This window comes from Stylophora pistillata, chromosome 8, assembly GCF_964205215.1.
Source record: "Stylophora pistillata chromosome 8, jaStyPist1.2, whole genome shotgun sequence".
Lineage (NCBI taxonomy): Eukaryota > Metazoa > Cnidaria > Anthozoa > Scleractinia > Pocilloporidae > Stylophora > Stylophora pistillata.
This window is the reverse complement of record NC_142526.1, coordinates 21,882,317-22,025,295: the sequence shown is the minus strand read 5'-3', so window position 1 is coordinate 22,025,295 and position 142,979 is coordinate 21,882,317. Positions and strand designations below refer to the sequence as shown.

General features: G+C 39.2%; 11 protein-coding genes and 3 pseudogenes across 14 annotated transcripts in view; 8 read left to right on the top strand and 6 right to left on the bottom strand.

Annotated features, from left to right (window-relative positions):
- The window catches only part of LOC148725490 (uncharacterized), a 9,037-nt gene extending 2,186 nt beyond the window's left edge, over nt 1-6,851 (top strand). The window contains exons 1-7 of one of the 2 annotated variants that reach the window (XM_088729892.1): nt 174-1,411; nt 2,769-3,031; nt 3,736-3,865; nt 4,235-4,342; nt 4,767-4,945; nt 5,667-5,997; nt 6,346-6,851. In XM_088729892.1, the coding sequence (XP_088586018.1) occupies nt 1,345-1,411; nt 2,769-3,031; nt 3,736-3,865; nt 4,235-4,342; nt 4,767-4,945; nt 5,667-5,997; nt 6,346-6,389 (1,122 nt within the window). In that variant the 5' untranslated portion in view covers nt 174-1,344 and the 3' untranslated portion in view covers nt 6,390-6,851. Of the gene's footprint in view, nt 1-173; nt 1,412-2,768; nt 3,032-3,735; nt 3,866-4,234; nt 4,343-4,766; nt 4,946-5,666; nt 5,998-6,345 lie in introns of those variants that run through there. The other variant, XM_088729893.1, reaches the window with a different exon arrangement.
- A 10,610-nt stretch (nt 6,852-17,461) lies between these two features.
- On the top strand, nt 17,462-25,830 carry LOC111325239 (uncharacterized). 2 transcript variants are annotated; one of them, XM_088729891.1, is made up of 7 exons: nt 17,462-20,079; nt 21,332-21,591; nt 22,278-22,407; nt 22,816-22,923; nt 23,744-23,922; nt 24,646-24,976; nt 25,325-25,830. In XM_088729891.1, the coding sequence occupies exons 1-7, from the start codon at nt 20,013-20,015 to the stop codon at nt 25,366-25,368; spliced, it is 1,119 nt and encodes a 372-aa protein (XP_088586017.1). In that variant the 5' UTR covers nt 17,462-20,012; the 3' UTR covers nt 25,369-25,830. The 2 variants fall into 2 exon arrangements, with proteins under 2 accessions (XP_088586017.1, XP_088586016.1); XM_088729890.1 differs by having other exon boundaries at nt 21,329-21,591.
- Nucleotides 25,831-39,218: 13,388 nt separating this feature from the next.
- Nucleotides 39,219-48,436, top strand: LOC148725489 (uncharacterized). The gene is made up of 7 exons (XM_088729894.1): nt 39,219-41,032; nt 42,392-42,654; nt 43,358-43,487; nt 43,894-44,001; nt 44,426-44,604; nt 45,326-45,656; nt 46,005-48,436. The coding sequence occupies exons 1-7, from the start codon at nt 40,966-40,968 to the stop codon at nt 46,046-46,048; spliced, it is 1,122 nt and encodes a 373-aa protein (XP_088586020.1). The 5' UTR covers nt 39,219-40,965; the 3' UTR covers nt 46,049-48,436.
- Nucleotides 48,437-48,686: 250 nt separating this feature from the next.
- LOC148725488 (uncharacterized) lies at nt 48,687-52,944 on the bottom strand (annotated as a pseudogene).
- A 4,809-nt stretch (nt 52,945-57,753) lies between these two features.
- Nucleotides 57,754-58,518, bottom strand: LOC148725487 (uncharacterized). Its single transcript, XM_088731505.1, has one exon. It carries the CDS (start codon nt 58,516-58,518, stop codon nt 57,754-57,756), a length of 765 nt encoding a protein of 254 aa, XP_088587631.1.
- Nucleotides 58,519-60,571: 2,053 nt separating this feature from the next.
- On the top strand, nt 60,572-61,602 carry LOC148725486 (uncharacterized; annotated as a pseudogene).
- Nucleotides 61,603-62,989: 1,387 nt separating this feature from the next.
- On the bottom strand, nt 62,990-71,385 carry LOC111347083 (uncharacterized). Its single transcript, XM_022954345.2, has 7 exons — nt 70,817-71,385; nt 67,880-68,154; nt 67,668-67,788; nt 65,691-65,804; nt 65,078-65,259; nt 64,073-64,403; nt 62,990-63,622 (listed from the first exon to the last, which is right to left on the bottom strand). The coding sequence occupies exons 1-7, from the start codon at nt 70,887-70,889 to the stop codon at nt 63,579-63,581; spliced, it is 1,140 nt and encodes a 379-aa protein (XP_022810080.2). The 5' UTR covers nt 70,890-71,385; the 3' UTR covers nt 62,990-63,578.
- A 2,246-nt stretch (nt 71,386-73,631) lies between these two features.
- On the top strand, nt 73,632-84,730 carry LOC148725484 (TNF receptor-associated factor 6-like). Its single transcript, XM_088731502.1, has 5 exons — nt 73,632-73,736; nt 73,918-74,054; nt 80,884-81,926; nt 83,743-84,216; nt 84,532-84,730. The coding sequence occupies exons 3-5, from the start codon at nt 81,856-81,858 to the stop codon at nt 84,728-84,730; spliced, it is 744 nt and encodes a 247-aa protein (XP_088587628.1). The 5' UTR covers nt 73,632-73,736; nt 73,918-74,054; nt 80,884-81,855.
- Nucleotides 77,268-78,634, bottom strand: LOC148725485 (uncharacterized). Its single transcript, XM_088731503.1, has one exon. The coding sequence runs from the start codon at nt 78,632-78,634 to the stop codon at nt 77,426-77,428; it is 1,209 nt and encodes a 402-aa protein (XP_088587629.1). The 3' UTR covers nt 77,268-77,425.
- An 8,795-nt stretch (nt 84,731-93,525) lies between the features above and the next one.
- Nucleotides 93,526-95,905, top strand: LOC148725483 (chromodomain Y-like protein). Its single transcript, XM_088729900.1, has 3 exons — nt 93,526-93,787; nt 93,890-93,978; nt 94,351-95,905. Exons 1-3 carry the CDS (start codon nt 93,614-93,616, stop codon nt 94,766-94,768), a joined length of 681 nt encoding a protein of 226 aa, XP_088586026.1. The 5' UTR covers nt 93,526-93,613; the 3' UTR covers nt 94,769-95,905.
- Nucleotides 95,906-100,998: 5,093 nt separating this feature from the next.
- Nucleotides 100,999-111,592, bottom strand: LOC148725482 (uncharacterized). Of its 2 annotated transcripts, none has more exons than XM_088729889.1 (7): nt 111,332-111,592; nt 106,009-106,283; nt 105,800-105,917; nt 104,268-104,375; nt 103,652-103,830; nt 102,562-102,892; nt 100,999-102,151 (listed from the first exon to the last, which is right to left on the bottom strand). In XM_088729889.1, exons 1-7 carry the CDS (start codon nt 111,402-111,404, stop codon nt 102,126-102,128), a joined length of 1,110 nt encoding a protein of 369 aa, XP_088586015.1. In that variant the 5' UTR covers nt 111,405-111,592; the 3' UTR covers nt 100,999-102,125. The 2 variants fall into 2 exon arrangements, with proteins under 2 accessions (XP_088586015.1, XP_088586014.1); XM_088729888.1 differs by having other exon boundaries at nt 100,999-102,169; nt 111,332-111,591.
- A 12,477-nt stretch (nt 111,593-124,069) lies between these two features.
- LOC148725481 (uncharacterized) lies at nt 124,070-126,008 on the bottom strand (annotated as a pseudogene).
- A 2,255-nt stretch (nt 126,009-128,263) lies between these two features.
- Nucleotides 128,264-129,521, top strand: LOC148725480 (uncharacterized). The gene is made up of 2 exons (XM_088729902.1): nt 128,264-128,361; nt 128,587-129,521. The coding sequence occupies exon 2, from the start codon at nt 128,643-128,645 to the stop codon at nt 129,225-129,227; it is 585 nt and encodes a 194-aa protein (XP_088586028.1). The 5' UTR covers nt 128,264-128,361; nt 128,587-128,642; the 3' UTR covers nt 129,228-129,521.
- An 8,200-nt stretch (nt 129,522-137,721) lies between these two features.
- LOC148725479 (uncharacterized) lies at nt 137,722-141,334 on the top strand. Its single transcript, XM_088729897.1, has 4 exons — nt 137,722-137,839; nt 138,970-139,241; nt 139,363-139,477; nt 139,701-141,334. Exons 1-4 carry the CDS (start codon nt 137,785-137,787, stop codon nt 140,339-140,341), a joined length of 1,083 nt encoding a protein of 360 aa, XP_088586023.1. The 5' UTR covers nt 137,722-137,784; the 3' UTR covers nt 140,342-141,334.
- Nucleotides 141,335-142,979: the final 1,645 nt, after the last annotated feature.

Here is a 142,979-nt window from a genome sequence, read left to right as displayed (position 1 = left end):
GTGTCATTGAATTCGGTCTGGAAACATACTCGTGACTGACAGACAAATCAGACGATCGCTTTGCGGTCGTCTGATTCTGTTAATCCCTCGTATGATTACAGACCAAATAGACCCTTCCACGGTTTTATCGGCCATCTTGGTTGGCCGTAAAAACCGTGGAAGGGTCTATTGGACTCCATTCGGTCCTATTACCAGTACAAATTCTGCAGGGATGCACGACAATATTTCTTTTCACCCCTGTTTTTCAAACATCAACAGATAATAATGTTTCTTTTTTTAATAGAACTCCTTTCTGCGACATGTTTTATCTTCACTGCGTGAAGCAATTCCCTGGTTTCCAGCAGGCTCGTGTTTTTATGTTTTGTTTTGGGTTTTTTTGTCATCTCAACGAACCAGTGTTTTATTTCAAACCGGAATAAGACAAGCAGTTTTAATTAACTTTGTACTCTGTGTCTTTCTCGTCGAACTACCTAAGGTATAAGGGAAGTTTTGTTCGGCGACTTTTTAAATGAACACCGTTTTTTATTGGAATGTAATAGAAGGTGGAAAATCGGCGCTCTGTGGATATTTTTTTGAAAAGTAATAATTTTAAAATAATGTTTAACTACCCGTCAGTTTTTGGAGTATCGCACGCAATATCTCAGGGATAGAAAAACTGAAACATTTTAAACAACGTCATTAGTTTTGTCCAATTTCAAGAAAACTCGACTTAAACATTGGCCGAGAATAAACTCTAAAGTTCAGTAAACTTGAGGAAACAGCAGGCGACAAAAGTCAACTTATCAATTTTCCTAAAGTATTTTTTGAATTTCCGTCGGAAGAAGTCAAACTGACTCTCCAGGGCCCAGTCGTGTAAAAAGAGGATAACCGTATCCAGCGGATAGGTGATGGAAAAAACCGGCACAACGCTCTCCAGTGGATCGATTTATCCAGTGGGGAGCGTTATCCAATCTTGGAACAGCCGCAAGAACACAGAATTTCAAAAGTTTGAATTTCGGAATACTCTCGATTTTACATATAAAATTGGTAGGTGGTTTTCTTTTTGTCTCAATTTATTTGAAGCAAATGTTCATCACTTTTGTTTTAAATTCATTTTCAGACATAAATTGCCATACTCAAAAAAGAAAAAGAAGGAAACTTAACTCGATATTACGCCCGCAAACGAATGAAATTCAAATGCGGCAGCTGCAATATTATTTTCGTTTTCAGTTCAATTGCACTGTTGGTATTCCTCCATACGAGTTGGGCTTTTAAGTTTATTGAAGACGCTAAGACAGTCAAAGACATTTACTCAAACAGAACTGGTTGGAGTGCGATCGTCGGAAGAACTTATCCAAAACAGCAATGACGACAATGAGTGCAAAGCTGATATGGCTGGCTCTGTATCACTTTTACATGACAATGAGTGGAGGTATCGATATATAGTAAAATTAACTTATTTCATAGGGGACACAATTTAAGTGCGCTCTAGTTTTTTGGACGGCGTACCCTTATACGTAAGGCGCCAAAAGTGACACGGCAATTTTTAGTGAGATTCTTGCTAATTCCATATGTTGTCAGTTATTGCTGTCGTTTGCAATTGCATGACAGAGAGATAGTGTTTCTTAAAAAAAACTGCAGCTGGTATTGGCCTGAAGTTAGTAGAAAATTTCGACCGAAGAAGAATCGAAAACGGAAAACTGCGGTCATTTAAAAAGCCCCAACAGAATGAATGCAACACGAACTTCCCTCGCTGTTTAAGACGAGTCAGTCCACGTAATTCAGTTCTAATGAAAGTTAACGAAAAACTACGGTCATTTAAAAAGCCCCAACAGAGTGAATGCAACACGAACTTCCTTCGCTGTTTAAGATGACTCAGTCCACGTAATTCAGTTCTAATGAAAGTTAAGAAGTCGGTTGTCTCATCTATTTTATTAGAAAAAAACAAAACAAAACAAAGTCTCCCTTTGATTACGACAAGCGTTCCTTAGAGCCGACACAAGTATCATCACGGAGTTGATCAAAATGTCACACAACAAACAAGGGAAACTTCCTTAGCAAAGTACATTTCACTTTAATGATACTGAGAGTGCTTAATTTTTCTGACGGTGCCGGACTTGAAATCTCCTCCGGCACTGAGGGTTCGATTCGATCTGTGGAGACCTCTGCCGGAAAGCGCAGAATTTGATGAGTTCGCATGACAAATAAGTGCAAAAGCCAAAGGAAAAAATGCAAAAAAGTAACGGAACTTGGAAAACTGCGGAAAGATCCAAATTTAGGAAAACACTCGAATTTCCAACGTTTGATTTTTGCAGAGGGCAAAGGAGAAACGCAGAACTTTTAAACGTGCGTAGATCGACAGTTGTTCTCAAGAAATCGTCTATTCGGGTAAACGCCTGGAACGTCAGCTTTAGAAACCCATTACGGTGGCAAATTTACAGTATCAGCTTAGTTGATACGACCAAATTATTTTCTAACATTAAGTATAGCTTGTTTTCGTATTTTCTGCATTGCTATCTTACTCTCCCTCAAAAGGTAAGAGTACTGAACATACACTGACAACTTGTTACGTTCATCCAGCTTGTAAATAAAAAACAAACAAAGCAAAATAAATCTAAAAAAAGGTGCTTTCTGTTCGACCATTGGATACTTTCTCCCCTCTTCGGCGTTGAATGTCGAACAATTTTAAAAAAAGGTACATGGTGGCCCGTTGACATAGTGTGAAAAATCTTAGTCGCTAACAGAGTACCTTTGTTGCCTTATTCACCGAACAAAAGTTCATTTCTTAGCAGCTGAAGAAGAATGCAGACAACTGTTTTATTCCGAACCAGTGAAAGACAAGGTTTTCCTCAATCATGTTATAATAAGAATAAATATACCGAGAGAAGATGTGTGCAGCATCCGATGTTTCCTTGAGCCCAATTGCTTGTCTTATAATGTTGGACTGCTGGAACAAAGCAACCAATACCTGTGTATGATCAGCGATTCCAATGACGTTCTACATCCTGGATATTTGGTTCAGCGGAAAGGATTTACCTACTATAGAACCAAGGTCTGTTCGTCCGTGATCTAGGGACTAGGGAGTCAACTGGAATGTTTCTTTTTATGTTACTTTTAAAAGCAAAGTAGGTTCCGTTATAAGTGGACATCCTCGTGTCATAAAAAAAGTGTCTTACCGTAGCTAGCTGCCTCTCGAAGCGTAAGCAATGGGTGGAGAGCTCACCACCTAAGTGGCGTTCAGAAATGTAGCCTTGGGTGTAATACAGCAACTCAAAAACTAAATTTTGCCATTTAGATAAACTTATTCTTAGATCATTTTAAAGAAATTTATCACTTTACAGCACACCCTACCAATTCTGGTGCACAAATCTGGCATCTATAAACTACCACTCGTTAATGTTACGTCGAACCAGTGTCTTTAACTACAGAAAAGCACGCTTGCAGAGATTTTGTGCTGCACCCAAGGTTATGGCACCGTTGACCAAAAAGACGATGTTTGAGGGAATTTCGGTTGCATCACGTTATAATTTACCTTTTTCCCCCATGAGGCTCTGACACATTCTTTTGATCCCCCTCCCTTATTGACAGTTAATTAGCAGCCACTTTTCTATATAGTACCCCACTCTTATACTCTTTTGTCGACAACCAATCCTTCACCCCGCCCCCCACCCCACCCCGCTTGTGCCTGGCGGTAGATAGTGACTGGTCTGTTAAAGAAGGGTTCTCTAAGAACATTCTTTTTTCTTGTATCGTCAGAGTCCATGCAACACTGATCCTTGCAGGAAGAATATGACTTGCCAACCGGGCTACACTAGCAAAGGATACCGTTGTAGGAAAAACATCACGTCGATGTCATTAAACTCCAACAAACCAGCTGCCAAAGAACGTGCGTATACTTCTCTGCTTGGGTCCTTGCTATAAAAAAAGGAAAAAAAGTCTTTGCTAATCGAGACGGATAGAAACTCATATTGAGATCGTTCCTTCCAAGTCCAAAACGTTTAAGGTATATTCTATGAGCGCATATTCATGAGCTTCAGACTGCTTGACTTCTAATAGTTAACAAGCAAATTTGATTTGAATAAAAGCGTGGATTTTCATTACATACTAACTTGGCTTCATCATCTTCTTATGGTATATCTAAAGGATATAATTCCGTTTATTTCCGCTTGCTATGACGTGCTTAAATCGTAAGGGACGCAGCCTCTATTTAATTTTTCTCCGCTGAACTCATTCGATTGAAATTTTTTTTTCTCAGACATTCAAAGATGTTCTGATGCACCCAGCATAACCGGAGTCTATAATATCTCCCATCATGACGAGGGACCTTTTCCTGTGTACTGTGATCAAACAAGTGATGGAGAAGGTATCTTAAATTTAGATGTTAACCAGTTTAGCTTGTCTGTTTAGTACAGGTTAGAATATGAAACGATAAAGAATAACGTCATCTTAATCTGTTTCGAGTCTGCCTTCGGTCTTGAGTTTTCCCTTAGTGTAAATATAACATTGAAGAGTTTGGTCGATGCCACATGGAGATTCCCTCAACGGCTTTTCGTCCGTGCATCTTGAATTGCTGAATCACCCATTCGTTTCAAATGGATTTTTGCATCCTTTCTACTTTGGTGAGACTTCCCTTTCCTCTTTATACATCACCCGTGGTTGTCCATCTCTGCAGTTGGATTAGATCACTGATTCCTTTTTGTTTTCTACTGTGATCGTTAGGTATTTGGAGCTTTTTCGAGATCACATAATTTTTAAAATCTCTGTCTTGTAAAATTGTCACTTCGCAGGCTGGACGATGGTATTTAAAGTTGTTAGTGGCCTTTCTCCGCCCAACGTTAGTGAAATTTGGTTGTCACCGTCCCTCTATCATGAAAATCTCAACGAAACCTTCGACATAACGTCAGCTTATCCAACTCATTACAAGAATCGTATTGTAATGGACTGGGAATATTTTGACCCTAAAGAGGTGAGGAAAGTGGTACACGAACTTTATTAGCTGCAAAGGACCCTTGCTATTGAAAGAGCCTTTGTAATCCCGGGGACAGAGGCGCATCAAAGTCGCTGCCAACTGAAAAACTTGATTGTTACTTGATTCATGTCAAAGCTGCCACAACTCCATATTTTACCAGGTTGACATGTAGTTACAACTCAGTTTTTCGCCTGATTTTCATATCAACATGTAACATGTGCCAGACAGTTTAACAAACGCTAAATACTAAATCTCTTGTACTTCACTCCTGCGTATGCTTCCAAAAACTTTCTTTACTTCTTTGCTACTTCTTCGTGTGATCTTGTAAAAAGCTACAATACACTAAAGGACGACACAACAAGAGCTGTTTCGTAATAAAATTCCTTGGTAGTAAGGACAAATTTGATACACTTAGCTATAGTTTATTACATCTGGGTAAGGATTGCAATATTGCTGAGCGCAAGAACTGTCAAAGGCATACAGGAATTTAAGCCAGAAGGGAATAACCTTTCCCAGTCAGGAAGATAATGAAAATTGTGGACTTGACAACTTTTTTAGAATTTGAAAATAACAAATGGAAATAAAACGGGTAAAAGGTATAAAGATCTTTTAACTTGGAAAATTTAATCAAGTCTTTATGATATCGTAATGTTCAAGTTAACAAAAACTGTTTATTTTATGGAGGGTTGATGTAAGTCGATTTTAACTTCGACCTTAGGCTCGCATCGTTTTGTACAAGGACGGTCAACAAGTCATCTCCCTCAAGTTCAATGCCACAGGTACAAACAACTTAGATTGGTTTTCACAAGAAAACCTTCTTTACTCACCATGGAGCGATCTCAAACTGTTCTCAGGCGTAAATTTCGGCCTTCTGGGCCCCATAGTTCCTGATCGCTTCTTTGAAATAACTGGGCCTTACTCTGGTTGTGCTGCGGATATCGGTTGGTTGGTTGCTTCAAGTCACCAAGGATGTCGATGGGACAAACGAGCACCCAAGCCTAACATCCAGTACAGCCGAAAGCAACTGGGGTCACTTATGGAAGATTACGGTAAGCTTGATCTTTAAATAATTTCTGTTTTTTATTGTTTTGACAGGGTACGAATAGCTAAAAAATGCTGTTTTATATGTATTGCTTCACCCCATGCTATTCGTGGCACCAGATTTCGTCACCTCGTGAGCAGTTCTTTTTCTCCCTACAATGGTATAAACGTTGGTGGTCGTCTTAAAGTAGCAAGTAAACAACTCAATAGAATTCAACCGCCCTCGTTCCCCCCTGCCCCCCTTCCCCCTCTCCCCCCTCCCCCCCTCCCCACTCTCACCTTTCCCACTCACTCCCTTTTTAAAAATCGAAGGGCCACACACTTGAAAAAGCCTCTGTTATCATTTTATCTCACAGGAAATGTAGGCATCGCAGACGTGCTTGCCGTGTTTGTTCGCTGACAGGAAATCATATAAAAGGCTGAGCGAGGCCTTTTTTCTGCGAGAACGTCTTTACTGTTATAGAAAATATTTCTGTGTTCGCTTTAAACTTGTCGTGGAGAACATGATCCTTTGGATTTCAGAGCTCTTTTCTCTTGAGTATAGTAAAACCAAACCAAAATAATCACAATGGCCAATCAGATGAAGGGGAAAATACCTTGAAGAGCCAATGAGAACTCAAAGTAAAATCAACAAAACTGCCTAAAGCTCGGCAAAACGCGGGAGACCAAGTTGTGATTGCTTTAAGTTGTGCAAGTTTTTTTCGAACAATCACAAAACGAAGTAAAGCAATACGAATGTAATCTTGGATTACTTTCGACACTCAATTGGAAATTGCTGTATCCATAGTTGAAGAATTAAGATTACAATTTGTACAGTAAACGGTTTAAACCCGAAAGTAATAATAAAGTTTCCCAAATGTCAGTCACCACTACGCACAACAGTCCTGTTCAGGACCACACTCACTCGGTTGTCAGACTTCACGGTTAAAGGTCATAGTTTTTGCGTAATGGTCTTGAACCCATGGAAAGCTTTCTCTTTAGAGGAAAGTGTGATATGATTTTGTTTAACTTGTATTCTTAATCAAGGGAAAACTTTAAACAGTAAAGAGGAATTATTGGGGATGAGTTACAACCCCTGTATTATAGATTTGAAACTAAAAGTTAGTGAGCGGAATAAGCTCTTCATACGTGTACCATGAAATCAGTTGTATTCCAGTCAACAACTCAGAGTACGAATTCGTCACCTGCCATATTTCTGGAGGTATGAGCTCTCAAACAAAACTGTTATACACAATCGAGAGGTTCTTTAATTGCGTTCATTTACTTTATTCTCGTTACCTTACTACATAATGAACAACTGGTTCATGCTTTAGCGTGCACTATCGAGTTATGGAGCACGCGGGAAGTTTGGAGAGCACGAAAGAAGCGTAAGAGTTGCCCAAGGCAATAGCCGAGGGCAACTCTAGCTTCTTGAGTGCTCTCCAAACTTCCCACGTGCTCCATAACTCGATAGTGCACAGCTGAAAGCATGAACCAATTGTTTTAGAACATAGCCGGTGGAATTGTGCATCAAATCTGACGCGAAAAACGGACAACAATATCAGTTGAAGCGAATCGTGACGCCGCTGATGCCGAGTCTCCTTTTCCTTTGTTTTTCTCTTTTTCTGCCTCATTTAAGAACTCTAACCCAAGGGAAAAGGTCGAAACATTGTCTTCATTTTCGGACTAGTAGGCCGAGTTTCTGTTTGTATCCATTATTGTCGCGAAATATATTATTTTTCCCCGCGCTAGCAATGGCCGCTCGCGCGAAAAGAAAATTTCTGGCGAAGTCGGATTTGCTGACGCTATCAGCGTGCACTATCGGGATTTTGAGCACGCTCACGTATAATGAATTTGATTGCGCGACTAATAATAATAATTAATAATAATTAGAACATCGCTATGAGAGTCGCGCAATCAAATTCATTATACGTGAGCGTGCTCAAAATCCCGATAGTGCACGCTGATAGCGTCAGCAAATCCGACTTCGCCAGAAAAAATTTTTTTTCGCGCGAGCGGCCATTGCTAGCGCGGGGAAAAATAATACATTTCGCGACAATAATGGATACAAACAGAAACTCGGCCTGCTATTCCGAAAACGAAGACAATGTTTCGACCTTTTCCCATGGGTTAGAGTTCTTAAATGAGGCAGAAAAAGAGAAAAACAAAGGAAAAGGAGACTCGGCATCAGCGCCGTCACGATTCGCTTCAAATGATATTGTTGTCCGTTTTTCGCGTCAGATTTGATGCACAATTCCACCGGCTATGTTCTAAAACAATTGGTTCATGCTTTCAGCTGTGCACTATCGAGTTATGGAGCACGTGGGAAGTTTGGAGAGCACTCAAGAAGCTAGAGTTGCTCTCGGCTATCGCCTCGGGCAACTCTTACGCTTCTTTCGTGCTCTCCAAGCTTCCCGCGTGCTCCATAACTCGATAGTGCACGCTAAAGCATGAACCAATTGTTAATTTGTAGTTTATTAAGAACTCTCATATAGTTATAAAACTAAATAAACAGGATAGTAATGCATGAAATAACCAATAAAAGTATTAACAATGTGTGATAAGTACTTAGATAAATCTCAGGTATGTGCATAATATACCAACCAACTATTTGGTAAGACTGGTGTCTTTGGTCTTCAACGAATGTACATAATCATCACCTCTGCAACTCCAACATCAGATTGAAAAAAGAATGTTAAAAATAATCACTGACAAGGAGTACATTGTAGATAATTTATCTAGAACCTATTAGCTGTTCATTTTTAAAGACAAATAGAGAAGAGAAAAACATAAGTACTAGATTTAAGATTAATAAGTTTGCTTCAGCTTTGTCGGCATTTCTGAGATTATAAACAGTTGACTCCTACCATTATTCCAAGACTTTCTCTGGAGTTTCAAGTTTCTGTCCTTCTAATTAACATTATGATAAAATACCTCAACCCCAGAATGACAGTGAGTAGAAACGTTTTCTGAAAATGTCACTGTTTAACACGCTGTTTATCGAAAAAGATGATATTACTAAGTGACTATAAAATCTTGACATTGTCAAATAATCCCAGGACAACGTCGATTGGATAATCGACACATATCACAAAACCCGAAGAGAAAGTTTGCTTCAGGTATTTATATCTCCGTGGCCATTAATTTTAGAATTGAAAAAACGGCTACGAAACCATTCAATTGGGTTGTTCACGACGCCTCGGAACATTAAACAAAAACAACACTAGCAAACATTAACTGAGGTACTCTAAGATTTAAAAAAATCAATTTCTATCTCGATTATCATTCCATGTGATATTGTGAGTTTTCTTGCTGAAGAGTATTCCTGGAACAACACCAGTTCTTTTCTCCCAGTCACAGTAAGGTCCATTGATTACAAGCCACCCAGAGTCTTGCTTACATCCCCGTACTGGGCATCAATTTCGAAGCTGCGCACCCCAAAGTGGCCATCTATGTGAAAGGGTAATATGTGCGTCGCTTTCTTGATTGCTTGATCTTGATCTTATTCAATCACCAGTCCATGGTGATTGAATAAGATTTTTTTGTGAAAACCAATCCAAGTGTGCTGTCCCTATGGCATTGAATATGATTGACAAGACTTCTGTTCCATTAGTATAAAGTGCTACACGAGCCTACAGTTACACAAAAAAGTATCTTTTATTAAGGTGGGTAATTATTTGAATTGCTTTTTAATATTTTTATTGATTTTACTCGTATGCTTTTAATGTTTTAACTCAGTCCTTTATTGCGCGTTTTTTATTCTGTTATTGTTCCTAAATATGCACTAGCAGCGACAATTCGCTGTTAGATCAAGATAACAATTCTTACGTCCTAAGTTTGAGTATTCTCATTATCTGTTACTGGATAATGTATGGATATTATAGGGAAAAGTTTCATTTTTATGAACTCTAGGAGTTTAAGAATTTCATGGAAAAACCAGCCAAATAGTGACCTGTGTTACTCCGATGCTAATTAGAAACAGAGAAGTGTGTTGCTTTCTTAGCTGAGAAGGTCCTGTGTAAATACGCAGAGTATAACATTTATAACAACTTGAGAACTCAGCATTGCCGGGCAACAACTTTACAAGCGCACAAACATTCTCTTTTCAGCGAGTCACTGTAGCATAGTGCACTAATCATATAGTTTGGGTTCGAGCCTCGGCCTGAGTCATTTCGCTGGGCTCTTCGACAGGATACGAAACTCTTCACATAGCATCTCAAAACCTCTGAGTTTTGATGTAGGGTAGCAAAAACCTGTTACGAACTCTGAACAAAATTCTGGCTTTAGTTGAACACAAAGATAAAATGTGTCCGAATGTGCATCTTACGAGGCGACCCAACTTACATTTAGTTCGTTCAGGCTAAAAAAACAGTTAGCCAGGATATTTTCAAAGCGTAAAAGTGTATAACTTCCTTCCCCATTTTGGAAGATTTAACCTGTTAGGTCAACGATGTTAGGTCAAGCGTCTTAACAATTATTTACCTCTTTAAGACTGAATGCTTGCCAACTTTGCACAATACGGTTTTTGTAGTTCCCTAGGTGGGTCAAAGTGGTATCTAGGGCAGCAGTAGACTGTCGAAATGGAAAGGACAGGAAGAAAGTTAGAAAAAAAAGAGAAAAGAAATGAAACTGCAGGTATGGGTTACTCAGTAATCATTAATCATGATAAAATTTCCCAAAAAGTTTTCAATTCTTTTTTTTGGCGGGGGGGGGGGAGGGGGTGATCAACAACACCCATCTTCATTTTAGCAGAAATAAAACAAGAAATAATCATTGACAAGTAAATAGTATGTGAATACCTTATTCAAGTGTCACTTGTTCTTGTTCTAATTCATACATATGATTGGTTGTAAGTTGTACTTGTACAAAGAACACTTAACTCAAAAAGGAATATTCAAAAATAATCTAAAACACTTATTTTGTGGTACTAGGAGTAAAGAAGTTGAAAAAGACAAGAACTGGTGTTAACATATCAATACATCTCAAGTAGAAAATTCAGAGCAGAGTGGAACTCCTCAAAGTGCTACTTTAGAAATAGCTTCATTCTATAGAGGGTCTGGTCTGTCAAAGTTCTGTTCTATACCTCTTCCATGGTTTTGTTGGAGGATATTTAAACAATAGAGTGTTTCTGTTGAGGAACTATCAGCTGATGGTTGCCCCGCGGAAGTTTGATGTTCTTAAAACAAATATGCCAGATTTAAGAACATCAAATTTCCAAGGGGCAACTATCAGACCGATAGTTCCGAGACATAAACACTCTATTGTCTTTATTGTTTATCACTGAGTTTTCTGCCGCGCGCCAGATCAATCATATCCCCTCCCCTACTCCTCCTACTGGTGACGCCTATGTACAATGTCACCACTGCAATGACTGGTGGCACCTGAAGTGTGTTAACATACCACCCTGGGCTGCAGAATCTAACAAGTCTTGGAAATGCGAGACCTGCAATAAAACAAAGCTTTGAAAATGGAAGCTGAACATTCCACTTCTATTTAAGTCAAGTCTTCCGGTCACTATAGAACTACTCTAATTTGACTTTCAAAAACTTTTAAATAGGCTTCGTGAATAGGGCGGTTTGAGATATAGAAACAAAGCAAATCCTTCGTGCAACTACTCGTTTCCATAGCTGAAACCGCCCTTGAGGTTTCATGTCTTTGATTTCTTTTTTTATCGGCGAAAATAAACCTTAAGCGACAGAATTATGCTGGATGTGATGTTTGCTAAGCCAGATGTTTTCTCTTGACTCAAAACACACACGAATTAGACTTAAAATTTGTGCAAAGCAAGAACAGGGAACGTTCGGAGTCGTAAATCGTCGGTAGTTCGGCTCCAATTATATTCCAGTGATTTAATTTCATTCCCAGGCACCTCACGTCCAAGGGCACTTTGAGATATGGAAGCAAGTCTTTACCGAAACCTTCAGTCGTCATATTCGTTTTCCTCATTCAGCAATGTTTGACGGGAAATAAACTCAATCCAGACCCTCTCATACTAAAGTAGAGCCTTGAATAAATTTATTTTCTCGCGCGAAAATTAGGAAGCAGATCAATGAGATCTGTATAGTACGTTCGTCGAACTGCGTTTTCAACTGAGAGAAATTGCCCTTTTCAAGTAAGATTTGCCTAGATCTTCCCATTATTTAATGCAAGTGGTTTAAGCTACAATTTCCAAAACGTCTGACATCCGTAGACGATTACAAATAAAGCCAGTTTGAATGGACATTGAATCTTAGTACAGATTGTCCCTTGCATTACATCAGACAGCAAATTGCTATAAGTCGCTCAGCCTTAAAAACACCAAGAGATATGTTCAGTTGCTTGTTTTTTTTTTTTGCTTTTTCTCCATAAAGAAGGTCCACAGAGCTTAAATCGCTCAATATTTAATATGGGACTTGTCCTAACCACTATCTTTGTTTTCATCTGACTGCAATCCGCTGACCAATGAATGCGGGAGCAAAATGTCCTCGATTTCTGGCGATGACAAGGGGACTTCAAAGGAAAATGAAAAGTAAATTATTGCCGTTAATGATAATAATAATAATAATAATAATAATAATAACAATAGTGATAATAATCAGTTTATTTAACCCTTTGGTAGTAATAAAATTCATTCAATTCTACACAGAACACGATACACTTGGCATAACAAGCAAAAACAATTACGCCCTATTGTAACTGTGAGTAACGAACTTACTAAGGCGGTCTGTTCTGACGAAGCAGAATTGAGAACAGGAAAAACCGGACCTCAACCCGTACCCATGGGCGACATTCGTGGGGTGTGGTAGCAGGTGTGCAAGGAAGCCGGACTCCTTGATGTTAGATATAAAACGCCTGCAAGCCTCATCATGGCGCGCCAACAGAGTAGGCAAGCCACAGCTCACGAGTGCAGACTCATAAGAGCAATCTGGAAATATGATTCTCAGTGCAGACATCTGAACGCTTTCCACCAACTGAACCAGACCGGCGGGTAACGCGGCGCAAAAAAAATTATTACCGCAAAGTAATAGTGATGCGAAGTTTTGTTTTCTTTGTATTCTTCGGGGTCGTTGAACTTGTTAGATGACAACAACGCACACCACTTGTTGCCTTCGGTGGCCAGGTTCACAGAAGTGCACGAAGGATGTTTGACACATTCAAAGTCGTCATATGGTGTGATCATAGTTAGTACATGCACAATGGCGGTCGGTCACGTTTTTACCGGCTCCGCTGTTTTTGCTCTATTTCTTATTTTTCTTATGGATTTTAGTTCTTATGGCTTGCTGTATACTAGTCGATTGGATTTATCTGACGTTTGGCTTTCTCGAAGATTTGGTCTTCCTATTTTTGGAAGTGCAAATCGTTGTCACTTCAACTCATTGCTGATGTATCGGACTTGCCATCTTGGATTTAGGCGTGCAGGACACCTTGGCTTTTTCCTGTACGTTGTCAATCAGTCGTTAATCGAATTCGATTTCTACCTTTAATCTCATCCGTTTGGTTGTCAGTGGTGACATTAATGCCAATCCTGGTCCTGATGATTTTCAGTTTATTCCTTAAAGGATCAGTGATCGCCGGTGTTGTCGTTTATCGAATGCCTATCGTTGTCGAAACATTTCGAACCTCGCTGAGATCAGATGCGTTTCATCTACGGCCACGCCAATTCAAGTCCAGTTGACCTTATGTACTTTGAATGCTCGTTCGCCCAAGAATAAATCTACTCTCTTCTTTGACTACGTCTGTGAACGTAAAGCGGACGTGTTCGCTGTAACTGAAACTTGGCTTTCGCTTAATGACTCGGCGGTGTGCAAGGAGATTACGCCTGGTGGATATAATTTTGTTCACTGCCCGAGGAAGGGTGGTAGCATTGGTCTCTTATTCAGGGATGGCATTCATGTTTCGAATATTTCTTCTGGTTCCAAGCCATCTTTTGAATTTGCAGAATATTTATTATTTAACGAGTCTTTGCGGTCTATACTTGTTATTGTTTATCGACCATCTTATTCTTCGTCCCACCCTGCTACTATATCCGCGTTTCTGGATGAGTTTGGAGTCTACCTTGAATCGATCATCTTGTCGCCTGAGCCACTTTGTTTAACTGGCGACTTCAACGTTCATGTCGACGATCCTAATGATTCTTCTGCTTGTTGTTTCCTCGAGTTACTGGAGTCCATTTCCTTTACTCAGCATGTAAACGTTTTTACACATGATCAGGGTCATGCATTGGATCTGGTTATTACCCGGAATTCTGACAGTTTCATCTGCGGGGCTCCATTTACTGACTTCCCTGTATCGGATCATTTACCTGTGGTCTGTTAATTGAGAGTGGCCAAGTCACCCTCGTCTATTTCTTCTGTTTCATTTAGGAAAATACGTGCTATTGATGCCGCTTCTTTCAAGCTTGACATTATTGACAGTGATTTGTTTCATCGCCCGTCTGACAACCTTGAAGAGCTTGTTTTGCAATTTCATAACACCTTGCAAGCATTGTTGGATCGTCATGCTCCTGTCAAGACAAAAGAAATTCGCGCTGGACCCTCTGCTCCATGGATGACTGATGAAATTAGGTATGCAAAGCGGCAAAAGCGGCGGGCGGAAAGGTGTTGGCAAGCTTCGAAAACACCCACGAATTTAATACAAATGCTGTATTATTATTATTATTATTATTATTATTATAATACTGTACTCAAGAAGAGTGTTGGATGTTGAGCATGGTTCGTTCACGCCGCTTGTATTTACAAGGAGGTATGGGGATGGAATGTATAAGATACCACAGCCGATTGGCCGAGCTGATAGCCGCCAAGAAAGGGGAACGATACTCGCAAAAAATTTCCTGGATCCGAGCAAAGACATCCTTTGCCCTCCTTCGGTCGGCCTTAGTTTGCCTTCGAGGATCGCGGGTGAAGCGCCGCGCTGTGCATGACAACAACAATTATGACGTTGAAATCGCAGCTGCCGAGGGAGCCATTGACATTGTTTAATGATTTTTAGCAGCCTTGTATTTAGGGTTCTAGATTTGCCATTCACCTTTCTCTTTTCTGTATAGTTTTAGATATGCTTTTACTCATCAGATTATTAGACTTTGAATCTGTTCAGATTTGACTCCGTTATTTAAAAAAGTAGTTTTCCAGACACTTTGACATTAAAAAAGAAGAGTAGATGTGAGCCGAAAGTGAGTTATTTTGGATCCTTTTTTACCCTGTTAAAATTTTGTATTGTAGAGGATTTTATAGAAATTATTGCTAAATTATTATTATTTGTTATTATTATTAACATGTCAACTTGAGGCACATTTAGATAATAAACATGTCTACTGTAAACAGATTAAATTGCAACTGAAGCTATTCCATTTTGCCTCCTTTAAGGCGAATAATAATAATAGTTTAATATTTGTGGTGCGCAAATTCCATTTACATATAATCAAATGCGCATAACAATTATAGAATATAAAATTACATCAAATAAAAAATTACAGTAAGACCCTTATCAAATTTGCAAAGCTAATAAAAACCTTATCTAAATTGTAAAAAACTATTAAACCATGCACAATTCAATCCTAATTAAAGGCTAAATTAAAAGGTCTTTAGTAAAATTTTAAATTTACTAAAATCAGTCTCGTTACGCACTTTATAAGGAAGACTGTTCCAAAGTTTAAGTGCTACACATATATAAGCACGATCGCCTAATGTTTTCTTTGTTATGGAATTTGGTGCTTGCAGCATGAGACCCTTATTACTAGATCTTAAGATGTATGGTCCATTCTGCTGCAACTTAACAAGATCTTGTAAATAGATTGGACCATGTCCATTAATCGCTTTGAAAGTGATAATGATAAATTTGAACTGTATTCTAAACTGAACAGGTAACCAATGCAGTGCTCGTAGAACTGGTGTGATGTGACACATCTTTGGGATATTAAAAATAATCCTTGCTGCCGAATTTTGAAGGCGTTGGAGCTTGGATAATTCTCTAGCTGGTAAACCATATAAAATACTATTACAGTAATCTATCCGTCCGATTACTAAAGCATGTTTCAATGTTTGTGATGCTTTCTCATCTAAGTATTTCCTAATGCGTCGTACATTCGTCAGATGATGATAGGCAGCTTTGCAGGTATTGTTAACATTGATCTTCAGGTTAAGATTACTGTCTATCCATGTGCCAAGGTTCTTTGCTGATTTCACTGGGAAAACCTTCGAGTCACCTACACACAGGTAGATCCCATCAACCTTTACCAACTGTTGTCTTGTTCCAATTAATATAAATTCAGTTTTGTCGTCATTTAATTTGAGTTTATCATGGAGCATCCAGGTTCTTAAGTCGCGAATACAAAGTTCCATTGCATTAACAGCATCAAGAGCGTTCACTGCAGAATCAGGTTTAAACGCTAGCTATAACTGCGTGTCATCAGCATACGTGTGGACATGTGGCAAGTGATCGTTTATAATATTAAATAGTTTACTTACATATAGTGTGAGCAGTGATGGCCCTAAGCACGACCCTTGAGGAACGCCATATATTAATTGAAATTTGCCAGAAACTTTACCATCAAGTGAAACGCGCTGGGATCGGTCAGATAGGTATGACCTAAACCAACGTAGTGCAGTATCTCATATCCCAAAACTGTTACTTAAGCGAGATAAAAGGACCGAGTGCTCAGCCCTATCAAAGGCGGCGCTGAGGTCAAGAAGCACCAGCAATATCGAAGGAAGCTGGTAAATAGAAAAATAACCGAACGCCATTCCAGCGAATTAATCAGGTCTTGAATTAGTTTATACCTTTAGAGGCCAAATTTTGCGAAAAGTTTTTCGTTCGTTCTGAAGGAAATCCTGCTTTTATTTTTAATTCGAATTTCCTTCACACTATCTTTAGTCTTTTAAGGATGGTTGTAAAAGTTGTCGCTACATTGCAGTCGAGGCAGATGTCAGAAATGTTTAAACTAAAGAAGTCCTACGTTGTGGTGAAAAAAATTAAAAACGTCGAGGCTTTTCCGTCAACCTCACTTGCTAAAATAAAGTTGCACTATTTTTTGGTGCTAACATAGTCATAGTTAGTAGAGGGGACTAACTATGGTGCCAAATACCACTATAGGATGTAAACAGAAAAAAAATATCCGCCGTTAATTCACGATTCTGTTTGAGGCTGGAAAACGCGAATGCAAATGTTACTCACCGGCTGGAATGCTCTAAATTTGTACCCAAAGCTAGCTTGAAAACTTGAGAATGTGTTCATGCTAGCGCGAGAATCCGGTCGTTTCGATACAAAGTCGTTTCGATAAAATTCTTTACGATACAATTCAAAGTCGATTCCAGACAAATGTAAATTCCACTCGATTCAAACTCATGCTACTTCAGGTCGTTTCGAATCAGAATACTTTACTATGTATAAATGATCAAACGAACCTTTAAAGGCATACTCACTAGAGCGAACACAAACCTCTGTTGTAATAAAACAAACCCATATCTCCGCGAACCTCCACATAGACCCAAGTCTTCTACGCAATGAAAACACGCGGCGTCATCCAGGGTAGTCGCAAAGGACATGACGTTAATGGACAAAGCGACAATTCTACTACCCAGGCTATATCTTGTACCGTTGGATTTGATGAAGGCGTAGGGTATAGGCCTGGTACAGGCTCACGTGACACGAGAAAGTTGTCGCGCGAAGGGAGCGTAGACGATAATCGAAAGCGAATCGCAGCAGCCGTCCGGCAATCGGGTACAAAGAGCCGTTTGGGGGGAAATTTTAGTTGCTGAAAAATAACAAAGATTTGAAAAAAAGGGAGTACTTGCAGACGCGAGTTGATGGCTAATTGGAAGCGATTAGGAAACCAGAGAAATCCTGTTATAGATTAGGGAAACGCTTGCCAGCTGTCTCACTCTTTTCAACCGCTGAGAAACTTTTTTTTTTCCTGAGCGCAGAGAAGTGCAAGATTCGAACAGGCATTGATATAGTTATTGTAGCGTGCGTAGCACTCACCCAAGACGCGTCATACGTGCAATACCTCATACGTACATTTGTATTTAGCACCATTTTAACAACCTGTGTGGAACTTATTAAGTTTTAAATTATAGGCTAGACCCATTCAGTTAAACACAGGCCGATTTTCGAATCCGCTAAATGAATACGGGCGTTGATACAGAGTCGTTGACCTAAACCTAGAATTCATCGTTCAAGCTTTTCATGCTCTGTGTTTTGATACTTTGTTTTGCGATCGATTGGTTTTTTTCGTGACGAAGAAAGAAAAAAAGACAAAGAGTATTTCTGGTCGAATCCTTGACTGATAATATATAGTTTAACTATTGTAACTATACCATTTTACTTGAGCATGACCTGTTGGCCGTAGGGGTCTGGGGTGTCTAAGTTTTTAGATTGACAGCCTGTGTTCCCGCCCACAAATAACAAAGCGAAATGCATGCACTCGCATTACTAAACTTCATCATAATCATTACAATTTCCTCAAATGTGATTGGTGCATTAGCTGCTTCATTTTTCACTAATTATTCTGCAGAGTTGAAATCGGACAGGTGTTTTGTAATCGGGCACCATGTAATCGGACAGTTAAAGCAGCCATTGATACTAAGTCCATTCAGCTAGATCCATCAATCGCAGAATTGATCATAATAACCATAGCAACAACCAATTATTCTTTGAAAAAAAATAAAACTGGGGAATTTCCTAGATAGAGGTTTTTTTATTCTAGACATTGTCTTTACCGAAGATATTTCGCAATTTGTACTTGTTATGATTAATTGATAACAAGACTTCGTGTCGTTGAATTCAGTCTGGAAACATACTCGTGACTGACAGACCAATCAGACGATCGCTTTGCGGTCGTCTAATTCTGTTAATCCCTGGTATGATTACAGACCTAATTGGGCTCCACTCGGTCCTATTACCAGTTCAAATTCAGCAGGGATGCACGACAATATTTCTTTCACCCCTGTTTTTGAAACATCAACAGATAATAATGTTTCTTTTTTTAATAGAATTCCTTTCTGCGACAAATTTTATCTTCACTGCGTGAAGCAATTCCCTGGTTCCAGCAGGCTCGTGTTTTTATGTTTTGTTTTGGGTTTTTTTGTCGTCTTAACGAACCAGTGTTTTATTTCAAACCGGAATTAAACAAGCAGTTTTAATTAACTTTGTACTCTGTGTCTTTCTCGTCGAACTACCTAAGGTATAAGGGAAGTTTTGTTCGGCGACTTTTTAAATAAACACCGTTTTTCATTGGAATGTAATAGAAGGTGGAAAATCGGCGCTCTGTGGATATTTTTTTGAAAAGTAATAATTTTAAAATAATGTTTAACTACCCGTCAGTTTTTGGAGTATCGCACGCAATATCTCAGGGATAGAGAAACTGAAACATTTTAAACAACATCATTGGGTTCACCTTTAGTTTTGTCCAATTTCAAGAAAACTCGACTTAAACATTGGCCGAGAATAAACTCTAAAGTTCAGTAAACTTGAGGAAACAGCAGGCGACAAAAGTCAACTTATCAATTTTCCTAAAGTATTTTTTGAATTTCCGTCGGAAGAAGTCAAACTGACTCTCCAGGGCCCAGTCGTGCAAAAAGAGGATAACCGTATCCAGCGGATAGGTGATGGAAAAAACCGGCACAACGCTCTCCAGTGGATCGATTTATCCAGTGGGGAGCGTTATCCAATCTTGGAACAGCCGCAAGAACACAGAGTTTCAAAAGTTTGGATTCGGAATACTCTCGATTTTACATAATATAAAATGCTATTGGCAGGTGGTTTTCTTTTAGTCTCAATTTATTTGAAGCAAATGTTCATCACCTTTGTTTTAAATTCATTTTCAGACATAAATTGCCATACTCAAAAAAGAAAAAGAAGGAAACTTAACTCGATATTACGCTCGCAAACGAATGAAAATAAAATGCGGCAGCTGCAATATTATTTTCGTTTTTAGTTCAATTGCACTGTTGGTATTCCTCCATACGAGTTGGGCTTTTAAGTTTATTGAAGACGCTAAGACAGTCAAAGACATTTACTCAAACAGAACTGGTTGGAGTGCGATCGTTGGAAGAACTTATCCAAAACAGCAATGACGACAATGAGTGCAAAGCTGATATGGCTGGCTCTGTATCACTTCTACATGACAATGAGTGGAGGTATCGATATATAGTAAAATTAACTTATTTCATAGGGGACACAATTTAAATGCGCTCTAGTTTTTGCTACGGCGTACCTTTATACGTAAGGCGCCAAAAGTGACACGGCAATTTTTAGTGAGATTCTTGCTAATTCCATATGTTGTCAGTTATTGCTGCCGTTTGCAATTGCATGACAGAGAGATAGTGTTTCTTAAAAAAAGCTGCAGCTGGTATTGGCCTGACGTCAGTAGAAAATTTCGACCGAGGAAGAATCGAAAACGAGAAACTGCGGTCATTTAAAAAGCCCCAACAGAATGAATGCAACACGAACTTCCTTCGCTGTTTAAGATGACTCAGTCCACGTAATTCAGTTCTAATGAAAGTTAAGAAGTCGGTTGTCTCATCTATTTTATTAGGCAAAAAAAAAACAAAACATAGTCTCAATTTGATTACGACAAGCGTTCCTTAGAGCCGCCACAAGTATCACCACGGAATTGATCAAAATTTCACACGACAAACAAGGGAAACTTCCATAGCAAAGTACATTTCACTTTAATGATACTGAGAGTGCTTAATTTTTCTGACGGTTCCGAACTTGAAATCTCCTGCGGCACTGAGGGTTCGATTCGATCTGAGGAGACCTCTGCCAGAAAGTGCAGAATTTGATGAGTTCTCATAACAAATGAGTGCAAAAGCCAAAGGAAAAATGCAAAAAAGTAACGGAACTTGGAAAACTGCGGAAAGATCCAAATTTAGGAAAACACTCGAATTTCCAACGTTTGATTTTTGCGGAGGGCAAAGGAGAAATACAGAACTTTTAAACGTGCGTAGATCGACAGTTGTTCTCAAGAAATCGTCTATTCGAGTAAACGCCTGGAACGTCAGCTTTAGAAACCCATTACGGTGGCAAATTTACAGTATCAGCTTAGTTGATACGACCAAATTATTTTCTAACATTAAGTATAGCTTGTTTTCGTATTTTCTGCATTGCTATCTTACTCTCCCTCGAAAGGTAGGAGTACTGAAAACATACACTGACACCTTGTTACGTTCATCCAGCTTGTAAATAAAAAACAAACAAAGCAAAATAAATCTAAAAAAGGTGCTTTCTGTTCGACCATTGGAATACTTTCTCCCGCTTCGGCGTTGAATGTCGAACAATTTTAAAAAAAGGTACATGGTGGCCCGATGACATAGTGTGAAAAATCTTAGTCGCTAACAGACTACCTTAGTTGCCTTATTTACCGATCGAAAGTTCATTTCTTAGCAGCTGAAGAAGAATGCAGACAACTGTTTTATTCCGAACCAGTGAAAGACAAGGTTCTCCTCAATCATGTTATAATAAGAATAGATATAGCGATAGAAGATGTCTGCAGCATCCGATGTTTCCTTGAGCCCAATTGCTTGTCTTATAATGTTGGACTGCTGGAACAAAGCAACCAATACCTGTGTATGATCAGCGACTCCAATGACGTTCTACATCCAGGAGATTTGGTTCAGCGGATAGGATTTACCTACCATAGAACCAAGGTCTGTTCGTCCGTGATCTAGGGACTAGGGAGTCAACTGGAATGTTTCTTTTTATGTTACTTTGAAAAACAAAGTAGGTTCCGTTATAAGTGGACATCCTCGCGTCATAAAAAAAGTGTCTTACCAAAGCTAGCTGCCACTCGAAGCGTAAGCAATTGATGGAGAGCTCACCACCTAAGTGGTGTTCAGAAATGTAGCCTTGAGTGTAATACAGCAACTCAAAAACTAAATTTTGCCATCTAGATATACTCATTCTCGGATCATTGTAAAGAAATTTATCACTTTAAGGTACACCGTACCAGTTATGGTGCACAAATCTGGCATCTATAAACTACCACTCGTTAATGTTACGTCGAACCAGTGTCTTTAACTACAGAAAAGCACGCTTACAGAGATGTTGTGCTGCACCCAAGGTTATGGCACCGTTGACCAAAAAGACGATCTTTGAGGGAATTTCGGTAGCATCACGTTATCATTTACCTTTTTCCCCCCTGAGGCTCTGATACATTCTTATGATCCCCCTCCCTCATTTACAGTTAATTACCAGCCACTTTTCTATATAGTACCCCCCTCTTATACTCTTTTGTCGACGACCAATCCTTCACCCCCCTTGTGCCTGGCGGTAGATAGTGACTGGTCTGTTAAAGAAGGGTTCTTTGAGAACATTCTTTTTCTTGTATCGTCAGAGTCCATGCAACACTGATCCTTGCAGGAAGAATATGACTTGCCAACCGGGCTACACTAGCAAAGGATACCGTTGTAGGAAAAAGGTCACGCCGATGTCATTAAACTCCAACAAACCAGCTGCCAAAGAACGTGCGTATACTTCTCTGCTTGGGTCATTGCTATTATTAAAAAAAAAAAACACAACGACTTCAAGACTTTTAAAAAAAAAAGGAAAAACAGTCTTTGTAATCAAGACGGATAGAAACTCATACTGAGATCGTTCCTTCCAAGTCCAAAACGTTTAAGGTATATTCCATGAGCGCATATTCATGAGCTTCAGACTGCTTGACTGCTAATAGTTAACAGGCAAATTTGATTTGAATAAAAGCGTGGATCTTCATTACATACTAACTTGGCTTCATCATCTTCTTATGTTATATCTAAAGGATATAATTCCGTTTATTTCCGCTTGCTATGACGTGCTTAAATCGTTAGGGACGCAGCCTCTATTTATTTTTTCTCCGTTGAACTTATTCGATTTAAAATTTTTTTTCTCAGACATTCATAGATGTTCTGATGCACCCAGCATAACCGGAGTCTATAATATATCCCATCATGACGAGGGACCTTTTCCTGTGTACTGTGATCAAACAAGTGATGGAGAAGGTATCTTAAAGTTAACAAATGGTAAACACCACAGCGTACACTATTGAGTTATGGATGCACGCGGGAGGTTGCTAAGCACGAAAGAAGCGTAAGAGTCGCTCGAGGCGATAGCCGAGAGCGACTCTAGCTTCTTGAGTGCTTAGCAAACCTCCCAAGTGCATCCATAACTCAATAGTGTACGCTGTGGTGTTTACCATTTGTTTTATATCATAACATTGATACATTGTAGCTAAAGAGTTCCCTTTTATTTAACAAATCTTACGCGACCAGAAAAAACAAGCGCGCGCGGAAAAATAGTCTTTGCATTTGCTCGCGTCAGCAGCGTACACCCATGGGCAAATGGGGGACGCTAAATTGACCAATCAGAGCCCGCACTTTACTTTGGTTATGTTATAATTAGCTGTTAACCAGTTTAGTTTGTCTGTTTAGTACAGGTTAGAATATGAAACGATGAAGAAAAACGTCTATCTTAGTCTGTTTCGAGGCTGCCTTCGGTCTTGAGTTTTCCCTTAGTGTAAATATAACATTGAAGAGTCTGGTCGATGCCACATGGAGATTCCGTGAATGGCTTTTAGTCCGTGCACACGCATGCGTCTTGAATTGCTGAATCACCCATTCGTTTTAAATGGATTTTTGCATCCTTTCCACTTTGGTGAGACTTCCCTTTCCTCTTTATACATCACCCGTGGTTGTTCATCTCTGCTGTTGGATTAGATCACTGATTCCTTTTTGTTTTCTACTGTGATCGTTAGGTATTTGGAGCTTTTTCGAGATGACATAATTTTTAAAATCTCTGTCTGGTAAAATTGTCACTTCACAGGCTGGACGATGGTATTTAAAGTTGTTAGTGGCCTTTCTCCACCCCACCTTGGTGAAATTTGGTTGTCACCGTCCCTCTATCATGAAAATCTCAACGAAACCTTCGACATAACGTCTGCTTATCCAACTCATTACAAGAATCGTATTGTAATGGACTGGGAATATTTTGACCCTAAAGAGGTGAGGAAAGTGGTACACGAGCTTTATTAGCTGCAAAGGACGCTTGGTATTGAAAGAGCCTTCGTAATCCCCGTGACAGAGGCGCATCAAAGTCGCTGCCAACTGAAAACCTTGATTGTTACTTGATTCATGTCAAAGCTGCCACAACTTCATATTTTACCAGGTTGACATGTAGTTACAACTCAAAGTTTTTCGCCTGGTTTTCATATCAACATGTAACATGTGCCAGACAGTTTGGCAAACGCTAAATACTAAATCTCTTGTACTTCACTCCTACGTATGCTTCCTAAAACTTTCTTTACTTCTTTGTTACTTCTTTCTGTGGTCTTGTAGCTACTAAAAAGCTACAAAACACTAAAGGACGAGCATGATAACAAGAGCTGTTTCCTAATAAAATTTCTTTGATAGTAAGGACAAATCTAATACACTTAGCTATACTTTATTACATCTGGGTAAGGATTGGAATATTGCTGAGCGCAAGAACTGTCAAAGGCATATAGGAACTTAACAAGGGAATAACCTTTCCCAGTCAGGATGACAATGAAAATTGTGGACTTTTTTAGAAGTTGAAAATAACGAATGGAATTAAAACGGGTAAAAGGTATAAAGATCCTTTAACTTGGAAAATTTAATCAAGTTTTTGTGATATCGTAATGTTCAAGTTAACAAAAACTGTTTATTTTATGAAGGGTTAATGTAAGTCGATTTTAACTTCGACCTTAGGCTCGCATCGTTTTGTACAAGGATGGTCAACAAGTCATCTCCCTCAAGTTCAATGCCACAGGTACAAACAACTTAGATTGGTTTTCACAAGAAAACCTTCTTTACTCGCCATGGAGCGATCTCAAACTGTTCTCAGGCCTACATTTCGGCCTTCTGGGTCCCATAGTTCCTGATCGCTTCTTTGAAATAACTGGGCCTTACTCTGGTTGTGCAACGGATATCGGTTGGTTGGTTGCTTCAAGTCACCAAGTATGTCCATGGGACAAACGAGCACCCCAGCCTAACATCCAATACAGCCGAAAGCAACTGGGGTCACTTATGGAAGATTACGGTAAGCTTGATCTTTAAATAATTTCTGTTTTTTATTGTTTTGACAGGGTACGAATAGCTAAAAAATGCTGTTTTATATGTATTGCTTCACCCCATGCTATTCGTGGCACCAGATTTCGTCACCTCGTGAGCAGTTCTTTTTCTCCCTACAATGGTATAAACGTTGGTGGTCGTCTTAAAGTAGCAAGTAAACAACTCAATAGAATTCAACCGCCCTCGTTCCCCCCTGCCCCCCTTCCCCCTCTCCCCCCTCCCCCCCTCCCCACTCTCACCTTTCCCACTCACTCCCTTTTTAAAAATCGAAGGGCCACACACTTGAAAAAGCCTCTGTTATCATTTTATCTCACAGAAAATGTAGGCATCGCAGACGTGCTTGCCGTGTTTGTTCGCTGACAGGAAATCATATAAAAGGCTGAGCGAGGCCTTTTTTCTGCGAGAACGTCTTTACTGTTATAGAAAATATTTTTGTGTTCGCTTTAAACTTGTCATGGAGAACATGATCCTTTGGATTTCAGAGCGCTTTTCTATTGAGTTTAGTAAAACCGAAACCAAAATAATCACAATGGCCAATCAAAAGAAGGGGAAAATAACTTGAAGAGTCAATGAGAACTCAAAGTAAAATAAAAAAACTGCCTAAAGCTTGGCAAAAAGCGGGCGACCAAGTTGTGATTGTTTTAAGTTGTGCAAGTTTTTTTGGAAAAATCACAAAACGAAATAAAGCAATACCAATGTAATCTTGGATTACTTTCTACACTCAATTGGAAATTGCTGTATCCATAGTTGAAGAATTAAGATTACAATTTGTACAGTAAACGGTTTAAACCCGAAAGTAATAATAAAGTTTCCCAAATGTCAGTCACCACTACGCACAACAGTCCTGTTCAGGACCACACTCACTCGGTTGTCAGACTTCACGGTTAAAGGTCATAGTTTTTGCGTAATGGTCTTGAACCCATGGAAAGCTTTCTCTTTTGGAGGAAAGTGTGATATGACTTTGTTTAGCTTCTCTTCTTTTGAAATCAAGTGAAAACTTTAAACAGTAAAGAGGAATTATGGGGGATGAGGTACAACCCCTGTATTACAGATTTTAAACTAAAAGTTAGTGAGCGGAATAACCTCTTCACACGTGTACCATGAAATCAGTCGTAATTCAGTCAACAACTCAAAGTATGAATTCATCTGCCATATTTCTGGACGTATGAGCTCTCAAACAAAACTGTTATACACAATCGAGAGGTTCTTTAATTGCGTTCATTTACTTTATTCTCGTTACCTTACTACATAATTGTTATTATTTGTAGTTTATTAAGAACTCTCTTACAGTTATAAAACTGAATAAACAGGATAGTAATGCATGAAATAACCAATAAAAGTATTAAAAATGTGTGATAAGTACTTAGATAAATCTCAGGTATGTGCATAATATTCCAACTAACTATTTGGTAAGACTGGTATCTTTGGTCTTCAACGAATGTACACAATCATTACCTCTGCAACTCCAACATCAGCTTGAAAAAAGAATGTTAAAAATAATCACTGACAAGGAGTACATTATAGATAATTTATCTAGAACATATTAGCTATTCATTTTTAAAGACAAATAGAGTAGAGAAAAACATAAGAACTAGATTTAAGATTAATAAGTTTGCTTCAGCTTTGTCGGCATTTCTGAGATTATATTTAGTTCACTCCTACCATTATTCCAAGACTTTTTCTGGAGTTACAAGTTTCTGTCCTTCTAATTATCATTATGATAAAATACCTCAACCCCAGAATGACAGTGAGTAGAAACGTCCTCTGAAAATGTCACTGGTTAACACATTTATCGAAAAAGAGGATATTGCCAAGTGCTTATAAAATCTTGATATTGTCAAATAATCCCAGGACAACGTCGATTGGATAATCGACACATATCACAAAACCCGAAGAGACAATTTGCTTCAGGTATTTTTATCTCTATGGCCATTAACTTTAGAATTGAAAAAACGGCTACGAAACCATTCGATTGGGTTGTTCACGACGCCTCGAGATATTAAACAAAAACAACACTAGCAAACATTAACAGAGGTACTCTTAAGATTTGAGTTTTTCTTACTGAAGAGTATTCCTGGAACAACACCAGTTCTTTTCTCCCAGTCACAGTGAGGTCCAGTGATTACGAGCCACCCAGAGTCTTGCTCTCATCCCCCGTCGTGGGCATCAATTTCGAAGTTGCGTACCCCAAAGCGGCCATCTATATGAAAGGGTAATATGTATGTCGCATTCTTGAGATCAGTCCACGATGATTGAATAAGATTTTTTTGTGAAAACCAATCCAAGTGTGTTGTCCCTTTGGCATTGAATATGGTAGACAGGACTTCTGTTCCATTAGTGTAAAGTGCTACACGAGCCTACAGTTACACAAAAAAGTATCTTTAATTAAGGTCGGTAATTATTTGAATTGTTTTTAATTTTTTTTATGGACTTTACTCTTATGGTTTTTTAATGTTTTAATTTGTTTATTACTCGTTGTTTATTCTGTTGTTGTTCCTAAATATGCACTAACAGCGTAAGCTTGCTGTTAGATTAAGGTAACAATTCTTACGTCATAAGTTTGAGTATTCTCATTACCTATTATTGGATAATGTAAGGATATTAAGGGAAAAGTTTCATTTTTATGAACTCTGGGAGTTTAAGGATTTCATGGCAAAACCAGCCAAATAGTAACCTGTGTTACTCCGTTACTACTTAGAAAGAGAGAAGTGTGTTGCTTTTTTAGCTAAGAACGTCCCGTGTAAATACGCAGAGCATAACATTTATAACCACTTGAGAACTCATCATTGCTGTGCAAGAAACTTTACAAGCGAACAAACAAATTCTTCATCCGAGTCACTGTAGCAAATGCACTAAACATATAGTTTGGTTCGAGCCTCGGCCTGAGTCATTTCGCTGCAGCTGGGCTCTTTGACAGGATACTAAACTCTCACATTGCATCTCAAAACCTCTGGATTTTGCTGTAGGGTTGCAAACACCTGTCACGAAGACTGGACGAAATTCTGGCTTTAGTTGAACACAGCGATAATATGTGTCCGCATATGCATCTTAAGAGGCGACCCAACTTACATTTAGTTCGTTCGTTCTGAAGGAAATCCTGTTTTTTTTTTTTTAATTTGAAGTTCCTTTACAGTATTTTTAGTCTTTTAAGGATGGTTAAAAAAATTGTCTCTAAATTGCAGTCGAGGCAGTAATGTGTAAACTAAAGAAGTCCTACGTTATGGTGAAAAAAATTTAAAACGTCGAGGCTTTCCTGTCAACCTCACTTGCTAAAATAAAGTTGCACTATTTTTTTAGTGCCAAATACCATTATAAGAAAACAGAATAATGTAGATTTTTGTTTTTCGTTGCAGGTGTCTCCCTAAGTGCTTTTTCGTTTATGAAGACATCGCTTGCTTAGAGAATTTATAACTCGATTTTAGTTTCAAATACCCGCCGTTAAATAACGATTTTAGGCTGGAAAACGCGAATGCAGACGTTACTCACCGGCTGGAATGATCTAAATTTGTACCCAGAGTTAGCTTGAAAACTTGAGAATTTGTTCGTGCTAGCGTGGGAAACCGGTCGTTTCGATACAAAGTCGTTTCGATACAAGTCGAAGGTGATTAGTTTCAAAGGAAAAGTCCACTGATACAAACTCATGTTACTTCAAGTCGTTTCGATTGAGAATACTATACTATATATAAATGACCAAACGAACCTTCAAATACATACTCACTAAAGCGAACACAAACCTCCGCGGTAAATAAAACAAACCCATATCTCCGCGAACCTCCACATATACCTGAGCCTCCTACGTAACGAGAACACGCAAACGAGACTAAGTTTTGGTTGAACACGAAGGCGCGCTATATAAAGAAGTCTTTCCTGGGAAGATCTAGGCTCATTTGTCACTCACCGTTGACGTGTGCGGGTGAAAGTCAAATGCTGGTAGAGGAACGAAAGGAGCTAATGAGATATCTATTGTTTACTTCCACCAGCATGGTGGCATGAGATAACGTGCGAACCACCTATTTCGATCTCAAATTTACCGCCACAAATAAAGACAGTTTCTATTGGAGAAAGGAAACACAAATCTCAAAAATTCTTTTATTGCGATGAAGACATAAAACAATTTTAAGGAATGCGCCCGCTGTTCACTGTTTTGGAGTAGCTGTAGCTCAACCTGACTTGACTCTGAGAGTTCTACATCACACGACGATTGATTGACAAATGGGACCTTTTATAGCGCGCCTTCGTGTTTAAGTTTATTTACCAAGAAGAGAGACTTAAATAGATAGATAGATAGATAGATAGAGAGATAGATAGATAGATAGATAGATAGAAACTTTATTTAAGTGTCAGGAAAATAAGCTAGCCGAGGGGAAAGCCCTCTACTAATAGGGAACACCTCAATTAGTAGAATAAAATAATTACTGCGTCCAATCCATTAAATTTAATACAATAGTTAGCTAAAATGCTAGATGCTCAATGCAAAAATGCTAAAATTATTATTATAAAATATTATTATTATTATTTCCGATGAGACATCAACTATTACACAGATAACATCCTCTGCATCCATCATCAACAATAGATGTCAAATCCCTATTACGCATTCGTTTTCTAAAATCACTTAATGATTCAAATGTTTTATCACTTTTGTCTAGCTTGCTCCACAGAATAGGACCTAAATATCGAAGGGAATGCTTACCAAATGAAACTGTGTTAAACCTGGGTATGAGAAAATCTGAATTTCTTAAACTGTAGCATGAATCATGAGGTTTAAAAATATTGTCTGGAAGACTTCTATTCAACAACGTAGGCAAGTTAGCCCTATTCAATAACTGATGATAACTGTTCCTTTGCCTTTTTCTCCCTTTAAAAGCACACACAACCCACAATTCCTCTATTCGCTTCGACGAAGGGCTAACGCTCGAAACGTCAGCTTTTATAATTGTAACGGTGGCCAATTTACTATTTCAACTTTGTTGATATATTCAAATTATTTCGTTACCCCCACCGACGTAGCCCCAAACAGTTTCTTTAGAAACTGTCAGCCTTTATTCTGATGATAACTGGACTTGGTGTCCTTGTACACGGCCCTCAGTCCCCGTTCCTGGATTCTTTCTGGTCTACGAGTATCGCTAGCCCTACAAAAATGCCAAACAAGGTGGCAATATGTTCAATATGACAAGATTGGTAGGAATTAGATTTCTCAATCTCATAATTACCCAAACCCTTTGACTAGCTTTGTTACACACGTCATTGATGTGTTCATTGAAATTTAGCTTATTGTCCATTGTGACTCCCAAGATTTTCAACGAGTTCGATGTCCTGATAATCTTACCATTCAGGTTCAGGTTAATATTATGTTCTGCACTGCCGAACTTTTCCTTATTATGACCACATTTGATTTGAATGTACATAGTTTGATATTTCTTCAAATTACCCTCCAAGATATTGTTTTCGTACCAGTCAGTTGCACTACTGGCACTTTCTTCTAACTTGGTATGGACTCTGCTGATTCCTTTGCCTTTTTGATATATTTGATGATCATCAGCGTACATCGAAATATTGGCATCAATGTTATACACAAGATCGTTCTGAAAGATGTTCCAAATCAGTGGGCCTAAAGAGGAACCTTGAGGACAGCCACGAACAACACTTTTCCAAGCACTAGTTACAGAAGATTCCAGCCTGGCTCTGTTATAGCGATCGCTCAGATAACTATTTAGCATTTTAACGAATCTGTCATAAAAACCATAAGACTTGTGTTTACTTAACAATAGAGGCCGGTGAACCGAGTCAAATGCTTTTGGCATGTCAGTAGATAAAATGCCGACAGACATGCCTTCATCTTTTGACTTTTTCCAGTCTTCCAAAAGACCAACAAGGGTAGTTTCACAACTACGATGTTTTCGATATGCTGATTGACAATCAGCGAGCTGGCTCTCAAATTTATCAGATATTTGTTTTCCTAGCAGCTGTTTAAACACTTTGTCAACGCATGGTAGAACTGTTATTGGTCTGTAGTTGTTAATCGCCTGAGCGTCATCTCTTTTAAAAGTCGGAATCTACTCGCCTCGTTTCCATTGACAGGGCTATTTTCTACGTACATACATACATCTTTATTTAACAATGCAGGTTAGAAAGATTGGCAAGACTGAAGTCCTAATGTGGACCTGCCTAACTACAAATTAAATACAATCACAATAAAATATACAATAAAAATTGGAAAAACAGAGTAAAATTACCTCTTAAATACAATTATATAAATATAATTATATAAATACAAAACAATATTAAATTTACAATTAAAAACACAGAAAGTCATCGTGTTTCACTGAAACACAGCAGGAACCTTCGGCAAAATTTATGCTATTGAGAAGATGCTTGTTAGCCTTAAATTTAATCTTAAACAATCTTAAGTTAGCACATTCCTTGACATGATGGGGAAGAAGATTCCATGCGAAGGCGGCCCTGTGTTTAAAAGAAGACCTGCCAATTTCAGATCTTGGTCTTGGCACTTCTAAATTTAGAGAATTTCTTAAGCTGTAATTCGTTTTTGCCTTAGAAATTAAAATATTTAGATCCTCCATATTTAAGCTATGATAGGATTGATAGGTCAGAACCAGCAGTCTTTTAACATAATACAAAGAAATGGGTTTCCATTGCCTCAATTTCTTGATCTCATCAGCTGTAGTGGTCATAGGTAGCTTGCAAACAATCCTAATAGCTTTCATATGAATATGTTCAATATCCTCCATAAGTGATGGGGAAGCAGAGCCCCAAACAACAATATTATATACAACACTAGGAATAATTGAATTGAAATAAATAGATTCCAAGATGGACTGAGGCAGGAATTTGATTCGCTTCAAAACAGCCAATTTCTTGTTAAATAAAATACAAACATTCCTAATGTGATCCTGCCGAGATAACTTATTGTCCATAGTTAAGCCAAGACACTTAGATGAAGACTTGAGCTCGATGGTGTTGGTGCCATATCTTAAAGCTGGCAGAGGGCCTATAAAGGTGGATCTAGGTATTATCATTGCGTCAGTCTTTGATTCATGTGAAATTAGTCTGTTGATTGTGCACCATACCTGTAGCTGGGATAGAATACATCGAAGTGAAGAGATGATCGTGTCTGTATCCCTACCAATGGTATAAACTGTGGTGTCATCAGCAAACATATAGAGGTCACCATAAGATATGGATTCAGGCAAGTCATTACATATATTGAGAGTAATCTAGGCCCCAGGATGGACCCTTGAGGCACTCCATACTTCACAGGTTGTAGGGCAGATCTCTTTCCTGATATCTGGACAAACTGATTTGGGTTAGACAAATAATTGGAAAGCCAAGAAAACAGATACCCCGATATTCCAGTGGCTTTCAGTTTCTCCAACAGGATTGAATGGTTAACTGAGTCAAAAGCCTTGCGGAAGTCAACAAATAGTACACCCACGACCAAACCTTGATCTGTTGTTAATGCATGAATTAAAAAGGGTAGCAAGTGAACTCGAAAGTTGAGCTGCTCCAATTTTCATGATTTTAGGTGGAATACCATCGTACCCTGTTGCCTTTCTTGCGGTCTCCTTGCAGAAAGCCGTAAAAATCTTGAACAAAAGCTCATCTTTCAAACCGGCAGTCTAAATCTCACAGGGATCAACGAACGCTTTTCATTCCACTAATTTATTCATGTTTTTTTCGTTGCCATGTTCCCACCAATAACGTAGCTCCATTTTCTGCCTTTAAAAGCACACACAACCAACAATTCCTCTATTCGCTCCGACGAAGGGCTAACGCTCGAAACGTCAGCTTTTGTAATCATTACGGTGGCCAATTTACCATTTCAAATTTGTTGATATATCCAAACTATTTCTTTCATTCAGCTTTTCCAATGTACGTTCTACATGGGAACTATTGATTGGCTCAATGTCATACTGCTGTTTGTTTCTGATGTTATTAGCTATCGCTACTACACTTGGGTGTTCTTTAAAGTCCTCCATTGAGTCTTATTTGCTTTTATCCCCCCCAATACCGTCAGCGATTGTGGCGAAGTAATCAGCGAACATATCTGCGACCCTACTTTTATCTTTTTCTACGACATCAAATAGAATTGATACATCAAATAGATTTGAAACTTCTTCTATAACTCCAGCGCATATTACGCCTGCGATCAAGAAACACAAATACTATCAAAAATACGTATGATGCACGATCCTTCGCAGTAGATAACGCTATTTATGCAATAGCGAAAATCAGACCTGAAAAAAATCAGGCCTGTACGGGATTCGAACCACTGACCCTCTGCGATACTAGTGCAGCGCTCTACCAATCCCGTACAGGCCTGAATTTTTTCAGGTCTGATTTTCGCTATTGCATAAATAGCGTTATCTATTGCGAAGGATCATGCATCATACGTATTTAATACCGCAGTTCAGAATATATGAACTTCATATATATTCATTGTATCTGATTTATCATCACGGGTTTATTACGAATCAACTTAACGGCCTGTTCCCAGTTGGCTTGTTAGCTCAATTGGTAGAGCGCTGCACTAGTATCGCAGAGGGTCAGTGGTTCGAATCCCGTACAGGCCTGATTTTTTTCAGGTCTGATTTTCGCTATTGCATAAATAACGTTATCTACTGCGAAGGATCGTGCATCATACGTATTTAATACCGCAGTTCAAAATATATGAACTTCATATATATTCATTGTAACTATCAAAAATGTTGTGTAAGTCGGTGATGCAACGGACCTGAGAGGAAACAGCGGTTATTCTGGCGCGTTATTCTGGGAAGGCGTGTTTGTAGATTACCATATCAGTAGACGCGTAAAATAATTGTTTTGAAAATTTTGCTTATTTATCCGATTGTTCTAATGATAGCGAATAAAACCAATCCAAACCCTTAAACTAATTGATATCAGTGTAGAAAACATACTGGGACCTGAAGAATGATCACGACTGTTAACAAGAGTTCTTGAGTTTTTACGATGGCCCGAGTTATCACGACTTATCACGATGGCGTCTGCGCAGATTCTGAACTGCATGCATCATATGCGATGAACCTGTTCGGCCTAGACAGCAAGCCATTCAATGTGATGGATGTTTTCCCTAGAATTATCGAATCTACAACACCGGTAATTATACGTTTTCAACACTATTACACATATTATTGGTATTTGAAGATGCCTCTTTGTAACGGGGCGGACGCTGACTTCAATCGATTCTTTCGGTCTGTGAATTTCTTAACAGCGCCGCATCGGAGAATGTTTTATAAGAGACGGAACCTTCATGCATTTATCTTTCTCAATGGATTTATTGGACTTGAGAGCTCGTAAAAACTGAAATACAACGAGCCGAATAGAGCTATTACTATAAATCTATGTTAATCCAAATGTTTTGACTTGAGCACGCGGGGCGCGTATATACATAAATCTTGACAGCACAAGTATTTATTAAACGTAACAAATCTGCTTTCGATTAAATGGATTACATTTCGGGGTCTAGATAAAAGGAACAAATGATATAACATACCTCTTTTTCCGTTCTATTACATTCGACGATCCTTCGATCAATATTTTCACTCATGCGCTTGTAACCACAGGGGGCCCACACAAGCGGTGTGTCTGGTCGTTTGTTCGAAATATAAAAAAATGTATGAGAGAATATTGATGAGTCGTAATATCGTAAACTTATATCGAGGAATGTCTATGTTAAGGCTCAAAATAAATGGAAACCTACCTCACTTTCCGTGTATTGTCGTTTCTGTGGTTCTAAATGGTGAATTTGAGCGATTTGGTAGATTTTGCGTTGACTGTTACTCTACTGTATAAGAAGGAGACAAAGTGTGTTGTAGGAGGATGTAGCAACGTGCGAAATTTGCAAGAGGGTATCGCGCTTCATACATTCCTCATACAACACACCTAGTCGGCATATTTCGGACAATATCGACGACAACCTTCTCAATCAAGTGAAAATGTGTGAAATGCAGACTTTCGTGTTCTCGATTTCACGTCACACTACCCTCTAGAACCATTCCTCTTTAAACTCGGTCGTGAGCCAAGATGGCGGATGATTTTCCGTATTTTGACTGGGCAGAGAAAATTGAAGATTTAAGCAAATAAAAAAATTTTTGCACAGAAATACTCCAAAAAATACGCTTATTTCGTTAAGCGAAAAAAAAACTTTTAGATTTAGGTGCACTTTAAAGAACCAATGTTTTATTTGAAACCGGAATGAAACAAGCAGTTAAATTAACTTTATACTCTATGACCATTTTATAAATAGCAGAGTAAATTCTTTTTCGTCGAACTACTTAACGTAGAGGGAAAGTTTTGTTCGGCGACTTTTTAAATCAATTTTATTGGAATGTAATAGAAGGTGGAAACTCAGCACTCTACAGTGGATCTTTTTTAAAAAAAATAATGATCTTAAAATAGCTTTTATTAACTACCCGTCAGTTTTTGGAGCATTACATAGAGAAACACTTTAGACAAAATCACTGGGTTCACCTTTAGTTCGGTCCAATTTCAAGAAAATTCGACTAAATATTGGCTGAGAATAAACTCTGAAGTTCAGTCAACTTGAGGAAACAGCAGGCCACAAAACTCGACTTATCACTGAATTTTCCTCAAGTTATTTCTGAATTTCCGTCGGAAGAACTCAAACCGACACTCTAAGGCCCAGTCGTGCAAAAAGCGGATAACCGTAGTTATTCAAAGGATAAATCGCTGTCCAAAAGGTAGATCGCTATTCAACGGATAGGCAATGGAAAAACGAACTACGCTCTCCAATTGATATATTTATCCAGTGGAGAGCGTTATCCAACCTTGGAACAACTGCGAGAACACAGAATTTCAAAAATTTGAATTTCGGAATACTCTCGATTTTACATAATATGGAATGTTATTGAGAGATTGTTCTCTTTTTTGTCTCAATTTATTAGAAGCAAACGTTCCCCACCTTTGTTTTAAATTCATTTTCAGGCAAATTACCATATTCGAAAGAAAAAAAGAAGAAAGTATAAAGAAGGAAACTTAACTCAATATTACACCCACGAATGAAATTCAAATGCGACAGCTGCAATATTGTTTTCGTTTTTCGTTCAAATGCATTGTTGATATTCCTCCATACGATGTCTCCGCCGAGTTGGGCTTTTAAGCTTGTTTGCAGACGCTAAGACAGTTTACCCAAACAGAACTGGTTAGAGTGCTATCGTCGGAACCACTTATCCAAAACAACGATGACGACAGTGAGTGTAGAGCTGATATGGCTGGCTTTGTATCACTTTTACATGACAATGAGTGGAGGTATCGATATATAGTTTATATTAAAATCAACTTATTTTATAGGAGACACAATTTAATAGCGCCATAGTTATTAGTACTGCATAGTACCTATGTGCGTAGGGCGCCAAAAGTGACACTCGGAAATGTTTGCTGGATGTGAAATTCAAACGGCGATTCTTACTGAACTCAACATGTTTTTGACTGCTATCGTTTACAATTGCATGACCTAGAGACAGTGTTTCTTAAAATAAGCTGCAGCTGGTATTAACCTGAAGTAAAAAATTTCGACCGAAGAGAAATCAAAAACGAAAAATCGTTGTCACTTATAAAACCCCATCGAATGAATGCAAGACGAACTTCCTTCGCTGTTTAAGATAACCTACTCCACGTAATTCAGTTCTAAAGAAAGGTAAGAAGTCATTAATTTGAAAGAGTTGATAACGACAAGCCTTCCTTAGAGCCGCATTAAATATTCCCACGGAATTGATCAAAATTTCACACTACAAACAAGGGAAACTTCCATAGCAAAGTACATTTCAATTTAATGATACTGAGAGCGCTTAATTTTTCTGACGGCGCCAATTTTCAAATCTCCTCCAGCAGGGTTACATTCTGAGGAGACCTCTGCCAGAAAGTGCAGAAGTTGATGAATTCGAGGAACGCTTTGAGCTTACCGATGCTCTAGGTGAAGCACGAGCTCAGTACTTAGCTCTTGAACGCACTTCCGGTACCTCGCTGTCACGAAGTAGTCTCAATTCATCTGGTTCTATTTTATCCAGCGGCGTCATCCGGGGTAGTCGCAAAGGAAATGACGTTAATGGACAAAGTGACAATTCTACTACCCAGGCTATATCTTATACCGTTGGGTTTGATGGAGGCGTAGGGTATAGGAGCGGTACAGGCTCACGTGACACGAGAAAGTTGTCGCGCGAAGGGAGCGTAGACGATAGTCGAAAGCGAATCGCAGCAGCCCTCCGGCAATCGGGTACAAAGAGCCGTTTGGGGGGAAATTTTAGTTGCTGAAAAATAACAAAGATTTGAAAAAAAGGGAGTACTTGCAGATGCGAGTTGATGGCTAATTGGAAGCGATTAGGAAACCAGAGAAATCCTGTTGGAGATTAGGGAAACGCTTGCCAGCTGTCTCACTCTTTTCAACCGCTGAGAAACTTTTTTTTTTCCTGAGCGCAGAGAAGTGCAAGATTCGAACAGGCATTGATATAGTTATTGTAGCGTGCGTAGCACTCACCCAAGACGCGTCATACGTGCAATACGTCATACGTACATTTGTATTTAGCACCATTTTAACAACCTGTGTGGAACTTATTAAGTTTTAAGTTATAACCTAAACCCATTCAGTTAAACACAGACCGAAATTCGAATCCGCTTAATGAATACGGGCGTTGATACAGAGTCGTTGACCTAAACCTAGAATTCATGGTTCAAGCTTTTCATGCTCTGCGCTCTGATACTTTGTTTTGCGATCGATTGGTTTTTTCGTGAAGAAGAAAGAAAAAAAGACAAAGAGTATTTCTGGTCGAATCCTTGACTGATAATATATACTTTAGCTATTGTGACTATACCAGTTTACTTGAGCATGAGCTGTTGGCCGTAGGGGTCTGGGGTGTCTAAGTTTTTAGATTGACAGCCTGTCTTCCCGCCTACACATAACAAAGCGAAATGCATGCACTCGCATTACTAAACTTCATCATAATCATTACAATTTCCTCAAATGTGATTGGTGCATTAGCTGCTTCATTTTTCACTAATTATTCTGCAGAGTTGAAATCGGACAGGTGTTTTGTAATCGGGCACCATGTAATCGGACAGTTAAAGCAGCCATTGATACTAAGTCCATTCAGCTAGATCCATCAATCGCAGAATTGATCATAATAACTATAGCAACAACCAATTATTCTTTAAAATAAAATAAAACTGGGGAATTTCCTAGATAGAGGTTTTTCATTCTAGACATTGTCTTTACCGAAGATATTTCGTAATTTGTACTTGTTATGATTAATTGATAACAGAACTTCGTGTCATTGAATTCGGTCTGGAAACATACTCGTGACTGACAGACAAATCAGACGATCGCTTTGCGGTCGTCTGATTCTGTTAATCCCTCGTATGATTACAGACCAAATAGACCCTTCCACGGTTTTATCGGCCATCTTGGTTGGGGGTCAAACAAAACCTCGTTGCGTGGCAACGAGCCATAGAATCTCTTATGATAAGAAGACGCGCATCGCTACCCTCGTTTAAATTTTCGCTTTGTTCAGGAACAAAAATTAATATTCATCGCTGAAAAAGGGAAGACATCAATAAAGGCGAGTGACTTTTTCTTCTCTCGGCGAAAAACCTTTTCTTCTCTATATTTTATGGGAATTTTGGGATCGTTTTTCTTTGGACGTGACCTCGCGGCCGATATAATGCCAGAAAGTCAGAGTACAGCTTTTCCGAATGACTTTTTGAATTTAAGTAACTTAATTGTGCAGAGAAAAAATTGAAATAAATGTGTTTACATGCTCTTTAAACCTTTTCGTCCAGAAAGGCTAACATGCTCTTGAAAAACCAATAACTCGGCAAAGGGAAACCCTTGGTTTAATGGGTTTTGGAGATAGGTGTTCTGTCGGCGGCTGTAACAACGATAGAGGAGATCCGAAAAAATGGGTCATCCACTCACATGTACAGAAGTTATCGTTCCACAAGCCCAAGCAATAATTAACTGAAGCATGGTCTCGACAGGTTCAGAAGGGAAAAAAATATTTCTCAATAGGAAAGTCAAGGGAGAGTATTGTCGTCTGCTCCAATCATTTTCGAGACGGGAAGCCTTCAGTAAGCAATCCAATACCTACTCTTTTTTTGACTCCTTTTGAGCATTCAAATACTAAGTCACCCAAAAGGTGGCGATTATCAACATCGGTTGATAATAGTGATATCATCACTGCAAGTGACGAATTGATGAAAAGTGGAGACGATTCCCCAGGGTTAAAACTGTGTACAGCCTCTGCACAAATAACCAGAGATGCTGATGTTCGACTCTATACTGGTATGCAAAATACAGATGCTTTCAGAACCTTATTTGAGTACTTACTCCCACCATAAATCCTAAAATTTAAAAATACACAATATCGATGGCTAAAAAACATATTCTAATTTCTCAACCGAAAGAAGTGCTTTTTAAAATGCCATTCTCGCACCATGGCGGCCACGAGGTCACCTTCAAACAACATATCAATCTGCCCATAAAACGCAGTGATAAAAAGGTACTTCGCTAAAAATTCGGCAATTACTTTTAGTAACGCCTTATCTATGTTCTCACTAGATTTGGAGACGAAAATAAGCGATTTTCCCTTTATAAAGTTACAATATTGAGCGAAGGTACCGACGCGCGTCGAATAATTACAAAAGAATATATTGCTTGTTGCTACGCAACGAGGTTTTGTTTGACCCCCAAACAATATGGCCGTAAAAACCGTGCAAGGGTCTATTGGACTCCATTCGGTCCTATTACCAGTACAAATTCTGCAGGGATGCACGACAATATTTCTTTTCACCCCTGTTTTTCAAACATCAACAGATAATAATGTTTCTTTTTTTAATAGAACTCCTTTCTGCGACATGTTTTATCTTCACTGCGTGAAGCAATTCCCTGGTTTCCAGCAGGCTCGTGTTTTCATGTTTTGTTTTGGGTTTTTTTGTCATCTCAACGAACCAGTGTTTTATTTCAAACCGGAATAAGACAAGCAGTTTTAATTAACTTTGTACTCTGTGTCTTTCTCGTCGAACTACCTAAGGTATAAGGGAAGTTTTGTTCGGCGACTTTTTAAATGAACACCGTTTTTTATTGGAATGTAATAGAAGGTGGAAAATCGGCGCTCTGTGGATATTTTTTTGAAAAGTAATAATTTTAAAATAATGTTTAACTACCCGTCAGTTTTTGGAGTATCGCACGCAATATCTCAGGGATAGAAAAACTGAAACATTTTAAACAACGTCATTAGTTTTGTCCAATTTCAAGAAAACTCGACTTAAACATTGGCCGAGAATAAACTCTAAAGTTCAGTAAACTTGAGGAAACAGCAGGCGACAAAAGTCAACTTATCAATTTTCCTAAAGTATTTTTTGAATTTCCGTCGGAAGAAGTCAAACTGACTCTCCAGGGCCCAGTCGTGTAAAAAGAGGATAACCGTATCCAGCGGATAGGTGATGGAAAAAACCGGCACAACGCTCTCCAGTGGATCGATTTATCCAGTGGGGAGCGTTATCCAATCTTGGAACAGCCGCAAGAACACAGAATTTCAAAAGTTTGAATTTCGGAATACTCTCGATTTTACATAATATAAAATGCTATTGGTTGGTGGTTTTCTTTTTGTCTCAATTTATTTGAAGCAAATTTTCATCACTTTTGTTTTAAATTCATTTTCAGACATAAATTGCCATACTCAAAAAAGAAAAAGAAGGAAACTTAACTAGATATTACGCCCGCAAACGAATGAAATTCAAATGCGGCAGCTGCAATATTATTTTCGTTTTCAGTTCAATTGCACTGTTGGTATTCCTCCATACGAGTTGGGCTTTTAAGCTTATTGAAGACGCTAAGACAGTCAAAGACATTTACCCAAACAGAACTGGTTGGAGTGCGATCGTCGGAAGAACTTATCCAAAACAGCAATGACGACAATGAGTGCAAAGCTGATATGGCTGGCTCTGTATCACTTTTACATGACAATGAGTGGAGGTATCGATATATAGTAAAGTTAACTTATTTCATAGGGGACACAATTGAAATGCGCTCTAGTTTTTTGGACGGCGTACCCTTATACGTAAGGCGCCAAAAGTGACACGACAATTTTTAGTGAGATTCTTGCTAATTCCATATGTTGTCAGTTATTGCTGTCGTTTGCAATTGCATGACAGAGAGATAATGTTTTTTAAAAAAAGCTGTAGCTGGTATTGGCCTGAAGTTAGTAGAAAATTTCGACCGAAGAAGAATCGAAAACGAAAAACTGCGGTCATTTAAAAAGCCCCAACAGAATGAATGCAACACGAACTTCCCTCGCTGTTTAAGATGAGTCAGTCCACGTAATTCAGTTCTAATGAAAGTTAACGAAAAACTACGGTCATTTAAAAAGCCCCAACAGAATGAATGCAACACGAACTTCCTTCGCTGTTTAAGATGACTCAGTCCACGTAATTCAGTTCTAATGAAAGTTAAGAAGTCGGTTGTCTCATCTATTTTATTAGAAAAAGACAAAACAAAACAAAGTCTCCCTTTGATTACGACAAGCGTTCCTTAGAGCCGACACAAGTATCATCACGGAGTTGATCAAAATGTCACACAACAAACAAGGGAAACTTCCTTAGCAAAGTACATTTCACTTTAATGATACTGAGAGTGCTTAATTTTTCTGACGGTGCCGGACTTGAAATCTCCTCCGGCACTGAGGGTTCGATTCGATCTGTGGAGACCTCTGCCGGAAAGCGCAGAATTTGATGAGTTCGCATGACAAATAAGTGCAAAAGCCAAAGGAAAAAATGCAAAAAAGTAACGGAACTTGGAAAACTGCGGAAAGATCCAAATTTAGGAAAACACTCGAATTTCCAACGTTTGATTTTTGCAGAGGGCAAAGGAGAAACACAGAACTTTTAAACGTGCGTAGATCGACAGTTGTTCTCAAGAAATCGTCTATTCGGGTAAACGCCTGGAACGTCAGCTTTAGAAACCCATTACGGTGGCAAATTTACAGTATCAGCTTAGTTGATACGACCAAATTATTTTCTAACATTAAGTATAGCTTGTTTTCGTATTTTCTGCATTGCTATCTTACTCTCCCTCAAAAGGTAAGAGTACTGAAAACATACACTGACAACTTGTTACGTTCATCCAGCTTGTAAATAAAAAACAAACAAAGCAAAATAAATCTAAAAAAAAGTGCTTTCTGTTCGACCATTGGATACTTTCTCCCCTCTTCGGCGTTGAATGTCGAACAATTTTAAAAAAAGGTACATGGTGGCCCGTTGACATAGTGTGAAAAATCTTAGTCGCTAACAGAGTACCTTTGTTGCCTTACTCACCGAACAAAAGTTCATTTCTTAGCAGCTGAAGAAGAATGCAGACAACTGTTTTATTCCGAACCAGTGAAAGACAAGGTTTTCCTCAATCATGTTATAATAAGAATAAATATACCGAGAGAAGATGTGTGCAGCATCCGATGTTTCCTTGAGCCCAATTGCTTGTCTTATAATGTTGGACTGCTGGAACAAAGCAACCAATACCTGTGTATGATCAGCGATTCCAATGACGTTCTACATCCTGGATATTTGGTTCAGCGGAAAGGATTTACCTACTATAGAACCAAGGTCTGTTCGTCCGTGATCTAGGGACTAGGGAGTCAACTGGAATGTTTCTTTTTATGTTACTTTTAAAAGCAAAGTAGGTTCCGTTATAAGTGGACATCCTCGTGTCATAAAAAAAGTGTCTTACCGTAGCTAGCTGCCTCTCGAAGCGTAAGCAATGGGTGGAGAGCTCACCACCTAAGTGGCGTTCAGAAATGTAGCCTTGGGTGTAATACAGCAACTCAAAAACTAAATTTTTCCATTTAGATAAACTTATTCTTAGATCATTGTAAAGAAATTTATCACTTTACAGCACACCCTACCAATTCTGGTGCACAAATCTGGCATCTATAAACTACCACTCGTTAATGTTACGTCGAACCAGTGTCTTTAACTACAGAAAAGCACGCTTACAGAGATTTTGTGCTGCACCCAAGGTTATGGCACCGTTGACCAAAAAGACGATGTTTGAGGGAATTTCGGTTGCATCACGTTATAATTTACCTTTTTCCCCCATGAGGCTCTGACACATTCTTTTGATCCCCCTCCCTTATTGACAGTTAATTAGCAGCCACTTTTCTATATAGTACCCCACTCTTATACTCTTTTGTCGACGACCAATCCTTCACCCCGCCCCCCACCCCACCCCGCTTGTGCCTGGCGGTAGATAGTGACTGGTCTGTGAAAGAAGGGTTCTCTAAGAACATTCTTTTTCTTGTATCGTCAGAGTCCATGCAACACTGATCCTTGCAGGAAGAATATGACTTGCCAACCGGGCTACACTAGCAAAGGATACCGTTGTAGGAAAAACATCACGTCAATGTCATTAAACTCCAACAAACCAGCTGCCAAAGAACGTGCGTATACTTCTCTGCTTGGGTCCTTGCTATTATTAATAAAAACCACGGCGACTTCAAGACTTTTAGAAAAAAAAGGAAAAAAAGTCTTTGCTAATCGAGACGGATAGAAACTCATATTGAGATCGTTCCTTCCAAGTCCAAAACGTTTAAGGTATATTCTATGAGCGCATATTCATGAGCTTCAGACTGCTTGACTTCTAATAGTTAACAAGCAAATTTGATTTGAATAAAAGCGTGGATTTTCATTACATACTAACTTGGCTTCATCATCTTCTTATGGTATATCTAAAGGATATAATTCCGTTTATTTCCGCTTGCTATGACGTGCTTAAATCGTAAGGGACGCAGCCTCTATTTAATTTTTCTCCGCTGAACTCATTCGATTGAAATTTTTTTTTCTCAGACATTCAAAGATGTTCTGATGCACCCAGCATAACCGGAGTCTATAATATCTCCCATCATGACGAGGGACCTTTTCCTGTGTACTGTGATCAAACAAGTGATGGAGAAGGTATCTTAAATTTAGATGTTAACCAGTTTAGTTTGTCTGTTTAGTACAGGTTAGAATATGAAACGATGAAGAATAACGTCATCTTAATCTGTTTCGAGTCTGCCTTCGGTCTTGAGTTTTCCCTTAGTGTAAATATAACATTGAAGAGTTTGGTCGATGCCACATGGAGATTCCCTCAACGGCTTTTCGTCCGTGCATCTTGAATTGCTGAATCACCCATTCGTTTCAAATGGATTTTTGCATCCTTTCTACTTTGGTGAGACTTCCCTTTCCTCTTTATACATCACCCGTGGTTGTCCATCTCTGCAGTTGGATTAGATCACTGATTCCTTTTTGTTTTCTACTGTGATCGTTAGGTATTTGGAGCTTTTTCGAGATCACATAATTTTTAAAATCTCTGTCTTGTAAAATTGTCACTTCGCAGGCTGGACGATGGTATTTAAAGTTGTTAGTGGCCTTTCTCCGCCCAACGTTAGTGAAATTTGGTTGTCACCGTCCCTCTATCATGAAAATCTCAACGAAACCTTCGACATAACGTCAGCTTATCCAACTCATTACAAGAATCGTATTGTAATGGACTGGGAATATTTTGGCCCTAAAGAGGTGAGGAAAGTGGTACACGAACTTTATTAGCTGCAAAGGACCCTTGCTATTGAAAGAGCCTTTGTAATCCCGGGGACAGAGGCGCATCAAAGTCGCTGCCAACTGAAAAACTTGATTGTTACTTGATTCATGTCAAAGCTGCCACAACTCCATATTTTACCAGGTTGACATGTAGTTACAACTCAGTTTTTCGCCTGATTTTCATATCAACATGTAACATGTGCCAGACAGTTTAACAAACGCTAAATACTAAATCTCTTGTACTTCACTCCTGCGTATGCTTCCAAAAACTTTCTTTACTTCTTTGCTACTTCTTCGTGTGATCTTGTAAAAAGCTACAATACACTAAAGGACGACACAACAAGAGCTGTTTCGTAATAAAATTCCTTGGTAGTAAGGACAAATTTGATGCACTTAGCTATAGTTTATTACATCTGGGTAAGGATTGCAATATTGCTGAGCGCAAGAACTGTCAAAGGCATACAGGAATTTAAGCCAGAAGGGAATAACCTTTCCCAGTCAGGAAGATAATGAAAATTGTGGACTTGACAACTTTTTTAGAATTTGAAAATAACAAATGGAAATAAAACGGGTAAAAGGTATAAAGATCTTTTAACTTGGAAAATTTAATCAAGTCTTTATGATATCGTAATGTTCAAGTTAACAAAAACTGTTTATTTTATGGAGGGTTGATGTAAGTCGATTTTAACTTCGACCTTAGGCTCGCATCGTTTTGTACAAGGACGGTCAACAAGTCATCTCCCTCAAGTTCAATGCCACAGGTACAAACAACTTAGATTGGTTTTCACAAGAAAACCTTCTTTACTCACCATGGAGCGATCTCAAACTGTTCTCAGGCGTAAATTTCGGCCTTCTGGGCCCCATAGTTCCTGATCGCTTCTTTGAAATAACTGGGCCTTACTCTGGTTGTGCTGCGGATATCGGTTGGTTGGTTGCTTCAAGTCACCAAGGATGTCGATGGGACAAACGAGCACCCCAGCCTAACATCCAGTACAGCCGAAAGCAACTGGGGTCACTTATGGAAGATTACGGTAAGCTTGATCTTTAAATAATTTCTGTTTTTTATTGTTTTGACAGGGTACGAATAGCTAAAAAATGCTGTTTTATATGTATTGCTTCACCCCATGCTATTCGTGGCACCAGATTTCGTCACCTCGTGAGCAGTTCTTTTTCTCCCTACAATGGTATAAACGTTGGTGGTCGTCTTAAAGTAGCAAGTAAACAACTCAATAGAATTCAACCGCCCTCGTTCCCCCCTGCCCCCCTTCCCCCTCTCCCCCCTCCCCCCCTCCCCACTCTCACCTTTCCCACTCACTCCCTTTTTAAAAATCGAAGGGCCACACACTTGAAAAAGCCTCTGTTATCATTTTATCTCACAGGAAATGTAGGCATCGCAGACGTGCTTGCCGTGTTTGTTCGCTGACAGGAAATCATATAAAAGGCTGAGCGAGGCCTTTTTTCTGCGAGAACGTCTTTACTGTTATAGAAAATATTTCTGTGTTCGCTTTAAACTTGTCGTGGAGAACATGATCCTTTGGATTTCAGAGCTCTTTTCTCTTGAGTATAGTAAAACCAAACCAAAATAATCACAATGGCCAATCAGATGAAGGGGAAAATACCTTGAAGAGCCAATGAGAACTCAAAGTAAAATCAACAAAACTGCCTAAAGCTCGGCAAAACGCGGGAGACCAAGTTGTGATTGCTTTAAGTTGTGCAAGTTTTTTTCGAACAATCACAAAACGAAGTAAAGCAATACGAATGTAATCTTGGATTACTTTCGACACTCAATTGGAAATTGCTGTATCCATAGTTGAAGAATTAAGATTACAATTTGTACAGTAAACGGTTTAAACCCGAAAGTAATAAAGTTTCCCAAATGTCAGTCACCGCTACGCACAACAGTCCTGTTCAGGACCACACTCACTCGGTTGTCAGACTTCACGGTTAAAGGTCATAGTTTTTGCGTAATGGTCTTGAACCCATGGAAAGCTTTCTCTTTTGGAGGAAAGTGTGATATGATTTTGTTTAACTTGTATTCTTTTTAAATCAAGGGAAAACTTTAAACAGTAAAGAGGAATTATTGGGGATGAGTTACAACCCCTGTATTATAGATTTTATTCTAAAAGTTAGTGAGCGGAATAAGCTCTTCATACGTGTACCATGAAATCAGTTGTATTCCAGTCAACAACTCAGAGTACGAATTCGTCACCTGCCATATTTCTGGAGGTATGAGCTCTCAAACAAAACTGTTATACACAATCGAGAGGTTCTTTAATTGCGTTCATTTACTTTATTCTCGTTACCTTACTACATAATGAACAATTGGTTCATGCTTTAGCGTGTACTATCGAGTTATGGAGCACGCGGGAAGTTTGGAGAGCACGAAAGAAGCGTAAGAGTTGCCCAAGGCAATCGCCGAGGGCAACTCTAGCTTCTTGAGTGCTCTCCAAACTTCCCACGTGCTCCATAACTCGATAGTGCACAGCTGAAAGCATGAACCAATTGTTTTAGAACATAGCCGGTGGAATTGTGCATCAAATCTGACGCGAAAAACGGACAACAATATCAGTTGAAGCGAATCGTGACGGCGCTGATGCCGAGTCTCCTTTTCCCTTGTTTTTCTCTTTTTCTGCCTCATTTAAGAACTCTAACCCAAGGGAAAAGGTCGAAACATTGTCTTCGTTTTCGGACTAGTAGGCCGAGTTTCTGTTTGTATCCATTATTGTCGCGAAATATATTATTTTTCCCCGCGTTGACAATGGCCGCTCGCGCGAAAAGAAAAATTTCTGGCGAAGTCGGATTTGCTGACGCTATAAGCGTGCACTATCGGGATTTTGAGCACGCTCACATATAATGAATTTTATTGCGCGACTCTCGTAGCGATGTTCTAATTAACAATTGGTTCATGCTTTAGCGTGCACTATCGAGTTATGGAGCACGCGGGAAGCTTGGAGAGCACGAAAGAAGCGTAAGAGTTGCCCGAGGCGATAGCCGAGGGCAACTCTAGCTTCTTGAGTGCTCTCCAAACTTCCCACGTGCTCCATAACTCGATAGTGCACAGCTGAAAGCATGAACCAATTGTTTTAGAACATAGCCGGTGGAATTGTGCATCAAATGCGACGCGAAAAACGGACAACAATATCAGTTGAAGCGAATCGTGACGGCGCTGATGCCGAGTCTCCTTTTCCTTTGTTTTTCTCTTTTTCTGCCTCATTTAAGAACTCTAACCCATGGGAAAAGGTCGAAACATTGTCTTCGTTTTCGGAATAGCAGGCCGAGTTTCTGTTTGTATCCATTATTGTCGCGAAATGTGTTATTTTTCCCCGCACTAGCAATGGCCGCTCGCGCGAAAAAAAAATTTTTCTGGCGAAGTCGGATTTGCTGACGCTATCAGCGTGCACTATCGGGATTTTGAGCACGCTTACGTATAATGAATTTGATTGCGCGACTCTGCTAGCTATGTTCTAATTATTATTTGTAGTTTATTAAGAACTCTCTTATAGTTATAAAACTAAATAAACAGGATAGTAATGCATGAAATAACCAATAAAAGTATTAACAATGTGTGATAAGTACTTAGATAAATCTCAGGTATGTGCATAATATACCAACCAACTATTTGGTAAGACTGGTGTCTTTGGTCTTCAACGAATGTACACAATCATCACCACTGCAACTCCAACATCAGATTGAAAAAAGAATGTTAAAAATAATCACTGACAAGGAGTACATTGTAGATAATTTATCTTGAACATATTAGCTATTCATTTTTAAAGACAAATAGAGTAGAGAAAAACATAAGAACTAGATTTAAGATTAATAAGTTTGCTTCAGCTTTGTCGGCATTTCTGAGATTATAAACAGTTGACTCCTACCATTATTCCAAGACTTTCTCTGGAGTTTCAAGTTTCTGTCCTTCTAATTAACATTATGATAAAATACCTCAACCCCAGAATGACAGTGAGTAGAAACGTTCTCTGAAAATGTCACTGTTTAACACGCTGTTTATCGAAAAAGATGATATTACTAAGTGACTATAAAATCTTGATATTGTCAAATAATCCCAGGACAACGTCGATTGGATAATCGACACATATCACAAAACCCGAAGAGACAATTTGCTCCAGGTATTTATATCTCCGTGGCCATTAATTTTAGAATTGAAAAAACGGCTACGAAACCATTCGATTGGGTTGTTCACGACGCCTCGGGACATTAAACAAAAACAACACTAGCAAACATTAACTGAGGTACTCTAAGATTTAAAAAAAATCAATTTCTATCTTGATTATCATTCCATGTGATATTGTGAGTTTTCTTGCTGAAGGGTATTCCTGGAACAACACCAGTTCTTTTCTCCCAGTCACAGTAAGGTCCATTGATTACAAGCCACCTAGAGTCTTGCTTACATCCCCGTAGTGGGCATCAATTTCGAAGCTGCGCACCCCAAAGTGGCCATCTATGTGAAAAGGTAATATGTGCATCGCTTTCTTGAGATCAGTCCATGGTGATTGAATAAGATTTTTTTGTGAAAACCAATCCAAGTGTGTTGTCCCTTTGGCATTGAATATGATTGACAAGACTTCTGTTCCATTAGTATAAAGTGCTACACGAGCCTACAGTTACACAAAAAAGTATCTTTAATTAAGGTGGGTAATTGAATTGTTTTTTAATATTTTTTATTGAGTTTACTCGTATGCCTTTAATGTTTTAACTCAGTCCTTTATTGCGCGTTTTTTATTCTGTTATTGTTCCTAAATATGCACTAGCAGCGACAATTCGCTGTTAGATCAAGATAACAATTCTTACGTCCTAAGTTTGAGTATTCTCATTATCTGTTACTGGATAATGTATGGATATTATAGGGAAAAGTTTCATTTTTATGAACTCTAGGAGTTTAAGAATTTCATGGAAAAACCAGCGAAATAGTGACCTGTGTTACTCCGATGCTAATTAGAAACAGAGAAGTGTGTTGCTTTCTTAGCTGAGAAGGTCCTGTGTAAATACGCAGAGTATAACATTTATAACAACTTGAGAACTCAGCATTGCCGGGCAACAACTTTACAAGCGCACAAACATTCTCTTTTCAGCGAGTCACTGTAGCATAGTGCACTAATCATATAGTTTGGGTTCGAGCCTCGGCCTGAGTCATTTCGCTGGGCTCTTCGACAGGATACGAAACTCTTCACATAGCATCTCAAAACCTCTGAGTTTTGATGTAGGGTAGCAAAAACCTGTTACGAACTCTGAACAAAATTCTGGCTTTAGTTGAACACAAAGATAAAATGGGTCCGAATGTGCATCTTACGAGGCGACCCAACTTACATTTAGTTCGTTCAGGCTAAAAAAACAGTTAGCCAGGATATTTTCAAAGCGTAAAAGTGTATAACTTCCTTCCCCATTTTGGAAGATTTAACCTGTTAGGTCAACGATGTTAGGTTAAGCGTCTTAACAATTATTTACCTCTTTAGGACTGAATGCTTGCCAACTTTGCACAATACGGTTTTTGTAGTTCCCTAGGTGGGTCAAAGTGGTATCTAGGGCAGCAGTAGACTGTCGAAATGGAAAGGACAGGAAGAAAGCTTAGAAAAAAAAGAGAAAAGAAATGAAACTGCAGCTCAGTAATCATTAATCATGATAAAATTTCCCAAAAAGTTTTCAATTCTTTTTTTTGGCGGGGGGGGGGGGGGAAGGGGGTGATCAACAACACCCATCTTCATTTTAGCAGAAATAAAACAAGAAATAATCATTGACAAGTAAATAGTATGTGAATGCTTTATTCAAGTGTCACTTGTTCTTGTTCTAATTGATACATATGATTGGTTGTAAGTTGTACTTGTACAAAGAACACTTAACTCCAAAAAGGAATATTCAAAAATAATTTAAAACACTTATTTTGTGGTACTAGGAGTAAACAAGTTGAAAAAGACAAGAACTGGTGTTAACATATCAATACATCTCCTCAAGTAGAAAATTCAGAGCAGAGTGGAACTCCTCAAAGTGCTACTTTAGAAATAGCTTCATTCTATAGAGGGTCTGGTCTGTCAAAGTTCTGTTCTATACCTCTTCCATGGTTTTGTTGGAGGATATTTAAACAATAGAGTGTTTCTGTTGAGGAACTATCAGCTGATGGTTGCCCCGCGGAAGTTTGATGTTCGTAAAACAAATATGCCAGATTTAAGAACATCAAATTTCCAAGGGGCAACTATCAGACCGATAGTTCCGAGACATAAACACTCTATTGTCTTTATTGTTTATCACTGAATTTTCTGCCGCGCGCCAGATCAATCATATCCCCTCCCCTACTCCTCCTACTGGTGACGCCTATGTACAATGTCACCACTGCAATGACTGGTGGCACCTGAAGTGTGTTAACATACCACCCTGGGCTGTAGAATCTAACAAGTCTTGGAAATGCGAGACCTGTAATAAAACAAAGCTTTGAAAATGGAAGCTGAACATTCCACTTCTATTTAAGTCAAGTCTTCCGGTCACTATAGAACTACTCTAATTTGACTTTCAAAAACTTTTAAATAGGCTTCGTGAATAGGGTGGTTTGAGATATAGAAACAAAGCAAATCCGTCGTGCAACTACTCGTTTCCATAGCTGAAACCGCCCTTGAGGTTTCATGTCTTTGATTTCTTTTTTTATCGGCGAAAATAAACCTTAAGCGACAGAATTATGCTGGATGTGATGTTTGCTAAGCCAGATGTTTTCTCTTGACTCAAAACACACACAAATTAGACTTAAAATTTGTGCAAAGCAAGAACAGGGAACGTTCGGAGTCGTAAATCGTCGGTAGTTCGGCTCCAATTATATTCCAGTGATTTAATTTCATTCCCAGGCACCTCACGTCCAAGGGCACTTTGAGATATGGAAGCAAGTCTTTACCGAAACCTTCAGTCGCCATATTTGTTTTCCTCATTCAGCAATGTTTGACGGGAAATAAACTCAATCCAGACCCTCTCATACTAAAGTAGAGCCTTGAATAAATTTATTTTCTCGCGCGAAAATTAGGAAGCAGATCAATGAGATCTGTATAGTACGTTAGTTGAACTGCGTTTTCAACTGAGAGAAAAAGCCCTTTTCAAGTAAGATTTGCCTAGATCTTCCCATTATTTAATGCAAGTGGTTTAAGCTAAAATTTCCAAAATTTCTGACATCCGTAGACGATTACAAATAAAGCCAGTTTGAATGGACATTGAATCTTAGTACAGATTGTCCCTTGCATTACATCAGACAGCAAATTGCTATAAGTCGCTCTGCCTTAAAAATACCAAGAGATATGTTCAGTTGCTTGTTTTTTTTTTTTTTTCTTTTTGGCTTTTTTCTCCATAAAGAAGGTCCACAGAACTGAAGTCGCTCAATATTTAATATGGGACTTGTCCTAACCACTATCTTTGTTTTCATCCGACTGCAATCCGCTGACCAATGAATGCGGGAGCAAAATGTCCTCGATTTCTGGCGATGACAAGGGGACTTCAAAGGAAAATGAAAAGTCAATTATTGCCGTTAATGATAATAATAATAATGATAATAATAATAATAATAATAGTGATAATAATCAGTTTATTTAACCCTTTGGTAGTAATAAAATTCATTCAATTCTACACAGAACACGATACACTTGGCATAACAAGCAAAAACAATTACGCCCTATTGTAACTGTGAGTAACAAACTTACTAAGGCGGTCTGTTCTGACGAAGCAGAATTGAGAACAGGAAAAACCGGACCTCAACCCGTACCCATGAGCGACATTCGTGGGGTGTGGTAGCAGGTGTGCAAGGAAGCCGGACTCCTTGATGTTAGATATAAAACGCCTGCAAGCCTCATCACGGCGCGCCAACAGAGTAGGCAAGCCACAGCTCACGAGTGCAGACTCATAAGAGCAATCTGGAAATATGATTGTCAGTGCAGACATCTGAACGCTTTCCACCAACTGAACCAGACCGGCGGGTAACGCGGCCCACAATTAAGAGTTGAAAGGCTATTTGATGATAGCAAAAAAAATTATTACCTCAAAGTAATAGTGATGCGAAGTTTTGTTTTCTTTGTATTCTTCGGGGTCGTTGAACTTGTTAGATGACAACAACGCACACCACTTGTTGCCTTCGGTGGCCAGGTTCGCAGAAGTGCACAAAGGATGGTTGAGGCATTTTAAGACACATTCAAAGTCGTCATATGGTGTGATCATAGTTAGTACATGCACAATGGCGGTCGGTCACGTTTTTACCGGCTCCGCTGTTTTTGCTCTATTTCTTATTTTTCTTATGGATTTTAGTTCTTATGGCTTGCTGTATACTAGTCGATTGGATTTATCTGATGTTTGGCTTTCTCGAAGATTTGGTCTTCCTATTTTTGGAAGTGCAAATCCTTGTCACTTCAACTCATTGCTGATGTATCGGACTTGCCATCTTGGATTTAGGCGTGCAGGACACCGTGGCTTTTTCCTGTACGTTGTCAATCAGTCGTTATCCGAATTCGATTTCTACCTTTAATCTCACCCGTTTGGTTGTCAGTGGTGACATTAATGCCAATCCTGGTCCTGATGATTTTCAGTTTATTCCTTAAAGAATCAGTGATCGCCGGTGTTGTCGTTTATCGAATGCCTATCGTTGTCGAAACATTTCGAACCTCGCTGAGATCAGATGCGTTTCATCTACGGCCACGCCAATTCAAGTCCAGTTGACCTTATGTACTTTGAATGCTCGTTCGCTCAAGAATAAATCTGCTCTCTTCTTTGACTACGTCTGTGAACGCAAAGCGGACGTGTTCGCTATATCTGAAACTTGGCTTTCCCTTAATGACTCGGCGGTGTGCAAGGAGATTACGCCTGGTGGATATAATTTTGTTCACTGCCTGAGGAAGTGTGGTAGCATTGGTCTCTTATTCAGGGATGGCATTCATGTTTCGAATATCTCTTCTGGTTCCAAGCCATCTTTTGAATTTGCAGAATATTTATTATTTAACGAGTGCGGTAAATGGTTTGAACCCGGGGATAACATGTGAAGGTGTAGTCTGATCGTCCGGGTGAGTGTAGTCCTGAGAAGGACTGTTGTCGGTGGCAGTGACTGACGTTTCGACAACCTGTGCGGAAGTCATCATCAGAGTCAAGTGAATGATTGTTGTCAGTAGAATGTTTTTATTCCAGTTCGTGTGAAATGATCGGTTGGTTTTGCCGTGATGTTATTGGCTGTAAGACTCAAGTGACGTAAGTCGGTCGTGATTGGTCTGTTTCGGTCTGTCGGTAAAGTTAGGTTGTTCTTTTTCGGTCGTTTGTGATGTTTATGTCGTGAATGAGTCGTTTGTATGGGGCGGGTAGTTGTTGACATCTGTTTAGGGGAGTCTGTTCTAAGTTAGTAAACCAGCTTTCCAGAGTCAGTCGTTGAAAATAGTCAGTGCTGTAGGTTAGGCATTGCGCAGGGTCCCACTCAATGTTGTGGTTGGTAAGTCGATGGTGTTCAGCAATGTGATTGCTGACATCACCTTTCCTCGTCGCCCGTCTGTGTTCAGTCAGTCTTGTTGTGAGGTTTCTGCCAGTCTCACCGATGTAGGAGGCTTGGCAGTCGGAACAATTGATCTTATAAATCGTTCCCTGTCTGTTCCTCGGTTCGTCTTTGTCTTTAACGTTGGTTAGTAACTGACGTAGTGTGGTGTTGGGTTTGTGGGCGACGCGGATATTGAAGGGTAGTAAGATGCGCGAGATGTTTTCAGACATGCCTTTTATGTACGGTATGGTTGCTGTAGTCGTAGGGGTTGCGGTGTCGTTTGTTTCGGTAGTGGTAGTGGGTCGGTGAGTGTTTCGTCGGATGAAGTCGTTGTTGTAGTTGTTCTTCGTAAAAACACGGTGAAGGTATTTGTTCTCGTCGGATAAGCTGTCTGTCGAGTCACATACTAGTTGTGCGCGTCGTGTTAGAGTTCTGATAGTTGTGGCTTTGTGTGATGTAGGGTTGTAGGATGACTCGTCTAGTAATCTGTCGGTGTGTGTCGGTTTCCTGTAAACTGTCGTTCGTAATGAGTTGTCGTTGTGGCTTACCAGGCAGTCTAGAAAAGGAAGTTTGCCATTTTCTTCGACTTCTCTGGTAAACTGTATGTCAATGTTTTGTTCGTTAAGGTGGTTGTGGAATGCGTCAATTTCGTCGTGTCGAACGGCGGTGAATGTGTCGTCAATGTAACGTAACCAAAGCGGTATCGTTTGTCGGCAAGTCGAAAGGGCGCGTTCCTCGATGTTCTGCATCACAATTTCTGCTATAACAACAGAAACTGGAGACCCCATGGCAGTGCCGTGTAACTGTTTGTAGTGTTTACCGTTGTACTGAAAGTAAGTAGACGTTAGGCAAATGTTTAGCAAGTCCATGATGTCGTCTGTCGGTAGCGGTAGTGGGTCAGTAGATTGTCGGATTGCAGTCTCAGTGCATTGTAATGCTAATTGAAGTGGAATACTTGTGAACAGTGATTTCACATCAAGTGACACTAGTTTGTAGTCGTCAGGTATCTGAACAGTCTTGGTAGCGTTAATGAAGTCTTCAGTGGATTGTAGTTTATGTCTGGATTTGTCGGTTAGCGGTTGTAGTATTGTCGTCAGGTACTTGGATAGTTGGTATGTGGGAGAGCCACAGAAAGAAACAATAGGTCGCATCGGGAAACCAGGTTTGCGTAGTTTCGGCAAACCGTAGAGTTTCGGTGGCTGTGGTACCGAGCACCTCAGTCGATAGTACCGTTGGGTGTCAAAGGCGTTCGTTTTCTTGAGTGTCAGTAGTTTACTGTTGAGTTTACGTTGAAGGGCAGGAGTTGGGTCACGTTTGAGTTCTTCGTAGGTTCGTTTATCGTTAACTAGTGCGTCCATTTTGTCGTGATAGTCAGTTTTGTCCATAACAACAGTAACTCGTCCTTTGTCGGCTGGTCGATTTTTAAGATCAATTGTTCCGACTGCCAAGCCTCCTACATCGGTGAGACTGGCAGAAACCTCACAACAAGACTGACTGAACACAGACGGGCGACGAGGAAAGGTGATGTCAGCAATCACATTGCTGAACACCATCGACTTACCAACCACAACATTGAGTGGGACCCTGCGCAATGCCTAACCTACAGCACTGACTATTTTCAACGACTGACTCTGGAAAGCTGGTTTACTAACTTAGAACAGACTCCCCTAAACAGATGTCAACAACTACCCGCCCCATACAAACGACTCATTCACGACATAAACATCACAAACGACCGAAAAAGAACAACCTAACTTTACCGACAGACCGAAACAGACCAATCACGACCGACTTACGTCACTTGAGTCTTACAGCCAATAACATCACGGCAAAACCAACCGATCATTTCACACGAACTGGAATAAAAACATTCTACTGACAACAATCATTCACTTGACTCTGATGATGACTTCCGCACAGGTTGTCGAAACGTCAGTCACTGCCACCGACAACAGTCCTTCTCAGGACTACACTCACCCGGACGATCAGACTACACCTTCACATATTTAACGAGTCTTTGCGGTTTATACTTGTTATTGTTTATCGACCATCTTATTCTTCGTCCCACCCTGCTACTATATCCGCGTTTCTGGATGAGTTTGGAGTCTACCTTGAATCGATCATCTTGTCGCCTGAGCCACTTTGTTTAACTGGCAACTTCAATGTTCATGTCGACGATCCTAATGATTCTTCTGCTCGTTGTTTCCTCGAATTACTGGAGTCCATGTCCTTAACTCAGCATGTAAACGTTTTTACACATGATCAGGGTCATACATTGGATCTGGTTATTACCCGGAATTCTGACAGTTTCATCTGCGGGGCTCCATTTACTGACTTCCCTGTATCGGATCATTTACCTGTGGTCTGTTCATTGAGAGTGGCCAAGCCGCCCTCGTCTGTTTCTTCTGTTTCATTTAGGAAAATACGTGCTATTGATGCCGCTTCTTTCAAGCTTGACATTATTGACAGTGGTTTGTTTCATCGCCCGTCTGACAACCTTGAAGAGCTTGTTTTGCAATTTCATAACACCTTGCAAGCATTGTTGGATCGTCATGCTCCTGTCAAGACAAAAGAAATTCGCGCTGGACCCTCTGCTCCATGGATGACGGATGAAATTAGGTATGCAAAGCGGCAAAAGCGGCGGGCGGAAAGGTGTTGGCAAGCTTCGAAAACACCCACGAATTTAATACAAATGCTGTATTATTATTATTATTATTATTATTATTATTATTATTATTATCCTGTACTTAAGGAGAGTGTTGGATGTTGAGCGTGGCTCGTTCACGCCGCTTATATTTACAACTACGGGAGGTATGGGAATGGAATGTATAAGATACCACAGCCGATTGGCCGAGCTGATAGCCGCCAAGAAAGGGGAACGATACTCGCAAAAAATGTCCTGGATCCGAGAAAAGACATCCTTTGCCCTCCTTCGGTCGGCCTTAGTTTGCCTTCGAGGATCGCGGGTGAAGCGCCGCGCTGTGCATGACAATAATAATTATGACGTTGAAATCACAGCTGCCGAGGGAGCCATTGACATTGTTTAATGCTTTTTAGCAGCCTTGTAGTTAGGGTTCTAGATTTGCCATTCACCTTTCTCTTTTCTGTATAGTTTTAGATACGCTTTAACTTATCAGATTATTAGACTTTGAATCTGTTCAGATTTGACTCCGTTATTTAAAAAAATAGTTTTCCAGACACTTTGACATTAAAAAAAAAGAGTAGATGTGAGCCGAAAGTGAGTTATTTTGGATCCTTTTTTACGCTGTTAAAATTTTGTATTGTAGAGGATTTTATAGAAATTATTGCTAAATTATCATTATTTGCTATTATTATTATCATGTCAACTTGGGGCACATTTAGATAATGAACATGTCTACTGTAAACAGATTAAATTGCAACTGAAGCTATTCCATTTTGCCTCCTTTAAGGCGAATAATAATAATAGTTTAATATTTGTAGTGCGCAAATCCCATTTACATATAATCAAATGCGCATAACAATTATAGAATATAAAATTACATCAGATAATAAATTACAGTAAGACCCTTATCAAATTTACAAAACTAATAAAAACCTTATCTAAATTGTAAAAAACTATTAAACCATGCAAAATTCAATCCTAATTAAAGGCTAAATTAAAAAGTCTTTAGTAAAATTTTAAATTTGCTAAAATCAGTCTCGTTACGCACTTTATAAGGAAGACTGTTCCAAAGTTTAGGTGCTACACACATATAAGCACGATCACCTAATGTTTTCTTTGTTATGGCATTTGGTGCTTGCAGCATGAGATCCTTATTACTAGATCTTAAGTTGTATGGTCCATTCTGCTGCAACTTAACAAGATCTTGTAAATAGATACCATGTCCATTAATTGCTTTGAAAGTGATCATGATAAATTTGAACTGTATTCTAAACTGAACAGGTAACCAATGCAGTTCTCGTAGAACTGGTGTGATGTGACACATCTTTGGGATATTAAAAATAATCCGTGCTGCCGAATTTTGAAGGCGTTGGAGCTTAGATAATTTTCTAGCTGGTAAACCATATAAAATACTATTACAGTAATCTATCCGTCCGATTACTAAAGCATGTTTCAATGTTTGTGATGCTTTCTCATCTAAGTATTTCCTAATGCGTCGTACATTCGTCAGATGATAATAGGCAGCTTTGCAGGTTTTGTTAACATTGATCTTCAGATTAAGATTACTGTCTATCCACGTGCCAAGGTTCTTTGCTGATTTCACTGGGAAAACCTTAGAGTCACCAACACACAGGTAGATCCCATCAACCTTTGCCAACTGTTGTCTTGTTCCAATTAATATAAATTCAGTTTTGTCGTCATTTAATTTGAGTTTATCATGGAGCATCCAGGTTCTTAAGTCGCGAATACAAAGTTCCATTGCATTAACAGCATCAAGAGCGTTCCCTCCAGAATCAGGTTTAAAGGCTAGATATAACTGCGTGTCATCAGCATACGTGTGGACATGTGGCAAGTGATCGTTTATAATATTAAATAGTTTACTTACATATAGTGTGAACAGTAATGGCCCTAAGCACGACCCTTGAGGAACGCCATGTATTAATTGAAATTTGCCAGAAACTTTACCATCAAGTGAAACGCGCTGGGATCGGTCAGATAGGTATGACCCAAACCAACGCAGTGCAGTATCTCATATCCCAAAACTGTTACTTAAGCGAGATAAAAGGACCGAGTGCTCAGCCCTATCAAAGGCGGCGCTGAGGTCAAGAAGCACCAGCAATATCGAAGGAAGCTGGTAAATAGAAAAATAACCGAACGCCATTCCAGCGAATTAATCAGGTCTTGAATTAGTTTATACCTTTAGAGGCCAAATTTTGCGAAAAGTTTTTCGTTCGTTCTGAAGGAAATCCTGCTTTTATTTTTAATTCGAATTTCCTTCACACTATCTTTAGTCTTTTAAGGATGGTTGTAAAAGTTGTCGCTACATTGCAGTCGAGGCAGATGTCAGAAATGTTTAAACTAAAGAAGTCCTACGTTGTGGTGAAAAAAATTAAAAACGTCGAGGCTTTTCCGTCAACCTCACTCGCTAAAATAAAGTTGCACTATTTTTTGGTGCTAACATAGTCATAGTTAGTAGAGGGGACTAACTATGGTGCCAAATACCACTATAGGATGTAAACAGAAAAAAAATATCCGCCGTTAATTCACGATTCTGTTTGAGGCTGGAAAACGCGAATGCAAATGTTACTCACCGGCTGGAATGCTCTAAATTTGTACCCAAAGCTAGCTTGAAAACTTGAGAATGTGTTCATGCTAGCGCGGGAATCCGGTCGTTTCGATACAAAGTCGTTTCGATAAAATTCTTTACGATACAATTCAAAGTCGATTCCAGACAAATGTAAATTCCACTCGATTCAAACTCATGCTACTTCAGGTCGTTTCGAATCAGAATACTTTACTATGTATAAATGACCAAACGAACCTTTAAAGACATACTCACTAGAGCGAACACAAACCTCTGTTGTAATAAAACAAACCCATATCTCCGCGAACCTCCACATAGACCCAAGTCTTCTACGCAATGAAAACACGCAAGCGAGACCAAGTTTTGGTTAAGTTTATTTATAAAGAACAGAGATTTATATAAATACATTTGAGACTTCTTCTAAAACTCCGGCGCATACTATACCTACGATCAAGAAACACAAATACTATCAATAATGTCTTGTGAGTCGGTGATGCAACGTACCTGAGAGGAAACAGTGGTTATTCTGGCGCGTTATTTTGGGTAGGCGAGTTTGTAGATTATCAAGTCAATAGACGTGTAAACTAATTGTTTTGAAAAATTTGCTACTTTACCCGATTGTTCTATTAATAGCTAATAAACCAATCCAAACGCTTTAAATCAACTGATATCAGTGTACAAAACACGCTGGGACCTGAAGAATGATCATTCGATCGTACGATCACGACTGTAAACAGGAGTTATTGAGTTTTTACGAGTTATCACGACTTATAACCCACCCATTAATTTTGGCGCGATTTTATTGGTTACTTTACGTCACGTGGTGCAAAATCACAGGAAAATACGCAATAACCCCCGTCCGCTTTGATATTTGTCCTCCGATTTTTTCCGTGAAAAAGAAACATGCGCATTCGCCATCAGATCACCACTGGCTTATTTACTGTGTTTATGCGCAGTTTAATTGCGACGTGAAAATTAATGGGAGGGTTATAAAATAAATAAACCCCGCTCTGGCTTGCTAGTATGTCGGCTGATAATGTCCTTGGCTGAGAGATTGTCCTCAAAGTTTCATATTTGCGCTCGAAGCTTCGCTTTTCGATCAAATGTTCATTTTTCGGACAATCGCTCAGCCGCGGATATTATCAGCCGACATACCAACCAACCGAAGGGGTTTATTTACTAATTATTACGATGGCGTCTGCGCAAATTTTAAACTTCATTGTATGCGATGAACCTGTTCGGCCTAGACAGCAAGCCATTCAATGTGATGGATGTTTTCCCTGGAATCATCAAATCTGCAACTCCGGTAAGTTTTCAACAGTATTACACGTATTACTAATATTTGAGTTTACCGCTGAAATACCATGACACTTAGAGACGTTTACTGTATTCACTTTATCATAATTTGGACTTTTACTTTGATTCGATAAGTATATCGCAAGAAGTTTACCGGGCAGCTGTTCGAGATAGAAAGAAAATTGACTGGCAGTGCGCGGTGTGTTCGCATCCGGACTTCGATATACGCCGATCCTTCAACCTACCTGGAATCGGGAGCTCCAGAGCTTACCTTCGTTGACCCTGAAGAATCCCAGCCTGATTCGGAGAGCACCCGAATTGACAGTCCCGAAGAATCCCAGCCTGATGCGGAGAACCAGTACAGCACTGATCACGAAGAATCCTCCCTTCATGACCCCACCCCTGCTGAGACGTCGTCTTCATTCGCCGTGACGTACGAGATTGTGGAGAGCAGTTCCAAAAGAGGCCGGCCGAGGCTGATAGACAGCCAGGGGTACAGCTACACCCTACAGAGAAGGCGAGGCTTAGTAACTGACTGGCAGTGTTCCATCCATCGCAAAGTCAACCCATGTAGGGCCACACTTAGACAGCGCGGCGACCAATTCCAGTGCGGCAACCAAGTGCACAACCACCAGGCTCAAGTGGGGGTATTCAAGGCGGCCAAAATCGCCGCGCAGGTAGAAGCCAAGGCAGTAGAGGACATCTTGGGCTGAATCGCCGCGTGCTTAGAAAGTCCCAGCTTCCTGTACTTTTGGATCCGCCTTCTTCACCGCGGGGCCCGTCGGGCATCCCTTCAGGCCAGGCTCAGTTGTTTCTGAGAAGTAGTTACGGTGCATCCAGGAAAAAAAGTTCCGAGACCTCCAGACCAAGATCTTCAACCTCTGGGATTAGTTCAGTTCTGGTGCCCGCTGTGCAAGAAAACTACTGAGGGCGTGTTCCTACCTCAACGGCCCAGTAGCTTGATAAAACAGCTCTTTTAGGAGCCGCCGCGCCTCACGTTCGTCGTTTTACGCTACCTTGACCTTTCTAGCTTATATTTGTATTTCAACTGATTAGCTTTCTCTTTGACCTGTTATAAACTCCCTTGTGTGACTGGCTCAGTTAAATGAGCAAATAAAAATAAATAATAAATAATAGCAGTGATGATTATCACTACTATTAATAATTATTTATTTGCTCATTTATTTATTTATTTCATTGTTGCGCGTGTGTGCGTGCGTGTGTGTGTGTGTGTGTGTGTGTGTGTATGTGTCAGAGCCTAGACAGTGTCTGTTTAGGTAGCCCGCCTAGAATAGCTTTGCTAACTGCGGGCTACAAAAGCCTTTATTTCTTTCATTTTAAAAAATAAAGTCAATGTTGTTGTTGTCGTTGTTGTTTTGAACGATTTTAGGTCTTTAAAAACTGCTCATTTAGGAGCCACCACATATGCGAAAGTCATGACCAACGTAAATGTACTTAAGTAATTGAAATAAATATTCAATAAAGTTTGTTCTTTTTGGCCGCCCGGAAACTGAGTAATACAACTCGGTCGATCGAGTCGCGGGAAACAGGATTGCAACTACGTCGATCGATCGAGTCGCTTAATTAATCGAGTCGAATTTTTAGCTAATTTGTTGAATAGAAAACAACAAATCACGACACATATCAAAGACGAAAACTAGCGCACTTATACTGAACTTTTCTCGAGTTTACTTCTGTATCGAAACGACACGAAACGACTTCAGTTTGTGTTGAATCGACCGTACATGTGTAAGGAATCGATTTCGACTTGTATCGAAATGACTTTGTATCGAAAAGACCGTGAACCCCTGATTATGACAACCCTTCTGTGTCCACTGCAAGCAGACCCCACGGCCAGCTTGCCAAACCAGCCAATTTGTGACAGAACATATTCCAGTTCAGGAAGAGCATAGGAGAAACTTTGTGGTCGGTTACAAGGAAGGTAGGGGTCAGGTACAGGTGCAAACCTATTGCAGTGCAAACCTATTGCAGTGCAACACAGTGTGAGGGAAAGTATATGAATTTTGCTAAGCAGAGGAACTGCTTTGTAGTATTTCATAGTGTAGAGTATCACCTTCCCAATTCTTGAAATTTGATTTCCTGGTTGCTCTGAAACCCTCGGTGGGTTCATGTTGTGTTATACATGTACATAGGGAAACAAAATACGAGAAAATAGGGGAAATAAATATTTTTGTCATGGGATTGCCGATACTTTTAATGTTGTGATAAATGCCTTTTATGGCTCAGCTGTGGGGTCTGCCTAGAAGTGGCAGGGGTAAGAAGAGGTTGCCCCACACTATTTTTGTTACCAGCACTTTCTTGAAGGTAAATGCACACCACTCAAGCTATATCAAAGAAAAAAAATTTCCATTTTATTCACTTCAATAGGTGTTCACAAAATGTGTTTAACAAATCTCAGATTTTTTATTTTTCAACCAATTTTTATGGAGATGTTGCCCATGTAACAAGAAAACTTTTTAGTTAACTTTTGCCTCATTACTTTATATCACCTGGGTATCACTTGATTGACAGTTCAAATTTTGATGATATTGTATGCTAATTCATGCTAATTTGAAGGCATTTATTAAGGTTGTAGAAGACCATCCAGTTACCAGTCAGGCACTTCGATCCCTCCAAGTTCTTCTAACTCGTCGGCAGGTTAGCGCCTAGTGCGTAGAGATTTCGGTAACTTTCGTAGTTTAGGTCCCCGTCTCAAGATGCGTATCATATTTATTTCTACTTCGGTTTGGATCTTTGACCGCATCTTTACTAGCTTTTTTTTGGCTTCGGATATGTGGCGTTCGCCACACAGGCGATATACTCCCAGTATTCTCCGTGATTTGCAGTATCTAGTGGTCATTTTGCGCATTTAAGTTAGAGCAAAATTTTACTTCACACTTAATTTATTCAGATTATTCATTGACAAGCCACCTTGATCTTCAACGTACATACACAATCATAACCTCAGCACCTCCAACGTCAGCTTGAGAAATGAAAATAAAAAATATTCACAGGTCAATAATACATAGTGAGTTATTTATTGAGATCTCAATGAATATACGCTTGCCGTAATACTAATCCATTTTCAAAGATAGAGGGAGAAGAAGACAAATAAAAAGCCGATAAAAGTCGCCTTTCCCAAGTCAAACCAGTTTTTTAGCACCGGTCTTGTAATCATCGTCTACAGAGATTGTAAAATTATATCCTTTTTCTCCTCTCAATTTCCAACCGAGTTTTGCTTAGTATTTAACAATTACAATTAAATTCTGACAACCAGAAGAAAAAAGAGTAAAAAGGGCGTTCTCAAATGTCATTGCTGAACACCCGATTTATGGAGAAGTAAAGGAAATGGCCAAGTAATCAGAGAAAGAGTCTTCTGGATCAGTTCAACGCTCGGCAAGGTTTTTCCTAGGAATCTTAAAACAATTTCTACCTTGGGTATCATTCCATGTGATTTTGTGAGTTTTCTTGCTGTACAGAATTGCCGGTACAGGGTGAAATCTCTCCCAAGTACAATCAGATCCCCCGATCATAAACCATCCAATATCGTTAGCACATCCTGCGTAGGAAGCTGTAATTTCAAAGCTGCGTGCCCCGTAATGGCCATTGATGCGAAAGGGTGCTATAGCTGTCACGTTCTTTAGATCAGTCCATGGTGATTGAAGTAGATTATTCTGTGAAAACCAGTTCATATAAGTCGTCCCTCTGGCATTGAAAGTCATAGACATAACTTCTGCTCCATTCGTGTAAAGCACTACACGAACCTAAAGTCATACAAGAGAATTGTCTGTTATCTACATATTAATACACGCGTACATGCGTATATAGAATCGTTAAATCGGAGAATTGGAACTTCATAGACTTAAATTCTGCTCCGTTTGTGTAAACTCGAACCTAACGTCACACAACAAAATCGTCTCTTATCTACTTATTATTATAGCATAACCAAAGTAAAGCGCGCGCTCCGATTGGTCAATTTAGCGTCCCCCATTGTCTCTTATCTACTTATTAATACATGCGGTGCATAGAGAATCGGAGAATTTGAGGAATTGTTTTTCAAATTCTTATTGCCTCTCCCAAACATATTTTGAAGAATTCTGACATTTTATGAATTCTTTGTATAACACATGACATGACCATGTAAACTTCAGGAAGCAAAGTTTTGAACTGGAAGTTATTATGTCGCCTTGGTTCTGGTATAATTCTGCCGTGGTTACCACTACCCCTGGTTCTAACCATCCCTAAAGCATTAAAGCTCCCTCAGCCTAACACATTGGCTACTTCCTAAAAAACTTAACTAACTTTTTTTTGTCCAGGTCATTTCTAAGGAAGTGTGTTAACATTGCATGAGTACTTTGTAAAAAGAGTCTCATTTAGCCTAACCCTTTGTGATGTGTTTGTCCTAACCCCCTGTGACGTAAATATTTTACGGACTTACCTCTTGAGGGTTAAAAGCTTGCCAACTTTGTACGAGACGGTTTTTGTAGTGACCTTGATAGGTTGCAGTGGTATCTAAAGCAGCGGTAATATTTTCTGATAATGTGTCGGATGAACCCCATAACGCTTTACCAGTCGGTGAAGAAGACATTCCTCCAATGTATTTGAATATCATCGTCCAACCTTGAAGTAAAGAGAAAAAGAAAAACTCTCAGAAATAGTCCAGGGTCATGAAATCGTTTGCTTCTTCTGCAAAACTCCAGAAACAGTTTTCCTAATTGACTCCATTTCTGACGCTAAAAGAACAAAGATAAATGAATGAGACATTGACCTTCATTTTAAAGTTTAATGCCAAGGGCCATCCCAGTGACCCTTATTCGATGATCTCATTAAGATGATGGCTTTTACGGTTGACGTTCAAATTTTTTTGCCAAATGGCTTCTGGTTAATAATATTTTCAATGAGGTCGCCAGAAAAATATTCAAGATTCATTGTTTTTGTACGACTAACGGCTTAAATTAGTCAAAATTTACGCCAAACGGCTGAATTTTTTGGCCGTTTTACGTCGACTGGTTAACCCCATTCAAACCCTTTCAGGATTCAGTTTGACTTACCACCTCCGTCACTTGTCTGATCGCAGTACACTGGGAATGGGTCTGATCCATGATTAGAAATTTTGTACACTCCCGTTTTCTTTGGGGCTTGAGAACAGTTTTGAGGCAGAACGACTAAAAAAATGAAAAGTAAAAAGGATGCTTGTAAGAATTCTTACACACGATGCAGGGATCTGCAGGTCGCTCTGCTGTACTAGTCTCATCCCTGTTAATAGGTCAATCACATGACTTTTGGAGGGCATATAGTTTACTGGTGGCCCGAGTAGCGGAGCGAGAGCGCAAATGATGCTAAGAGGGACACAAATAAACTATATGCCCGACACAAGTCACGTGATTATCATTATTATCAATACACAAGGCCAAGTCGTACAAATTAATTTAATAAGAAAACATGTTTAGTCACTGTCACCGCTCTCGATTATCCGGCGGCGTTTGCGGGTTGATGGCGATGGTTCTTCATGCTTTCCGTGATAAATGTTCATTGTTCCAACCTCAGTATGTTAGGAGAAATTTTGGTACGGCTGTGCCAAGGAAATAAAATGGTTCTAGAGAAGAGACCGTGGGTTCAAGTTTTAGGGGGCGGAAAATGCCATTTACAGCCCGTACTTTGCCGTTTGGTCCGTGAAAAGGAGAGTTTTAAAGAGGGCAGTTTGTCCTTTGGCCGCACGTAGTAATGATAATGAGCTTTCTCATTCAATAAATCGGAAATGAAAAGAGTGCCTTTTGTGGCAATCGAGATGTAAATGTATTTTCATCACTTTCGAATACTATTTATGTGAGTGATAGACTTGTTTATCACAATTAAATACCACGGCGGAAATTCCACGCCACGCCCAGCAGGCATAAGCGAACAGTTGCCATATTGGTAAGCATTCCCTTCGCGATTAGAAATTGGTAGGTCCGCTAATGCACGAATTGTCCTACTTGCGCCTAGAAGCAAGCCAAAATTATAAAAAATTTCATTGTCCATGTGGGTTGCCGCAAATGCGAGAATAATGCACAGGTTGTCCAACACCGGAAAGTTTTCAGGCCCGGCTCAGATTGTTGATTATCTGTCATACACGGTAAAAGTAGCGGAACTGCTAGCGTCTCTCACCTTTGCCTCTGTTGTAATATACGACAACGAATATCGTAAACTTCAGCACCAGTATAGGGATTTCGCTGGGGCAGCGATTCGCAACATCTTCATACGCGGTTTTTTTTTAAACGTCGCGCATTGTACTAATTTAACCAAACCCTAGCTGAACCTTATGCCTCGGTGCCTTGGCCTCGATGCCGCTTTCAGCGCGTATGCCTAGTGGCGAATTGTGTTTTCATCAATTTCGAATACTATTTATGTAAAGCTTGAAAATATAATCACGATAAGATGGCACAAATGTCTTCCTCACTACAAGTCCTCAAATAGTGGCTTTGGAGCAAAACTTACACTATTCAGATCGAGTTCTCTCGTTACAGTGGGACGACTTTTGAATGAACACCAATATGCAAACATAGTTAGTAGAGGGGATTTGTTAGGAAACGCGGCAAACTTCAGTCGGATAGGTTATTGGTCGATTTTATCGAGGTCACGTGACGATGACCCTGCACACATAAATCTAAAATGGCGCAATGGGCTTGTTTCGACAGTCACGTAGCGTTTAAGTTTTTGGATTTTCTCCGCGATCGAGCGATATCTTACCTTTAGTCCCCTCTACTAACTATGATGCCAAGAGGTTAATAATCATCCAAGCCGCAAAACGGTTCGTAGGCCAAAGAAAACCAAATGTGAAAATTGATGAAAAAAAAATTACTTGCTTAGAAGTCGGAAGGAAGTTTTTCGTTATATACACAAGCAACATGTTTACACATGCAATCAATTACTTGATAAAATTAAACTCCCGTAGAGGCCGCTCAACCCAGTAAGCCCTCGGAAAATCTTTCGATGCTTTACAGTCGGGCAGTGTGAAGCTTACATAAAATTTAACAATTTAAACTTACTTGTTGCTTCACAAAGTTCTCCAGCATAACCTGTCTTACAGATGCACTCGAATATCTCTAGTTTGTGATTCGCTAGAACACAAGTTCCTCCGTTTTGGCATGGCTTGGAAATACAAGGGGACTTCAAAGGAAATAAAAAGCATCACTTATTGTCGTTATTTTGAAGTGATTTAGAGTTGAAATGCTGTTTGATGATAGCAACAAATTCTTACCGCAAAGTAATAGTGATGCGAAGTTTTGTTTCCTTTGTATTCTTCGGGGTCGTTGAACTTGTTAGATGACAACAACGTACACCACTTGTTGCCATCGGCGGCCAGGTTCACAGAAATGCACAAAGGATGGTGGAGACATTTTAAGACACATTCAAAGTCGTCGTATGGTGTGATCATGTCAATCTGGGGTACATTTAGATAATGGAACATGTCCACTGTAAGCAGATTCTGAGTGGAATTTTGCCGATATTCGGAATCCAAATCATTACGAGTTTCTGTCGGTTGAAAATAGTTACTACAGTTTAGAATATATTTATTAGTAATTATCTTGAGAATATCTTGATCGCTGTGAAGTGGACACTTTGAAAGTGAGTAACTAACATTTTTGGATTGATTCCTTCCTTTTTAACCGAAAGATGGATGAAATTGGTGTTGTTTCTATCAAATTATAAATAATATAAAAGTTTACAAACACTATTCATCCAGTTTTTATCTATACTTTGAAAAAAAAGGCCAAAAAAAATTGCACGCGACGTTTAATAAGAAACCAACATAAACCTAGTGCAGTGTACCACAATGTGAGGAAAAATATATGCATGTTACTAAGCATGTATTTCACAGTGTAGAGTCACTTCCCAATCCTTAGCTTGAGCCTTGATTTCTTGGTTGCTCTGAAACCCTAGGTGGGTTCATTTTGTGTTATACATGTACATAGGAAAACAAAATAGGAGAAAATAGGGGAAAAATTGTTGTGTCATGTGATTGCCTATGCTTTGAATATTGTGATGAATGCCTTTTATCATTCAGCTGTGGGTGGCCTGCTTAGAGGTGGCAGGGGTAAAAAGAGGTTGCCCTACACTATTTTTGTTACCAGCACTTTCTTGAAGGTAAATACACACCACTCAAACTATATCAAAGGAAAAAAAAATTCCATTTTATTCACTTCAACAGCTGTGCACAAAATATGCGTAACAAATCTCAAATTTGTTATTTTTTCAGCCAATTTTTATGGAGATGTTGCCCATATAACAAGGAACCTTTTTAGTCAATTTTTGACTCATTACTTCATATCATTTGGGTATCACTTGATTGACAGTTCAAATTTAAATGATATTGTATGCTAATTCATGCTTTCAGCATTTATTGAGGCTATGGTTTTTTTCTCGGAGAGGAATCATGCATTTCAGGAAAACTTATTTACTTCTGTTTCAAAGGAGGTATAGCTTACCTCCCTTGTGTAAGTATTTGGTGAGAGAATTTTAATTCAATAATCTGGGTCAATTTTTACGATTTTGGGGTATAGTTTGAAAAAATATTGTAACTAATACTGTATTTGTTCTTTTTCAGCGAAATTCTCTGGATATCTTGCCCACAAAAAAAGAGATATTTTCTATTAAGCGTTAACTTCTAATTACACTCCATTGAGGCCTAGGTTGTTTCAAAGTCAAAAGTTGTTTGATAATTTATGCTGAAAAAATAACAAATTTGAGATTTGTTACGCATATTTTGTGTTTGATAATTTATGCACATTTTATGCCATTTTTTTCGTATGATTTAAAATACATGCATTTTAGGAAACAAAATATTTTTTCTGTAAAGCCTATTTTTCCCTCTTTTAAATGAGATATAGCACTACTCACTAGTGTAAATACCTGTCGACAAAAAATTAAAAGAAAAAAGGTTGTCATCACATGTCATTTTTTTATTTGAGAAGTGCGAGGCTGCGAGCGTTGTAACAAAAACTAAGAAAAGGTGCAGAATCACCATAACTTTTGACAGGCTTTAAATATTTATTCCTTGAAAATACCTTCCAAAGAATGACGAAGGTGGTATTGAAACTTGAAAGATGTAGAAGAATTCTCAAGTTGCAGTTGTCGAGATGACATGTTTTTGTTATGAGGGGTTTGTCTTAATTAAAGGTATCATACAGGTGGAATAATTCTTCCTTTACCGCTAAATCAACTTCCCCAGCCATCACATCATGAACACTCCTAAAAATTAGAATTGTTTCTAAATTTTTCTATTACTGAACCCTGCTTTATCAGATGTTAAGTCTAATCGCGATTAAAAAATGCAATACGTGAAAAACTCGGGTGGGATAAAAAAAGTAAGGCGAGAATTCATTATAAAACAGGGTTATGTAGATAATGTATTTAGTTACAGGTGTCTTGCTAATGGCTTTTTCATTTATCAAAACGTAATTTGTTCTGTTTGAGGCTGGAAAACGGGTTTGCAAATGTTACTCGCGGGAATTACCTGAGTTGGTTCCCAAAGTTAGCTTGAAAATGTTTCCTTTTCATCCGTTTACACAAGAACTTTTAAAATGTTCTCATACCTTTTCTCAGGTTACGAGAGTCCTTCTGTGGAATTTTATTTTCATTTAAAAATTATACGGTTGCTCAACGTATCTTATTTCTTTTAACAAAGCTTTCCAACTGTGCTTGTGGTGCGCCTCGTGAAACTATTCTTGATAAACGGCAGAAAAAAAATTCGTAATTTTTTTTAATGAGCGAATAATGTACAACACCAAGGCCCACAAGTTCTCTTGCGATATTCTATCCTACCATTGTGGAAGGTAAAAAGAAAAATCCAAATATCCGGATGTGCTTTTTACTAATTTACCTCAAAGTTTTGCGATTTCTTGCGGTGCGATTTAATTGCACCGCACCTTTTCCGTTCTTCAAGTGGTTACGAAATACATAGATAGAATAATAAATGCAAACAAGCTAAACCGAACGAAGGATTAAATTTCCTCAACAGTTCCATCAGAGAATTCAAAAGCCGCCATCTGCAGTTTTGCAGCAAACATTGAAAACACAATAATAATAAAACCATGGCTTTCTTTTCTGTCGGCAATCGCCCCCTTTACAAAGGTAGTAGTGATAGAATCTATTTCTCACTTTTCATTTTGTCACAGAACACAGTTGAATAACTAACCTTGTGACCAGACAATCTTTGGTTTCATTGAGCACAGCTCCAGCAACAGAAAACAGATCCAAGTGGCGGACATGACTCAAAGTCGTCTAGAAATCTGCTTTAGAGTTGTTAAAATGAATGTTTCCCAGTTATAATTAGCAAGTGAGATTAGCTTCAATCGACTGTTTACTTTTAAGCCAATAGCTGTTGGGAGTTATTCCTATTCACCTTTTATTATGGCGTTCATTACTGTTCAAAACACTTTGAGCACATATTTGACTTTCTGACACCTTTTTTACGTTCAAGGGGATCAAATTCCTCTGTCAGATATCACGTCCTAAATTTTACGACGTAAAACCTTGTATTCTATTGTATGGCGTCAAATACACCGACGTCTATTTTACGGCGAGAATTCAATGATCGTTTAGTGCACTTTCAACGTCTTCAAAACGAGGAGCTTCGCGTTACGACGTAAAATTCAATTTTGACTACACGTTACGTCGTAATTTATCAAATAAGTTTTACGTCGTATCTTTTACGACGTAAAATTTATCACCTTTATAACTTGTCAATCAAAACCTTGTCAAATAAGTTTTACGTCGTAACTTTTACGACGTAAAATTTATCACCTTTATAACTTGTCAATCAAAACCTTGTCAAATAAGTTTTACGTCGTAACTTTTACGCCGTAACTTGTCAATCAAAAATGCTCACAATGTTTAATAAGTTAACTTCAAAGTCTTAATAGATTACGTAACCTCAAAGTCTTAATACGTGCAATATTATATTAAGTAACGTCTTTAAAACCCAAGAATGAGCACATGTATATCTCATTTATTACTTGGCCAAAGCTATGCACGAAGAGAATCCTTCTTGCTGGTATGTAATATTTCTGAGATGTTAAAGGTATTCACGTTTTTCTCTTGGATTCAGTTACCACATGCATTATAATACTTAAAATAAAGTTATAAATTCTATAATTACCGTAAATCGTCTATGATCGCTCCTGTTGATGGGGGGGGGGGGGGGGGGATATTTTTTGCAGCGTTTATTCGAAATTTAAATCTTGCCGATAAAGGTCCAATTGTAACGATTTTTTTGTAATTAGTGAAAGCTCTCCCCCATCTTGCAACATTGCAAATTATCCCAACCTCTGGTAAGGTGCGTAGGAAACACCAAACCGAAAAAAAAGCTATACCAAACAAAAGAGTATAATTCAAGATAGTGCCGGGAAGTTATCACCGGATTTAACTATCATTGAACCAATAGTTTGAAGAACTCGTCCAAGGGGAATCGACTGCGAAGAGAAACTTTGAAACACACAGTTATATATCCAAACTGGAAAGGTCACGCTCCTCCCGCCCCAGCCACCCTCACACACATACAGTTACACTTAAATGACACCAACAGTTGATTTATTTCTGCAAAATGATCGTTACATATTTTCTTTTACCGTGGAAATCTTTGTGTTCACGAAAGAGCAAAAGAAGAAAACGGCTGGAAAATCTTAACTATTAACTACAAGTGCAAACTATTTTAAAACGTTTGCGTTATCGCAAACTTAAATACTTGGAAATAATTTTCACGGAAAGATATGAATAAATAAAAAAAGATAAATAAATAAAGTTAGCCAAAATTTAGGATTATGAAATGATTCTTACTCCACTAACAGGAGATATTCCATGTGAAAGGCTTTTAAGCTTCAACATAACAAATTAAACAAAAAGAAAACTTGCAAAAGAAAACGTAAGTATCAGGCGGACTGAGCTGCCGTATAATGGCACAAACTCGTGCCAAAATAACAGATAGTTCAATATCATCCCATAAACCCAAGCCCTCTACATCAAGTCCTTTAAATATTAATTTCTGACTAATTCGTTCCCATGTCTCTAATTCGTCTTTCTGTCCCAGTGGTCCTCATTTTCCCTCGGGGATAGTAGAGGAAGCAAAACGCGAGCGCGCGTGAAACTTTGATAGCCAATTCGTAGGCTAAAATTATTTGCAAGATCCTAAAGATATTCACATTGATTCGTTCGCACAAACATTGTTTTTGAAAGACATGCACGCATTTCACGGCTCATTGTTAAGGTCAACTTGTTTCTTTTTTTATACAGGGAGTGACGTTTGGCTTACTCTGACGAGAACTGAAAAGAAACATTCGTTGGTCCCAGCAACCTCTGACATCTTTATCTATATGAGTGTTTCATGTTACCCAAGGAAAATTGAAATGCCTACAAAAGAACCTAGATTAATTGTCATCATGTGTTTTTTTCAATTTCTTTTTGTTTTTAAGGTAGAACGTTTAGTTTAAAAAAAAGTGCAAGATACTGTACAAGGCAAATCATCCCCTCCCCCGATACACACACACACACACACGCTTCCTACGCCCTTTACCATCCCTGTATGTTTTAGCCCATATATTCTAGTATCGGTTTAGTCAGATAAAACGTTTCCTTCATCGAATATGAATGAAAAAAGCCTAGGAAATAAAAAAAGAAAAAGAAAAAGCTAGCTTTTCACAATCCTTTGCACCAGATTTTGCTATGGCAGATCTTACAAATGAAAATATGACAATGTTTTGAAAAAGTATGATTTATAAATCTTGCACTATGATTACGACAACGGAAACTGGTTCAGAGAAGACTCCACGAAGAAAACCGATAAATCTGGCTATGGATCTGATTCGTCGTGCATCTCTATAACTAGAACAGTATGACTTTTTAAGGAAATTTCAGACAAAGAGGAACCATCGTTAAGTATCGATGGTCCTTGGTGTCTATGAAACACAAAGTCTTGGCTTGGTAGAGACAGCAATGCAAACGCCGTCCTGAAAAGCACCTGAATCATTAAAAAAAAAAAAGATGACGTCAGTGAAGCACTTGCCAGGCTACTAAGTACTATCTCATCCCATTTTCAAGCTTTAGGACAGTATTCACTCAAGGTAAGTAATACAAGAACAGTTAACGATGAATCTGTCACCAAGGGCTTCTTTTAATCGGGTAAAACGCTAATATTATCAAGATAGTTTATAATTTTTCATCTGTTTATATAAGGTGGTAATTTATTAATTAGCCCTTTGGGAAATTGACTTCTTTCTTTCCACAAACTTTGTCCCTGTTTAGTGTCAATTACGCTATCTTCCGTGCTAGTCCTGGAGTTCAAAAGAAGCAAAGAAACACAGCGGCCACCTACATTGGAGAACCTCAAGAATTTGAACCATTAAATTAACTTCGCGTATTACCATGGATAGCAACTGCAGGTAATTCGTTTGCAAACCATCCCTAATGCTTTACACCAGTTAACCTTCAACTCAAGGTATCTAGATTAGAGTATTGACTGACACATGATGGAAAAAGCCTGCAAATATTCTCCCATTGACTGGGTGATAAGCAGTTTTACCTGTGTGGTGTCATAGTCAAAAAAGGTCCTCTGGATAGAATTTCCTGTTGGGCCACGGATTCTCAGGGTTATGGTGTTTTCACTCTCAAGAGGTTCACGAGGTAGCCCTGCTCTTGCCTACAAGATGACAGTGCGTTTTAACTTTTACTGGTGATAATTGACATTTCTCTTGCATCAGGCATTATTCTATTGCTGTTTATCAAAATCAGCTCTCTGTTAAGGTGAAAGAACAACTTAAAAACTACATGTATTGCATTTCTAGTAGTTGACAGAGTTTCCTCTAAAGCCTTTCCCACAAGCATGAGCATCAGAGGAAGCATAACACTTAAACAGACATGAGCATGATATTATTAACAAGGTAATAGTAGCCAAAATATCATTCATCCCAGAGTGGAAATGCATATGTTTGTCTAAAATCCCTACTATCTGAAAATCTTGAACAGCCAAGGGAAGGGGGAGACATCCTTTCCTTGGATATTTTTTTACCTCTGCATTTCGGCATTCTGCTTCCACTCTAATTCTCTCTTCTTGTATAAGATGCTCGCGCTAAATACAGTTAAAGACAACATGTTGCTAGACTATAATGCAATGCTGCTTACTGATATATATTAAATAAAGATAGTGGTAACATAAAAAGTTAAGATTTCAATTTTACCAGCAGTTTCCACACAATGACAGGAAAATTTTCTGCTTTCCTATTGATTTTTAATGATGGCTCCTGAAGATCAAAATTATTGACCACAGACCACACTTTCTATGGGTTTACTGGCATGATAATTAACCCACACAGAATGTTGGGAGAACACGAGAGAAGCATCTGGGCAAGTGGTTTACAAGCTTTTCGAGTGGTGCTCTATTGCTTTTGTAGTGTAAAACAATAAAAAAATTACTTTATTTGCACAGGGTAGCCCAGCTCTTTAACTCAAACTATGAGTTTACCAGCACAATAAACCATAGGTTTTTAACCAATCAGAACGCGTGTACCATCTCAGTTATTTTGTAATATGCAATTTAATTAAACTGACAAGTTAACGCAACCATGCAAATGGTTATTTAGCTGTTATTCTTATTATTGATTACTCTACTTTAATATGGATTGATTCTAAGGACAATAATACAATACTTTATTTCTGCAGTATATCAAGCAATGTTGCACAGAGCAGTTATATTCAAAAAAAGGAAACTTGGAGGTCAACCCTATATTAAGGATTTTAGAAAGGAACATAAAAAAAAGTAAATAAAAATAGCAATAAAAATGTGCATGACATGTTATATACACGCAAGTCAATTGAAATATATAAAAATTGCAGAGACATCTTTAACAAAGTCTTGGATGTCCGTGTGATTTTTTTTTTGACCAGAAGCGTAGGAACGTCGCGTGGATGGAGCTAGGCCTTCTTGGAAGAAATGCATGCACTTGGATTCTAGAGAGCTGACGTCAAGTCGCATATCACCTCTGGGGGGATTGAGGTGGGGGCTGCCAGTGCCGTTGGGGCCAGACGTCTGAAGTCCTGCCAATGAAAACGGGAAAGGGCGTCAGCAACTGAATTACAGAGTCCGGGGATATGCAGTGCTGAGAAGGAAAACTGGAACTTTGCGGCTGAGTGCAAAAGATGCCGCACTAGGTGCATGATGGCTGGCACCTTTGACGTTCTCGAATTGAGGATGGCGACCACTGCCTCATTGTCGGATCGAAACCTTATGTGCAACCTTGGCCACCTATGGCCCCAGACTGCGGCGGCAATTGCAATGGGAAATAGCTCTTTATAGGCAATGGACTTATCGACTTGCTGATGTAGCCACGAACCGTTAAACCACGCTGAGCCCCAGATGGCCCCGAATCCTATAGCCCCTGATGCGTCAGTCAGAATTTCCAAGTCTGCGGGCGGGGACAACCCCGGGAATAGCCAGAAACCAACACCGTGCCAATGTGACAGGAACTGGTGCCACCACGCGAGGTCGAGTCTAAATTCCTGGCTCAACCGAATAGGGTGATCCTGCCTGCGGAAGCAGTTCAGGAGATCGATCATCCTCCGAATGAAGGCCCGACCTGGCCAGACGACTTTGGCTGCATGGTGAAGGTGACCTATCAGGGATTCCAGCTCTTTCTTGGTGCACCAGCGCTTCGCAGTCCATGCTGCGATTAACTCCCTCAGCGCTGCCAACTTGTCCTGCGGAAGTTCTGCTGATTGTCGAACCGAATCTAGGTGAATGCCGAGAATAGTAAGAGCAGTTGATGGGCCCACACACTTCTTAGGATGCAACGGGAGGCCTAATTGTTGGCAGACTTTGAGGGCTGTAGCTAAGTTATGGTGACACACCTGGGAGCCAGGGGGGGCCACTAATATGAAATCATCGAGGTAATGAACCAGGTCTGAGATTTTATAGTTGTGTACAAGGATCCATTGAACCATATTCGCAAGTGAGTTAAAAATATAGGGAGCGGACCGCAAACCAAAGGGGAGTGCTAAGTCAACGTAGTACTGGCCTCTCCACTTAAGTCCAAGCAGATAACGGTCCTCTGGCTGCACCGGGACGTTACGATAGGCTGATTCCACATCAAACTTTGCCATCAGGGCCCCTATCCCGTGTGCGGCTATCATCCTGATAATTTCATCCAGCCGTATGTAGTGCATCGAGAATTCTTCCGGGTCTATGCCATCGTTAACACTAAGCCCCTTGGGGGAGGATAAGTCTACTATAAGGCGCCATTTGCCTGTTTGACCCTTTTTTGGAATCACGCTGAAGCTGCTGATATGCAACTTGGGTAACGGGGGGGATAGGAATGGGCCCGCTACTCTCCCTAATCTGACCTCATCAGCTAGGTAGGAATCGATTACTCCTCCGTGTTTATATGCTGTAGGCTTATTTCGTTTTGCCGATTTAAGATTGCCCACAGGAGTAAAGCCGAGTCTGAAGCCAGTACGCAGTCCTTCGAGGACATATCGGACTTGCCCTCTATCTGGATGACCCCTGAGCTCATGTTCGAACCGATCTGGTTTCAGAGGAGACACTGCAGAGACTGGGGGGAGGCTGACTGTGGGTGAAAGACACAAAAATTCAGTAGGGCTAGTCACAGGATAGCCAAAACACATGCTATTTATTCGCCTTCTTCTTGAGTAACAGAGCCTGGTGACAGGAGGTAGGCTAAAGAACAATAACTAATGCTACAAATTAGAACTAACAACAAGAACAATGTCTATGGGCGATTGGGCCCTTCAAGGCCAGTGCTTAGCGTTTCTTGCTTCTCCCATTATCCCTAGAATAGCTTGGGGAGCGTGACCTTCGTCTGGAGGCTGAGCTCTGGCAGTCTGCAGCGCGATGATCTCCATTGCAGGAGCTACACTTGTGAGCGAATTTGCAGGACTTATAAGGAGATGAACACTGGCCACGATTCCAGGATCTGCAAATGATGTCAGAGGAATGCGATCCAGTCGCTTCCCCCTGGGCGATCACACGGCCAGGGTAAGAGTGGTTAGTTGTCCCTGCCGCATGGAAATTAAATAACTGCACGTTCATCGCTGACCAGTCAGTCAGTTTTGTCGCGGCGGCATGCTGCCTAAACGCTAGGTCATAGTTTAGCCACACTTGGCCACCAAATTGACGGTACGTTTGTAGGATTAAGAGCTTATATGCCGTTAGGTCACGCCAACGATGCGGGAATGACGATGCAATGACCAGCATGAAAATTGTAAACGCTTCGACCCAACTGACGACGTCTTCGATCCGACGGCGAGGCTTTTTGCCGCTCGACGTTAGAACTACTCTTCCATCAAACAACAACTGTGGCTCGGTTTGCGCCTGGAGGAGATTTGGCGTGAGCCGCTCGCTCAGGTCGGTAAATTTGCCCGCCAGAATTTGATTGACGATCTTTGGAGGGATCGGAGAAAACCCCGGGCCAACAACGAAGTGCTGGTCGAACAAACTCGATGAAAGCGAGGGGAGACTACTGACCGTCATTGGCGTCGCCATTCTAACCGAAGTAGAATTCGTCGTAGGCATAGAGAACGTGCTCAAAAATTCCGGTACAGAATAAGAAACAGACGTACCTGTAGCCGAGATGGGCGAAGTCGTTTCAGAGAATCCCAAGCTAGAACCTGCCGCCAGGAAACTTTCCACGTGGTTGGCCAACGATGGATTCAACACTGACGAGGGTGGAGTTGCCGTAGCGATCGAATTCCCATTCGTCGTAGTTGCCGTGGTGCTGGATGGTAATGAACAGCCCTGTAATGAATTTACTGCCGCTAAAGCTGCTTGAGAAGCCACCAGCCTAACCATTTCAAGCATATCCGACGGCATGCTTGGCGAGTTTACGAGAGGTGGCGTGTTACATGCCGACGAAGACGGAACTACCGTGGACGCAACAGTCGATGTTGGATGGCCTTCATTGACGCTAAAGCAGGCAGCGGAAAGGCTATTTCTAGTCTGACGCCCTTCCATTATTCCAAACGGGGCGAAAGCGGAGAATACGGTAAATATTTCAGCACAAGAGGCGGCTCACGTTAGGATCCGCGACGATCTCAAAACGTACTGAAAACCTCGTGACCCTGCAATTGCAAAGGGGGCGCCCCGCAGCATGCCCTCCGCTGACCATCGTGCCTTGATTTTAACCTTGCCTAAATTTCATTTAGCCTCATTTAAACTCATCGGCACTGATGAGCTTGGAGGAAGGTGCCGTAGCACTGTGGCAGTCGCGCTGACTACCCACAGCAGGGAGGTTACCATGGCGACACAACCCCGGTCCACCCCCACAATGGTGCTTGAAACAAGAGGGACCGGGGTTGAGCCATGGCAGTTTTTCAAATCATAATTTCCTTAAAACAGGGATGCTTTTAGTGTAAATATAAGAATCCGTATCTTAATTCGTTATGTATCGGTTAAATCCACCAATTGATAGCTTAAGTGCTCATACCCCTGGGAATTTGCCATTCACGAGAAAAAAATTCCAGGGTTTAGCACGGGGACGGGGGGGGAGGGGACTGGGCGCAGGTGGAATTGATTGATGCATTACCAGTAATCACCCTCGGCTGTCAATCATGGACTCCAAATAACTTCCTGGAATTGAAAGAAATCAATGAAAACTCCAGAAAAAAACTCACAATGGGGAAAGGGTGAGTTCAAGAAAGGAAATCAATCGCCCTTTAGAATCAGGATTCTCACTCGGCAATCTTCTAAAACAATATTATAATAGTAGTTTTAACGTCATTCTTACGATATAGTGTTATTTTAATTAGAATACTATTGTAATTACTGAAGATTTTTACCGACTTTAAATAAAGAACTACTACTAATACTACTAGGGAGGCGGCCTGTTGCCCCCGTTGGACCAGCTAACTTTTTTGTAAGGGGGGCTTCCCTAAAGCTGAGTGTCATGTTGTTGCCCAAACTGTATGCATTTGTGGTTGGCTGGTTAAATTCCAGGGGGTGGGATTGTTTCCAAATGTGCTGTATTTTCGCACTTTTATGCAGTTTGTTTGCACTTCCTGATTTCCTTGGAATCAATAACGCACTCAGGCCGTTGATGATGTTCCAAGACAGCAAGCAGCTAAATAGTTGCCTTTGTTGAGTAATGTTGGTTTGGATTAGTTTTGAGAGGCCAGTTGCGTTGCATTGAAAAGTTGGAGAAATGCCTTTGCAATCGGCCATGCTAACATTAAATATTTTTCAGACTTACATGGAAAGCTTCACTCTTGTTAACTTCCAAGTTAACAAATGGAAGCTCGTGTATTCAAGAATTTCCTTTTGAGATGGGATTTAACTTTTCCCGTAAAAGGGGGCATGAAAGTACCAACCAGTTTGAGAAACTAACATTTTTCAGTAGCCCGGTCTTAAAAACACCAGGTATATATAGTAGGCTAGTATAGCTAGGAAAAAACATTTAGTTATATGCCAGTAGATGCATGTTGCAAGAAAATTTATCCTCTACTGGCCTTTTTTTACATTTCATGCCATAAGATAATATTGAAAAAATTTCGGTTTTTAATATCTCTATTAAAAAAAAGAAGAAATAGTCTTTATGGTTTTATTTTTTTTTAAATAGTCTTTATAGTCTTTATGAAGAAATAGTCTTTACTCCCGTGCAAGAGATTCTTGCACGGGAGTAAAACCTATTCAAATGCATTCTTTTTTGTCCCAAAAAATAGGCTTAAATTTTGCGGACTCATTCCTCTTTAGGGACTATGAAAATGCAGCCAACGTTCTTTAATCAGTTATTTTTTATTAGTTAATTCCCATGTTAAAACTCGAAAGTTTCGATTCCCATTTCTTGTCCGTGAATGCGTAGCGGCCCCCTGCACCTCCATCACCAAAACATATGCGGCTTGTAACAGGGGTTCGTACAGTACCTTGCCCATGATACATATAAGGACTCCTTTGGCTTGTTCCCTTGCTCTTACTGCTGGTACTTTACTAAGAAAGGCTTTGAGAGGAGTTTTCGATAACGTTTCTCTAAAGATAGTGTTAATAAAGACTAATTTTCTGTTGTTTTGCTGCCATGAAACAAATTAGGGGCGCAGCCAGGATTGTTTTATCGGCTCCCACCACAAGAACAAAATGCCTTCCATAAACGCCATTTTCGCACGATACCCCTGCTCACAGTTAAGTCTTTTTTTGTGACGTTTTAGATAACATGGAAAGTTATCGCACCTATATCCCCCTCTTATCTTCGCCTTTCCTCTTCTTTGAAACAGATTAAATTAACTGCAAAAACCGTGGACAAAGATCCTGTTGGTTGCGAACAGTGCCAATCTCTCTAGAAAGGAGACATAATGAGCCAAAAAATTAAATGAACCACGAACGAGAAGTGAAAAGACTACTGCTGCAGCAGAGCTAATTGAAAACAATGCGTATAACAATATCTCACCGGGCTGGCCATACCAGCCTTCTTCGATCAGGTTTACAGTTGTTACTGAATTATGTAGGAATCACAATATTATATAGATGGAGAATGTAGCAATAGAAATTGTTAAAAAAGGGAAGGCGGAGATGACGTAGAACCTAAAAATTGAAACGGAAAAATTCGAAAGGATATGGATTACATTAATTCCTCACGGCGGTGTAGGCCATGAGATTCAAGAGTCATAGAAAGCCTTATCTATCAAATGCGACTCCCTGGTCTTACGAACGGAGTCACGAGAAGAAAGAATTTTCTCAAGTGGGATTATCAATAACATGGAACGCTATCGGCCCTATATCGCCCTATTGTAATATTTGTAAAGGAGGGAGGGGTAGGTACACCCTGACCAATAATCACCTGCAGTTGCAGATCTGGTGACAATCCATCACCACCTAGAGCACAACGGGAGATGAACAGCATAAACAAACTGCGATTGGAGCGGCAAAAGCCTGACTCCTCCTCAGACTTTCCCAAGGCTGAGTGGGAATTGGGAAACTTAGAGCAAGCGAGACAAGCGGAAAGCGCGAGAGAGGGATACTTAAATTTAACTTTGAAGGAGTAGAGCGCGAGCGGGGAGTGATGGGAAGGTAGAGGTTTTCCTTAACTATTAACTGAATATCCCCCAGTGATCGCGAGAGACTGGGGACAAAGTGGAAGGGAGAACAACGCGGAGAATCAGTCAATATTCAGGATATTCTGTTCATTCCTTTTACCTCTTTATTTGTTCTTTTTTTTTTTTGTTTGTTTTTTTTTAAAGAAAGTAAGGATGGCTCAAGTTGGTTACTATCCCGATTCCTTCGTCCTGCAGCCGGACCCAGCTTACTTGTGTCCTATTTGGTGAGTAAACTAAATAAACCCAACTCGAATTGCAAAATGAGAGTAGTGGTTTTATCTGTTTTATTACTTCTCTGCGGCTAAAATGTGATATTAAAAAAGGGAATCCACCAATAGTGGGAGTACTACTTTTGTCTGGATATATCAACAAAGTTGAAATGGTAAACTGGCCACCGCAACGATTACAAAAGCTGACGTTTCGAGCGTTAGCCCTTCGTTACTCCCACCGACGCAGCCTCAAAAAGTTTCTTTAGAATCTATCAGCCTTTACTACTTTAATTTTTTGATGAGTACAAATTATGCAAAGTTTTTTTTTTCCTGGCGAAGGTTTTCGATTATATTTGATACTCTGTAGGCAATCCCGGTTATATTCCGGGAGGACGGAAATTGGTGGTTTTAATACTGGATACAATTACACAATTTATTGTTCTTGATAATAGCGTACGTGCTCAGCCTCGAAGCTCAGCATGTAACCTGCGACGCGAAAACAGCTACTCTAGGATAAGGGAGGAGGGGGTTGGGGGTTGGGGGAATTTACTGTATTATAGGGTAGCAAAATTCAGCTGAACTAGCTCCGGTATGTAAAGGGTTCCAAGGTCCCAGCGGCACATCCCCACCCACAAAGTCCTAAAGCTACCCCTCCCCGGGTTATATTCAACAAAACACTCTCAAAAGTCCCCCTTCCCCAACATCGTGGATTAGGAGTTTGTATTTCAGACACGAGCTAATGCCTCACTTTGCGGGACATTTGCTCACATTATTTACATACCGGTGCTTAAGAATAGTAACGGTTAAATTTAGCCCAGCGGTAAGTTATATGCAAAAATCATATTTGTAGAAACTAAAAAATACCTTACAGGAAAGTAAATGCCTAGCGTCGACATGAAACGTTAGGTTTCCGAGTTCGACAGTAGTCTGTGGTGTTGTAGAGGAGACTGATGTTGTCAGCCACAATCTGACGTGCAGCTCACTTTTTATACGTCATTAGTAAGAACAACATGCATTTTCTTTGGGCAATGCTTTGTTGTTTCATACATATATTTTAAGTCACGAACATTTTTATAATTAGTTGTGTGATAAAAGTGTGTAGTGTCCAGTAAATACTTTTTTTCCTGACTCCTTTCTATATTTCTTAGAGCTCCCCTTACTCGAGCGAAATCAATGTGAGCTTATTGTGCTTAATTAGTGGTTTTCACTGTCACTGTAAACCAACAGAAACATCTGTTTTTGAGTTGAGATAATTTCCTATCTATGCGTGAATTCTTCCCTTGATGAACTCATAAAGAACTTGATGAAGTCGAAAAGCCCCCCAAAAAAATCCCTGGAAAAAAAGTTAGCCTCTAAGAAATCGATTGTCGAGACATATATAAAATTACATAATGCGATAAATGATAGCAAGTGGTACAAACCCCCCCCCCCCCGCCCCCACCCCGTGCGCGGCCTCTTAAAAAAAATCCCTACGCTCAAATCAAGTCATCAAATTTTTTGATCCTTATCTCCCCTCTCTCCCTAAAGAAATTAATTAATAATTAACAAAACCCTTAGATCTGGCTATTTCTTGACATCCGGAGTATTGTATAGTAAACACCCTCTCTCTCTGGAATTTAGTAATGAATCAGTGGCTTTGATATTTTATAATCATTGTTGAATTCTTACCCCTCCCCCAGCGTTTTCATTTTTTTTGCAAAGTAGGGAAAAAGACAAAAAACGTATGTGGAACCTTGATCCCAGTTCATTTAACTCTAATTGGAAAGGGAGGTAGGGCAATTGTCCCTGTAAAATATACTTAACGAATTATGTCCTTCTCTTTCCCGTACAGTCAATACGTCATACGTAAAGCAGTGGCATGCAAAGAGGGACACCTTTTTTGCCGCGGCTGTCTAAGGCAGTGGATGCATTTGCATGGTAACAGAAACTGCCCTGTCGGAAGGCAACCCCTCCAAGCCTCGGACGTGAGGGACATAATCACTTTCGACAGGGTAGTAGATTCACTGGAAGTGTACTGTGTAAGGAGAGCAGAGGGGTGTAATTGGACGGGCCCATTGGAGAACATCTCTGATCATCAACAGCAATGCCTCCATGAGCCCGTCCGATGCACCCACCAAGGTTGCATACAGACGTTCCCCCGCGGAGAGGTTGAAAGGCACGCCGGCGAATGCGACATGCGTCCCCAAGATTGCGGGTACTGCGGAGTTACGCTGCCCTTCCGGCAGTATCACCAACACCAGGAGTTGGAATGCCAGAAGGCTCCTGTAGCGTGCCCGTTCAATTGCAACGTGGTTTCCATACCTCGGTAGGTCTGATTAGTTTAATAATGTAAACTGATGTTTGAAAAACCGTGAAAAAAAAAACCGTGAACGAACAACGTGGCTCAACTTTGGATAAAACAGAAATAAAATAGAATTAGAGACAAATACTGATCAAACAACATAAAAAGGGCTGAGGAAAACAACATATTCGACTGCCCATCAGTTTTAAGTCTCCTGCAATCTCTCCGACTATTAAACGAAAGAAACCCTCTCATAAATTGTTAATATTTCTTCGTTTAATATAAACGTTGTATACATGACGACTAATGGGGTAAACAAAAGGAAATTATCTTTTCCAGGGACCAATTGAACGGGCACATTGCCTCCGGATGTACCCGCGCGTTCGTTGCCTGTCCATTCCCGGTGTGCAACGATGTGATGCGCAGAGAGGAGCTTGCCAGACACGAGGCAGAAAATAAGGAGAGCCACCTGCAGTTGCTGCTAGCAGAAAGGAGGGCAAACCAACTCAGCGATATAAGTACTAGCAAAAGAAAATAGTTGATTGCCACAAATTCTTAAAGGCAGTAGCTAAAAAATTGGTTTGTACAACTTAAGGTGTTAATGAAGATTCAACCATTGCCCTTCAGGTGACTCCACGTATGACGCCGGGAAGAGTGGCGACCTTCCAATGGAGCATCCGTGGGTTAGAGGAACAGTCAAACTCCATGACCCTGGCGGTAGGCATAAAGAGTCCTTTAATTGCAGGCCACTTCAGGGCGATTATAGTACCCAAGATGTCCACTGCCGGGAACACGGGGGTTTTCTTTGAAAACGCAGGCTCAGATCCCGTGTTCCTCAACTTAAGGTTAATATTCTCTCTACTGTGAAGTTTTGTAAAATTAAAAGATCGATTGTTCGAGAAATACAATCCAACGATAAAAATAACAAAATCTACTTTTTTTCTCAATCACCAGCATAACTCTTCGCCAAGGAAGTGACGCCTTCGCTCGCCGATCGCCTGTCCCCAGATGGCTTCTGCAATCTTCACCGCTAGGATGGGAGGATTTCCTCCCTCTAGACGAAGTCAGGAGCCGTTATTTAGACGAGAATGGAACCCTTACTATTCATATAAGCTATCAGTTATATACTTGAGTAGGATGGTTTCATTCTCGTTTAAGTAGGTTGGGTTAGGGTTATATGACGGGGTTTTAGTGGACAAGAATATATTTAGAAACAATTTAGGAAACAGATTTACCACGAAAATAGAATCTCTACCGGCCAACATGTCTATGAGCGCATTCTAAGTATAAGATATTACTCTTATGGAAAAGAAAAACAAGCACATAATTTCGGTCGAAAGAAAGTCACATCTAGATCTTTTTGCAAACATAGATCAACTGTTTGTCTTATTTAAGTGGCAAGTGGTAAGTAAGGAGGGGTGACCTTTTAAGTTACATATCTTATAGTATACATGTTTAGTTCAGGTAAGACTGAAAACCACTGCAAAAACCTTGTAGGAACTATCTTGCCCTACGCACAAATACCAGAGGTTGTGATAATTTTCAATGTTGCAAGAAGGGAACAGCTTTCATTAGGTACAAATACATAGTTAAAATCGGATATTTAAATTTCGAATAAAAACTGCAAAAAAATATCCTCCCCCCCTCCCCCCATCCACAGGAGTGATCATGGAGGATTTACTGTAACTATAAAATTTATAACTTTATTATAGTATGTATATAAGAACGATCCTTCGCAGTAAAGCACTATTTGAGCAATAGTGGAAATCAGACCTGAAAAAAATTTCAGGCCTGTACGGGATTCGAACCACTGACCTCTGCGATACTAGTGCAGCGCTCTACCAATTGAGCTAACAAGCCAACTGGGAGCAGGCCAATTTTTTTCAGGTCTGATTTCCACTATTGCTCAAATAGTGCTTTACCGCGAAGGATCGTTCTTATATACGTCTCATAACCGCAGTTCACTCATATGTTTCATATGTTTGTTGTTGTTTTATTATAGTATTATAATGCATGAGGTAACTCAGTCCAAGAGATCAACCTAAATACCTTCAAAATCTCAGAAATATTACATACCACTAAGTAGGATTCTTTTCGTGCATAGCTTTGGCCCAGAAATAAATGATGCATGTGTTCGTTCTTGGGTTTTGTCAAATTCCAGGGGAAGATAGTACAAATTTTTATGAAAGATTTGCTCCATTTTTTAATCCTTTAATATTTTTTCTTTATAAACCCAGGTACGTATTTCCAGTGGAAAAAGAAAATATATATATTAGCAAAGGTGTCAGGTTGAATAAACTATTGGGCTGTGTGGTAAATGTTTCGTGTACTACAAGTTATCAGGTTCTACATTGCATCAAAAAAAAAAAAAAAAAAAAAGAAAACAAAAAAAAAAGCGAGATCTATTAAGATAGATTAGTGTGTCTTTCTTTATAATTTGTAGAAAAAAAGCGAAAAGCAAAGCCAAAAAATGTTAATGGAAAATCGGCACTTCCGTTGTATTTTGTGTTTGTGATAAAAGCAAATTTTCGTCCAAAAATTATGCACGCAAATGAAAACTGGAAAAGATTATAATAAATTTCGGCTCGAATGATAACTATCTTAGCAACGGTAGCCAAGGAAAGAATTTACTTAATATTGTACGTATCAGGATTTTGAGGTTACGTAATCTATTAAGAAACTTGTGAAAAATTAAAAATGGTAATCTATTAAGACTTTGAAGTTTACTTATTAAACATTGTGAGCATTTTTGATTGACAAGTTACGGCGTAAAAGTTACGACGTAAAACTTATTTGACAAGGTTTTGATTGACAAGTTATAAAGGTGATAAATTTTACGTCGTAAAAGTTACGACGTAAAACTTATTTGACAAGGTTTTGATTGACAAGTTATAAAGGTGATAAATTTTACGTCGTAAAAGATACGACGCAAAACTTATTTGATAAATTACGACGTAACGTGTAGTCAAAATTGAATTTTACGTCGTAACGCGAAGCTCCTCGTTTTGAAGACGTTGAAAGTGCACTAAACGATCATTGAATTCTCGCCGTAAAATAGACGTCGGTGTATTTGACGCCATACAATAGAATACAAGGTTTTACGTCGTAAAATTTAGGACGTGATATCTGACAGAGGAATTTGATCCCCTTGAACGTAAAAAAGGTGTCAGAAAGTCAAATATGTGCTCAAAGTGTTTTGAACAGTAATGAACGCCATATTTTATGGCACAATTTTGTTGAACAAGAAATCAAGGCAAGGTATTCAGTAAATTTGACGGAAATTTAAATATCTGTTTTTTACAGAATACCCCAGCGTTTAAACTCTGTTATCATAAACAGTTTTACTCATAGGAGGCTGCGAGAAGGAAAAGTTCTTCATTTTTAAAGTTATCGCTGTTGCTAATTTAAATCTACCCATCGTAATCAAGCTTTTAGAAATTATGACCAGTCTTACTCATAAGAGGCTACAAGGAGGAAAGGTTCTTCATTTTTAAAGTTATTACCGTTGATAATTTAAACGTACTTACGGTAATCAAATTTTTTACAAAGTTGTTTTGAAATTCTCAAGATCATCTCACTTTAAAATTAACACGACAGCAGTACTATAACGTTGTATAAATGAACAAAATGACAAGAATATCAAAATATCTTCGTAACGAACCAGAACAGAAATTTGTTTTGCGCCGGCGTTCTGAATGGCATTTTGTGTTCATTAGGGGGTGTTTCGGTATGTCTCATGAGTGGTAAGTTATTTGAATAATGGTAGATAAGTGTTGAGTAATGGAATTTTTGTCCTTACATACATACATACATACATACATACATACATACATACATAAGTTAATTGACCACTCCCCATAGGGGCTTTTCAGGGCCAACATCCACCCATCCCACCCAGGGGAGGACATCTACCACACGGTAATCTCGTGCGTGGGAAATTAACGTCTCCTACCCCTAACCCTGCAGGAGACGGGGCCTACGGTTTATTCGTCCTTAACCGAGAAGACTAGAATATCTATCCATTTCTTGATTAGAGAAAGGTAGCAAATTCTCCTCAATTATTTTAGGACCATTAGTATTGGTCCGGGTCCTTCGGGTCTCTGAACGCCTCCGCACAGGCATTTGATTTCAACATGGACGAACTTCCAGTATCTCGCTCCGCGGACGCAGCAGAAGATAGTGCACCCATGTTGGATCCATCTCGATTCATCTGTTAATCAAGCAATCAGATCTGCTTCTTCGTGGTCGATCGGTTCTTTAACAGCAAAATTAACATGTTCGAATCAAGGCTGGCCAGTTTTGCTCAAAGTTTTTCTGAAACTAACAGTGCTACAGTTGAGCAAATTACGAAGAAGGCTCGTCGTGAAAACTATACATCAGTGTGTGCGGAAGGGAAACCAACAGCAACTTGATTATCAGTTATGAGTCCTCGCTAAATTGGATGACGCTTCGAACGCCCTAAAATGCAATTTCTTGGAGAGAGCAAACACAATCTGCTAGAAGTTACTGGTATCGTAAAGAATAAAGGCCATAAAGCTGGCTGATATAAGCCAGTTAATTTGGCCTACGATCAACGAATATCTATCGGACGGGCTTGCGCCAAATTCTAATGATGAGAAGAAAATGTTTCGACGGGAGAGCTCAGAAGAATGCGATTAAGGATAATCGTCGTCGGAAGCAACGAGCCAATTTTTCACTAAGACCATCCAATTAATAGTCAAGCACTTCGATCCCTCCAAGGCCCTCCACTGAATTCGTCGGCAGGTTAGCGCCCAGTGCATAGAGATTTCGGCAACTTTCGCGGTTTAGGTCTCTCTTTCAAGAAGAGTATCACATTAATTTCTTTTTCGGTTTGGATCTTTAACCACATCTTGATTAGCTTTGTTTTTGGCTTCGGATATGTGGCGTTTACCACACAGGCGACATTCCAGTGTTCTCCGTGATTTGTAGTATCCAGCAGTCATTTTGCGTATTTAAACCAGAGCAGAATTTTTACTCCGCAACACTTCATTCAGATTATTCATTGTCTGGCCTCCTTGGTCTTTAATGTACATACACAAAGTCAGCGCCTCCGACGTCAACTTGAGATATGAAAATAAAAAATATTCACTGATAAGTAATAAATTATTGAGATCTCAATAAATAAACGATTGCCATAATACCTAATCTATTTTTTAGAGATAGAGAGAGAAGAAGACAAATAAAAAGCCGAGGATAAAAGTCACCTTTCCCAAATGAATTATATCCTTGGGTTTCACCCACGTGACCAATACCTTAGCAACGGTTACTATCCGCCATCTTGGTGTCCCTCGAGCGTAAACAAACCGTATCTAACGAAGAGTTCATGTGAGAAAGAAGGGATGGTTTTATGCATTATTGTTGGCTGTTCGAGCAAAAGTGGAAAGCATAAAGACTAAGGATTTTTTCGTATAATAATTTAATAATTTTATTATTTCTATAGCGCAAAATTCGTTAAATATATATGATCTAATGCGCTATACCTAAGATCATTACAAATCAAGGGGAAGAACAGGAGGAACTAGAAGTTGTTGTATGGTTCGAGGCTTGGGGCTGTTGTAGATCCTCGATTTTTGGTCGAGCTTTTCTTTAAGCTTCTTAGCCGATGAGAAATCGATGTCTTTAGCCCTCGCATACGGCACTTCATTGACATATGTCGGCAAAATCCATGAGCATTTTACCTGAGTGCAAGCAAGCTTGGGGTGTCACGAAAACTCACACCCCGAAAACTCAGACCTCAGACCTCAGACCCCGAAAACTCACACCCCTCGAAAATTCAAGAGATAAACTCGACTCATGATCACTCCTGGTAATACCGCGCGTATTTTGACCTTTTGGGTCTTGATCCAACTGAAGCAGCAAAAACAAGGCTGCAAGTTGCACGTTACGCAAAATCGTGCGATGGTTGAGTATTAAAACATTTTAGAGTGACACAAGACTTCATTTAGCTTAGATTTCCTCCATTTTTCCCGTTAATTTTGAACTTTTCATTCACAGTTAACTGGATCAAATGCGCTCGCTCCAACACCAAAGTATTAAAATGTGGCGTGATTTTGACGAGCCGAAAGGGACGTTTGTTTACCTTTTTGTACTTCGTCGCACAGATCCTTGTTGTCGCTCTGTTAAAATTCTTAAATATTTCGCGATAATAATGGATACAAACTGAGACTCGGCCCACCAGTCCCAAAACGAAGACAATTTTGCGACCCTTGGGCTAGAGTTCTTAAATGAGGCAGAAAGAGAAAAACAAGGGGAAAGAAGACTCGGCATCAGCGCCGTCACGTTTCGCTTCACTGAAGAATCACTCTTGATATTGTTGTCAGTCTTTCGCGTCGGATTTGTTGCATTATTCCACCGGTTATGTTATAAAACAATTGGTTCATGCTTTATGCTATGCACTATCGAATTATGGAGCACTTCGGAAGCTTGGAGAACACTTCGAGGGATCTGAGTTTTCGGTGTCTGAGTTTTCGTGACACCCAGCGAGCTTGCCATGTTTTCTAGTAGTTGCCTCTAACATAAAATAAAACACTCGCGATATGTGAGCATGACTCAGCCAGTCCAGCTTTGCATCCCAAGCAATGGGCTGACAAAATAGTCCCATCGTTTTCGGAAATGACCCAAATGTTCACTAAAGGATCATTCATATGCTGTGAATGCCAAACTCGTGCTCTCACGACATACTTGCCGGCGATTACTTTGCCTACAACTGAGGTTACAAATCCCGACACCATTTGATTAAACGCCTCTAGACTTTTGAACGCCTTGAACTACTTCTTGGTGTTGAAGCTGGTCTCAAACACGAGGTAACTCAGCAAGTCCGACGCTTCCACAGGAGGCAAGTATTTTGGACTGAACTTCTCGGCTGGTATGCTTGCAGGGTCAACCCCGATGACCGAGATCTTTGCAAACATCTTTCCTTCCAACTCTCTAAGCTTTCGGCATACTCAGAGAGCACTGCGATACCTTAAGATGAATGCCAGATACTTTTATCGCTTTTTTCTTTCTGGATATTCATGTAGTTGGCGAAATAATACGGCGATAAGAGAGAGGGCTTCACTATAGAAATCGACTAATTATTCATAACTTTGACAACCGAGGGACACCAACATGGCGGACACTAACTTCAGCAAAGCTTGTGACGTCATCTGAAACCCAAGAATTTTCTCCTCTCAATTTTCAACCGAGATCTTGCCCCAAAATTAAACAATTTCAATGATATAAATCCGGCTCCCCGAAGAAAAAAAGAACAAAAAGGGCGTCCTAAAGCGTCACGGCTGAATATCCTATTTATGGAGGATTTTACTAAAATTGGTAACGGGGAACGGGGAATGGGGAACGGGGAACGGGGAACGGAGAACGGAGAACGAGGAACGGGGAACGGGGAACGGAGAACGGGGAACGGAGAATGAGGAACGGAGAACGGGGAACGGAGAACGGGGAACGGAGAACGGGGAACGGAGAACGGGGAACGGAGAACGGGGAACGGGTGTACAGCGGTAACACGCCTGAGAATTCAAAATGGCGGAGTAAAGGGAACTGAAAGGGTCTGGCAACTAGTTTTGAGTACGTGCTCTTCGAACGCGATCGTCGGAGCAAAAAGCATGGCTGGTAAGTGTAGGTTTTATTGAACGATTTTATTTTGAAATGTTGAGTGCCTCATAAATTTAGTTTTTGTCTGGCACACATTGCAGGTTGCATAGAAATGAAATCCTCAGAGAGGTGAGTATCTTACAATTCATGCACAACATTTGAACAATCAACTCAGAACTACAAGCTCGCGGCATTTATTCTTATATTCATAGAGTAATTTTACTGCAAGATAATGAAGTTTACCTCCAATATCTTCACCGTTACAACCTAGCAATGTCAATAATAACAACAAACATATGAAACATATGTATGAACTGCGGTTATGAGACGTATATGTGAACGATCCTTCGCAGTAAAGCACTATTTGAGCAATAGTGAAAATCATACCTGAAAAAAATTTCAGGCCTGTACGGGATTCGAACCACTGACCTCTGCGATACTAGTGCAGCGCTCTACCAATTGAGCTAACAAGCCAACTGGGAGCAGGCCATCATCTACGGGTTTATGTCGAATTAATTTGATGGCCTGCTCCCAGTTGGCTTGTTAGCTCAATTGGTAGAGCGCTGCACTAGTATCGCAGAGGTCAGTGGTTCGAATCCCGTACAGGCCTGAAATTTTTTTCAGGTCTGATTTTCACTATTGCTCAAATAGTGCTTTACTGCGAAGGATCGTTCACATATACGTCTCATAACCGCAGTTTATACATATGTTTCATATGTTTGTTGTTGTTTGATTTATCATCTACGGGTTTATGTCGAATTAATTTGATGGCCTGCTCCCAGTTGGCTTGTTAGCTCAATTGGTAGAGCGCTGCACTAGTATCGCAGAGGTCAGTGGTTCGAATCCCGTACAGGCCTGAAATTTTTTTCAGGTCTGATTTTCACTATTGCTCAAATAGTGCTTTACTGCGAAGGATCGTTCACATATAAATGTCAATAATGTTGTAGAGCAAACAGCTGAATGACTTTCACGCCCATTATGGGAATCACTTTCTCTTGAATATGATCAATGCAGTGTAAATATTATTGTAAGCATTAGCATGAATGTGAATTCATACACCTACATTCTTGAAGACATAACTGATGTTTTCCTGTTAAATTAAATGTTATTAAAAGTACTGTCCATGTTTGATTTCTCTATTGTTTACATGGAAGATTATGGGTCGATACAAAGATATGTTCCTGATGTTATTTTGCGGTAAGGTAAGCAGATATCTGCATGTAGTAATTTTAATAACTAGGCTGCTTATTACGTTTCCTAGCTCATATTCTGTTAATCTAAGATATTACCTCCTTGCTACTTATCTGCAAAAAATGCTGTTGGGCAATGTAAACAACCAACATACCCAAACTCTGCCAAAGATGCAGATTTCAGGAAGGAAAAACAAAGAGAGACGTCAGAACAAATGCTGGCAGCCATTGCAGGAACATTGACTTCGAATTCTCGCCTCGGAATATTAGGCTTCGTGGCTTCGCCTGAGCAATAGATAAATAAAAGCGAGTTGTCTAATTTCGCTGCAAGCGGCGACCTAGCGATAAAATCAGTGTTTGTAAACATCGTTTACTCCGCCATTTTGAATTTTCAGGTGGGTTACCGCTGTACACCCGTTCCCCGTTCGCCGTTCCCCGTTCCTCGTTCCCCGTTCCCCGTTCCCCGTTCCCCGTTCTTCGTTTTCCGTTCCCATTTACTAGTTTTAGTAACATCCATTTGTAGACATCGCCAGAAATCACGGACATTTCGAGCCCGCTAACAATTATCAGCGGTATATCGTATTACACTCCAGAACAATAGAATATCAAGAGAATTCAATATGGCGGCGATCATGGCTCGATCTGCAAAGAAGCGTGTTTCGTACCACGACTTACACAATTTGAGCACCGCGGATCCTCTATTTGATGAAAATAAAAAGAAAAGAAGAACAGCACGTAAATCTTTGGGATTGTTCGAGGCAGAGCGAATTATTACAAGCCGGGAGGACTCAGAGGTAAAACGCGAAGCTTTGATTATATTCAGTTATATTTCATGATAAGTTTATGAAAGGAAAAAATTGACACGTTAATTAGTTTATCCATATTACATTTTTAAGGGAACGAAATACCTTATTAAGTGGAAAGGCTTCAGCGCATTTCAGAATACTTGGGAGCCTGAAGAACACCTTTCCCAACTTTTGTTGAGGTAATTTATATTCACCATTAACCGCATTAGCAATATATTGATCAATTTGGTCAACTTGCTGTCTGATTGTTAACACAAGGGTACTCTAACTTTCAACAGACTTCCCTGATACCATACACATGGAAAGAATATGAAAGAAAGCACATAAGAAAACAGTAATGAATCACTGTTTTGGTTATACAAGACTGTTCACTCTGGCCGCTATCAACTTTGCATTGGTACATGTACTTGCTGTTAGTGTTGACTTTTATAATGCTTTTGTGTAGCTCTCAATATTGACTAACCAAGTGAGCTTGGAAGTACACATCCTAAGAACTGGGTTGTGAAAGTAAAACGTTTAAGTTTTAAATTAAAATTAACTATTTTTTGCAGGTACTTTGAGTCTCCAAAACCACATGTGGACACTGTCCAGGAGTGTGTGGACAGACTGAGAGTCTCCTTATCGGATGCTCTCAGGCACAAAGGTCCAACACAGGCTGTATCACTGGAATTTCGCCATGATGTCTTCAAATATCTATTTAGTGGAAAGGGAAGACATGCTGAGGAAAAGAACTGGCAATTATACGAAGAAAACGATTTTAGTAGATGTAAGCTTCCTACCAACTGGAGCTGTATATTAGATAAACATGGAGATGGAGTTAGGATTAGGTTTCCAGTTAAAATGAGGAGATTCCTTAGCCTATCTCCAAAAACCTATGAAAGGGTGGCTGAGGTTGTTGTTGAAGCCCCGAGGGCCTATACTGAAAAGATTTCAGTCAAGTTTGTTAAAGTCTCATCATCATGTAATTAGTCAAATTTATATAACATTTTGATATACAGTAACCAGTAAATGAGTACAAGGAGGACTAAATTAGTTAACCTATTATTCTCAGTGCTTCATTGTTTTTGCATGGTGAAATGAATTTTAACAGACTTACTGAATAATGTTATTTCCTAAGTAAATTTACAGATTATATTTATTGTACTTGAGAATTTTCGACAAGAGCCACTAGGTCTTTTTTTTTAAATTTAGTTATATTTTTCACTTTCATTCCTTTTCTTTTGATGACTTCTTTGAGTTGTGCAATTGTCATCTTGTTATAATCTTGGGTGGCACAAGTGGGGCTTTCATCAGATATTTCATCATCCTCGACCCGTTCCATGTACATGGATGTGCTTGCCGAAGAAGCCCGTTGTTCTTTCCTTTTTCGATGGATTTCATCCTCCCAGTAATCTAGCTTCCTTTTAGTGTAGGTGGCTTTCTTACGTTCATGGTGCTTTAGTTCCCACTGCCTACTTTCTGTGCAAAGTATGTCTCTGGCAGCATCCCACTTATTTGACTTGTGAAAGTGGATTCTCTTAGCATCATCGTTATTTTTTTCTACTCCTTGCCCGGTAAATTGTTTGAGACAACCATGCTTTTGCACAAAGAAAGGAAGGTGGTAGGGAATAAGGTGCATATAGGGGGTTACTCTGGGTCTGGTATACCCTTGGCGAACACCTCGTAGAGAACAGAAAAGTTCAATCCAAGCCTTTGCATCAAGAAATATGTCATGAGCAGAAGTGTTGGTGAGGTTAAAATCAGAAATCTTGTCATACAAGTGGCCAAAATCAACCCACAGTTGTTTAACTGTTGCAGATGTATTTGGGTACAGGAATTCCTGAAGGTTAGAGGGCAATCCACTCAGGAGTTTCTTTTTCTGGGACCCAAGGAGACTTGTAAATTCTTTGACCTGGCTTTCAGAGCCATCAGCATTCTTTTTGTTCCAGACAGAAAAAGATATTCCCAGGTCATTTATAGCTTTCACTAGTCTTGTAAGGTATATCCCTTTAGGTTGGCCTCTAGGCTTATCAAAATCCTCCACAGCATCCCTCTCCAGTACCTCATCAATGATATTCTGTAGTAGTTTGTCAGTTATTCGTAACAATAAATGAAGTTCATCAGGTATTACATGTGTTAGTGGAATGTTTAGAAGTGGCTCATGAATGCATCCAAAGTTATCTTTAGAAGAGCAGAGTGTTTTCATTTCTTCGAGAGTGCGCCTCATTGGTTCCTCATTGTAATGGTGGATGGGCTTGCTTGTGTCCCACCTGTCATCTTTGTGAATTTTGCACCAGGCACAAGCATAATCAGCTGTAGCTGAGCTCAACCCCAGGATCATGAGAAGGAACTTCATATCCCCACCTAGAAAAAATTCTAGTTCAACATCCTCTCCATCAATTGCTATTGTACCTGTGCTAATTAGTTGATTTACCTCATCAAAAAAATTTGAGAGTGATGTTTTTAGGGTTTCATATTTCTCTGGCCCATTGATGATTGCTACTGTTCTGTTATGCTTAGGGGACATGACACTTTCATTCAACTGTAGTAATGTAAAGGACATCATCATAAAGTTTGTTGTTCTTGACATACGAGCACCATCCCCACTCAATTTGACTTGAATTTTTCCTTCTTTCAGTTCAGGTTCCTTCATAAGGAGCTCCCTGACATGATCCTTTAATGTAGAAGTGAAATTTAAACATGATCCTGAATACTTTCCAGGTGTTCTCTCGATATGATATAGTTTGTTCATTGCTGTTCTTGACTGTTTCACAAGATAGGATTTGGGTAGGCCTTCAGTGATCATGGAAAGTTCATGATACGTTTCATCACCTACACAAAACTTATCAAGCAGGAACAAAACCTGTTCCACTTTGTTTTTCTCTTCTTCATCCAAATTTGCATGTCCATGAGGGGTAGAATTGGATGCAGAGTAATTTAAGCTGTGAATTAAGCCCTCTTCATCCTGTAGTTTTATCTCTGTCAGTTCCAGTCCAAAGCTTTTGCAAAACCACAAGGCACATTGTGCTTTGCTTTTTAAAAGGCGAAGCTTCCTACCTTGTTGTTTAGTTCCTAGCTGATTATATTTTTTCCCCTGACATTGTAGTGATGCACTTTTTTCAAGGGCTTCCACATAATCTGCTAAGTCTTTGTTGACCTGTTTCAGATCTGTTATTTCTTCTTGCAGTTCATTGATCTCCCTTATCATGTCATCATACAATTTCTCCTTTTCTGCTGCCAAATCATTGAACTTTCTTTTCCATTCGTCAAGTTCATGCTGAGATTTTTCAATTTCAGACTTAAGGGATTCAAATGTCTCCACTTCATTCCTTCTTATACTCAGTTTATATACTTTATCATCCAGTTGCTTCTTTTTTCTCCCACTTGTTTTCCTGTAGGTACTCTTCACCACAGCTGCTGTCTTATATAATAGTTTCTCTACACGTTCGCAGCCCCTCTTGACCATAAACCACCCATCAACCACAGTTGAGTTGAGAAGGTCTAAGTAAGTTGCTTTGATGGCTGTATCTTCCAAAATCTCACCCCATAAGCGTAGCAATGGCCAAGGAATCTCCACACAAAAAAGAAATTCATATTGTTGAGCAGCCTGCTGCTTAACGTAACGAAGAGGGAACTCGGTGCTCAGGCTTAATTTCCATTCAAGCTCACGTTTTTTGTAATCAGTCAATATCTCAGACATGATGTCAGAATTTTGATTTGCTTTTTTAAAATTCTCGCGCCAAGACTACTGAATTTGCATTCAACGCCTGGCATATTTTTATTCCGCAAAGGACCTGAGAACTAATTTATTCCCAGCAAGAACATAAACAAATATGGCCGACGATTCGAAGATCAGCGATGCTCGTGTTTAACCATTTCAATCATAGTTTTCAAAATGGCGTCTCGTCACTTACTCAACATGGAATATAAGGGATATTCTGGCGCGTTGGGAAGTTTTTTGATGGGAGGAAATGGCAATTTTACAGGATATTTGGACGCTTCGAACTCAGTAGCAGTCAATTCGATCGAGAGCAATTGACTTCATTGATGCACTTTCCTGTAATAGGCGAGTGTTTGGGATGGAGAACGACGGATTTTGAAGAACTGTATGGCGACTTAGGTCAATGAACAATGACAAAAGAACTGGCTCGGGAAGTAAGTGGTTTTTATTTATCGAGTCACTGTGAGGTTTGATGAATAGCAGAATCAGTACTGAATATGTCTAGATCGAGAGCAGACGGGACCACGAGCTCCTGATTGTTATATTTTAGAAATTGTACAAATTTCCATACAGTTTCTTATATTATTTGGACGCCATTATGGACGAAATACGCAAGCGCGGCCGCCATCTTGTCCAATATTTCTGCCAATGAGAAGTAAATGAAATTGCCGTGTAATCAGAGAATCGAAAGAGTCAAATGGATCAGCTTTACCTACGATTACTACACCGAAACAAAAGGAAAATAGTCATTCCATGTGGTTTTAATTAATGAATGGCAAGGAAACCATGCGATGAATTCTGTTTAGAGAATCCCTTGTTATTCCCCTGCTTTTATAGCAATAAACAAACAAAACAGAATGTTTTTTCTAGGAATCTCAAAGTAATTTCTACCTTGGCTATCATTCTATATGATTTTGTTAGTTTTCTTGCTGAAAAAAATTCCCGGTACAGGGTAAAATCTCTCAGGCTCCCAGTTACAGGTAGATCCCCCGATAATAAACCCCCCGGCATCGTTGGCACATCCTCGGTAGAAAGAAGCTGAAATTTCGAAGTTGCGTGCCTCGTGATAGCCATTGATGCAAAAGGGTTTTATAGTTGTCGCGTTCTGAAGATCAGTCCATGGTGATTGAAGTAGATTATCCTGTGAAAACCAGGCGGTTCATATTAGTCGTCCTTTTGGCATTGAACATCGTAGACATAACTTCTGCTCCATTCCTGTAAAGCACTACAAGAACCTTAAGTCACACAAGAAAATTGTCTGTTATCTACATTTTAAGAATAAGTCTCTGTAAGAATCAAACATCTTGGGAAATGAAAATTTTCCATTCCCTTCAAATTTTGTATGCAGTTAAGCACTTAGGGGGATGCATAAAAATTCCCTTTTTAAAAGTTATAGCACTCTTGTTGCCATGGTAAAAACGCCTGCTTGTTCGAGGCCTGGGACCTCATTTTATACAAAAACATCACAAGAAAAGAGTAAAATGTTTATTTCTCTATCTCAAGCTAAATACAACTTTACAAATTGGTGCTTCTGCCATACATAGTGACATCATTCATCTTCACTTGAACTTATTCAATTTTCCCAGGGAGTGAATGTGACTACACCAATAGATTATTTATCTTTCCACAGGTGCTATTTACGAACGAAGCTTAAAAATTAGATATTGCATAATTTGGGGATGTTTACATCAAATGTTCTCAACAACAGACGTTTCAGACAAATAAAACGTGCGATGCTTTGAAAAAATCTTATCTTATGAACAGCATTCTGAAGAGGAATCTCGCCTCTGGTTGTCATCTTTTAAAAAAATCGATCAGCCTTCATTGAGGACTACACGACGTAACGACAAACATATACCTCAAATCGTGTGCATATCATCCGGATTCCGAGTGCTGCACCTTCTTTCATGGGAATTTCAGCAATCCGAAATCCTCTGAAGATATACTGTTATAGTTGTATGTCATTTGAAATATGTTAAAGTCGACTGATCTACACGAAACTATCCTATGACTGGTCATTTGTCATAAACATGTACGTTATCACAATGGCGTGAATAACTAACCTTGTGACCAGATTATCTCTGGTATCATTGAGCACAACTCCAGTAAGAGAAAACAGATGCAAACGAAAGACATAGCACAAAGTCACACAGACACCTGCTTTAGAGTTGTTAAAATAAATGTTTCTCGGTTATACTTAGCTTGAGATTAGCTTTAATAAACTTCCAGTTTACTTTTCAGCCAATAGCAGCCGGGAGTTTTGACGATCTACCTTTATGGCACAATTTTGTTAACCAAGAAGTCAATGCAAGGTATTCAACTAATATGAATACCCCAGCGTTTAAACGTACTCACCGTTATAAAACTTTTGCAAAGTAAAATGCGGCTATGTTCGTCAAATCTTTAAGTACAGTTTAAGTACAGTTACGACCTGGCCATACATAGCTCTGTCATTGAGACACTGCCATCTATCAAAATACTTGGCGTTGAACTTGATAGCATGCTATCTTTCAAGGATCACATTACTAAACAGCTTCAAAAGGTATACGCTAAAAGTGGCGCACTTAGGAGAATTAGGCGTTTTGTCCCTGACAATGTTACGATAAGCCACTATAAAACTTTCGTTCTCCCTCATTTTCAATACTGTTGCCCCCTCTTTCTTGGATTGGGGAAAGTGCAAGCGAATCGGCTAGAAGATGCCAACTATTATATTCTTAGTTCACTGCTAGGTTATCTCAAGTCTACCCTTTATGATGAATTGCTGCGAATCTTGAATATGGAAACGTTAGACCAGAGAAGGAAACAACAATCCCTTATTCTGTTATATAAATGTCTGCATAACGACGGTCCCAAATACATCAGAGATTTTTTTAGTTTTAGGGAAACTATGTACAACCTGAGAAGAACCGGCATTAATTTGTGCACACCTAAATTTAATTTCAATTTTATGAAAAAAATCCTTCACTTATATGTGTGCGCAGCTGTGGAATGGATTACTACAAGTGTAAAACTGTCCAATAATATCAACCTTTTTAAGAAGCTATTGAGAACATTGAAACTTTAGCTGCTCCTCAATTTTATACTTGTATTCAAGTGACTCTCAATTTCATTGTACAAACTTAGTTTTTAATTTTAATGTTAAATTATTTAAGCTACTGCTTCACCATTTTATACCTGTATTTAAGCGACTTTGAATTTTACTGTACAAACTTAAATTTTAATATTAATAGTTAGTTATTTTAATTTCTAATCAATTAGGTTTTGACAGTATGTATTAGGTTTTTTAGATTCTTAATCTTAGAGGCACGTACGTATTTTGAACGAGCTCTATGAGCTCCTTGACGCTACGTGGGTAAATAAAGTATTTATTGATTGATTGGTTGATTATCCGTGTCCCTTCAGTCAGTGAGTCCTTCACCCCTCCATATTCTCCAAATGGCTATCTATACGTATGCTATGGTACTTAAGGTGGAAATTTGTTCAGCAATCGAGAGCTGTAGCCACTAATTGCGATCATTTATTTCATTCTCTTTACCTTATAATAAATAATCATTGGTAGATTCTTATAAAACTGAATTAACGAGCTTTCAGGCTAAACAACCGCATAAATCAGTAAACCATGGTGTTATAAACCATGGTGTTATAAACCATGGTGATATAAAGAGAGTATAATTTATTTGGTAAAGCACAATAACAAAGTGCTAAACCAAAAGAATTCCCGAAATGAAATTGTTTGGATAGCAAGAATACTACACTCCTAAAAAACTCAGCTACTTAATTAAAGGAGCGACTCTGATAGGCAATACAATAATTTCCTTAAAAAAATTAACTTCAATCCGTTACGGAAATTTCCTTTCTTATTTAAGAATAATTTAATAATAGCAATAATTCAATATAATCATTCTTCACGAATTTTTTCTACATAACTAGTCTGTACCTAGATGGAGGACAATGTTTATCGACCAATTAACTTCTTCTCCTGTTCACTGCTCGTTTAAGAGTTTAAATGCCCTCCCCTATAATTCCCCTTAAATGTTTAAGGTTTTCAATTGATTTACGAAGAATAAAAGTTAAATGTAATCATATCACACTTTCATTTAAAAGAATAAGCTTGTGGGGTTCAAGACCATTACGCACAAACCGTGACCTTAATCGTGAGGTCTAATACTCCGGGAGAGTGTGATCCTGAACAGGATTGGTTTGCGTAGTGGTGAGTGACATTTAGGCAACTTTATTGTTACTCTTGGGTTTAAACCATTTACTGTAAAAATTTTCAACTAGATTCCTCAATGAACTATCGATAGAAAAATTTCCAATCGAGTGTCGAAAGTAAACCAAGATTGCATTGGTATTGCTATTCTTCGCTTTGTGATTGTTCCAGAAAACATGCACCACTCTCAACCAATTAGATAGAAAACTGAAAACAAGCTGGAGTCGGTCTCCTGAGTTCTCCCGCGCTTTAGGCAGTTTTGTTGGTTTTACTTTGAGTTCTCATTGGCTCTTCAGGATATTTTCCCTTCTTTTGATCGGCCACTGTGGTTAAAATCACGGAATTATGTTTTTCTAAGGCAAGAAAAGACGTTCCCGTAGAAAAAACTCTCGCTCAGTCTTTCAAATGATTTCTTGTCAGCGAACAAACACGGCGAACACGTCTGCAATGCCAACATTTCCTGTGAGATAAAATCATAACAGAGACTTTTCCAAGGGTGAAGTGAGTTTCATGCGTGTGTATTTGTTCGAAGTCAAATTTTATCGTAGTCCTTCGATGTTTAAAGAAAGAGTGAGTAGGACAGGGGGGAGGGGGAGGGGGAAAGGGGGCGATTGGGCCTAATTCGGTCTTTACTTGCTACTTTAAGACGATCGCCAATTTCGTTTTTAGAGGCTATTCGTTTATCATTGACGTTTATACCAATGTTGGGAGAAAACGAACTTCTCAGGTGACGAAATCTGATGTCACCAATAGCATGAAGTGAAGAAATGCATAAGCAACAGCATCTTTTTTTTTGTTATTCGTACCCTGTCAACAGAATATAAAACAGAAATATTTCAAGATCAAACTTACCGTAATCTTCCAAACTCGACACCAATCGCTTTTTGCTGTATTGGATACTGGGATGGGGTGCTCGTTTCTCCCATAGACATGCATGGTAACTCGTAACTACCAACCAACCGATATCTGTTGCACAACTAGAGTAAGGCCCAGTTATTTCAAAGAAGCGACCAGGAACTATGGGACGCCAAAGGACGAAATTTACACCTGGGAACAATTTGATATCGCTCCATGGCGAATAAAGTAGGTTTTCTTGTGAAAACCAATTTGAGTTGTGTGTACCAGTGGCATTGAACTTGAGAGAGGTGACTTGTTGACCGTCCTTGTACAAAACGATCCGAACCTGAGGTCAAAGTTAAAATCGACTTACATTAAACCTTCGTAAGATAAACAATTTTTGTAAACTTTAATATTACTATGTCTTAAAAACTTGATTAGATTCTCCAGGTTATAGGATCCGTTTCGGATGCATTCGCTTTCTTCAATTTCTGAGAAAGTTCCCAAGTCCAGAATTTTCGTTGTCTTTCCTGACTACGGAAGGTTATCCCCTCGTGGCCAAAACTCCCGCATGCCTTTAGCTACTCCATCAGCTCCTGCTATATTGAAATTCTTGGCGCAGATGGCTATGATAGCAAAGTGTATTAATTTTTCCATCACTGTCAAGGAATGCTTACAGGTGACAGCTCCCGTTAAATCGTCCCTTAGTATATTGTATCTTTTTTAGTAGACTACAAGATCGCACGAAAAAGTAGCAAAGAAGTAAATGAAGTTATAGGTAGCATACGCAGGAGTGAAGTACACGAGATTTAGTTACAGTGAACTTAAGTATCTTGAAAAGCACACCCTCGGTGCGTTCACCTAACTAGGATAATCTAAGCGTTTACCAAACTTTCTGGCACATGTTACATGTTGATATGAAAATGAGACGAAAAACTTTGAGGTGTAATTACATGTCAACCTGGTAAAATAAATCAAGTAACAATCAAGGTTTTCAATTTTCAGCGTCTTTCATGCGCCTCTATTGTCGGGATTACAAAGGCTCTTTCGATAGTAAGTCATTTCCAATCGATGTTTGGCTTAATTTTTCATTAACTTTCCTCACCTCTTTGGGGTTAAAATATTCCCAGTTCAGTACAATACGGTTTTTGTAATAAGTTGGATGAGCTGACGTTATGTCAAAGGTTTCGTTAAGATTTTCATGATAGAGGGACGGTGACAACCAAATTTCACCAACGTCAGGTGGAGAAAGGCCGTTAACAATTTTGAATACCATCGTCCAGCCTGTGAGGGAACAATTTTACAAGACAGAGATTTTAAAAATTAGGTCATCTCGAAAAAAATCCAAATACCAAACGCTTACGGAATAAAACAAAAAGGAATCACTGATCTGATCCAACAGTAGAGGTGGACAACAATTGGGGGATGTAAAAAGAAAGAAATGAAAAGGAAGTCTCACCAAAGTGGAAGGAATGCAATCGTCCATGTGAAACGAATGGGTGATTCAGCAATTCGAGACGCTTGCGCGAAAAGTCATTGACGGATTCTCCGTATTACATCGACAACACTCTCCAATTATATTAACACTGATCAAGTGTAAACTTAAGACTGAACGCAGACTCGAGACAGATTGCGTTTGACGTTTTTCATCGTTTCGTATTCTATTCTCTAATAAACTGACAAACTACATGTAAACTGGCTAACAGTTGAATTTGAGATACCTCCTCCATCACTCGTCTGATCGCAGAACACAGGAACAGTTCCCCAGTCATGATGGGATATGCTGTAGACTCCGGTTGTGTTGGGTGCATCAGAACACCTTTGAATGTCTGAGAAGAAATTATTTATAAGGGATGACTACGGCACACACAAAATCAAATAGAGGCTGCGTCACTTATACGCGGAAATAAAAGGAATTATAACCTATAGATGTACCATAAGAAGGTGATGAAGCCAGGCGAGAAAGTAATGATGATGTACGGTTTTATTCAAATCAAATTTTCTTACTCGCGATAAACAATCAAGCTGTTTAAATCATCTCTATGATGATGATGGAGATGAGATGCACAAATTGGCAGAGCGAAATTGCGCGGCGGATCGCTCACGGGGTGGTCAAGACGCGGGCTTACCTCAAGCCCTGGCGGGGGCTAGCCGTGACCGATCAATGCGCGGGCTGGGGCGAGTGCGAAACAATCTCCCATGCATTCTGCTCTTGTCATCTGGTGTCCCCTGTGTGGAGCTGGGTGTCGAACCTGATCAATCAGCTCGATGATTCCCCCTATTACTCACTAATTCGATTATTTTATTGCGAAAGAGACTGCCTCGAGGCACCCAGTTCGAACTCTCAAACGCTCTTACCTCCTTTTTGATTAAACTCGCGCTCAACGAGCTGTGGGCCGTCCGGAACCTAGGGATGTTTGAATCCCAGAGGGCCTCAGCTAACTCTATAATCTCTAATATCACTACCCGCATACGCCTCCGCATTAATGCGGCTTTCCGCCTTTCGCCAGGCGCGACATCTACCACTCTATGGGCTCATCGGCTCATCGGAACGTTCTCTGCTCCTTTGTGAACCGTCAACTCAAAATCAAGGCATTAATCGCCCCTTGTAAATAGTTTTTCCATTACATAACACCCCTGTGCTGGGTCTCCTTAGCTGGTGCACTGCACAGAGGGCACCTTTCTCGCGTGTAAATAGAAAACAGATTTCTCCCAGTGCTAGGGCACCTTCACTGGGGTACTGCACACAGGAGCTAGCTTTTCCGTAAAAAAACTTGTAAATAGTAATAACAACCAGCAACTGTCGATAACCTAGCTAATTTTCCCTGTGCTGGGTCTCCTTCACTGGTGTACTGCACAGCGGGCGCTTAACCGTTAATTAACTTAAATGAGCACGCAATTGATAGTTTTGTTTTGTACATAATACTAATCATTGTAGAAATAAATAAAGGCTGATAGTTTCGAAAGAAACTGTTTGGGGCTGCGTCGGTGGGAGTAACGAAATAATTTGGATATATCAACAAAGTTGAAATGGTAATTGGCCACCGTAACGATTACAATACAATTTATCCAAATTATATTGTATAAATAAAGTTGATTTAAAAAAAAAAGTTTAAAGCATCTCTCGACATAATTGCGCTCCCTTGAAATATACCTTAAGGCCGTTAAAATCCAGTGAGCCCCAAACAAATCTTTGGATACTTTACAGTCGTGCAGCGTGAGTGATCAAGTTTAACAATTTAAACTAGCTTACTTGTTTCACAAAGTTTTCCAGCATAACCTGTCTTACAGATGCACTCAAACATCTCCAGGTTGTAATTCGCGACAACGCAAGTTCCTCCGTTTTGGCATGGCTTGGTAAAACAAGGGGACTTCAAAGGAAAAAGAAACGTCTCTTATTTCCGTTATTTTCAAGTAATTCAGAGTTGAAATGCTGTTTGATGATAGCAAAAAAACTCTTACCGCAAAGTAATAGTGATGCGAAGTTTTGTTTTCTTTGTATTCTTTGGGGTCGTTGTACTTGTTAGAAGACAACAACGCACACCACTTGTTGCCTTCGGCGGCCAGGTTCACAGAAATGCACAAAGGATGGTTGAGGCATTTTAATACACATTCAAAGTCGTCATACGGTGTGATCATGTCAATCTGGGGTACATTTAGATAATGGAACATGTCCACTGTAAGCAGATTCTGTCTGGAACTCTGCCTATACTCGGTAACCAAATTATTACGAGTTTCTGTCGGTGGAAGACGATTACTACAAGTTAGAATATTTTAAGTGTATTTATCTACAGAAGATATTCTTCGCTGCGAAATTGGAAACTTTGAATGGGAGTAAGTGACGTTTTTGGATTATGACCTTCCTTTTACCTCAGTGATGGATACTGAATTGGTGTTGTTTACGAACACTATATTTACCATTATATTACGTGTTCTTGTACTTGTGGGAAGCTTTCGAGAGCGTTTTTAGGGTAAAAAAATGACACGCGATATTTTCTAAGTAACCAACATAAATTGCATAACAATGAAAAAGTGATTAAGAGCAGAATTCGATTAAATTGTAAGTTATTCCATTTCCTTCTTTCAAGGCGAAGGAAGCCAGTAAACAGAAAAAAGACCCAACGCCATCCCGGCGATTTAATTATGGCTTGAATTACCTTATACCTTCAGAGGCCAAATTCTGCGGAATGTTTTTCCTTCGTTTTGAGGAAATCCACTTCTTTTATTTTTAAATTTGAAGTTCCTTCACAGTATCTTTGGTCTTTTAAGGATGGCTAAAAAATTGCCTCTTGACTGCAGTCGAGGCAGATGTCGGTAATATTTAAACTTGAACTGAAGAAGTCAGACGTTGTGGTGAAAAAAGAGAAAAACGTCGAGGTTTTCCCTGTCAACCTCACTTGCTAAAATTAAGTTGTACTATTTTTTTGGTGCCAAATACTATATTACATATGATGCACGATCCTCGCAGAAGATAGCGCTATTTAAGCAATAGCGAAAATCAGACCTGAAAAAAATCAGGCCTTTACGGGATTCGAACCACTGACCTCTGCGATACTAGTGCAGCGCTCTACCAATTGAGCTAACAAGCCAACTGGGAGCAGGCCGTTAAGTTGATTCGTAATAAACCCGTGCAAGTGATAAATGAGATACAATGAAATATATGAAGTTCATATATTTTGAACTGCGGTGTTAGATATATATGATGCACGATCCTCGCAGTAGATAGCGCTATTGAAGCAATAGCGAAAATCAGACCTGAAAAAATTCAGGCCTGTACGGGATTCGAACCACTGACCTCTGCGATACTAGTGCAGCGCTCTACCAATTGAGCTAACAAGCCAACTGGGAGCAGGCCGTTAAGTTGATTCGTAATAAACCCGTGAAAGTGATAAATGAGATACAATGAAATATATGAAGTTCATATATTTTGAACTGCGGTGTTAGATACATATGATGCACGATCCTCGCAGTAGATAGCGCTATCTACTGCGAGGATCGTGCATCATATGTATCTAACACCGCAGTTCAAAATATATGAACTTCACATATTTCATTCTATCTCAATACTATATTATAGGATGAAAACAGATAAAGCAGATTTTTTTTTCGTGACAGGTGTCTTGCTAATTGCTTTTTCGTTCATGAAGACATTACGGGCCGGTTATTTAAACAAAGTTCAGTAGTTGTCTAACAAAACCATCTTCCATCTTTAGCTGACTCTTTCATATGAACATTTATTTTTGTGAACAGTGTCAAGAGGGCCGAAAGCTAGCAGCGAAAGGACATTTATTTGAATAAAAGAATCCTCTTATAGAGAATAAGTAGGGCCTACTGCTCGCGAGAGAACGGGCGGTCGCTCCTTTTCGGCGAAGTCCGTCGCGTGAGTCCAAAAAAAAAAAAATAAATAAAAAACAGTCAGTGAAGAAAAAATTGCTGTTGGCGCCCCATGGGGAACTCTCGGAGTGGCGCCGATGCATCACATGAGCTCCATGAGTGAGGCACTCCAAAAGTAGGGACCAGGGCCCAAGAACTTGAATTATGTTTTGCGCTCACAACGCAAAAAATATGATAGGCTATCGGCCGGAAATCTGTCAACAAGCGGTCATACGTGTCAACGCTCGTAAACGCTTCAGATGGCTGATGAGCTACAGGAATGCTTGGTGCAGTTTCCGACAGTTTGTTCGCTGAGATCAGAGAAGACTGAGGAACTATCTTATCGCTGACAAAGAAGTTCTATAAATTTTGCCCATCGACCTCGGAAGAGCGTTCTTTACCAGGCTCGGGTTGTTCGAAGGTTCGATAACGCTATCCACTAGATAAATCTTTATCCAGCTTATAGTGCAAAACATTTTACTATTAGTTATCCGCTGGATAGCAAAAATCTATAAAGTGTGTGTCCTTGTAATTTCACCGCTTGACAGAATCACGTGATGGAACAAGTCGGCAGGCTCAACGAACTTGTCCTTCCAGAAGTTCAGTTATCAGAAAAAACTGCATTAATGCAATCTCTGAAGAAAACTTAATTGCACACACATAGCAAAAGTCGTTCGGCAGTAGTTTCCCCACCGATCTCGTGTAAATAACCGACCCTGTTTGTTTAGAGAACTTTTAACTCGGTTCTAGTTTCAAATACCTGCCGGTAATTAACGGTTCCGTTTGATGCTGGAAAACGCGTATGCAAATATTACTCACCGGCTAAAACTACCTGAATTTGTACGCAAAGTTATCTTGAAGACGTTTTCTTTTCACCCTTTTTCACAAAGATGATGTACAATAACATGCTATATGTCAGGAAAAGAATTGTTTTTTTTTCAAATGTTCAAATGTTTTTTTTGTTCAAATGTTTTTTTTTTTTCTCAGGGCCCACATGTTCTCTAAACTTAGCACGATATAATATCCTCCAACTGTGAAAGATAAAACAAAAATGTCTGGATGTGCTCTTCGCTAATTTGTCTCATAATTTGTGATTTCTTATACTGCGCGATTTAATCGCACTGCACCTCTCCTTCTCTTCAATAGTTTACGCAACACATCTGTCAAACAATTTATTTTGGTAAATGCAAACTACCTAAAATAAAGGATTAACTTCAGTTCCTTTATCGCAAACATTGATAGTACCTTAACGATGAGATCATAGTTATATTTGTAACCGTACGCGGGAAAACGTACTTTAACGCTTATCCGTTAGACGGGCAAAACCCGCGTTAGTCATTGTTACTTTCATACCATAATAGTTCGTTTGTTTATATTTAGCCGTGACTCCTGTCTTGTTTTCGTTGATTATCTACTTCTTGCGCAACTGTACATACTTGCGTGACAGGTTTAGCGTTCGGATTTCATTGTGTAAGGGACGTAGTTCTTTGAGAGGTTTATTTTTGTAACGCTACTTGTTCACTAAACGCTACTTTCCTTTTCACCGCCACATATCAGCTACCTATTACCGCTAGGAGCCAGATTAAAGTAAGCCATTTTACTTACTTGATTGTTATAGTTAGCTTCATTATCTTAATTGGTGTGATTATCTTTAGCGCTTGTGTAGTCTCGCGATTCTACGCCACGTGCGTCTAGGTTACGTAGTCCATCCACAGGCGTCGGCTTATTTAGGTTCCTTTCTTTGCTTTCTTGTTCGAACCCCAACAAATCTCACTTCAAAAAGACCTTACCGCTACGCAAAGCTATATATCGAATCATCTATCTATCATTCTACAAGCGGCTGCCCTTTTACGCTATTTCAATCAAAGTTTACCTTGTGCGTTACAATTGTCTGCTCTCCAAATTCGTCGCTAACGACCCTCGCTACACATGTGACCTTTCGGGGGTTACAGTCATCCGTCAGTTGCCCGTTAGAAACTTTTCACAGAAACGTTAGAAGCGTTAACGGAACCATTAGCTTTAAACGTCACAACGTTAGATCGAAAAGTTTAGCCGTTAGCCGTTACCATCAGAACGTCAGAGCATTAGTTGTATCCGTTAGAACGGCTAGGTGAGGCGAAAGGAGGATTAGTCGGGTATCCCATTAGCCCTCGCGCGTTATTATCGATGAGAAGGTGTCACATTGCATCGGATTCGAGTGCACGCGCTGGTAAGTCGACTGAATTTTGAACAGCTGTTTGTCCTTATTTAGGAACACGGAAGGTGATTTGAACGGTTTTATGTATTCTTGTAACAGTTAAGTTGACTTTAGTACTTCAGTACTTGAACTTGCTCTTCTCTAAATGAAAATAAAAAACGCCTTTGTTATGAGTGGTATGCACGACTGTGTGGCTTTGTTTATGCGCTTTACTTTAACGCCTGATCGATATTTGCCTGTTGTGCTATTATTGGTGGGTATATTATTCCTGTTGTGCTATTATTGGTGGGCATATTATTCCGCCTGGTGGTGCCTGAATAATGACACTTTTCAATATTAGCGAAGGTCCCTGTAAGTCCCCAAATTTTGAAGGAATATGTGGCCGTTGAAAATTTCTTAAATTGGCGCCAAAATTTTGACGTCTTTCCTCGGCTGGTATAACACCCGGCCCGCTTTTGATCGATCAGTAGCCTTTGCTACCTGTATTAAATGCCCCTTTTAGTACATCTGTGTAAAGGTTTGCTCCTAAATTAAGGTTAGTATCTTGTGATGGAGTGTTTTCTTTATTTCTTTTGGTAAATCGAGTCGCTTGCTACTTCTTCAGAAGACTGGCTTTTCACGACGATTTTTCCTTTCGTCGGGTAACAACTGCAATTACAATTTGAGACCTGTAAGTCTAGCCAGGGCATTTCTGGGATGTTGTTGTCTCCTTCATATTCGTCATATGGTCGAATATCCGAAGCGGCAAGAGACCGAATTTTCGACGCAATCGAAGTCGAAGACTATAAGCACTGAACGTCGCTTATGTCTTGCGTGATGGCCCCCCCCCATTGCAAGACTAATAAATGTAGATGTAGAACAAAGCGTTCGAATGCGAAATAATGTTGTCACTGAAAATGTGCGGCAGGAAAGTGAGGGAGTTTGTTCATATAGCGTTTCTTGACTTTGTTTAGATGTGCTTGTGTCCTTTCAAAAACATCCAAGTTTAATAATTGCGATCCGGCTATTTCCCTTTAAGGCAGGGCCATCAAACGCTCCTTGGTTGAAACATTCGACAATCGGGACTTTTTTTTAGAGAAATCTACATTTTTACCGATGTGGAGTTTACTATCGTGTAAGATGGTTACTATCGTGTAAGATGCTTTTTTATGTTAGTGGTGAAATAATCCATTTCTTAGTTTTCATTTTGTCATAGAACATACTTGAATAACTAACCTTGTGACCAGACAATCTCTGGTATCATTGAGCACAGCTCCAGTAAGAGAAGACACATCCAAGCGACGGACATGACTCAAAGTCATATAGACACCTGCTTTACAGTTATTAAAATGAATGTTTCCCATTTATATATATTTAGCTTGAAATTGGCATCAATTAAGTTCCTGTTTACTTTTCAGCCAATAGCTGTCAGGAGTTCTTTGTATTTACCTTTACGGTACAATTTTGTTCAACAAAAAGTCAATGCCAAGTATTTCATTAATGTGAAGAACATTTATCATTTTTTTTTTACAAAATACCAACGTACCCACCGTTTTAAACTTTAAGAAATTTAACTTTATTTTAAACTTTAAAAAGTCGATGAAAGTCGCCTTTGCCAGGTGAAAACAGTTTTTTAGCACCGGCCTTGTAATCACCGGGAAGGTTATATTTTAGATGACTCGGAGAATTTCCCTTTCAATTTCCAACTGCGGTTTTGCCCCAGTCTTTAAATGTTTTCATCAATTAATTCTGATGCTTAGAAGAAAAAAGGGCGTCCTAAACTGTCACTGTTAAATCCCAGATTTGTGGAGAAGTAAAGAAAATCGCCGAGTAATACGATAAAGAGTCGACTGGATCAGTTTAACGTAAGCCTATAACACCAAAAGCAATAAAAGGAGATAGTTCTTCAATGTTGTTTCAATTTAAACAATGAACAAATGGCGAGGAAACCAGGCGAGAAGGTTTGTTTAGGAAATCTCTTGTTATTTCTCTGTTTTGATGGCAAACAAACAAAAACAATAACAGAGATATTGCAAGAGTTATTAAAGCAATTTTTACCTTGGTTGTTATTCCATGTAATATTGTGAGTTTTCTTGCTGTACAGAATTCCCGGTACAAGGTGAAACTTCTCCCAGTCACAGTAAGATCCCGTGATCAAAAACCACCCAGCATCATTAAGGCATCCGTTGTAATAAGCTGTAATTTCAAAATTGCGTACCCCGCCATCATTAATGCAAAAGATGTAAATGTTTACCGCGTTCTTAAGATCCGTCCATGGCGACTGAAGTAGATTATTTTGTGAAAACCAGTCAAGGTTAGTTGTCCCTCTGGCATTGAACTTCGTAGAGATAACTTCTGCTCCATTCGTGTAGAGTACTAAACGAACCTTAAGTCACACAAGAAAATTGTCTGTTATCTACATATTAATAGATGCGTACATGGAGAATTGGAGGAATTGTTTACCAAACTCTTGTTGTCTCTCCCAAACAATTTTTGAAGAATGCTAACAATAACATTTTATCAATTCTTTGTATGACACAGATGACACGTGACATGACTATGTAAACTCGAGGAAGCAAAGTTTTGAACTGGAAGTTATTGTATCGGCGCTTTGGTTCTGGTATAACTCTGCCTTGGCTACTACTACTCCTGGTTCTAATCATCCCTAAAGCATTAAAAGCTTCCGGGGTGAAGTGGAAAATTCAGCCTAATACATTGGTTGCAATAAATTTCTTTTTCCAAGTCATTTCTAGGGAAATGTGTTAACACTGCATGAGGATTTAGTAAACGAAGTTTCATTTAGCCTAACCCTGTGTGATGTACTGATGGAAATATTTTATTTTTAGCCAATATCGGAGACAGGAAGTCAGATGTCGATCGCCTGAATACCTTTACGGGCATCTTGAACACATATTCAAAAGACTCCCAATTTGTTTTTTGTAATATCCCAGAAAACCGAAATATTTTTCTTATTTAAAATAAACCCCGTTGTTCAGTTATCACGGGCGAAAATTTTGACTGTAAATGTTATTTGAAAAATTTTCTTTGAAAAAGAAAATTAGTAATACTATATTTCTATTTTCTCCCGGATGGGAAAAATAATTATTTCATTCGGTTACTCGGTATTCGTTATTTTTTGCCAAAATAAGATGTTGATTTTTTTGGGACTTGATTTTTTTTTTTTGCAAAACTGTGCGCATACCTTGAGCATGCCTCATAAACGTAGTTTGCCAAATCGTCGTAGATTTGGCCATCTCTCTTGATAAGTTTACGATTGAATAGATTATTGCGTATGGAAACTTGATCTGTAATCACGAAGGAACTGTATACAAAAGATTTACCTAATAGGAATTTTTACCACTGTTCGACCTACCTCTATTAACTGCGAGCGTTAACGCAAAAACAACGAACAGGTCCAGAATCACCATAACTTTTGACGGGCTAAAAATATTTATTTCTCGAAAAGAAGTCCCAAAGAATGACGAAGCCAGCATTGAGGCTTGAAAGAACGAGAAAAAATGATCGTGTTGCAGTTATGGAGATGCAATGTTTTTTTTATGAGAAGTTTACCTTAATTAAAGGTATCATGCAGGTGGAATAATTCTTCCTTTGCAGCTCAATCAACTTCCTCAGCCATAACATCATTAATTATAATACTCCTAAGAATTAGCAATTCTAAATTTTTCCATTATTGAACCTTGCTGTATCAGATAGAAAGTCTGATCGCAATTTAAATTGTAAGACGTGAAACATTTGGGTAGGAAAAAAAAGTAGGGAAAAAAAATACTGTCCTTCTTATGAACACTATAATTCAATTGGTGACATACATTTTGACGTAAAATGAGTGACTTAATATTGTTACATTGCACGAAACACTAACATACGGAAGCAAACTTGAATACTTCAGCTTTTGTACCTATAACTTAATCTATTATAGATTTCTATGTTTTTTTGGATTGGAACATGTTATGTTGGGGAGACAAATTACAGTCGAACCTGTGTTAAGCGGCACCTTATCAAGCGGTCGTTGCGTATTAAGCGGTCGATCGTCCCAAATGTTTTCCCCTTAGGTAATATGATTTTCCTCTCTTTTTAGAGATCGACCCGTACACTTTGTATTCCACCTGTATTGAACGGTCACTTATGGCGGAACTACTCAAATGAGATTAAGAATAATCTTTCAAGAAAAATTGGATCCATTTTTATCTACCGAATCAACGTCAGTCGTTTTCTTGAGCGAGTTTTTGTTTATCGAACGGCAGGTATATAATACCCCTTTTCTGTATAACCTGTATTAGGCGGCCAACCTTTATTAATCTATCACCCTAAGATTTACCTGTGTGAGCGGGCTAATTTCGCCTTGCCAATGAGCGTGCATTCAATTGAGCCAAAATTGTTCTTGATTGAAAGCCGTTAGGGGCGTCCAGATTCTGCTCCGAAAAAGGTAAAAAGTTGCTAAGAAATATGCCAAAAAGTTACTCAAAAGTTGCTCAAATTTGAAAAAGTTGCACAAAAATTTTCTAAAGTTGCTCGAATATTTTTAAGACAGCATGTCTAATTTTAATAACAATTGCTTTGTAATCAAAATTAAAGTGCCTATGACATGAAAACTTTTTTGGGCGTTTTTGATTGAGAAATATTACCTTAGGCAGCATGCAAAGTTTTATTGTCTTCACTTAATCTTTACCTACAAAATTTGACAATTTTTGAGCGTAGTCTTCCCTAAAAATGTTGCACGGCACTGGTACCGAATTAGACTTTGCGTGACGTCATGTTGGTTGCAAGCCTTATCAAAGCAACAAGAAATCAACAGAGAAGTGATGGGGTTTGATAGCGATGCAAGCGATTCCGAAGCTGAAAGCGTTGTAAACATGAGGAATGAAAATGACGATCTTCCGAGCTCTATAGAGGACGATATAGTAATATCAAGTTAATTTACACCATATCAAGACGAACCCTAAGCCGACGAAATGCAGAACAACGAAGGGGACGATGAACGTGACGTGGACGGCCTGACTCCAGATGTTTTGGCAGATCGACAAGACGGCTCGATTCCCATGGATGCTTGGTAAAATATTTCCGTGCTTACCCTTGTACAAAACGCACCCTTGTTTTAAGGTTTACATGACTATGTAAACTCGAGGAAGCAAAGTTTTGAACTGGAAGTTATTGTATCGGCGCCTTGGTTCAGGTATAACTCTGCCTTGGCTACTACTACTCCTGTTCTAATCATCCCTAAAGCATTAAAAGCTTCCGGGGTGAAGTGGAAAATTCAGCCTAATACATTGGTTGCTTCCTCAAAAATTTCAATAAATTTCTTTTTCCAAGTCATTTCTAGGGAAATGTGTTAACACTGCATGAGGATTTAGTAAACGAAGTTTCATTTAGTCTAACCCTGTGTGATGTAATGATGGAAATATTTTATTTTTAGCCAATATCGGAGACAGGAAGTCAGATGTCGATCGCCTGAATACCTTTACGGGCATCTTGAACACATATTCAAAAGACTCCCAATTGTTTTTTTGTAATATCCCAGAAAACCGAAATATTTTTCTTATTTAAAATAAACCCCGTTGTTCAGTTATCACGGGCGTAAATTTTGACTGTAAATGTTATTTGAAAAATTTTCTTTGAAAAAGAAAATTAGTAATACTATATTTCTATTTTCTCCCGGATTGGAAAAATAATTATTTCATTCTGTTACTCGGTATTCGTTATTTTTTGCCAAAATAAGATGTTGATTTTTTTGGGACTTGATTTTTTTTTTTGCAAAACTGTGCGCATACCTTGAGCATGCCTCATAAACGTAGTTTGCCAAATCGTCGTAGATTTGGCCATCTCTCTTGATAAGTTTACGATTGAATAGATTATTGCGTATGGAAACTTGATCTGTAATCACGAAGGAACTGTATACAAAAGATTTACCTAGTAGGAATTTTTACCACTGTTCGACCTACCTCTATTATCTGCGAGTGTTAACGCAAAAACAACGAACAGGTCCAGAATCACCATAACTTTTGACGGGCTAAAAATATTTATTTCTCGAAAAGAAGTCCCAAAGAATGACGAAGCCAGCATTGAGGCTTGAAAGAACGAGAATTAAATTATCGTGTTGCAGTTATGGAGATGAAATGTTTTTCCTATGAGAAGTTTACCTTAATTAAAGGTATCATGCAGGTGGAATAATTCTTCCTTTGCAGCTCAATCAACTTCCTCAGCCATAACATCATTAATTATAATACTCCTAAGAATTAGCATTTCTAAATTTTTTCCATTATTGAACCTTGCTGTATCAGATAGAAAGTCTGATCGCAATTTAAATTGTAAGACGTGAAATATTTGGGTAGGAAAAAAAAGTAGGGAAAAAATACTGTCCTTCTTATGAACACTATAATTCAATTGGTGACATACATTTTGACGTAAAATGAGTGACTTAATATTGTTACATTGCACGAAACACTCTAACATACAGAAGCAAACTTGAATACTTCAGCTTTTGTACCTATAACTTAATCGGAATTGTTAGCGGTGCGGTGCGGTGCGGACGTGTCCTCACAAGCTCTGGTGTTATCTACTTTTTTATGCGCTTAAAGATGGCCATTCGTTTTCTAAATTGGTCCTTGTGGTTGATAATCCTACTGAGATGTGTTGGCGGGGATTTTCAAGTCACCTCTGAGTTTGACAGCTTCGAAAACCAGTTCCAAAGAGTTGTTGAACCAACTTCACCGGGAATATGTTACGCTTGGATTACTCGTTGGCAGAGAAGCACATTTGCATTTTCCTCCCATGGGATGGTTTTCTTTATGAGTCATGCTCGGATTACTCGCTGGCAGAGAAGCTTATTTGCATTCTCTTCCCATGGGATGTTTTTCTTTATGAGTCCGAACAAAGGTTTGTTATTAAGGACTCGGAAGAGAAAATGGTTTAAAAGCAGAATATCTTATTGCAGTAATACTACGGCCTCTTTTAACTCCGTGGTAATATCTCTATTGGTTAGTGGTGACGTACATCCGCATCCTGGGCCTGAAGTCTCTTCACAAAATTCTGCGCAAATTCCATACAGTGAAAATGGTTTATCGCATTGCTTAAATTTTTCTCTACTGAACACACGCTCCGTGCGTAATAAGACAATGGAGGTTAAAGATTTTGTGGTGGATTTTGATGTAGATATACTAGCTTTCACTGAGACCTGGCTGAGACCACACAATATGGATGATGTTGAGATTGGAACACTGTGTCCAACAGGTTATAGATTCCTACATGTTCCCAGGAAACAAGGAAGAGGAGGCGGTGTCGGTATCTTATTTAAGGATGTGCTGAACATCAACACTTCATTAACAGTTGATTATGATACATTTGAAATCATGGATGTTCGTCTTCGGAGCCTATATAGTGTCAGGATCTTAGTCATCTATCGTCCACCTGATAATTCCTCTTTCAATCGATTTTTTGAGGAATTCTCACATCTACTTGAATCTGTAATTGTGGAGTCTTCTGATCGAGTCCTAATTACTGGTGACTTTAACTTTCATATGGATTGTCAAGATGATGTAAATGCCAAACGTTTTACTGACATCTTGGAATCTTTTGACCTTAAACAACGTGTCTGTGCTGGGACTCATCGCAATGGCCATACTCTTGACTTACTTATAAATAAGTCTGATGATAACATGCTCAATAATATCAAAGTCTATGATCCTAACATCTCTGATCATTTGGCGGTAATGTGTGATGTCTCCATAAGAAAGCCCCAGTTTAGGAAGGAAGTTATCTTCTATCGGAAGCTTCGGTCTCTTGACATGGAGTCGTTTCTTAGTGATGTTGCTGACTGCCCTCTCGTCATCGACCCATCCAGCGATCTCGATCATCTAGTTCAACAGTATGACACCTTATTAAGATCAATAATGGACAAGCATGCTCCTGTCAAGCGCCGAGTTGTTACTATTAGGCCTGCTGCTCCGTGGTACACTAATGAGGTATCTGTAGAGAAGCGTAAGCGACGACGCCTTGAAAGAAAATGGCGAAGAACCAGGCTGCAGGCTGATCGACAAGAATATAATCGTCAGTGCTGCGTTGTGAATAATTTGATCAAGTCGTTGAAATCCTCTTACTACACTACCATCATTACTGAAAACTCAAGTGATCAACGGGTTTTGTTTAATACAGTATCAAAACTACTACAAAAGCAATCAACTGCACGGTATCCATCATCTTGTAGCGATGCACTAGCTAATTCTTTCGCTGATTATTTCATTGACAAGATTGATCGTATCCATGCCACACTAATAGAGAAGAATTCTGCGCAAGGTAATGATGCTAATGAAGTGACTCTTGGTAACTACGTGGAATGTAACTCTGTGTTTTCAGACTTTATTAATGTCAGTTATGAAGACATCAAGGGACTTGCATTGAGATCTATTAATAAATCCTGTGTACTTGATCCTCTGCCTGCAGTGGTAATGAAGGAATGTTTCAATTTACTAACTCCTGTGTTGACTAACATAGTGAATACATCTTTATCTACTGGAGTTATGCCTGATGTCTTGAAGATTGCAGCTATGACACCGACTTTAAAGAAACATAATGCTGATTTCACTAAATATGAAAGTTTTCGACCTATTTCTAATCTGAAGTTTGTGTCTAAGCTTGTGGAAAAAGCGGTATGTGTCCAGCTTACAGACTATATTACATCTAATGGTCTTTCGGAAACGTTTCAATCCGCATACAAGTCATTTCACTCCACTGAAACGGCTCTACTGAGGGTTCAAAATGACATTCTTTGTGCTTTAGATCGTAATGAGTCGGTCATACTGGTACTTTTGGATCTGTCGGCGGCGTTTGATTCGGTGGACCATACTCTTCTAGTGACAAGGCTGTCTACTTGTTTTGGTTTTCAAGGAACTGTGCTTAAGTGGCTGAAATCATACCTGTCTTCACGTAAGCTGTTTGTTAAAGTTGGGAATAGTCATTCTTCACAACGTGCATTGAAGTGTGGTGTCCCTCAGGGATCAGTTCTGGGCCCTTTGTTGTATTTGTTATACACATCACCTATTGCGGACATAATAAATGATCATGGACCATCTATATGCTGACGACACCCAATTATATATTACCTTTAAATCTACCAGCTTGAATGACATCCAACAAGTGAAGTTGAGAGTGGAATGCTGTGTGAGGGACATTGATGAATGGATGATAAGAAACTATCTTAAACTAAACCAGGACAAAACGGACCTTGTAGTCATCAGTTCCAGATACCATCCCATGCCTGACATCGGTCACATTACTGTTGGTTCTGAGTGCATTGCACCTCGTGACTCTGTTCGTAATTAAGGGGTTCAGTTTGATAGCATATTTAGTTTTGAGGAGCACATTAAGAACATTTGTAAATCATCATTCTATCATTTGAGAAATATTGCTAAAATTCGCAAGTACTTAAGCCAAGATACATGTAAAATCTTAGTCCATGCATTTATTAGTTCGAAAATTGATCACTGTAATTCCTTATTACATGGCCTTCCTAAGTATCTGTTTGCTAGACTACAGGCAGTTCAGAATGCTGCAGCTCGTGTTGTCACATTGACACCGAGGCATGTTCATATATCTCCTATTTTAATTAATCTTCATTGGTTACCAGTTGAGTTTAGAATAACTTTTAAAGTCCTTTTATTGGTATACAAGGCCCTTCATGGCCTTGCACCTTCCTATATTTCTGACCTTTTGAATTTTAAAACATACTCTAGGTCATTGCGTTCTTCATGTAAAGAATATTTAGTGGTTCCAAGAAGTAGATTGAAAACATATGGAGACAGAGCTTTCTCTATTGCAGGACCTAAATTGTGGAACGATTTACCTCTAGAGATTAGGAAATGTGCTTCAGTGGCAACTTTTAAGCAATCCCTCAAAACTTTTTTATTTAAGTTAGCATATAGGTTATGAGATTCGTTTTGTTTTGAGATGTTTTTGATTTATATAGTAGTTAACTTAGGCTATATTTGAATTATATTGTATATTGTAGATATTTTATATTATATATTTTTATATTTTATATTGTAATTAGGTAGCGCTTTGGACAATTATTGGATTTTAGCGCTATATAAATAAAATTATTATTATTATTATTATTATTATCTATTATAGATTTCTATGTTTTTTTATATTGGAACATGTTATGTTCGGGAGACAAATTACAGTCGAACCTGTGTTAACCGGCACCTTTTCAAGCGGTCGTTGCGTATTAAGGTGGCTCGTACAGGTTTTCATCTTTTTGATGGTTTGTAACTTTCAAAGAATACAACAGAAAGACTGACCAAGGCCAGTTGAACACTTTTACGGGGTTGAATTACATAATCATTGGTTATCCAAAAATAAGTGTCATTTCGTCACTAGCAGTTTCTATGGAAACGCTTTCATAGGCTTATTCAGACGCATTTTTTAGCTTGTGGCTTAAATAATTCGAAAACTAACCCGGTGACCCCCTTATTTTTTTCAGTGATTGCTTTTGGCACTTGAAAAGGAAAATGCACAAAGATTTTTAAAAAATTCTACGGAGCGGAATTTCAGAAAATCTACAAAAAGGGCAATTTTCACACATCACAAATTTACTTCCGTAGAATTTTCTAGTTTTTTTTCTGATGATTCCTTTCGACTTTATTATCATATTGGAACAATAAAAAGAAGGGGTCACCGGACTTGTTTTCATGCAATAGCTTTCGTGAGTTTAGCAATATCCACGCGCGTTCTCGCGCATTTAAAAATCTGGATTCTATAAGATCGATCTTTGTTCATGATCTGTTTTAGCTACCGCTGACAATTGCGTGTGCTCGCGCGAGCACCTACGATCTGAAGTTTACAGACGTTTACTGCTAAGAAAATTATTAAACAGCCGTCAAAGACAGCCTCCCGAGCTCGTCTTAAAAATCCTACACATGACTTCTGGCTATATCATATTATTTTCCTTGAAGTTTCAAAGTCTTCTTCCACTTCAGGTAGATTATCCTTCACTTGAGTTCTTCTTTTTTCGCCGTCGCAAGATTTCATATCGGTTGAATATTTCTTTTAAATGTGAAGAGAAGCAACCTTTACTTCTCCGAAAATCGTCTTCGTTTTCTCAGTTTCTATCTCCTGCATTCACAGTGGCCGCTCAACACATCAAATACAAGCTCTCAGGTAAACTTCTCACAAAAGTAGAAAAAATTCCACGCGCCGCCATCTTTCGCACGTTTCTCTCGCGCGCGTCACGCAAGAGTGACCTGTTCCCCGCGCGAGGAAACTGGTACGAGCCACCCTAAGCGGTCGATCGTCCCAAATTTTTTCCCCTTAGGTAATATGATTTTCCTCTCTTTTTAGAGAATTTTTTCCATTATTGAAATTAATTTACGGAACAGTGACTTTGAACTGCCAAGATTCGAAACTGTAAGATTTGGTAGGAATTCTATTAAATATATGGGACCTCTCATCTGGTCGAAGTTACCAAGACACCTAAGAACGATAGAAACTCGTTCAAGAAGAAATTCGTTCAAGAAGAACATAAGAAAAGTCGACCTTTCAACTCTCGTTGAAATTTAAAACTTAACTAAATATCTTTATAATCTTTTTAATTATCTACTGTAAATAACTATCATCTACAAATGTAAATGTAAGTGACTTTTAAATTTTTTAGTGTCCCCCATTAGCTTATAGCTAAAAACATAGACACTTAAATAAAGTTTTTCATTCATTCATTCAACGACCCGTACACTTTGTATTCCACCTGTATTGAACGGTCACTTATGGCGGAACTACTCAAATGAGATTAAGAATAATCTTTCAAGAAAAATTGGATCCATTTTTATCTACCGAATCAACGTCAGTCGTTTTCTTGAGCGAGTTTTTGTTTATCGAACGGCAGGTATATAATACCCCTTTTCTGTATAACCTGTATTAGGCGGCCAACCTTTATTAATCTATCACCCTATGATTTACCTGTGTGAGCGGGCTAATTTCGCCTTGCCAATGAGCGTGCATTCAATTGAGCCAAAATTGTTCTTGATTGAAAGCCGTTAGGGGCGTCCAGATTCTGCTCCGAAAAAGGTAAAAAGTTGCTAAGAAATATGCCAAAAAGTTACTCAAAAGTTGCTCAAATTTGAAAAAGTTGCACAAAAATTTTCTAAAATTGCTCGAATATTTTTAAGACAGCATGTCTAATTTTAATAACAATTGCTTTGTAATCAAAATTAAAGTGCCTATGACATGAAAACTTTTTTGGGCGTTTTTGATTGAGAAATATTACCTTAGGCAGCATGCAAAGTTTTGTTGTCTTCACTTAATCTTTACCTACAAAATTTGACAATTTTTGAGCGTAGTTTTCCCTAAAAATGTTGCACGGCACTGGTACCGAATTAGACTTTGCGTGACGTCATGTTGGTTGCAAGCCTTATCAAAGCAACAAGAAATCAACAGAGAAGTGATGGGGTTTCATAGCGATGCAAGCGATTCCGAAGCTGAAAGCGTTGTAAACATTAGGAATGAAAATGACGATCTTCCAAGCTCTATAGAGGACGATATAGTGATATCAAGTCAATTTACACCATATAAAGACGAACCCTAAGCCGACGAAATGCAGAACAACGAAGGGGACGATGAACGTGACGTGGACGGCCTGACTCCAGATGTTTTGGTAGATCGACAAGACGGCTCGATTCTCATGGATGCTTGGTAAAATATTTCCGTGCTTACCCTTGTACAAAACGCACCCTTGTTTTTAAACGAAATTTATAAGAAAAAAGGGTTTCACAGCGACGCGACAAAAACTAAGACGACGCGAACAAGAAAGCTACTACATGGTTATTACTAATATCTTTGCGAACGTAGTTATTTATGACTTTCTTAAAACAAAACTTTAGGGCTTCAAGCGAGGCCTAGGCATTTTGATGATTTTATGGCCCGGTAAATATTATATGTGAGCAAGAAGTCCGAAAAGTAGCACAGATTTAACTTATTTTCAAATTGTTGTTCTTTTGAAGGTCTACGAGTTGAAGTCTTCATTCGACAACTCGAACAAACGCGTGAATTTTAAAAGATTAATTTCATTGGTGAAATCCTTATAAAAAATTAAAAAAAGCTTCAAATCCAAAGGTCTGTTTTGTAGTAGACTGGTCTTACTAGGCGAAATTTCGATCGAGAAGCTGTAAAAGGTTTTAGACCGCCGTATATACAAAAAAAGGTAAGTTTTACTTACTTGTCGTTTGTCTCTCTTTGTAAGGACTGGTGTTTGGGCAATAACTGTGTCTCGTGTGGGCACTGATCCTTTTATAAGTATCCGACTCATTTTTATTCCTTCTAACTGAATAGGATAGTTGTAACATGCCGATTCGAAGTGTGCCGAGGAAAGTGAAGTATATTTCCCTTACGGACTGAAGTCTCGTCGATGTTTTTGGACAAACTTCGTCCATTTCTCCCTCAAAGTAGGATCCGAAGGGAATTGATGCATTGTAATGCCAGGTGTAAATGTTGTGTTCTGGCAGCTTTGGTTATTAGGAGCCCCAGCAACACAATTTCGTCCTCCTCTTCGTTTTGGTTTACTTGGCATATCCGCCATTTTCTGCGAGATTGCATCCAATATGACGTCACAACCGAAGCCACGTGGTATTTTGGCCGCGTGATTTGAATACAACAAAATTTGCGAAAAAAAGCAATCTTTGGGAGCTTATAAAATCTTCAATTTTCAACGGAATTGCCTTAAAATTTAAAAACAGGTCCTACAAACAACCTTCATTTCATAAAAAACTTTAAGGTACAACTAATTTACTAGTTACAACAAATTAGGCAACCTTTAGTTGAATCTAAGTGGCTAGTACGAAAAGTTAGACAGTAAGTGTAACAATCTGGTTTACAAATCTAGCTAACTGTTGTTTTCGTGCGATAACAATTAACAGTGTAACCACAGATTAACAGTCTGGATCTACCAGAAGCGAAAAGCTGCTAATAACACATCTAGAGCTTTCTTTGACTATTATTGTATCTGATCATCACATATGCCTCTATGTAGTCCTCGAGAGCTCCCTCTTGTTGTGCTGACAGAGTGCTGAGGAAACTAAACACCCTCTCAGCAGCAGCAGAGCTGGGCTGGACGAGTAATAATTTCCTGACCAATGCAATCCAGTGTGGAAGAGTGTCCCGATGTGCTGCCCACCACAAAAGTCTCTCGTCTTTGCTATCACACATAACGCCATCAGCGGCGGCGAGATAAAGTGGCAGCTCTGTTGCCAAGTTAGCTATGGTGGCATCATCTACAAATGGAAAGTTTTTTAACTCTTCTAGGGAACGAGCATCTGGTCTCAGTGCGGAAACTTGGACAGGGCATCAGAGACGTGCTACCTTGAAAGCACGGACGTTTGTGAGGAGCTGGAGATTGAACTTTTGTTCAATGCAGGTTTAACACAATCCTTTGCCTGAGTAATCAGCCCATTTTGAAGAGCAGCATCACCATTGGCGATCTCTCTAGCAATGGCTAAGGTACATGGATAGTGGCCTACTGTAACAGCATGCGAGAGAGCTGATAGACGATCAAAGCAGGTGAATATCAGTGGCTCATCTCCTTCAAGGTAATATGTAGCATTGAAGATGTGCACACCAACGTCAACCTTAACACCTAGCTCCAGACGAAGGTCCTGTAGGTCTTGGGGGTCATTGATTATTTACAGGAGATGCTGGCGAATTTTGAGGAGAAAGATTCTCATTCTCTTGCAGAAAGGGTGCCACATCACCAAAGTAATCAGATACTTGTTTCAAGAGCTCCCACTTGCTCCACCATCTTGTATTACTGTGTAAACACATCGAATTTCCAGTTCTCTCTTTCCAGAGAAGCTTAGCATTATAGTTGTGGGCAAACAGATTTACCCAGTGGCGGAGAAATGTGTCCAAAACTCTGAATACAAAATGCCATCCCACATTATTGATTGTATGAGAGAAACAACTGACATCCATTATGTTTGAATAAAATAAAAGCAGTTGCTTTATGGCAGTACCGTTAACTGCGGCACCATCTCTCATCCCAACATATAACATGTTTGGCCCGAAGTTGTGATTAACAGCAAAGCATGTCTTCGGTCTCTGGGCCAACTCATTACGTTTGAGAGGCTTAGCGAGAACCTCTAGGCGCACAAGGCGTCGCGTAGGCTTGCAATCTTCTTGAACAAAACGTAGTACAATTGCTAGAGCCTCACCAGTCGTGCCATCCCATCAAATATTATAGAAGCTTCTCTCACGTTGTGGAGCTCACCTTTCAGTTTCTCTTTCTCTTTTTCCAATACTGCTGGAATAACGTCCTTCATGTGGCTACTTGAAGTTAACCTTTGTGCATATCTTTCGAAAAGAGGGCGTAGAATATCAACTTTCGAAATGGGTATTCAGCCCAAAAGAGGTATTTCTACTACCTCAAATCGAAAGAGTCTCATGTCAGACGGTAAAGTCGAGCCACCCGCACGATCTCGGTTGTATTGCTTCTTTAAGCACTGAAGAATAGTTTGACTCTCTTTTTTCGTTTTAGCGATGCTTGAGATTCCATTCAAATGCTTTTCCGACTTCACGTGTTTCTCAACAGTGCTCTTTTTCTGAGCGAGTGTCTCTTGGCAAGCATTGTATGTTAACTGTCCACGAACACGCTCGAGATGTTGTCCAGGAAATTATTCAATCCTGTCCCAAACAGACATTTTGGAGTTGGGATTCTTATGCTCTCGACTACCTTTGTATTGACCACTGTTCACAATCACTTTCCGCTTGCGGAAAATCGAAGCCTTTTCAGGCTCCACGAGCGAAGCTCCCCTGCTAACTGCAGTTTCAATGGGGTTTACGATTTCTTCGTCTTCGGAAGACAACTTGGCGTCCGCCATTTTGCTTACACACAGTCCGCTGCCCCAGCCTCGTTCTCAGGGCTTTTCCCTTCTCGTGGGGGAAGGGAGGTGTTATTCAGCATTTTGGTCCAAAATAGGTTAAATAGCCCAAAAGCTACCAAAAAATGCTAGTTTTCCAAAAAGTTGCTAGAAGTTGCTCTTTGCCAAAAAGGTTGCTCAAAATCCCAAAAGTTGCTGAAAAGTTGCCGAGCAGAATCTGGATAGGCCTAGCCATAAATCGCCTAAAGTCGCGATGTTTTATCGACCAATTCTTCTCATTAAGTTGCCCTAAGTCGCCTTAAATTGCCCAAAGTCGCCCAAAGTTACGTCGACTTAAGGCCCCCGAGTAGGCCTAAAGATCTAAAAAAGATGTTGTAACTATGATTTTCTATGTCTAGATTTAAGAGTGTAAAGTTTTCCTCTTTTCTGAATGCTTGAAATTAGTGCGAGTGATACTGAATATATTGCATTGATGTAACAAAAACACTTCTGACAATCGAGATTTTCCTATCTTCTTGATTGATTTGTTTTAATTCGTTATTCATTGCCACCATTTTCCTTGCATTTGTAAAATAAAATAATAAAAAAAGGCTAGATTTTGATATTGAATCATTTCAATCATCATCGTTTTCATGTTGGTTTATTTTTCTTACCGTTAAGGGCATTTGTGAAGCAGTGTAAAGAAGCTCCCCATAATATCGACCTAATCGGCACTCTTAATCCCACAGGTATCAAGGAACACTTTTCATACCACTAATTTATTCGTGTTTTTCTCGTCGCCATGTTCCCACCAATAGCATAGCTCCGCTTTTTACAAATAAACCCACAAACAACCCACAATTCCTCTATTCGCTCTGACGAAGGGCTGACGCTCGAAACGTCAGCTTTTTAACTCGTTACGGTGGCCAATTTACAATTTCAACAAAGTTGATATAACAAAATTACCTAATAAAAAAATTGCACGTAGAAGGTAACAAGCCTGGCATAGCTACAGAGATAAACACAATCAGAATATCCGCTTCAATGTAATTGCAGCCGAAGAATGAAGAGTCCTGTAGGCTACATCTTCCTATTACTACTACAAAAGTGTATGTCTAAGTTGATTGAACAAATAATTTTTTCCAGAGAGCTCATGCCAATCATACTTTGGAGATAAAAATAACCTTTTATAGTGGCTTACACCAAAATAATAACATTAATGTGTCTTACACCAAAATAATAACATTATTTGTGTCCCTTGACTACCAACCGCGCGATATAATTTAATGCAATCAGTATGATGTAGAGAGATGAATTATAGCACATTTTCAGTGAATACAACGGCTTCCGGTATACTGCTGCAACTTTACGTAGAGCGAATAAACAACACTCTATTTTGGTAGCGATTTACAAGTTTTATCACATACATGGTCCTTTAAAGTAGCCTCTTATTGAGTGGATCATGGAAAGTGCGGCCTCAATAATTAACGGCTTCATCACTTCTATTCACATTATAGACTTGGAATATTTAAGGAAGGAACGAATAAGCATAAAGAGAAAGATAGAAATTAGAAAAGGTCAAAGAAAGTAAACTAAGACGTTCGGTCAAGAGTACACATAATTAATAATGGATCGTCTTTTCAGAATCGATGGCGCCAGCAGAGTGTGATGACTTTTTAGGACACCTGCGCTTCCGTATTACAGATGGTTTGTTTTAAGCCAACTGGGATAGGCTCCTTCGTTCAATTTGTTGTTCGACGCAGCCGGCAACAGTGCAAAAGCTGTATATTAAACAGACTTGAATTGTATAATTGAGTCAGTTATCAATAAGACATTTGTGCAAAGTATTGGCACGACCTTCCAAGATGATTGAGCTGAATACTCTTGCAGAAATAATTGTATTGCTTCTTCTTGTAGCACCAGTTGACGGAGGCAAGTATGAATCACTTATTTTTTCCTATTCATTTTGTAGTACGCTCCGATTATACTTGAAAGACCGATAGGTTAGTAACATTGAAAAGTTTGGTCAACGGTTATATGGTTGCCATCTCCACCAAAACTGAGGCCACGTTTATTTGTTATTCACTCCTATTTTTGTGTTAAATTTTGCAAATGCTCTAAAGATGGAATTGGAAAAAAGCGAAATTCTTTCGGGGCAATTCAGTTCAGCCAGAAAAGTATCACTTCAGAAAGCGTACTTAATTGATAATGCTCGCAGCGTTCATCACTCCAAGTTAATCGATCAGCCCAAAATGATCGAATGAATTTTGCAAATTGTTCCATAAAGGTTATTTTTGTAGAACCACTGCGAAAGTAGCCCATGTCCCGTAAATGCACAGTGTCAAGTTGGCTTCACCTCGAAAAAATACATATGTGTTTGTCCACCCGGCCTTGAAGGGGAGCACTGCGAGATAGGTAATCTCCATGTACAATCATTACAGAAAAAAAAAATGAGCTATAAATGATGAGGCCCTTTTTGTAGCTGTATAAATTTATCTTCAAATATGATTTCATCTTTGATACCATAGTCTTTTCTATCACGTATCTGATGCACGGCCTTTTAAACACATTGGCTGTTGTACTTTTGCAAGTTATAAGAGTTGGAATGAGTAATATTCATCGAAACCTCTTTTATTTCAGCTGTGAAGGAACCTGTTGCCCTTTACCCTTTAAATCCTGCCTATGGTACAAAATACATGATGGGCAATCAACCAGATGGTATTCCCTCCAATGTACAGCTCGCAGATGGACCGGATGGGAAATGTGAGGGCTCTTACCAGTTCCTGGGTACTCCAGACAGCTTTATCACACTTCCCAATCTTGGTGGTTTGGATGTCCAGCATTCCTTGACAGTGCCGATGTGGGGGTATCCACAAGGGCAAGATGGGCCTCTTTTCAACTACAGACCCTCGGAAAGCTGGGCAGTTCACATATGGCTGGTGGAAGGAAAGTTTTTCTCCCGTATGATTAAACGTGATAAAAGTGGATCGTTTGTAGAATGTTTAAAAAGTCCCACCCCACTGATCATGGAGCAGTGGGCATATGTAGCCACTTCCTATGATTACAACACTGGGATTACTCGAATGTGGGTCGATGGTATAGAGGTCGGTCAGCTGGATATTGGAGCTGGTTCACTGGCCACTAACTATGACGTTAGAATCGGTGCTAAGAGTGATGATAGTAGATACTTCAAAGGGAGAGTTTCTCGGTTACAAGTTTATGACGTAGCGCTAACGCTGGAACAAGTTTTGGCTGTTCAATATAGAGGGAAAAGCTCGTGAGAACGGTAAAAGATCTACACAGCACTCTAAATAGCGGTTAAACGTCGGGCATGCGCGAGGGGATAAATTCTGGCACGCCTCGCAACAATTTTCCGCGCAAAATTTCAAAGGAAAACATAAGAAACAACCGCTGTCTCGCAATGTAAGCGAAATTCAATTGAAAACTCACAGAATCTGTAAAATGAAAGAAAAGTGGGGAAAAGAAGAACTCAAGACTTTAACACATAGCTGATTTAAGTACGCGTGTCCTGTTGATTTGTCATTCTTTTTTTTAACTTTGCCATAAAACACCAAGACTTCGTGGCTGGTGTAGTTGTTTGTACTCCTATTAGTCAGAATGGCTCTGCCGAAGCACGCCACCTAGTCACGGCGATAACAAAGTAATGAAAGAAGTGAAGTCCTTTTAAGTAGAATTTCATAGGCTGAGAGGATGTTACAGTCAATCAAGAGATAATTATCTCCGATGACTTTACATTTTCTAAATACTTCACTACGATAGTGAGATACTTGATCAGCAGGGATTTGCTAAAGCAAAGGCATAGAAAAAACCAGGAAAGATTTATTACTCGACGTTTCGGGGTCATCGTGACTCCATTATCAAGAGACTAGTTTAAAAACATGCAAATAAGGAAAGGTACAAGAATAGCATAAATTAGACTGAACGGCTTAAACAAACACCTTGGCGCGGATGGAATCCGTTTGCACGTTCAGTGTTGGCTTACGCATGCGAATATACAACATTTCATTAACAAGGCAATCAAATTTGCCGTTACATTTCGTGATGACGTTGAATTGCTCGATCAAGCGTTCAGGCATTTCACTATTGTGCTGGAGGTGGTAGTGTTTGTAGATAGAAGATGATTTCCTTGTGTGCCCTTCTACGCGCTCGTGTAAGTGACCACGAGTATAGCCCACATACCCTGCATCACACAGGTTACATTTAAATTCATAAACGACACATTGTTGGTTAACAATAGGGGGCTTAATTTCGTGTTGCTTAAGCTGTTGATCGAGCTTAGGGCTAACGAACACTGGTTGGACAGTCACGCTTAACTTCGAGCTTAGACTGTTCAGTTGTTGTTTAACATGATTAGCTGACGACTGGTCCTTGAAGGGTAACACTAATCTCACAGTCTCCGATGGTACGTCTGGTGATGGACAGGGTTCTGCAGATGAAATCCTTCTCTCAACGAACCGCTTGATTGTAGTTTCAACCAGTGGCTTCATAACTTGAAATACCCAAAGCCACTGGTTGAAACTACAATCAAGCGGTTCGTTGAGAGAAGGATTTCATCTGCAGAACCCTGTCCATCACCAGACGTACCATCGGAGACTGTGAGATTAGTGTTACCCTTCAAGGACCAGTCGTCAGCTAATCATGTTAAACAACAACTGAACAGTCTAAGCTCGAAGTTAAGCGTGACTGTCCAACCAGTGTTCGTTAGCCCTAAGCTCGATCAACAGCTTAAGCAACACGAAATTAAGCCCCCTATTGTTAACCAACAATGTGTCGTTTATGAATTTAAATGTAACCTGTGTGATGCAGGGTATGTGGGCTATACTCGTGGTCACTTACACGAGCGCGTAGAAGGGCACACAAGGAAATCATCTTCTATCTACAAACACTACCACCTCCAGCACAATAGTGAAATGCCTGAACGCTTGATCGAGCAATTCAACGTCATCACGAAATGTAACGGCAAATTTGATTGCCTTGTTAATGAAATGTTGTATATTCGCATGCGTAAGCCAACACTGAACGGGCAAACGGATTCCATCCGCGCCAAGGTGTTTGTTTAAGCCGTTCAGTCTAATTTATGCTATTCTTGTACCTTTCCTTATTTGCATGTTTTTAAACTAGTCTCTTGATAATGGAGTCACGATGACCCCGAAACGTCGAGTAATAAATCTTTCCTGGTTTTTTCGATAGTGAGATAGCACATTTATTTTGACCAATTAAGGACATGATTTCATCATCCAAGAGTAAGAAGTTGATTTGTTTTCACTGAAAGGAACCTTGCCGTTCGATTGAATTGATATTGTATCATTGCTAATTAAACAAAGGTAAAAATTAACTCTTATCAAAATAAAACTGCTTGGCAGAATGGAGGGTCCAGGTGGGGTTAGACGTTAGCTGTAACTTTGCAAAAAATTTAACGGTAAGCCCTGAAAGCCATCACCCCATTGAGACCCTCAGAATAGATATGCTTTTTCGACTCATGAAAAAGCAAAGGAAAAAGCAAAATACAAATCAGACAATAGTAGTAATAATGATGTGCTTCTCCGTTGTCTTCAGAAAAGTATCTTATCGTGCCAATTGTTAGCTGTAAGGATTCTCAGAAGGCTTCTATACTACTTTTCTCATGAACCAATAATAAGTAAGGTAACTCCACAAGTCATGATATAACGTGGTTCCGTGCCAAGGTACGCTCCGTTGCATTTTGCCGCCTGAGGTTTTCTCTTGAGGGCAATAAACCTCGTTACCTTTTTCTTAATGCCTTCAGTTTATGCAAGTAAGAATAATTATTTAATTTTTGCATTTTGTATCTTTTTTTTGCTTTTTAAATGAAAGAAACTCTTAGACAGCAATCATAGTTCGACTAGAAATCAATTTAAAGAATCGTTTTTGTCATCAGTGAAATCTAAATCTCCAAAACGAACTGACCAAATTTTTTTTTACCTGAGCCTATTAAGGGTTTTAATTTTCACAATTCCTCTTTTTATCAAAGTAACTTTTCAGATATATGGTTGAGGCTGAGAGAAAAAAAAGTTGTTTCATTGTTTAACGGGTCGCGACAGACTGCAACAACTAAACGACTCTGTTCAACACGATAGAAAGACGTTTATAAATGCCTCTCTAGGTGATTTTTTTTTAACCAAGGTATCACTATCACTAAGATAAGGCTGCTTAGTTATGTAGTGTTTTACACTAGTTTAGTAGTTTAAGGGCACATTGATCCCATGCATTTGCTGTGTGTAGGTGGTGAGTAATTAAGTTGCTTGTTTCATCCCAAAGAGGGCACCTGAACAGCTGCTTGAACAGGGTTCAATCGTCTTGCAGAATCAACCAACAAGTACAGTCTGTACAGCGTATTGCAGCTTAATCGAAATCTGTCTAATCTGCTTGCCAGTTGAACTCATTAAACAAACCCTAAAGTAATTCAACCGTATTTGAACCTACAGACTACTCACGGGTAAACACAGAAAGCGTTACGTTTATCACCTAAATTACGATAAATTTTGTTTGGGTGTCACTAATTTTTTTTTTTAAAGATGGAACTTCTTAATCCAACTAGGAAATTTAAAGCGACCTCCACATCTCCAAAAACTGCTATTGATAGGATTGATTTAGTGATGATTGTACCTTGTGTGGTACAGTTCAGGGTGTCTCACCGAGATAAGAATTATTGTATGTAACAAACAGTTCTTTGCGATGCATTCTTCATTAGCTCTTAACAACAATTGTCGAATCATCCAATTCAAGCCTGTAGCCATGGATAAGATTCTTAAAAACCATGTTATAAGAAATATCAGTGTTCAAAGTCGGTCACAGTGGCAGTCAAACTGCTTCCAAGACCCCAACTGTGTGTCATACAAATATGGTCCATTTTTCTCAGATTGATACACCGACATGTGAGCTCAGTAATCGCGCCCACCTGCGAGTCTCCATCAGCGATTTTGTTCCAAAGGGAAAATACATGTACCAAAACATCTTGGTAAGAAACAAAAACATTCTCACAGGAGCACTTTTAGATTGATTGTTCAAAACTACTTAAAAGTTGTGTCAGCGATCAATCAAACTTACCCAAGTGAAATCGTTTTAAGTTGCTTGAAACTGGTTGGTTTATGAGATGGTTTTTTTTATTCTTGACCAAAGAGAAAGTGACACAACGCGCTTCTATAAATGTCATATATGGTTCTTGTGTAAATATTAAAATCACTTCAATCAGATCGCTGTGGTATTTGAGAATGCCTAGTTCCACAAGTACCTCCCCCTCCCCCTCCCGCTTGTATGTTCTTTTGTATGACAGAAGGTGCACAATGATTGGTGACGATGTAATATGCAAGATATTTTAGATAAGTTCGTTTACTGCTTGTTCTTAAATCCTGGTTAAACCAAAATTTTCCTTAAGTTAAAACTGTGAACACACAAACATTGTCTCTCACTTGAGTCTTTAAATACTTTTTTAAGAAGTACTGTGAAAGCAGGCCATGTCCGAGCAACACATTATGTTAAGCTGGGTTCACTATTAAAGGGTATCGATGCATTTGCGTGGACGGATTGGAACATGGGGCCAATTGCGATCAAGGTAAATCTTGGGCAGAGCTTTATTAATTGTAAATAGAAAGAACAAAAATCTGTTATTAAAACCAGCAAAGAAACAGACAGACTGTAACAATTTAAGGTTAGAGCCTGAGTCTGGTGCTTTTAACTTTAACATCTATGGATGGCGACATCAAAAGGTGAAGAAAGCTAAGATTGAATAACTTACTCGCTGTTTATTTTGTGATATCAAAATGAATATTTAGCCTTCATGTGAGCAGTATAATCACATCTTAAGTTTACAATCAGTAATTCCAGACAAGTTGTTTTGAACTGCAGGTTGTTTTTATGTGTAGTCATGATACGCTTTATAAGCTTCAATAACATTTAAGATTAAAATGTTGTAGGTTCTTTTGCAGTTTCCGCTATGTCGTTATCGTCATCATCATCATCATCGTCTTCGTAATGGTCATCGTCATTGTCATCGTCATCGTCATCGTCATCGTCATCGCCATCGTCATCGTCATCGTCATCGTCATCGTCATCGTCATTGTCATCATCATTATCGCCATCGTCATCATCATTAGTGTCCTCGTCCTCGTCAACGCCTTCACTGCCGTCACCAACGTCTACGTGGACGTTTCTGTCCTCCTTATCATCGCCATCCCCGTTTTCACCATCTCCCGTCACCCCTTCGTCGCCATCGCCGTCGCCGTCGCCGACGCCACCGTTCTCGTCGGCAGGAATATTTCCTGAATCCACTCCACCAGGCTTAGTTTATAACTTCATTCTTAAACTTAGATGCATTTCAAACGAATGAAAAGGTTCCGCACTGAAATATTTGGCCAAATTAAAGCTGCTCGAATATGACTTAAACAGGGAATGAAGACAAATACTACGACAGAGGAAGTGTTTTCATTGGTAAAATGCCATAGAGGCGTAATGGTGGAATAAGAAATGGCCCTTAAAACGATCTCAGTGAATTTTCGACTTAATTCTAATATCCTTTGAAAGTATTTCAAAATGTGATTAAAAATGTCTGCATTGAAATTTGGCCAGATATGAGCCACACGTTAAGTAAATGATGGTATAATGATATAGTCTTTATTTCGGTTCAAAGGATAAAAGCACATCTCCTATGTTGCAATATATATAAAACTAAACTAAACCGTACTTAAAGTAAACCTTTTTACTCACGTGGATTTGAAGCGTCAGGTATTAACTTTGGAGCGAAAGCACCCTTCCCTACTTAGATTGTATGCAGTATTTTTCTCAGTGAGATGACCTTATCAAAAACTTTTTTGTCCTGTGTCTCTGAAAGGCTTGAAATAATGAACTGACAGGAACTATATCACCGCTAGTAACATTTCTGTAAGAAAGACTAGGCTTGTTTAAGGTCTGATTCAGAGGCTCCACACATAGAAAGGCCATATGTCAAAAAAAAAAAAAAAACAAGAAATTCAATGAAACAAAGTTCATCACTGAACGGTTCTCAAAAGTCAAAGAGTTTTACTGATAATCTTTTTTATCTATTAATGCATTGATTGATTGATCGACCGATTGAGTCATTGACTGATTTGAATCCTTGTCCAAAACTGTGTCCAATTGATTAGATGTTTCTAATTAAGGGATTCGTCTGTTAGGAAAATGATTTACAACAGATAGACTCGATGATATTGATAAAATACATAAGAACGAGTGTAGAGTAGCAAATTAATTTTGATTGTAATATTTTAATACTCTATTTTTCCTTTTCAAGCGTGTCCGCAAGGTTGGTATTCTTTTCAAAGCTCCTGCTATCACCTCACCACAGAAGTAAAGAAGTGGAGTAGCGCAGTATTGAAATGTCCCAGCAGTGATGCGCAGTTAGTGAAAATTGATTTCTCTGAAAAAAATGAATTTATCAAGGCGACATTTCTTGTTGATGAAGTGATTACTGGATTGGATTAACGGATGGAGAGACTGCAGGAGAATGGAAGTGGTCTGATGGGAGCTTACTCATGGGATTTGAAGGATGGATAGAAGACCAGCCAAGTGATACAGACCACTCGCAGAACTGCGCTGGAATAAGAAAGAGAAAGGAGGGGTCGAATAACGAAATAGGATGGCACGATAAAGACTGCGAAACATTTAAAGGATACATCTGCGAAAAGTGGAATTAGAAGTTCGTTTTCCTAAAATTTTTTGAACATTTAGTTGTCCAATTTATTTGTTCATCTAATCTATTTGCTCTTTATCGTTATTGATGCGAGAGCTGATTTTAGTCTCCAGAATGTGATGGGATGGGATAAGGAATTACGCTGCAGAGTGGCAAGATAATGATTGTGGAGAAACTAGAGGCTAAATCTGCGAGACAGAGATTTAGGGGATCGATTTCATTAACACTTTGTGCATTTATCTCCTTTTTTGGTAGTGAGCCGTGTATTCGTTTGTTCATCCAAGTTTTTCTCTCTTTATTGTTATTTCGACAAGGGCTGACGTCTGTTATCATTAAGAATACATTTTGATTCACAAAAGGCCAACAAATGTGAGATAGATTTGACTGACTTTATGATTTGCGGCCCATGTATAAAAGTTACCTTACTTTTTCAAAAATCACAATGTCTCTGATCACTTGACGGTCACAGACTTATGATGCTAAGTTTCAATGATTGTAGGGTGGGAAAATGTCCGAAGGTCGGTTTTACATTTGTTTTGGGGAGACATGCTTGACATATACAGTTTTTGTCAAAAAGGGTTCTATGTTAGTCGTACAAGAAGAAAAAATGATATATGATTTATATGATTCAAATGATATTCATATATTCAAAGTCAAGAAAAAACTGAGCTGCCTTAGTGTAAAAGAGTTCTATACAAGTATACGAATCAACTGGAAATTAAATGCTAGATTGATTAAATACACAGCTAGAAATAGTTGAATAAATCCTCGATGAAGGTGCAACCACGAAACGTGTAAAAAAGCCGTGCTTGAAAGAAAAAAAATACAAAGTTAATTGAGTCTGTTGTTCCTTCCTTTATACAGTCAATGGTCAAACTTGAAAGTCTTTATACTCAAACTACAAGAAAAATAATAAAGGTAATCATAGTTTCTTCCCAGTGCATACGGTGGCACAACCACCAGCTATGAACTGCGAAAGAAATCTAATCATTTGTTTATACACGTTTGCATTACTTGCTGTTATCAATATTTTCAGACATTTTGTATTTTGTAAACTGAGAAAGGAAAAAAGGCTGATAGTTTCGAAAGAAACTGTTTGGGGCTGCGTCGGTGAGAGTAACGAAATAATTTGGATATATCAACAAAGTTGAAATGGTAAAAGTATGAATACATTGAAGTATGAATACATTGCAGAGTTTGGAATTGCAATAACTCGATGTAAATAGCAGAAGACCTGGCCTATTCAGAAATGTTTTTCCTTTCATCTTTTACAACGAGAGGCTAGATTATCGCATGAGCGAAGCGAAAATGTGGCCCTTGTCGCTCTAGCCTCGTTTACTCATTAAAACCTCAGTCATCAATATTCCCCTGCACTTCCAGCGAATTTAAACTTATCCTAATGAAAAACATCAACCAAATTGAAATATTATTTTAAGAAAAACCGAGGATGACTCAGGTTATCTAAGGAATCTCAATGTGCAAGCGTTACTGTCAGAAAGATTCTGTTTTAGTAAAGTAATGCAATTGCAAGGAGTGAAGTCCCTAAAAGTAAGAATATTATTGCCTGAGAAAATCTCACAGTTGACCACGACTTTAAATTTTCTAAATACTTCATAACGGTAGTGAGATATAACATCTATTTTGACCAAATAAGGACATGATGTTCTCAGTCAAGATATTTGTTTTGACTGAAAGGAAAGTTAATGCTGTTCGACTGAATTGATATTGTAGCATTACTAATTATACAAAGGTAATTTTTTGCTCTTATCAAAACAGAACTAGAAATTTGTAAAGGTCTGTATTCTTAAAAAGTGCAAATGATGAATAGAACGACGTAATGAAAAAAGCGAAATAAAAACCGAAGGGCAGAATTTGACAGAAGAGAGATGTTATGGTCAAAGTTTTACTACTCAGAAACATAGAAATATACCGTAACAAAGATGGTATGTTTTCTCGTTACTTTCTTTCTAGCATCTTATTAAAATGCCAGATGATAACTGTGGGAGTTCTTTTAGTTCTTCTCACCAACCAGTAACAAGTAAGAATAAGTCCACTCGCCATAATTAAAGGGAGTTCCGTACCACTGTGAGATCCGTTCGCATTTTGGCGTCTGAAGTTTTCTGTTGGAACTGAACATGGCAAGGATGATATATCTCGCTTTCTTTCTCTTGGAGCCGTTAGTTTGTGCAAGTAAGAACACGCATGATTTTGTAATATTTGTATTTTTTGCCCTATGAACTGATTGATGAGGCTCCTAAGCAAAAAAAAAAAAGTATTACTAGATAACAATTAAATAATCAATTTCATGTAAGTGACCTATGAAATCGAAATCTCCCGAAAAAAGTTGACAATTTTTTTCATGTATTGAACAGACACGAATTGTATTATTGAGTCAGTTATCGATAAGACATTTGTGCAAAGTATTGCTACGACCTTCCAAGATGTTTGAGCTGAATACTCTTGCAGAAATACTTGTATTGCTTCTTCTTGTAGCACCAGTTGACGGAGGCAAGTATGAGTCACTTAGTTTTTCCTATTCATTTTGTAGTACGCGCCGATTTTACTTGAAAGACCGATAGGTTAGTAACATTGAAAAGTTTGGTCAACCGTTATATGGTTGCCATCTCCAACAAAACTGAGGCCACGTTTATTTGTTATTCACTCCTATTTTTGTGTTAAATTTTGCAAATGCTCGAAAGATGGAATTGGAAAAAAGCGAAATTCTTTCGAGGCAATTCAGTTCAGCCAGAAAAGTATCACTTTAGAAAGCGTACTTAATTGATAATGCTCTCAGCGTTCATCACTCCAAGTTAATCGATCAGCCCAAAATGATCGAATGAATTTTGCAAGTTGTTCCATCGAGGGGAGGTTATGTTTACCGCTTGAAAGAAACTCTAGACAGTGTACAGTTTATGGATAATCAGGCATCCATTACTCCAAACTAATTGATCTTACGTACATGTACAAAAGTAACCGAACGAATTAGGCAAATTTAGCACTAAAGCTATATGCCAAATCTAGTACATAATTAGAAAACGTGGAGAAGGCAGGTGTTAAAGAAAAATTGTGGTCATAATGCAATATTTGTCTTTGTTGATATCATACTGGTTTCATCAATATATGTAACAAAGACTGCAATTTTTTTCTTCTCATTAGTAACCGAGAATTAGAATTTTTGGGCACACAAGGCAATCTGAATTATTTGTCTTTAGGTGATAAGTTAATGTCCGTCTCCTCACATTTTTGATATTCCGGTCAATGAAAATCATTCCTTTCAACTTTTCGAGTAATGGGCATGATTGTGGTTCTTGTTTACACAGCAGAGACGTGCCTTCCAGGTAACTGCAGAAACATTCAATTCGAACCTTACACAATGGATAAGATCCTAGAAAACTACGTTATCAGAACTGTGACAGTCAAGAGCAACGAAATTTGCGAAGTTTACTGCTATGAAGAACCAAACTGTTTCTCTTACAACTGCGGTCCCGGCGACAGCGAAAACAAACAGTGTGACCTGAACAGTCGAAGCTATGGGCAAGCCTCCAATGCTGACTTCATAACGAAGGAAGGCTACATTTACCGAAACGTGTTGGTGAGTGAGGAAAGTAATTTTGGAAAAACTATCGTACCAGTAAGCATACATACCCAGGGATCAGGTTGTTTTCCTGGATATCATTACTCATTGCATTTATTGACTGACATTATTTTTGTAGAACCACTGCGAAAGTAGCCCATGTCCTAGAAATGCACAGTGTCAAGTTGGCTTCACCTCGAAAAAATACAGATGTGTTTGTCCACCCGGCTTTGGAGGAGAGCACTGCGAGATAGGTAATCTCCATGTGCAATCAGTACAGAAAAAAAATCAGCTATAAATGATGAGGCTCTTTTTGTAGCTGTATAAATTTATCTTCAAATATGATTTCATCTTTGATACCATAGTCTTTTCTATCACGTATCTGATGCACGGCCTTTTAAACACATTGGCTGTTGTAATTTTGCAAGTCATAAGAGTTGGAATGAGTAATATTCATCGAAACCTCTTTTATTTCAGCTGTGAAGGAACCTGTTGTCCTTTACCCTTTAAATCCTGCCTATGGTACAAAAGACATGATGGGCAATCAACCAGATGGTATTCCCTCCAATGTACAGCTCGCAGATGGACTGGATGGGAAATGTGAGGGCTCTTACCAGTTCCTGGGTACTCCAGAAAGCTTTATCACACTTCCCAATTTTGGTGGTTTGGATGTCCAGCATTCCTTGACAGTGCTGATGTGGGTGTATCCACAAGGGCAAGATGGGCCTCTTTTCAACTACAGACCCTCGGGAGGCTGGGCAGTTCACATATGGCTGGTGGAAGGAAAGTTTTTCTCCCGTATGATTAAACGTGATAAAAGTGGATCGTTTGTAGAATGTTTAAAAAGTCCCATCCCACTGATCATGGAGCAGTGGGCATATGTAGCCACTGCCTATGATTACAACACTGGGATTACTCGAATGTGGGTCGATGGTATAGAGGTCGGTCAGCTGGATATTGGAGCTGGTTCACTGGCCACTAACTATGACGTTAGAATCGGTGCTAAGGGTGATGATGGTAGATACTTCAAAGGGAGAGTTTCTCGGGTACAAGTTTATGACGTAGCGCTAACGCTGGAACAAGTTTTAGCTGTTCAATATAAAGGGAAAAGCTCGTGAGAATGGTGAAGGATCTACACAGCACTCTACATAGCGGTCAAACGTCGGGCATGCGCGAGGGGATAAAATCTGGCACGCTTCGCAACAATTTTCCGCGCAAAATTTCAAAGGAAAACACAAGAAACAACCCCTGTCTCGCAATGTAAGCGAAATTCAATTGAAAACTCACAGAATCTGTAAAATGAAACAAAAGTGAGGAAAATAAGAACTCAAGACTTTAACACAAAGCTGATTTAAGTACGCGTGTCCTATTGATTTGTCATTCTTTTTTTTTTAACTTTGCCATAAAACACCAAGACTTCGTGGCTGGTGTAGTTGTTTGTACTCCTGTAAGTCAGCATGGCTCTGACAACCCGAAGCACGCCACCTAGTCACTGCAATAACAAAGTAATGAAAGAAGTGAAGTCCTTTTAAGTAGAATTTCATACGCTGAGGCGATGTTACAGTTACTCAAGAGATAATTATCTCCGATAACTTTACAAAACAAAACTGCTTGGCAGAATGGAGGGTCCAGGTGGAGTTAGACGTTAGCTGTAACTTGGCTAAAAATTTAACGGTACGCCCTGAAAGCCATCACCCCATTGAGACCCTCAGGATAAAGATGCTTTTGCGACTTATGAAAAAGCGAAGGAAAAAGCAAAATACAAATCAGACAATAGTAGTAATAATGATGTGCTTCTCCGTTGTCTTTAGAAAAGTATCTTATATCGTGCCAATTGTTAGCTGTAGGGATTCTTCTATACTACTTTTCTCATCAACCAATAATAAGTAAGGTAACTCCACAAGTCATGATATAACGTGGTTCCGTGCCAAGGTACGCTCCGTTTGCATTTTGCCGCCTCAGGTTTTCTCTTGAAAACATGGCAAGAGCAATAAACCTCCTTGCGTTTTTCTTGCTGCCTTCAGTTTATGCAAGTAAGAATACTTATTAATTTTTGTATTTTGTATTTTGTTTTCGCTTTTAAAATTAAAGAAGCTCTTAAACAGCAATAATAGTTCGACTAGAAATCATTTTAAAGAATCGTTTTTGTTATCAGTGAAATCTAAATCTCCAAAACGAACTGACCAAATTTTTTTTTTTACCTCAGCTTATTAAGGGTTTTACTATTCACAATTCCTCTTTTTATCAAAGTAACCTTTCAGATATTTGGTTGAGGCTGAGAGAAAAAATGAAAAAAAAATTGGTTCATTGTTGAACGGGTCGCGACAGACTGCATCAGCTAAACAGCTCTAATCAACACCATAGAAAGACGTCTATAACTGTCTCTAGATGATTTTTTTAACCAAGGTATCACTATCACTAATATAAGGCTGCTTAGTTATGTAGTGTTTTACACTAGTTTAGTAGTTTAAGGGCACATTGATCCCATGCACTTGCTGTGCGTAGGTGGTGAGTAATTAAGTTGCTTGTTTCATCCCAGAGAGGGCACCTGAACAGCTGCTTGAACAGGGTTCATTCGTCTTGCAGAATCAACCAACAAATACAGTCTGTACAGTGTATTGTAGTTTAATCAAAATCTGTCTAATCTGCTTGCCAGTTGAACTCATTAAAAAGACCCTAAAGTAATTCAACCGTATTTGAACCTACAGACTAATCACGGGTAATCACAGAAAGAGTTACTTTTATCACCTCAATTACGATAAATTTTGTTTGGGTGTCACAAGTTTTTTTTTACAGATGGAACTCATTAATCCAACTAGAAAATTTAAAGAGACTTCTGCATCTCCAAAAATTGCTACTGATAGGACTGATTTAGTGATTATTGTACCTTGTGTGGTACAATTCAGGGAGTCTCACCGACATAAGAATTATTGTATGTAACAAACAGTTCTTTGCAATGCATTCTTCATTAGCTCTCAACGACAATTGCCCAATCATCCAATTCAAACCTGTAGCTGTGGATACGATTCTTAAAAACCGTGTTATAAGAAATATCAGTGTTCAAAGTCGGTCACAGTGTCAGTCAAACTGCTTCCAAGAACCCAACCGTGTGTCGTACAACTATGGTCCATTACAGAGTGATACACCGACATGTGAGCTCAGTAATCGCACCCGCCTGCAAGTCTCAAGCAGCGATTTAGTACCAAAGGGAAATACATCTACCAAAACATCTTGGTAAGAAACAAAAACATTCTCACAGGAACACTATTAGATTGATTGTTCAAAACCACTTAAAAGTTGTGTCAGCGATTAATCAAAGTTACCCAAGAGAAATCGTTTTAAGTTGCTGGAATTTAATTGGTTTATGAGATGGCGTCTGTTTTTCTTACTACATTATGAATCAACTATGCCAAGAGAAAACGTGATTGGTTGCTTGAAACTGGTTGGTTTATGAGATGGCTTTTTTATTATTGACCAAACAGAAAGTGACATAACTCGCTTATATAAATGTCATATATGGTTCTTGTGTAAATATTAAAATCACGTCAATCCTGTCGATGTAGTATTGGAGAACGCTTACTTCCACAAGTACTCCCCCCTCCCCCTCCCTCTTGTATGTTCTTTTGTATGACAGAAGGTGCACAATGATTGGTGACGATGTAATATGCAAGATATTTTCGATAAGTTGGTTTATTGTTTGTTCTTAAATCCTGGTTAAACCCAAATTTTCCTTAAGTTAAAACTGTGAACACACAA

Bases quoted from the DNA above. Each gene is read 5' to 3' on its own strand.
- LOC148725480 (XM_088729902.1), top strand. From the start codon at position 128,643: ATGATGGGCAATCAACCAGATGGTATTCCCTCCAATGTACAGCTCGCA.
- LOC148725485 (XM_088731503.1), bottom strand. From the start codon at position 78,634: ATGGAAGGGCGTCAGACTAGAAATAGCCTTTCCGCTGCCTGCTTTAGC.
- LOC111347083 (XM_022954345.2), bottom strand. From the start codon at position 70,889: ATGTCCGCCACTTGGATCTGTTTTCTGTTGCTGGAGCTGTGCTCAATG. The intron at 68,155-70,816 runs GTTAGTTATTCA...TTCAACCGACAG, and splicing joins AAAGATTGTCTGGTCACAAG to AAACTCGTAATGATTTGGAT. The intron at 65,260-65,690 runs GTAAGTCAAACT...CTTTACTTCAAG, and splicing joins TCAGACAAGTGACGGAGGTG to GTTGGACGATGATATTCAAA.
- LOC148725484 (XM_088731502.1), top strand. From the start codon at position 81,856: ATGGCTCAAGTTGGTTACTATCCCGATTCCTTCGTCCTGCAGCCGGAC. The intron at 81,927-83,742 runs GTGAGTAAACTA...TTTCCCGTACAG, and splicing joins GCTTACTTGTGTCCTATTTG to TCAATACGTCATACGTAAAG. The intron at 84,217-84,531 runs GTAGGTCTGATT...TATCTTTTCCAG, and splicing joins AACGTGGTTTCCATACCTCG to GGACCAATTGAACGGGCACA.
- LOC148725489 (XM_088729894.1), top strand. From the start codon at position 40,966: ATGACGACAATGAGTGCAAAGCTGATATGGCTGGCTCTGTATCACTTT. The intron at 41,033-42,391 runs GTATCGATATAT...TTCATTTCTTAG, and splicing joins TTACATGACAATGAGTGGAG to CAGCTGAAGAAGAATGCAGA. The intron at 44,002-44,425 runs GTATCTTAAATT...GTCACTTCGCAG, and splicing joins TCAAACAAGTGATGGAGAAG to GCTGGACGATGGTATTTAAA.
- LOC148725483 (XM_088729900.1), top strand. From the start codon at position 93,614: ATGGCGGCGATCATGGCTCGATCTGCAAAGAAGCGTGTTTCGTACCAC. The intron at 93,788-93,889 runs GTAAAACGCGAA...TACATTTTTAAG, and splicing joins CAAGCCGGGAGGACTCAGAG to GGAACGAAATACCTTATTAA. The intron at 93,979-94,350 runs GTAATTTATATT...TATTTTTTGCAG, and splicing joins CTTTCCCAACTTTTGTTGAG to GTACTTTGAGTCTCCAAAAC.
- LOC148725482 (XM_088729888.1), bottom strand. From the start codon at position 111,404: ATGTCCGTCGCTTGGATGTGTCTTCTCTTACTGGAGCTGTGCTCAATG. The intron at 106,284-111,331 runs GTTAGTTATTCA...TTCCACCGACAG, and splicing joins AGAGATTGTCTGGTCACAAG to AAACTCGTAATAATTTGGTT. The intron at 103,831-104,267 runs GTATCTCAAATT...GTTCCCTCACAG, and splicing joins TCAGACGAGTGATGGAGGAG to GCTGGACGATGGTATTCAAA.
- LOC111325239 (XM_088729890.1), top strand. From the start codon at position 20,013: ATGACGACAATGAGTGCAAAGCTGATATGGCTGGCTCTGTATCACTTC. The intron at 20,080-21,328 runs GTATCGATATAT...TTCATTTCTTAG, and splicing joins CTACATGACAATGAGTGGAG to CAGCTGAAGAAGAATGCAGA. The intron at 21,592-22,277 runs GTCTGTTCGTCC...TTGTATCGTCAG, and splicing joins TTACCTACCATAGAACCAAG to AGTCCATGCAACACTGATCC.
- LOC148725487 (XM_088731505.1), bottom strand. From the start codon at position 58,518: ATGGAACTTTGTATTCGCGACTTAAGAACCTGGATGCTCCATGATAAA.
- LOC148725479 (XM_088729897.1), top strand. From the start codon at position 137,785: ATGGCAAGGATGATATATCTCGCTTTCTTTCTCTTGGAGCCGTTAGTT. The intron at 137,840-138,969 runs GTAAGAACACGC...TTGTTTACACAG, and splicing joins GGAGCCGTTAGTTTGTGCAA to CAGAGACGTGCCTTCCAGGT. The intron at 139,242-139,362 runs GTGAGTGAGGAA...TTATTTTTGTAG, and splicing joins ACATTTACCGAAACGTGTTG to AACCACTGCGAAAGTAGCCC.